The sequence below is a fragment of the Carcharhinus amblyrhynchos genome, chromosome 1 (genome assembly GCF_965287045.1).
Source record: "Carcharhinus amblyrhynchos chromosome 1, sCarAmb.v2.hapA, whole genome shotgun sequence".
Classification (NCBI taxonomy): Eukaryota; Metazoa; Chordata; class Chondrichthyes; order Carcharhiniformes; family Carcharhinidae; genus Carcharhinus; species Carcharhinus amblyrhynchos.
The window spans coordinates 96,325,943-96,455,744 of record NC_137324.1 but is presented as its reverse complement, the minus strand read 5'-3'; the positions used below and the strand labels follow the sequence as shown (position 1 = coordinate 96,455,744).

The 129,802-nt window shown below is 41.7% G+C and overlaps 2 protein-coding genes across 7 annotated transcripts; one reads left to right on the top strand and one right to left on the bottom strand.

Annotated features, from left to right (window-relative positions):
• Window positions 1-20,551: 20,551 nt before the first annotated feature.
• Window positions 20,552-98,370, bottom strand: LOC145343191 (protein sel-1 homolog 3-like). 6 transcript variants are annotated; one of them, XM_080189225.1, is made up of 25 exons: window positions 98,295-98,370; window positions 96,814-97,009; window positions 88,159-88,723; window positions 82,459-82,585; window positions 79,808-79,929; window positions 76,900-77,015; window positions 76,618-76,676; window positions 73,302-73,434; window positions 72,345-72,480; window positions 67,882-68,040; window positions 63,375-63,595; window positions 56,153-56,332; window positions 53,948-54,067; window positions 50,219-50,356; window positions 49,536-49,598; window positions 47,474-47,650; window positions 43,668-43,795; window positions 43,487-43,570; window positions 42,437-42,527; window positions 42,278-42,356; window positions 42,075-42,184; window positions 41,845-41,972; window positions 39,226-39,328; window positions 38,498-38,570; window positions 20,552-21,833 (listed from the first exon to the last, which is right to left on the bottom strand). In XM_080189225.1, exons 2-25 carry the CDS (start codon window positions 96,910-96,912, stop codon window positions 21,697-21,699), a joined length of 3,348 nt encoding a protein of 1,115 aa, XP_080045351.1. In that variant the 5' UTR covers window positions 96,913-97,009; window positions 98,295-98,370; the 3' UTR covers window positions 20,552-21,696. The 6 variants fall into 6 exon arrangements, with proteins under 6 accessions (XP_080045351.1, XP_080045342.1, XP_080045360.1 ...); XM_080189253.1 differs by lacking the exon at window positions 98,295-98,370 and adding an exon at window positions 24,332-24,429 and having other exon boundaries at window positions 21,725-21,830; window positions 96,814-97,237; XM_080189243.1 differs by lacking the exon at window positions 98,295-98,370 and adding an exon at window positions 24,332-24,429 and having other exon boundaries at window positions 21,733-21,833; window positions 96,814-97,237.
• A 7,145-nt stretch (window positions 98,371-105,515) lies between these two features.
• smim20 (small integral membrane protein 20) lies at window positions 105,516-116,309 on the top strand. Its single transcript, XM_080189202.1, has 3 exons — window positions 105,516-105,666; window positions 111,543-111,599; window positions 114,994-116,309. The coding sequence occupies exons 1-3, from the start codon at window positions 105,558-105,560 to the stop codon at window positions 115,029-115,031; spliced, it is 204 nt and encodes a 67-aa protein (XP_080045328.1). The 5' UTR covers window positions 105,516-105,557; the 3' UTR covers window positions 115,032-116,309.
• Window positions 116,310-129,802: the final 13,493 nt, after the last annotated feature.

Genomic DNA, 129,802 nt, shown 5'->3' with positions numbered 1-129,802 from the left:
AATTTGTTAGGAAATTAAAGAGACTGTAAAGATCCAGTCCTTGTATATTAAATATACTTTTTTTTACAGATACGTAAGTTATGTATTGCATGAATAGTTGCCTAAATATGTACTGTCATGTGAATTTGAATAACGGACTTTTATCTATATTTTGTGTTACTTATTTTTCTATTGTTTTGTAAATTTTTTAACTGCATTTAATGTGTGATTTAAAATATACCTTAATGACATTACAAAACATATTTTGTGGTTTATTTTACTAGCTTTATAAAATGATACATAATATAGACATTGGCACATAGAAAATAGAAGCAACAGTAACCCCTTCGGCCCATTGAGTCTGCTCTGTCATTCAGTGTGATCATGGCTGGTTCTCATCATAGAAACCCTAAAGTACAGAAAGTGGCCTTTTGGCCAAATGAGCCTGCACCCACCGCAATCCCACCCAGGACCTACCCCCATATCCCTACATATTTACCCACTAATCCCGCTAACCTTACCATCTCAGGACACTAAGGGCAATTTTTAGCATGGCCAATCAACCTAACCCACACATCTTTGGACAGTGGGAGGAAATCAGAGCACCTGGAGAAAACCCACACAGACACAAGGTGAATGTGCAAAACTCCACACAGACAGTGACCCAAGCTGGGAATCGAACCCAGGTCTCTAGAGCTATGAAGCAGCAGTGCTAACCACTGTGCTACCTTGCCACCCAATCTCAATCTCAACTCCATATTCCTGCTCTCTCCCCATATCCCATAATATTTTTAGTGCTTAGAAATCTACATTTCTTTTTTAAATGCATTCACTGGCTTGATTTCCACAACTTTATGTGATAAACAATTCCACAGGTTCAACACCATTTGAGTGAAATAATTTCTCCTCATTTCAGTCCTTACTGGCTTACTATGTATCCTGAGACTGCAACCTTTTGTTTTAAATACCTCAAGATGGGGAAACATCATCCCTCCATCCATCCATCCAGCCCTGTCAGAACATTATACCTTTCAAAGATATTTCCTCTCATTCTTCTAAATGCCAGTGAATACGGGCCTTGTCGCCCCAATCTCTCCTCGTACAAAATCCTGCCATCTCAGCAATCAGTTTGGTGAACATTCACTGCACTCTCTCTATGACAAGTACATAGTTCCTCACGGATAGAGACCAAAACTGCACATAGTTCTCCGGATGTAGCCCTATAAAGCTGCAGTAAGACACTGTTGCTCCTGTACTCAAATCTTCGTGCAATGAAGGCCGACTTACCATTTGACTTCCAAACTGCTTGCTGCACCTACATACTTCATCTCAATGACTGGTGTACAAGGGCACCCAAGTTCTTTTGTACATCAACATTTCCCAATCTATCACCATTTAAATGATATACTGCTATTCGGTTTTTCCTACCAAATTGGATAACTACATTTATACACATACCATGTATTTGCCCACTCACTCAACTTGTCTAAATCACCTTGAAGACTCTTCTTCCTCAACACTCACAATTCCATCTAGTTTTGTGTTGTCAGTAATCTTGGAAATATTACATTTGATTCCCTCATCCAAATCATTGATATATATTCTGAATAGCTGGGGCTCAAGTACTGATCCCTGCAGTAACCCTCTTGTCAACACCTCCCACTCTGAAAAAGATCCATTTATTCTTACTCTGTTTCCTGTCCGCTAACCATTTCTCAATCCATGTCAGTATATTACCCACAATCCTATGCACTTAGATTTGCACACTAACCTCTTCTGTGGGACTTTATCAAAGTTTTTCTGAAAATCTAAAAACACCACATCCACTGGTGCTCCCTTATCTATTCTACTAGTAATGTCCCCAAAAAACTGCCTTTCATAAATCCATGTTGACATTGTCTAATCCCGTTGATATTTTCTAAGTGTCCTGTTTTCATATCCTTTATAATAAATTGTAACATTTTCCCTACTACCGATGTTAGGCTAACAAGGGCTAATCCCTTGTTTTTTCCTTTTTTAAATAGTGAGGTTACGTTTATCATGCGCCAATCTGCTGGGACTGTTCCAGAACTTTGGAACATGACAACTATTTCCATGGCCACTTCCTTTAGTACCTTGGGATGGAGATGATCAGGCCCTGGGTATTTAATTTCTCTGACATTTATATTAATACTAACATCCTTCATTTCCTCCTTCTCACTGGACTCTTGCTTCTCTAGCATTTCTGGGAAGTTATTAGTGTTGTTTTCTATGAAGACAGAACCAAAGTATTTGTTTAATTGCTTCATTATTTCCTTATTCTCCACGATTAATTCTCCCCTTTCAGATTGTAAGGGACCTATACTTTCCATCACTTTTTTTTCTTTTTACACATAGAAGCTTTTACAATCCACTTTTATGTTCCTTGCAAGCTTACTTTCATTCTGGATGGGATTCTCCAATCTTCTTTGCTCCCCACCACTGCCAGCAAGAACAGAGTATTGGGCACTCAGCCAAAACTCCACTCACTGCAGGGCCACTGGAAAATCCCAGCTGCAGACGAGGCCGGAGGTTTCAGATGATTCTATTTTTCCCATTTAATCAATCCCTTGGTCTTCCTTTGCCAAATTCTAAATTTTCCTGATTCTCAGGCTTACAAATTTTTCAAGCAGCTTTATATGACTCCTATTTGTATATAATAATAGCCTTAATTTCTTTTGTTAGCGATGGTTGGACCACTTTGTTTTTGTGCCAGAAAGGAATGTTTAGCTATTGCAATACATGCACTTATCCCATAAGTATTAGCCATTGCCTATCCACTGTCATGCTTTTTAATAAAGTTACCATTTCCATCCCAGGCCAACTCGCCCCTTCATACCATTATAGTTTTTTTTGCTTAGATTTGGGACCTTGGTTTTGGGCTGGACTACTTCAATCTTTATCCCAAGGAAGAATTCCATCGTGTTATGGTCACTCTTCTCTAAAGGACCCTGCACAACAAGATTATTAATTAACCACTTCTCATTGCTCAACACTAAATCTAGGATAGCCTGCTCTGAAGTTGGTTTCTCAACATATTAGTCCAAAAAAACCTTCCTGAACACACTCCAGGAATTCATCCGCAACACTGTTATTGTTAATTTGATTAGCCCAATCTATATGTAGGTTAAAGTTACCCATGGTTATTGTAACACCCTTGTTTTATGCATATCTAATTTCCTATTTAACACCACCCCCTACCTTACCACAGCTTGGAGGCCTATAGATAACTCCTACTAATGTTTTCCACCCTTTGTTTCTTCTTAGCTCCACCCAGGCTGATTCTAAATCTAGATGTTCTGAGTCAATATTCTGTCTCAATATTGCACTGATTTCATTTTTTTATCAATAATGCCATCCCACCTCCTTTTCCTATTTGCCTGTCCTTTTTAAATATTGACTAACCTTGTATATTTAGTCCCCAGCCTTTGTCATCCTAGTCATGTTTCCATTATCACTATTGTATCATACCTATTTACTAACTGCACTTTTAATTCATTAACTTATTGCAAATGCTCCATGCATTCAGCTACACTACATTTAGATTTGTCTTTTTAACCTTTTAATAGATCTTATCTTATGCTATGGTCCTGTTTGCTACTAACTCTCGTCTCCACTGCCTTCCACTTTTTTCTTTCTACTTAGGCTTCTACTTTCTCAGAAGACTAAGGAAATTTGGCATGTCAGCTACTACTCTTGCCAACTTTAAGAGATGCACCATAGAAAGCATTCCTATTGGTTGTATCACACTTGATATGCCCAAGATCACAAAAAAGTACAAAAGGCTACGAATGTAGCCCGATCCATCACACAAACCAGCCTCCTATCCATTGACTCTGTCTACACTTCTCACTGCTTCAGCATAGCAGCCAGTATAATTAAGGACTCCACACACCCTGGACATTCTCTCTTCCACCTTCTTTCATCAGGAAAAAGACATAGAAGTCTGAGATCAGTTCCAACTAACTCAAGAACAGCTTCTTCCCTGCTGCTGTCAGACTTTTGAATGGGCCTACCTTGCATTAAGTTGATCTTTCTCTACACCTTAGTTATGACTGTAACATTACATTCTGCACTTTCTCATTCCCTTCTCTAAAAGGGTATGCTTTGTCTGTATAGCATGCAAGAAATAATATTTTTCACTGTATGTTAATACATGTAACAATAATAAATCAAATCAAACTTTTCTATCATTTTGTAATGACTCAGGGGGCCTAAAAGGAATGGTAATTATTATCAAACACAAAACAAAGCCACTACTCCATAGCACACATACATAAGTCCCAACTGGGACAATAGCTTCACAGACCTTCCCTGGTGTCTACCTTATAAAGGGTTCATGTAATGAGTTCCACCCGGGCAGGCCATTGCTTGTTATCAAGAGAATTCGTATTCAATGAGCCGCACAGGGAGATCAATTAGAGATTCCTCATGGAACTCATGGGGGTTATCACATCCCTCACCACCAATGCCCCCACCTACCCACCACTGCCCTAGTTCCAGGGTTCCCCTCACTCCTATATGATGGGGCCATTTTTGTCATTTGGCTTGTGGCCTTGTTTCTGTTGTTTGTACAGCCTGGTCTGGGGATGAATACTGAGTGGATAAATGTCATCCCTGTGGAACGTTGAAGGGCCATTGCAGGGGCCTCGTCCTCGTCCAGGTGGTGATTTCTGACAGCAATCTCATTGCCTTATCTCCATTTCTGAGGCTGAATCCTCTTAGATTTCTCTTGGACTGTGACTGAATTTCCCATCCACAGGGCAGTGTGTAAGGTACCAATGGTGGTGTGTCTAGTGCAGCAGTTGCCCCTGTGGAGGGTTCCCAATAGTAAAGGCAATTGACATTTTTTGGTAGTCTTATCCCCAGTCTTTACCATGTAAGACACTGATTCTGTTTTTGAGGTGACTTCATGGAATCCCTATAGCACAGAAGGAGGCCATTCAGCTCATCAAGTCTGTACCCACCACAATCTCATCCAGGTCCTATTCCTGTAACCCCACATTTTTATCCTGCTAATCCCTTGACAGTAGAGTCAATTTGCCATGGCCAATCAACCTAATCCTCACACCTTTAGACTGTGGGAGGAAACTGGAGCACTCAGGGGAAACCTACTCAGACACAGGGAGAATGTGCAAACCCCACACAGATAGTGACCTGAGCTGGGAATTGAACCTGGATCCCTGGTGTGAGGCAGCAATGCCACTCTGCCACCCATGCTGCCCCAACAACTTCTGGGATCCACAGGGAGTTATCTCAGAAGTGTCTCTCGGTTTGAAGGTCCTGTTAGGCTAATATCCATCTTGTTTTCCTTTGATTTTGCCTGCCCAGATTCAGGAAAGTGAGGCTAAGCCTGGTGGGAAGGTGTTGGCCCATCAACAACTCCGCCAGGGCAATTCCCATTGTCATGTGCAGTGTTGCTCTATAATTGAAAAGGAAATGTGCAAGCTTTATTTCCAAAGAGCAGATAGTTTGTTTTTTCATATTGTTTTTGAATGCTGCTTGCTTGGCAAGGCTGATAGGATGCTGTTCAGATGTGCCTCACTCCATTCATTTTCATGAAAGTTTGAAATTTACTGCTGGTAATTGGTTCCTGTTGTTTGTAACGAGGACCTCAGGTTTACTATGTGTGCAGAAGGATTGCTGGAATGTTTCTATGGTGTTGTAAGAGGTAGTAGAGGCCATCTATGCACACTGATCCACTTTGAATGGGCAATAATCAGAATTAAAAACATAGGGCCCATAAATGGCCTCTGTGAAGCCTGCACATACTCGCACCCAGGGTCTCCCTGGCCATTTGTGGTGGTGCAACCATGCTGCTGGTGGGACCTTCTGGTTTGTCTGGTAAGCTTTATACCTCTTGACCAGGCTTTCAATGTCCTTGTCAATACCAAGCCACCAGACTTAGCTTCTTGCAAACATCTTCATTTTAGACATCCTTAGATGGCCATTATGCAATTCGTGGAGCACTAGTCGCTGACCTGGATGCAGGAAAATCTCTTGGTCTCCCCACAAGATGATTTCATCCTCAATGCTCAGTTCTTAACATTTGGAAGTATAACGTTTTGAATCCTCTGTAGGATGCCCTTGTGATCCACTGCTTAGGATGATATGACATAGTTGTGTCCACATGGGGTCCTTCTGGGTCCAAGCCTGAATATACTTGGTGGATATTGGCAGAGTGTCTACGAAGTTCAAAGTTATGATGACTTTATCCATCTTCAGAGGTGGCTGGTAGCAGCTCAAGGCATCTGGATTGGCAATCTGTCTCCCTAGATGATGTTCTAGGTTATATTCACAGGTGTCTAACAGCAGTGCCCAGCATTGAATCTGAGCTGATTCTATGGGAGGAATTGCCTTGCTGTCTGCAAAGAGGTTTGTGGTCCATCACTATGGTGAAATGTTAACCATAGATGTATTGGTAGAATTTGTTCACCATTTGTTTCATATCATTATTGAAATGATATGAAAACTGCTCATAAAGATAAAGGGCAAACACAGCTTGGCATAAATCCAACAAGTGAACCAGTATTATTTTATAACAAGACATGATAATTTAACTCAGCCATCCATGACATATTATAGGAGCTCGAAAAAGATAAGAATTTTAGGTGATTATCAATATGTGGAGACAGGATTAGGTTGACAGAATCATTATCATAAAGTGTTCAATGAGGCAAAAGCTGGAAGTGGAAAGCTAGTCTGGCCCAATTTAGTCACTCTTGTACAGCCCAAGATCAGAGTGATCTAGGATCAGTGCACTGATGAAAATAAATAGACAAATTCACAAAATATTTTGGATGTTCTGTGGATAATCCTTTCAGAAGGAAACTGCCATGCCAGTACCCAACATCAGCACCCACCTCTTCCAAAAGGCAGGCTCTTTCTCAGGATGGGCAGGCATTACACCTCTTCAAACGACCCACCACTTTCCTTTAAGTCGTAGACATCCACACTGTCTGAGGTGCAAAACGTTACAGAAGGATTTTGAAATTTAAATCATGAGAAATGAAAGGACAGCCAAAGTAGATTTTAAGTCCAGTGAAACTCTTGTCCTAGGGTTTCTGAAGTGCTATTGTGTTTCCTCAGTAGACTGTAGCATCTGAATCTTTCAGCATTTGGGAAGAACCATTCCCCTGCCTTTTCTCCGTACCCTTGCACATTATTTGAATAGAAGCAATTACCTAATGCTTATCTGAATGCCTTGTTTGAATCCGCCTCCACGACATTTACAGCAGTGCATTCCAGATTCAAAGCACTCGTTGTGTGAAAAACATTTTTCTCACATTACATTTGTTTTTTATGCCCATCACTTTAAATTTGTGTCCTCTAGTTCTTGATCCTTTTACAAGCAGGAATAGTTTCTCCCTATATACTCTGTCCAGCCTCATCATGACTTTGAACACCTCTATCAAATCTCCTCATAGTCGACTATCCAAGAAGAACAGTTGCAACTGCTCCACTAAGTTTCTCATCTCTGGAACCATTTTTGTAAACCTCTTTTGCACCCTTTCCAATGCATGCACATCATTCCCTATAATGTGGCTCCCAGAACTGTACAGGTCTAACTAGTGTCTTAATTTAAGAATTAACACTCCAGTACCTCCTCAGGTACACAGAGGGAGAATTTAGAATGGCTGATGCACCAAACCAGCACATCTTTTGAACCGTGGGAAGAAACTGGAGCACTCAGAGGAAACCCATGCAGACACAGAAAGGACGTCCACACACTTCACACAGACAGTGGCCCAAGTGGGAATGTAACCCAAGTTGTTTGGCCTTGTATAGCAGCAGTGCCGCTCCACAACCTACCTATGTCCTTTTGAAGTTCTAGAATCCCTACCGTGCATTTGGCACAAGTCTGCACCAACTCTCTGACCAAATATTTTTTCCAGGCCCTCTCCTCTGCCCTATCCCCATAACTCCACACATTTACTGTGGCTAACACATCTAATCTATACATCCTGAGACATAAGAGGCAATTTTGCTATGGTCAATTCACCTAACCTGCACATTTTTGGATTGTGAGAGGAAACGAGAGCACCTGGAGAAAACCTACATAGACATAAGAACATAAGAAATAGGAGCAGGAGTAGGCCATCTAGCCCTTCGAGCCTGCCCCGCCATTCAATAAGATCATGGCTGATCTGAAGTGGATCAGTTCCACTTTCCCGCTTTCTCCCCATAACCCTTAATTTCCTTGTCTATCAAAAACCTATCTACCCGTGACTTAAATATATTTAGCGAGGCAGCCTCCACCACTTCAATGGGCAGAGAATTCCAGAGATTCACCACACTTTGAGTGAAGAAGTTCCTCTCAACTGTGATCTAAACTGCACCCCCCCCCCTTATCTTGAGGCTGTGCCCTCTAGCCCTGCTATCTTTTCTAAGCAGGAAGAATCTCTCTACCTCTACCCTATCTGTCTCCTTCATTATCTTATACGTCTCTATAAGATCCCCCCTCATCCTTCTAAACTCCAACGAGTACAGGCCCAGTCTATTTAGTCTGTCTTCATAGTCCAACCCCCTCATCTCCGGTATCAGCCTAGTAAACCTCCTCTGCACTCCCTCCAAGGCCAAAATATCCTTGTGCAAGTGAGGCGACCAAAACTGCACACAGTACTCCAGCTGCGGCCTCATCAGTACCCTGTACAGTTGCAGCAAGACCTCCCTACTTTTATATTCAATCCCCCTCGCTATAAAGGCCAGCTTCCCATTTGCCTTCTTGATCACCTGCTGCACCTGTAGACTGGGTCTTTGCGACTCGTGCACAAGAACCCCCAGGTCCCTCTGCACTGTAGCATGCTACAGCTTTTCGCCTTTTAAATAGTAATCCCTCCTACTATTATTTCTGCCAAAGTGGATAACCTCACACTTGCTAACATTGTACTCCATCTGCCAGGTCCTCTCCCACTCGCTCAGCCTATCCAGATCCCTCTGCTGACTTTCCACACCCTCCACACAATTTGCTTTTCCACTCATCTTCGTGTCATCAGCAAATTTCGTCACCCTACACTCAGCCCCCTCCTCCAGATCATTTATATAAATGGTAAATAGCTGAGGCCCCAGCACCGATCCCTGCGGCACTCCACTAGTCACCAACCGCCAACCAGAATAGCACCTGTTGATACCAACTCTCTGCCTCCTATTAGACAACCAATCCTCTATCCACGCTAACACCTTACCCCCAACTCTGTGCACCCTAACCTTCTGTAGCAACCTTTTATGAGGCACCTTATCAAACGCCTTTTGGAACTCTAAAAACACCACATCCACCGGTTCCCCTCTGTCTACTGCACTAGTCACATCCTCATAGAATTCCAATAAACTCGTCAAACAGAACTTCCCCTTAACGAATCCATGTTGCGTCTGCTTGATCAAACCGTTCTTTTCTAGGTGCCTCGCTATTTCTTCTTTGACAATGGATTCTAGCATTTTTCCAACTAAAGACATTAAACCATCCGGCCTATAATTCCCTGCCTTTTGTCTGCTACCTTTTTTAAGCAGTGGCGTAACATTAGCCATTTTCCAATCTTCCAGCACTTCCCCGGAATCCAGCGAATTTTGGTAAATAATTACTAAGGCATCCACTATCACCTCTGCCATTTCTTTCTTGTGAGGTACCTTATCAAACGCCTTCTGAAAATCCAAAAAGACCACATCCACCGGCTCTCCTCTATTCACCGCCCTAGACACATCCTCATAGAACTCCAGTGAATTTGTCAGACACGACTTCCCTTTAATGAAACCGTGTTGCGTCTGCCCTATCAAGCAATTCCCTTCAAGATGCCTCGCAATTTCCTCCTTAATGACGGATTCTAACATTTTACCTACCACAGACGTTTTGGGCGCCGCACCTGCGCAAGGATATTTTGGCCTTGGAGGGAGTGCAGAGGAGGTTTACTAGGCTGATACCGGAGTTGAGGGGGTTGAGCTATGAGGAGAGGCTGAATAAACTAGGCTTGTACTTGTTAGAGTTTAGAAGAATGAGGGGAGATCTCATTGAGACGTATAAGATGATGAATGGGATGGATAGGATAGAGGTGGAGAGACTCTTCCCGCTCAAAAAAGACAGTAGGACTAGGGGGCACAGCCTCAAGATAAAGGGGGGGCGGTTTAGAATGGAGTTGAGGAGGAACTTCTTCACTCAAAGGGTGGTGAATATCTGGAATTCTCTGCCCATTGAAGTGGTGGAGGCTGCCTCGCTAAATATTTTTAAGAAGCGGGTTGATGGGTTTTTGATAAGAGAGGGGATTAAGGGTTATGGGGAGAGGGCGGGAAAGTGGAACTGAGCCACGACAGATCAGCCATGATCTTATTGAATGGCGGGGCAGGCTCGAAGGGCCAGATGGCCTACTCCTGCTCCTATTTCTTATGTTCTTATGTTCTTAACCCTGGGATGCATTCCATCCGGTCCTGGGGACTTGTCCACCATCAGGCCCGTTAGTCTATCAAGCACTACCTCTCTAGTGACAGTAATCGCATTCAGGCCCTTACCTTCTACCATCCTTCTATCTTTAATATCCGGCAAACTATTCGTGTCCGCCTCCGTGAAGACTGAGGCAAAAAATTTATTTAAAGCCTAAGCCATTTCCTCATCTCCCACCCCTAAATCCCCCCTCTCATCCTCCAAGGGTCCAACATTCACTCTAGCCAGCCTTCTCTTCTTTATATATTTGTAAAAACTCTTACTGTCCTTTTCTATATTTAGTGCTAGATTAGCTTTATAGTCTATCTTTCCTTTCTTTATCAACTTCTTAGTCATTCTTTGTTGATTTTTAAATTTTTCCCAATCTTCTAATCACCCACTACTTTTAGCCACTCTGAACGCATCAGCTTTTAATTTAATACTCTCCTTTATTTCCTTAGATAACCACGGCTGGTTATCCCTTCTCCTACAGTCCTTCTTTACCATTGGAATATAGACACGGGGAGAATGTGCAAACTACATGAAGACAGTCACCCAAGGCCTCTCCTCTTCACAGTTTATGATGCTTCTGAGTTTTGTGTTATCTGCAAACTTTGAACTTGTCCCCTGCTCTCCAAAGTCTAGGTCATTAACATACATCAGGAAAAGCAAGGGTCCCTATACAGACCCCTGGGGAACACCACTACTAACTTTCCACCAGCCCAAAAAATATCCATTGACCATTACTCTCTGCTTTATATTATTCAGCCAATTTTGTATCCATGTTGCTTTTTTTTAAATTTGCTCGTGGGATGCCGTTTCTAATTGTCCTGAACTGAATGACTCACTGGGCCATTTCAGAGGGCATTTAAGAATTAACCACATTGCTGTGACTCTTGAGTCACATGTAAGCCAGAGCAGGTAAGAACAACAGATTTCCTTCTGCAAAGACATTCATAAACAAGATGGGTTTTTATGACAAAGTCTCTTGGTCATCCTTATACTTTTAATTCTAGATTTGTATCGAATTCAAGTTTCAACATTTGCCGTGGTGGATTCAAACCTGGGTCCCCAGAGCATTATCCTGGGTCTCTGGATTATTAGTCCAGTGACAATATCACTATGCCATTGCCTTCTCTACTGTCTCTTTGATTCCATGATCGATAACTTTTCTCAGGAGTCTGTGTGTGGCATTATATCGAATGCCTTCTGAAGGTCCATGTACATCAGCAGCATTATCCTCACTGGTCCTTTCTGTTTTCTCCTCAAAAGAAATCTATGCTGCCTCTCCCTAATCACCCCATATTTTTACACGTGACTACTAGTTCTATCCTGAATAATTGTTTCTAAATGTGTGCCCACCACTGATGGTAAACTGACTGTATTGTAATTGCCGGGACTATCTTTATAACCTCTTTAAAACAAGGATGCAGTATTTACAATTTTTCTGTCCTCTTGCACCTTCTCTGAGTCTAGAGAAGACTGGAAAATTACAGCCAGTGTCTTTGCAATTTCCACTCTCATTTTCTTTAATATCCTTGGATGCATCTCTTCATGTACTGGTACCTTGTTAACCTTCAGTACCAACAATCTATTCAACATTTCCTCCTTTCCTTGTCTGTCACCATGTCCTGGGTAGCATCCACCTCTTTGGTAAAGATGGATGCAAAATACTCATTTAATACTTCAGCTATGTTCCCAGCCTCCATGTGTAAATTGCTTTTTAGATCCCTAATTGGCCCTACTCCTCCTTTTGCCACCCTGTTATTATAGAAGATTTGGAATTATCTTATATGTTGGCTGCTAGTCTTTTCTCATCATCCCTCGTCACTTCTCTAAAGATTTTTTCATCTTCCCTGTGAACCTTCTGTATTCCTTTTGATCTCAACTGTATTTGCTAATTGACACCATTCATACATACACTTTTTCTATCTCTTTTTACATCCAGGTTGCTCTGGATTTGTTTCCATTTTAAGGAAATATACCTTGATTGTGTCCAGACCATTTTTGTTTTGAAAACAGTCCATTGTTCAGACACTGTTCCAGTCTACCTGGCCCAGCTCGATTCTTGCCTGTTGAAGTCTGTTCTACACCAGTTATTTAGCCTTTCTCTGGATTACTTATTTACCTTTTCCATCATCATACTAAACCTTACAATACAATGATCACTGCCTGTTAAATGTTTCCTCACTAACACTTGATCTAGTTGGCCTATCTCATTTCCAAGAACCAGGTCCAACGATTCATCCTTCCTTGTTGGACTGGACATATACTGACGTAAAAAAATTCTCCTGAGTACAAATCAGGAATGTTTGTCCCTCTCCACCCTTTACACTACCACTGTTCCAGTCTACATTCAGGAATTAGAGTCCTCCATTAAAACTACTCTCTAATGTTTACATCTCATTGTAATTTCCCTGCAGATTTGATCTTCTACATTTAACGCACAAATTGGTGAAATACAGACTGTACTGAGTAATTTAATTGCACCCTTTTTGTTTCTTAGCTCTAGCTAAATTGAATCTGTTTTTGAACTCTCTGGGACTTCCTTTCTTTAGCACTGCAATGATCTCCTGAACCAATATCATCATCCATCCTTCTTTTTTATCTTTTCAGAATATTTTATACCCAAGAATATTTAACATCTAGCTCTGCGCTTCTTTGAGCTAGTTCACTGTTATCATCATAACGTCTTATTTCCACATGGCAATCTGCGCTTGTAATTCCCCAATCTTATTCACTATACTTCAAGAATTCACGTACCTACACAGTAACCCCAACCTACACATTGTTATTTTCTCCCCTACTCCATCTTCACTTATTAACTTATTATTCTCCACACCAGTGCTTTCTGTCCCTCCCAGTATTTTGTGTATCCTGGTATTCCTCTCTAATATTTCCTCTTGGTTCCCACATCCCTGCCGAGTTAGTTTAAAGCACTCCAGAAGCACTAGCAAAGTGCCGTGAAGGAACTGTGTCCTAGCCTTGTTCAGGTGCAAGCCATCCAGCTTGTACAGGTGCCATCACCCCCCGAATCAGTCCCTGTGTCCCTGGAATCTAAAGCCCTCCCTCCTGCATCTTCTTTCTAGCCACACATTCACCTACCTTATCCTCCTATTTCCATACCCATTTTCACATGGCACTGGGAATAATCTGGAGAGGGTTTTTTTTTGAGGTCCTGTTTACTCATTTCCTACCTAGTTCCCTAAATTCTGATTGCAGGATCCCATTCCCCTTCCTACTAAGTCATTGGTACCAATATGGAGCACAATCTCAGGCTGTTCATCCTCCTCCAAAAGAAGGTCTTGTAGCCACCCCGTGACATCCTTCACCCTGGCACGAGGGAGGCAACATATCATCCTGGAGTCATATTTACAGTCACAGAAATGCCTGGGTGTTCCCCTAACTAATGAATCCCCAATCACCACTGCCCTCCCATTCTTCTTGCTCTCCTGTACAGCTGAGCTGCTCATGATGTCACAAACTTGGCTCTGACTGCGCCCCTCAGATGAACCAGCACCCTCACCAGCTTCCAGAAATACAAAACAATTTCTCAGCGGTACCCGAGGGGACTCCTGCACAATCTGCCATGTTCTCTTTGACTGCCTGGTGATCACCCATTTCCTGTCTGCCTCCATGTGACCACCTCTTTGAATGTGCTGCCTATGTAGCTTTCAGCCTCCCAGATGTGCCAGTGACTGTAGCTGTCTCTCAAGCTCTGAAACTCAGTGCTCAAGTTTCTGTATCAGGCAGGACTTCCTGGTCTTCTACAACACTGGTAGTGTTCATGACTTTGCACATGTTACAGGACACACACTCCACTCAACTGAACTGCCCTGCCATGCCTTAACTTTTCTTTTCTTGTGTTAACTCTATTCTATTTTAGATTGCTTGTATTACCTAACTATATAGGCCCTAACTTTCCCTTATTTCAGGTGCTAGTTTTTCACATACCGCACCGACACTAAGCACTTAGCTGCCAATCAACTTACCAGTTTCCTGCAACGTGATGATTATCTTCTTTTCCCACTGCTGCCTCACAGCAGCTGAATATACTCATCAAAAGAACAAGACCACTTTCTGAAGGGTAAGAAAACTAGAAAATAAAAAAAGCAGGAGCTGAACCTCTTTCCCTATTCATCACAATAATGAATCAGATGTTTTGTTTTTACTGCAATTCATGATAGTTTCATGGTCACTGTCAGGCTTACATTTCAGTATTATTAATTGAATATAAATTTCATCAGTTGATGTGGTGGGATTTGAACCCAGGCCCTATGGACATGAGCCTGGACCTCTGGACTATTAAGCCAGTGCCATTACCACTACGCCATCATTGAAAGAAGGGCTTAAAATTTAACACCACGTGAATGTTGACCGAGTGAGGCGGTTTCGCCTTTCCAACATAGATGCAGCGCAGCACTAAGTCCCAAATGCATAACAGTGCTTGTAAGCAATAAAAAAAAAGATGAAGTGTATTAGGAGATTGTTCATTGAAGTCCTTAAAATATACATTCATCAGGTTACAGTCATGCCAACATGAATGTGTTAAGTTATGGGGTTCAGAAAGAGAAAAAAATCTCTACAAGAGAGCAATTACAAGAGGCACAAGATTCCCAGATATCCAACAGAAACATTGATTTAATTAATAACAATTACTGCTGTACACACACTCTTCAAGGCAAATAGCAATCACTTAGTTTAATGCACCAGTTTCAGTTAAATACATTGCACAATTAGTGTCAACACAATCACTAGATTCTTTGGTCAGTTTCTCTCAACTTACTCGGGTGTAATGTTGTTTATTTTAAAGTTTCTCACATTTTTAATAAGGAATTATGTAACATATTAACAATGAAAAATCAAAACATTACATAAAATTAGATCTTATGTACCCTTCTGAAATACAGTTCCTTTAAGAAAAATGCTTTAATTCCAGTGGAATGTAGGCAAATTATACATTCACATTCTGCTGGTGAATGCATGGATTCAGTTTTTAAATTCACTGATGCAAAATCAACTATCAGTATTTAAAAACAATTTTTTTCAAATGGAAGGTCTTTGACTGATAGGGTTGTTCACTTCCTTTTATATGTATAAGTAGGCAGCTCTGATGGTTTAAAAGAAAATACAATTGTTACGCTACTGACTTATACAGAGTAGAAATATCCTAAGGTTGACTCAAGGGATTTTCCAGCCGTTCATGCTGACGGGAATTTTTGGTCTTAGTGGAGTGGACAGAGATTGGGCTGAGCACCAAACTCCCATCCTCGCTTGCAGCGTCAGTGGGGTGTGAACTGCCGGTAAGATCATGTGCTGATGATCTGACCTCCATCAGGATACTGGAATTTCCCTGAATATCTCGGACCAGGAGAAAATAAACTTTTTTAAATTCATTCATGGGACATGGTCGTCACTGGCTGGCCAGCATTTATTGTCCATCCTTATTGCCCAAGGTCAGTTCAGAGTCAACCACATTGCTGTGACTCTGAGTCACACAGAGGCCAGGCCAGGTAGGGACAGCAGATTTCTTTGCCTAAAGGACATTAGTGAAGCAGATGGGTTTTTTCGACAATGGCTTCGTGGTCATCAGTAGATTCTTAATTCCAAATTTTTTTTATCAAATTGAAATTGCACCTAATGTGGGATTTGAACCTGGGTCCCCAGAACATTAGCTGAATGTTTGGATTAATACTCTAGCAATAATATCACTAGGCCAACACTTCCCCATAAACTAAACTAACATCCTTTCTCATGACCACAATTCAGTTACCAGACTTCTGTGAAGGACTGTTATTAATGCCACCACTCCTCCCACCTCCCCATCAATCTGCTGACTGGTTGAGAGACGGTCAGGTTGGGAGGGTTAAATTGTTAAATCTAGCTTTCATGTCTCCCAAAATGTAGGCTTAGCGGATATTGGGATCCAAGTGACCCTCTGTAGTGATGCATGACACTTCATGAACATAACTAAATGAGGTTGCCTTAGTGTAATTGGGAGCTCAATTTAAATTTGACAATTGCTGCCCTCCCCCCCTGCCCCACCCAACACCACCAGCTGTGGCCTCTCCTCCCCTTCCCAACTGTGGCCTCTTTCTCCATTCCTGCCAATATCACCAGACTTCTCCATTCCCTTTGCAATTGCTATCCCATCTTCTCCTTCTCAATTGGGGCTTCTCTTCTCCTATCCTGACCACACCATCCTTTGGCCCTCCTGGTTCTCTCCTTCCTCCCAATTGACAGGGATTGTCCCAAGAGCCCCTGCCTACAGCCTCCTACTACAGGTGATTTGACCGGGTGCCTGGTAGGAAGTGGGGCTACATGTGAATGACTACATGATACATGGGGGATATACTGGACTGTAGTTGGCAATGTGTCCCTGCTTGAGTCATCTCAAAAGAGAAGGAAAGAAAATTAAGACCAAAACAAAGTAATTTATTGTCATAAATGTATACTTTTTGGAATGACAATAAGACAATGATCTTGTGTTACATCTGGAAAATACTGTAAAGACTTTACCACTGATTAAGTTTCTACATGAGTCACATTCAAGAAAAAAAAATTAAAAGCAATCAATGTAATTTCTTATGAAAACAGCATTTGGTACAACCTTTATTTCTGAAATTACTGTCAAATTAAATTTGAGGAATGTTTTAATAATGCCAGAAAAAGCAAAGTATCTCAGCCTGCAGAATAATCAGCAACAGAATAAAATCACAAATGTAACATCTTCATAAATAGGTTTTGATTGGGCCATTTGATGAGTTACCCTTTAATTTGTTGTGTACAAAATAAATACAAAAAAATTATAATATTCAACAACTTTGATTTTGAAATCATTAGCTTCTTGATTCTGAATTTCACAATTCAGGGCTGGGTTTTCGCTGAGTTGCAATGCCTTAGAAGTCCCTTGGCGGGTAGGTCCTGATTCAGATATTCCCGACCACAATACCAGGGTTTCCAACTTTCAGGAGTGCTTTTTAAGGCGTGGGATATTACAGGTTGTGAGCCTGCACCTTGTATTGCTGGTCTGACAGGCTCTATTGCGGGGATAGACATGTCCTGGTTCTCCACAATTTTCATGGAATTGGGCCAGCATTTTAAAGAGTTGTGATTCATGGCACATCAGAGGTGTCATGAACTATATTCCGCACAGTGTCAAGACGGGCCTTTTAAACGAATCACCTCCACATCCAGCAGCTGGCTCTGAACCTTTCCCTGGTCAGCTGCCGTAGCTATAGCCTGCACTCCCCCCACTACAATAAAAAAATGCCTTTCATGCAAAGACATGACATTTTCATGCCAATACACTCACAATATGGTAAATAGAAGTAATGAACCCTATAATGACCTATTGTAGGATATGCACAAAAATATGAAAAAGTGATTTGTTGATAACTTTCTTAAATAAAATTTTTACAACAGCTCAAATAAGCATCAAATCATCCAGACCTTTTAGAGTATCAATAGTTGAAACTGTCAACACTTGGAGGCTCTTTACCTTGTGAAAATAAACATTGTGAAATTGAAAGATCAAAGAGCCAGAAGTACCAATCAAGCATTGTTTTCTTGGCCCAGCTCCTTCAAAAGGCCAATGGATTTCTAGGCTCTCTGCCAAGCCTCATATATATTCTTAGCTGAGAGCCCAAAATACCTTGGAAGCAAGTGTGGGCATGAGGTGGCATGGATAGAACATGGGTGCATGTGGGGTGAGGATATGTGAGAGGCCTTCTGTTTCTACTGTAACCGGAACAAAGTCCCCAGCACTGAGGCAGCCCTGGCAGTCCTCTGTGGCTGTGGCTGGACTTTTCTCAAGTCAGCTGACATGACTGCAGCCTGCACCAAACCCTCTCCAACCCCTCCAACCCCTCCAACCCCCCCAACCCCTCACTTCCTCACCATCCCCACCCCTACCTCTTCCTTTCTCCTAAGGCGGGTGGTCCATGCCAGAAATTTTCCCGACCCCCATTACTTGTCTCTAGGATGAAAATTCAGCCCTGGTTCTCTGGAACTAATTTTCCGGAGTTTAAGGCCAGAGTCAAAGAATCAAGAGACTAGCGTTCTGAAATGTGCATCACATCCTAAATAAAGCAATAGCCTTATAAAAATGATCGTCTCACTCCTTACTAAATGGCTGAGTGACATCTGATGACAAAACAGGGATCCTGCACCAACATTTATAATACACATAAATTAATGATCTTAAGATGAGATGTTGCTGTGTCATATCCCTATTTCCACATAGCTCTCTATATGAGAAAAGGTGAATTCCACATATAGAAATGCACGCATGTACAGAAATTTCCTTAGAAACCTCTAAAAACTCATTAAAGTTTTAATGTCATGAAAAAGCTAACAAAAGTTGTTTTTTTTGCCCTATTAACAAGGTTAAAAAGTGCAAGAAGAGTGCTTCACACTGCAGTGATGAGAGCCTTGAAATGGGATCTCAAAAAAATTCAGAATTTAACTCCAGTGACTTCACTTGAAATATATTGTACAGAATAACTTGTGTCAATGTGAGGCCTAGATTACCCCATAGCAAAATATAATGTGCGGTATAACAGAACGTGCAGTTGACAACAGAATGCATTTATTGAAAATGTTAAATCATTTCTTTTGTACCCAAACGTTTAACCAATCTCACACTATCTCACAGTAACAGGAAATTCTCAAAACAGATTTAGCTTCAAATACTGCACACAAGAGAATCAGGATGATAAAAAGAAAATTGAAGCAGGAGTAGGCCATTCAGCTCTTCAAGCTTGCTCCACCATTTGTTTTGATCATGGCTGATCATCAGATTCAAAATCCTGATCCCACCTTCCCCTCCATATTCCTTGAACCCTTTAGCCCCAACAGCTATTTCTAATTTTTGTTGCAATCAGACAGCATTTTGGCCTGAACTACTTTCTCTGGTAGTGAATTCAATCTAAGCAGTCTCACAACACCAGGTTAAAGTCCAACAGGTTTATTTGGTAGAAAAAGCCACTAGCTTTTGGAGCGTTTGCTGTCCCTTTGTCAGGTAAGTGGGAGTTCTATTCACAAACAGGGCATATAAAGACACAAACTCAATTTACAAAATAATGATTGGAATGCGAGTTTTTACAGGTAATCACGTCTTAAAGTTACAGACAGTGAGTGGAGAGAGCGTTAAGCACGAGTTAGAGATGTGTATTGTCTACAGACAGGGCAGTTAGTGAGATTTTGCAATTCCAGGCAGGTTAGGGGGGTTACAGATGGTATGACATGAGCCCAAGATCCCGGTTGAGGCTGTCCCCATGTGTGTGAAACTTGGCTATCAGTCTCTGCTCAGCGACTCTGCGCTGTTGTGTGCCGTGAAGGCTGTCTGGAGACAATTCACATCTCTTTAACCTGTGCTTAACGCTCTCTCCACTCACATTCTCTGTACCATTAAGACTTGATTACCTGTAAAAACTCACATTCCAATCATTATTTTGTAAATTGAGTTTGTGTCTTTATATGCCCTATTTGTGAATAGAACTCCCTCTCACTTGACAAAGGGGCTTTTGCTACCAAATAAACCTGTTGGACTTTAACCTGGTGCAAGGATATTTTGGCCCTGGAGGGAGTGCAGAGGAGGTTTACTAGGCTGATACCGGAGTTGAGGGGATTGAGCTATGAGGAGAGGCTGAATAAACTAGGCTTGTACTTGTTAGAGTTTAGAAGAATGAGGGGAGATCTCATTGAGACGTATAAGATGATGAATGGGATGGATAGGATAGAGGTGGAGAGACTCTTCCTGCTCAGAAAGGACAGTAGGACTAGGGGGCACAGCCTCAAGATAAAGGGGAGGCGGTTTAGAACGGAGTTGAGGAGGAACTTCTTCACTCAAAGGGTGGTGAATCTCTGGAATTCTCTGCCCGTTGAAGTGGTGGAGGCTGCCTCGCTAAATATTTTTAAGAAGCAGGTTGATGGGTTCTTGATAAGAGAGGGGATTAAGGGTTATGGGGAGAGGGCGGGAAAGTGGAACTGAGCCACGACAGATCAGCCATGATCTTATTGAATGGCGGGGCAGGCTCGAAGGGCTAGATGGCCTACTCCTGCTCCTATTTCTTATGTTCTTATGTTCTTATGTTGTGAGACCAGGTTAAACTGTTGGACTGGGGTTGGACTGGGTAAACTATGTTTACCCCAGTCCAACGCTGGAATCTCCACATGGTGAATTCAATACCATTTCAGCTAGCTGTAGAAAATTGTTTAAGTTTATGACAGCAGTATAATCAATATAATTTCTAACGAATGAAACTATAATGGAAAAATTAGTATAGAATCATTTTTTTCTTTAATAGACAACATTGGATTTTTTAAACTGATACAAGAGGAATTAATTATGACTGATCTTTGATTTAGATTACAGCTACCATGTACCCCACTCAGGCTCAAACTATTTTGATTTCTTTCGCATTTACATGCGTGAACTCCAGCTACAGATGTTTGTAGGGCAAGTATCTATAATATTTAAAAAATTATATCCATAAACAATTTATTTTCATATAAGAATCTAAATGGAACAAAAAGAATCTAGGAGCACAAATTCACAATCATTTAAAGTAGCTTTGGAGGTTAAATAAATCCATTAAAAAAAGCAGAAAACTACTTGGATAAGCATCTTCAGGAATAGAATTGAAAGGCCAAGAAGTTCTGTTAAACTTGTACAGAATCTTGGCTAGACCATACTTGGAATACTGTACATAGTTCTGGTCTCCACGTTAAATAAAGGATATTGCTATATTGCGCATCATTTTCCCATCTGCTGTTACAGATGACACCAGAACTGAGAGGTTGTAACTTTCAGGAAACTGGGGCTCTTAAGGCTGAGGAGTGATCTGGTAGAGGTATTTAAAGTTATGAAGAGGTAGATGTAGAGAATGTTTCTATCAGCAAAGGAGTTCAAAACTTAGAAACATAAATATAAGATAGTCACCAATGCTTTCGAGAAGGAATTTAAATGAAACTTCTTTCCCCAGAGAGTTGTTCGAATGTGGAACATGGGGTAATTGAGGCTAACGGCAGAGATGTTTTTAAGAGGGATCTGCATAAGTAACTGAAGGAAAAATTAAGAACGTACTAATAAGTTGGATGGAGAGGATGGGGAATGTGAAGCACAAACATTTGCATAGTCCTGCTAGGCTGAATGGCCTGTGCCTGTGCTGTAGAACTAGGTGATTCTACAAAATAGATAGAAATATTCCTAATAAAGGAACAATATAAGTGATTACACTTCAACATGGTCAGGTCAATCTGGCTACAGTGCTGTCACTCCACAACCCTCATCTCGGCTCCAGATATTCTGGTGCAGCTGAAGATAGCGATGTTTCTTCTGTTATTGTCTCATCCGACTGAATGTTTTCATTAGAAGAATTCATAGTTGCATTATGTTCATTTGTTCTTGTGGTGGAAACAACTGCTAAAATTACAGGAAACAGCACAGTTAATTCATATCTTGTTGCCCATTCACTTATCCAACAACCCACCTTACTCATTTACCTACTCACTATCCAGCTCACCCTTCTATTCACCTACCTACTCATCCACCTATTCATTTACTAACCCATTCATTAACATTCGAATTAGGAGTAAAAGTAAGCCACTTGCCCCATTAATCCTGCTCTGTCATTAAATAAGATCATGGCTGATCTAATTGTAACCTCACTCCTACTTTTCACCTTCTTGTTAATCATGAGTCTATCTACCACTGCCTAAAATTATTCAAAGACTCTGCTTCCACTGCCTTTTGAGGGAGGGAGTTCAAAAGATTTATGGAACTCAGAAAAGATTTCTCCCCATCACTGTCTTAAAATGCGACCATTTTATTTTTAAACAGTGACCCGCAAGTTTGAAATCTCTCACTAGAGGAAACATCATTTCCACATCAACCCTGTCAAGATCCTTCAGGATCTTGAATGTTTCAATCAAGTTGCCTCTTATGTTTCTAAACTCCAGTGGATACAAGCCTAATCAATCTAACCTTTCCTCACAAGACAACTCACTCAATCTTGGTACTAGTGTAGCAAACCTTCTCTAAAATGCTTACAACACATTTACATCCTTCTTTAAATAAGGAGGTCAATACTACACAGTGCTCCAAATGCGGTCTCAACAGTGTCCTGTACAACTGAAGTATAAGCTCCCTACTTGTTCAATTCATTTGCAATAAGCAGTAACATTCTGTTAGCTTTCCTGATTACTTGCTGTACTTGTATACTAATCTTTTGTGATTCTAAACCTCTCACCATTTAGAAATGAGCCTCTCTTTTATCCTTCCTGCCAGGATGGACAATTTCACATTTCTTAGCTTTCTTATATCCTCTTTACAACTTACTTTTCTACTTATCTTTATGCAACCCACACTATATGATGAAAAGACTAGACCTTTAAATACTAATCAGAATATGGCAATTAGTACTGTAAAATTGGGTGTGTCCTCTTGTTCCACCAACTCTATTTCGCTCAGTGGTTTGGTAGATTTGCAACGTTAAGTTAGCCCTTAGTGTCCAAAGATATGTAGGTTAGATGGATTAGCCATGCTAAATGCACAGGGATAGGGCAGAGGGTGGGGCTTGGGTAAGATGCTCTTTTGGTACAGACCTGATAGGCTGAATGGCCTCTTTCTGCACTGTAGAAAAGATATTAACTGTCTCTAGTCAAGAGATACAGCCCATGGCAATTTAAAAATTCTGAAAACGTTTGTCCTGGCGAGGTCAGGGAAAGAAATCACGGAGTGAGTCTTATTGCTGGAAATCAGTTTGGGAATTCAGGAATTCACAGGAGGCTGAGTGAGAGGAGTGTCAATAGTCACGGGACATTCCAACTCAGCAAAATTGGGAGAAGTGAACCCATTTATAGCTGGGTTGATGATGGACTGTTTCCTATGAAGGCTAATCTGGTGGAGAGTGTGATGAACAATATGGGGTTATCAGCCATGTGAAGACATTAATAATTACATTGCTGTAGTTTGGAGAATTTGTTGCCCTTTAAGTAATGTTTAGTTGATGTTACTTGAAGCTTGTTTGTTATAATAAAAGTCTTAAAACTCGAAATATTGTTGGACAATTTCTTTAAGCTGGTCACTGGGAGTTCAAATATCTTTTTAAAAGACATCGGTTTTGATCGTGTTCGTAACAACACCATCAATGAAATCAACATTCAGGTTATACAAGTGCCAGGCAATAAGCATCTCCAACAAGAGAAATATTGCCCTTGAAATGCAATGGTATTACCATCACTGAATTTCCCATCAGTGACATTCTAGGAGTAATTATTGACCAAAATCGAACATAAATACAATGGTTATAGGAACAGAGAAACGAACATAACCGACCTGGACATACTAACTCCTCTCCTTGAACAACCCCTAAGGAACAACACATGGACCCGAAACAATTCTCCAAACCCACAGAAAAGTCTCCCACCCAATAAAAAAAATCCCTCAAACCCTCTACCCACCCATCAACACCCCTGCCAAGGAACCCCCAGGTACCATCCCCTCACCTAGCCTTTTCCCCAATAATCTACCCACTACTTCCCAGCAAAAGCCCCCACAATCCAGAAACTTTCTCAACATGCACACAAACCCCACCCCAGCTTGAAAAAAAAACAAAAAAAGGAACCCCTTTCCACAGAACCACTCTTCAGCAAAGACATCACCCTGACATCCATCCTAATTCCTGGAAACATAACAAAATTCCCAACCTGACAGCCCTCTCCCTTAACACACACTACCTCAGCAAACACCCCTCCTCAATGACCTAAAACACAGCAGAATCCACGCACCCACTACCCTCTTCTCACAGGGATACCCAACAACACCTTCCCCGTTTCCCCCCCCCCACTTTTCTCTCGAGTCACTATCTCTCCCACATGTACAACTACTCCACGCCCCCCAACCTCCACCCCCACACATACCTGGTGTAGCCTCAGTCCATCATCCCCTACTCCCTGCAACTAACCCAAGTCATAATCCACCAGACCAATTGTCCAGACACTTAGGTAACATGCGCTCTCTGAAAAAAAAAATCACAGAGGAAACAGAAACAGGAGCTGATGGAAACCCACAGGGAACAGGTCAACCATACTACCTCCATCTAACCACCTGGGATCACAGATCCACAAAGACATGCATTGGAAGCAAGGCTATTTGGCCCACTGAACTTGCCCCAAGAACAACTACCACTAAAGATGGACTAACCCCAGTTTCCAGAACAGGGAATATTAAGAGATCTCAAATGTCCAACCAAGTATACCCTGAAAAGTGGTAAGACTTTAGGCTTTATTTACTTCCCCAAGAAGTGCATTCCACATTAGGCACCACCCTCTGAATAAAATAGGTCTTTTCTCAAACCCCTTTCTGAATTTACTGACCTTTATCCTAGTACTATGGCCTTTTGGGACAGACTCCCCAGTGAAGGAAAACAACTCACCCTATCTGGGACCCCCACAGTCTGACATACCTGAATCATATCCCTGAGGGAAACCCAAAAGAGAAGTACTCACTCATCACCTCATATACCCAGCACTCTCTCACACACGGACGACTCCCCCGACCCCTAAAGGGACTGAGTTAACCACTACCACTAGGCATTTTCAGAATATTTTGGGCTTCTACCCCCCTCCCTGAGGCTCCCTCTTTACCTCCTCAAGTTTCACCTCCCCCCATGTACCCCATGAACAAAAGAACCCCCTTTTCCTTTTCTCTCCACCAGCCTTACTCACAATTCCATACAAAAATAGACTAACACGAATAAAAAAAGTAGAAACCAAGGGACAAGAAGACAACAAGCCAGAATATAAGGACAAGGCATCACAAGAGGCTACAAGAGTTGGATATGAGCCTAATGAAAAGTAAGAGCAAAAAGAAAAGGAGACATGCCCTCTCTCCATCCGACTCCAAAAACATAAATACAATGCTTATAGGAGCAGATCAGAGGTTGGGAATTCTGCAGAGAGTACTCAGCTCCTAACTCCCCAAAGGCATTCCACAAGGCTCAAGCCTCTATTGTAGTGAAATATACCCCATTTCCCAGGATGATTGCAGCTCCAACATTCGACACCACCCAGGGCAAAGCTGCTCACTTGATTGACACCCCATCCAGTACTCTAAACCTTCATTCCTCCACCACCAGTGCACAGTGGCTGCAGTGTGTAACATCTACAAGAAAAAAGCAGCAACTCATCAAGGATCCTTCTGCACAGGAACACCATGACCTTCAAGTTTCCTTTCATGTTACATGCCATTTTGGCTTGGAAATGTATTGCCATTCCTTCATTATTGCTGGATCAAAATCCTGGAACATTATACCAAACATCACCAGGATGTACCTGCACCACATGAACTGAAGCTCAATGTCTGCTTCAAGGGCAATTAGAGATGGGCAATAGAATCATAGAATCCTACAGTGCAGAAGGAGCCATTCGACACATTGAGTCTGCACCGATCACAATCCCCAGGTCCTATCCTCATGTATTTACCCTAGCTTGTCCCCTGACACTAAGGGCAATTTAGCATGGCCAATCCACCTAACCCGCACATCGGTGAACTGCAAAAGACATCCAGATTCCATAAACAAATAATAAAAAATCTTCTTTGACATGAATGCTGAAAGAGTAATTATTCAACAAATCTGCAGCTCAAAGAAGTCCACAAATCCTTATTTTAATTACCAATATTATTCACATATGTTTGATCAGGGCCACATTAATCGCGTGCTCTTTTCCTTCTAATTAAATAGAAAGAACTTTTGTGCTGATCTTGATATCCCATGAAGGTTTCTTTTTGTAGCTCTATTAATTTTCATAATTCTCCCTTGCAATTTTTGTATGCTCTTTCCTTTAATTTTATATTATCTCTCACTTACTTTATTGACATGGCTGTTTTGCTAAGGAGAGCTGTGTAGGGATTCTATCATTTTTGCCCTTAATGGTATATACCACTCGAGTTTGAAGCTCATTTCTTTTTGAACACTTTGTACTCTTTGCCCATAGTTTAACCCATCATTAGTTTTAGGAATAGCAAACATGACTCCTCTAAGCAAGAAAAGAGGGAGACAGAAAACAGGAAATTACAGGCCAGTTAGCCTAACTTCTGTCATGGGCAAATTGCTGGAATCTATTTTTTTAGGAGGTTATAGCAGGGGGGCTTAGAAAACCTCAATCTAATCAGGCAGAGTGAATATGGTTTAGTGAAAGGGAAGTCATGTTTGACTAATTTATTTGAGTTCTTTGAGGCAATAACAAACAATGTGGATGAAAGAGAATGTGCTGTACTTAATTTCCAGAAGGCATTTGACAAGGTGTCATATCAAATGTTACTATGCAAAATAAAGAGCCCTTGGCGTAGTGGGTAACAAATTAGCATGGATAGAGGGTTGGTTAGCAAACACAAGACAGAGAGAAGGCATAAATGGATAATTTTTGTATTGGCAAGATATAATGATTGGATTGCCATAGGGAACATTGCTTGGGTCTCAACTATTTACAATGTATATCAATGAATTGGATGAAGGGGCCAACTGTATGGCTGCAAATTTGCTAATGACATAAAAACAAGTAGGAAAGTAACTTGTGAAGAAGACATCTTGGTGCAGATTTTCCTGTCCCACCTGCCATAGGAATTGGAGCGGGTGAGGCATGAACCATGGAAAGGTCCATTAACCTCGGGCCGGACTTTCTGGTAACAGGGGCCGGAAATCCCACCCCAAGAGTCTGCAAGGGATACAGGTAGGTTAACTGAGTGGATCAAAATTGACAGATGGGGCGGAATTTTACTGCCGCTTTACACCCGTTTTGCCCAGAAACGGGTGGAGACTGATTAATTTATTAAAATTTATTCTAATGTTCATTTCCATCTGTTTAGTGAGCCCGGTGCTCAATAGTCTGAGTTCACTTGCCTTTATGGCCTCGCTAGGAGAGGCTGTCTCTGAAAAGCACCTGTCCCCCACGAACGAGGAACAGTCATGTTGGCTTTGCCATTGGAACCGGAGGCCATTGAGGCCTCTTGGGGAGGCTGAGTGCAAGGAGGGGATGCCCCATTGGCAGTGCCAGTCTGGCATCTGGGCAAGGCCCATTCAGCACACTGAGCAGTGCCAGGGGCAGGGCCTGTTGGGGGGAGGGGGTCCACTGCCACTCTGTGATTGGTGCGGGAGTGAGCCCACAATTGGTGGGGGTCCATGATCAATCTGGGCAGTGGAACCAGCATCTTGGGCAATGGGCCCCGACAATTGCAGTGAGGTGAGCTAGTTGAGGCTGAAACTGGGCATCTGCCTTCACTGAGGGCAAAAACCTGCTCATCAGGTGCGAGTTACTCTCAGGGTTGGTGTACCCTGATCTTGCACCGTAGCAGTCATCAGAGTCATCTTCAAGCTCATCTGGAGATCCAAGATGGTATGTCTGTTGGGACACCATGTACAAATCATTGGATGAGAGAGGAAATATGTACCCAACGCCACCCTCAGCTTGATGGCCACCTTTGTGTGCAGCTACATCAAGCTGTTTGTAGATCCTTGGTTCACAAACACCAATTGTCACTAAGTACTAAGATTCTATCTGTTCCTGGTGTTGCAAAGGATGGGTTTGGCCACATTGCCGAGGAATGCTCCATGTAGTTGGATTATGCCGTATCTCCTGTCCCTCACGGAAAAATTTGTTAAAAGAAACACGTTTGAGCACAAGGCGGTAAAGCGGCAGCATGGACAAGTTGGGCCAAAGGGCCTGTTTCCATGCTGTGAACTTCTATGACTCTGTGTCTCTAAGCAGTGGTCTGCATGTAATCTCTTCAAGGCCCTGTGGAAAAAGGAGATGGTGGATCCTGACAGACAGTTCCCGGAGCAGACTGCCAGAGTCATTTGGCAGAACGTCTCATCACTTTTCAAATAAGCACCAAGAGCTAACTTGGCTGATGGTGAGAAGGGTACTCTTCGACAGATCCTTTATGCATGCCCGAGGTATCTGTGCCACCACATGCTGCCTACGAAATAGCTCGGGAGGACAGGGGGAGGGGAGAATGGATAGACGGTCACACAGCTCCTTGCAGAATGTGCCTTTGCAAAGAAGATCTGGAAATAGATGCAATAGTATTTGTTGAGGTTCAGCCCAAGCAGCTCTATGACGCAGGACTCTGTGCTCTATGGGCTGCTCCCAGGGATGCACATCAAGACAAATACTAACTGCTGCCTAGGGTCATCAACTCAGTAAAAGACACTCTTTGGTCTACCCAAAATTTGGTTGACCTTCCAGGGCAAAGAATTGACCTCAACTAAGTGTTGCAGACTGGCACATTCTGTGATCCACTACGAGCTGATGGATGCAGTCAAGCTTATAGCAGCCATCTCCAAAGGCTATGGGGAAAGGCCACTGTGTAAGGCCTTTCAGCCGATGTACACCAAAAGGCTGATAATCGGTTAAACCCCACAGACTATGGGTGGGGATTTTATGGCCTCGCTCAGATGAGACCGGAAATTCCTGTCTGAGGTCAACTAAGATTCCATTGTCAGACCTTCTCTGATGCCAATTCCATGACAGACGAGGTGGTAGAGTTCCAGCCTTGTGTTTAATTCTAACTCTATCTCATTTTATTGAAGAACCGCAGAGTGCAACATGACTAATGTAAATAGTTAGTAAAGAACTTTCCTCTCTATAATGAAAATATTGAAATGTTTGTAGTGTTCTCATTACTGAACTGAAGCACCTCAGAGGGCATCTTGATCTCCACAGAAAATGTGAATATCATTGCACTTTACTGTTATATTAATTGGAAATATTTTGTAAAGTGTTTTTCAGATTTTATATGAATAAAGTATATTTTTGCAAAAAAAAAGAGCAAGTGAATAGCAATGTGACCATTCACAGTGAGAGTGGAGCAGGGGGGCCATTCACATTTGGCCAAAATTTGTATTCCCCTTTTGGGGGTTCCCTCACCACCTGCCACAGGCCCAGTCCGGCAGATAATTCACTAACTCAGCCAACTGGGACAACATTGGTACTACGAGCCACTCCAGAGTATATTACTCTGTGTTCCTCCCTGCTGGTGTTCCATATGGAGGATAACTAATTCATCAGCTAAGGAGGGCAGTAGCTGGTAATCAACAGAAGGTTTCCTTGCCCCTGTTTAGACCTGATGCTATGAGACTTACTGGGGTCCGGATTCTATGTAAAAAAGGTTGTTTTTCCTAGACCAGAGAAGGCGGGGTCCTTTCCAAGGTGCACTAAGTTGTAGGGATATAGATAGAAGATAGATAGAACCTTTTGTTCTTAGTAAAGCAGTCAATAACCAAAGAGCAAGGATTTAAGGCAAGGAGCAGAAGATTCAGAGGAAAAACATTTTCATCCAGAGGGTGGTGGGAATCTGGGACTCATTGGTTGAAAAGATCATAGAGCACAGAAACAGGCCCTTCAGCCCAGATGTCAATGCTGACCATCAAATACCAAACTATACTAATCCCATTACCAGCACTTGGGCTATAGTCCACTATGCCTTGGTGATTTAAGTGCTCATCCAGATGCTTCAGAAATGTTGAGAACACCTACCTCCACCACCCTCTCAGGCAGTATGTTCCATATTTCCACCACCCTCTGGGTGAAAGAATTTTTCCTCCGATCCTCTCTAAACCACTTACTGCTCACCTTAAACTATGCCTTTCGGTTTTAGACACCTCTGTTATGGGGAAAACATTCTTATGATCTACCCTATCTGCGTCTTTCATATTTTTTAAACCTCAATTAGATACTCCCTCAGCCTCCTCTGCTCCGGGGAAAACAAAACCAGTCTATCCAGCCTCGCCACATAACTGAAACTTTTTACCCCAGGCAATATCCTAGTGATTCTCCTCTGCACCCTCTCAATGCAATCACATCCTTCCAATAGTGCAGTGACTGGAACGGCACAGAATATTCCATCTGTGGCCTAACCAATATTTTATGAAGTTGTACCAAAACCTCCCTGCTCTTACATTCTCTGCCTTAAAAAATGAAGGCAAGCATTCCCTATGACTTCTTCACCATCTATTTACCTGTGCTGCCACCTTCAGGGATCTATGTACTTTTACACAAAGGTCCTTTGTTACACAATACTCCCTAGGGACCTACCATTCATTGTGCATATCCTAGCCTTATTTAACCTCCGGAGATGTATCACCTTAACAGGATTAAATTCCATCTGCCATTGCCCAACTTATCAGCTGATCACTATCACTCTGTAGCCTCAGACTATCCTCCTCACTATCAACAACACCAACGTTCATGTTATCTGCAAGCTTATTAAGTAAGTGGTTTATTAATTATTCTTTCTCCATTCACATCCAGGTCGTCAACGTATATAACAAACAGCGTCGATCCCCGTGGTACACCTCTGGCCACAGGCTTCCAATCACAAAAGCAACCACCCACCATCACACTTTGCCTCATGTTAATGAGCTCACTTTGGATCCAATTTGTTAACTTGCCTTGGATCCTATGGACTCTAATCTTTTGGACCAGCCTGCCATGTGGGACTTTGCCAAAGGCTTTACTGAAGTCCATGTAAACCACATCAACTGTGTTACCCTCATCAATATACTGAGCTATCTTTTCAAAAAACTCAAGTTACATTAGTTAGGCAGGATCTCCCACCAACAAATTCGTGCTGACTATTCCTGATCCTTTCCAAGTGTTGATTAATCTTGCCCCTCAGAACATTTTCCAACACGCAGTGGCAATTTTAGTGGCCTGGGATTCTAGCCATTCAGACTAACACTCTGGGGACATGAGTTTAAATCTTACCATGGCAGTTGGTGGAATTTAAATTTGGCAGCACGTTGACATAGTGGTTAGCACCACTGCCTCACAGCACCAGCAACCCAGGTTCAATTTCAGCTTTGGTGACTGTCATGTGGAGTTTGCACATTCTCTCGGTGTCTGCGTGGATTTTCTCTGGATATTGAACCCATTCCGGTACCCATCCAGCGTGTGCAGGTCCCACCTACATCAGAAACTGTTCCAATGATCCATAAATCTAAAGCCCTCCCTTCTGCACCATCCCTTTAGTCAAGCATTCATCCAATCTAAATTACTTTTCCTTTATTCGCATGGCACTGAAGCAATCCAGAGATCACAACCCTAGAATTTTTGCTCTTTACTCTACTACATAGCTCCCCTAATTTCCTGTTGCAGGGCCTCATTCCTTTTCTTACTCATGTCGTTAGTCCAACATAAATCACAACCACTGGCTGTTCACCTTCCATCTTCAGACAGCCCTGCAGCCTCTTTAACATCCCTGACTCTGGCACCAGCGAGTCTGCAGATAACGTGTTGTTGATAGTGAGGAAGTTAGTCTGAGGCTACAGACTGATATTGATCAGCTGGTAAGTTGGGCAGAGCCATGGCAGATGGAATTCAATCCTGATAAGTACCAATCAAGAATCTTGCTCACAGCCACAGAAATGCCTGTCAGCTCCCTTTTATTAAAACTCTCCCCTCCTTTTTCCTCCCCATCTATGCAGCAGAGTCAGCCATGATACTACAAATTTGGCTGTTGCTGCTGTCCCTTGAGTGGCCATCCCCCACAACAATATCTACATTTATATCTGTTTGAGAGGGGGGTGACCACAGAAGAGTCCTGTACTACCTGCCTATGCCTACTAATCTTCCTGATGGTCACCCAACACTTTTTCACCTACGGGTGGTAGAGGTGGGACCCTCACAACATTTGTGATGCATTCAGAGGAGCACTTTAAATGCAACAGCATACAAGGCTACAGACCAAGTGCTGGCATACAGGACGAAAATACATAGGAGTGTGATGGCCAGCACAGGCATGATGGTCCTCTTTATGTGCTGTAAAACTTTACAACTCCAGATCAGTTTCACTTCACACCCCAAACAGTCTCCCATTTCCTTCTGCACCTCAAGAATTTGGATGGCACAGTGGCACAGTGTTAGCACTGCTGCCTCACAGCGCCAGGGACCCAGGTTCGATTCCCGGCTTGGGTCACTGCCTGTGCAGAGTCTGCACATTCCCTCCGCGCTCCGGTTTCCTCCCACAGAACAAAAGGTATACTGTGTAGGTTCAGTGGCCGTGCTAAATTCTCCCTCGGAGTACCTGAACAGGGGCTGGAGCATGGCGACTAGGGGATTTTCACAGTAACTTCATTTCAGTGTTATGTAAGCCTACTTGTGACACTATTAAATAAACTTAAACTTAAAAAAAATCTTCATAGGAGTTGAATTCAAGCCATATGTTGGAGAGGGAAATAATAAAATGCCAGCTAGAGCTCACACTGACGTCACTGCTGCTGAAAATTGCCAACATACAGGTAGGTTAGAACAGGATCAGTTCAGGCTGTGTCGCCCATCTGCAAACAAGACTCATGAATAAGTCACGGCTGTGGACCTGTGGTATTGACTTGGAGGGATGGGGTAAATAAAGGGTGAGGCCTGTTACTCAGTAACCTTATCGTAACATGAACCAGCTGCTTCAGGGGAAAGTGTAATAATTTGTTAGCATTGTATTCAGCCTACTGCAACAATATTTTAGCATAAGTCATTGGAATGTCAACATTAATATGTACAATAGCTGTGATAATCACAATCCTACTGGGCTAATGTGTTCAATGGCCTTTAACGTAGCTGCACAGGGGAAGAATTTCACAGATTATTAAATTTCAGCTAAATACTGAGGTGCGTGCAAAAGAGCAAGAGTGCCTTCTAGTGTTTGGTTATTTAAATTATGTAAAGTACGCTGGACTAGAATTGCTTTTCTGAAACACAGTTGGTGCTGTTACAACAATATGCTAATATTGTTCAAAGTGCAGATTTTTAAAAAATTGTACACCTACGCAACACTGCCTACAAAAGACAACATGCTTAGCACAATTTAGCAGTATTCCTCATTGAAAAGAACCGAAGTATCTTTGCTAAACAAATTCTCCAAAGATACACTGCAGTAATATAGCTCACATAGAATAATTGCATGTCACCATGAGAAAAGTAACTCAGTCTGATTTTCCTTCCTCAAATAAGTAAAATAGTTGCTAGTTTCTAGATTGGTTTGTAAGCAGTTCAGTCATTCTGACATCTGCTGCATTAAGTTAATAACTGCAGCAACCCCACCCTTCCCCCATGCTGGGTCACTTGATTGGGCACAATCTAAAAATCTAAATTCTAAATATGGACATAAAGGGATTGGCAAGATAGTCATTTCTCCATCTTGGTTATATAAACTAACAAGAGCTGCATTTCTAATTCCATGACACCCTTAGATTAGCCAGCAATTTATTGCACATTCATACGTTCAGCATGCAGAACATGGCAGGTATCTCACTAAAAACATCAAGTTCTGTAAAGATACCTCTAATTCCAAAAGAAACTAAGCTTCTAAATTTCAAATAGAAATATATTTTTTATATAGGCACTTAACCACACTTTTATCAACCTTAGAGCTTTTCTTTATACATGAATAAAATATTATGCTAAATCAGTTTGCAGGAATGATAGCATATATAGAACATCGAACATTACAGCGCAGTACAGGCCCTTCGGCCCTCGATGTTGCACCGACCAGTGGAACCAATCTAATGACCCTCTAACCTAAACTATTCCAATGTTATCCATATGCCTTTCCAATGACTATTTGAACGCCCTTAAAGTTGGCGAGTCCACAACTGTTGCAGGCAGGGCATTCCATGCCCTTACTACCCTCTGTGTAAAGAACCTACCTCTGACATCCGTCCTATAATTACCATCCCTTAATTTAAAGCTATGTCCCCTCATGTTAGCCATCACCATCCCAGGAAAAAGGCTCTCACTGTCCACCCTATCTAACCCTCTGATCATCTTGTATGCCTCAATCAGGTCACCTTGTAAACTTCTTCTCTCTAATGAAAATAACCTCAAGTCCCTCAGCCTTTCCTCATAAGACCTTCCCACCATACCAGGCAACATCCTGGTAAACCTCCTCTGCACCCTTTCCAATGCCTCCACATCTTTCTTACAATGCAACGACCAGATCTGTACGCAATACCCCAAGTGCAGCCACATCAGAGTTTTGTACAGTTGCAACATGACCTCACGGCTCCGAAATTCAATCCCTCCACCAATAAAAGCTAACAGACCGTACGCCTTCTTAACAACCTTATCAACCTGGGTGCCAACTTTCAGGGAGATTTGCACATGTACATCAACACTACTAAGAGTCCTTCCATTAGCCCTATATTCTGTATTCCTGTTACTCTCACCAAAGTGAATCACCTCACACTTTTCCATATTAAACTCCATCTGCCACCTCTCGGCCCAGCTCTGCAGCTTATCTATGTCCCTCTGCAAAATGTAACATCCATCCTCACCGTCTACAACTCCTCCGACTTTGGTGTCATCAGCAATTTTACTAACCCATTCTTCTACACCCTCATCTAGGTCATTTATAAAAATGACAAACAGCAGTGGCCCCAAAACAGATCCCTGAGGTACACCACTTGTAACTGAACTCCAGGTCGAATATTTCCCATCAACCATTGCCCTCTGTCTTCTATCAGCTAGCCAATGCCTGATCCAAACTGCTAAATCACCCTCAATCCCATGCATCTGCATTTTCTGCAGTAGCCTATCATGGGGAACCTTATCAAATGCTTTGCTAAAATCTACAAACATCACGTCAACTGCCTTACTCTTATCCACCTCTTTGGTCACCTTTTCAAAAAACTCAATAAGGTTTGTGAGGCACAACCTACCCTTCACAAAACCGTGTTGACTATCCCTGATCAATTTATTTCCCTCTAGATGATTATAAATCCTATCCCTTATAATTCTTTCCAAAACTTTGCCCACAACAGAAGTAAGGCTCACCAGACTATAATTCCCAGGATGGTCTCTACTCCCCTTCTTGAACAAGGGGACAACATTTGCTATCCTCCAGTCTTCTAGCACTATACCTGTAGCCAATGACGAAATGAAGATCAAAGCCAAAGGCTCTGCAATCTCCTCCCTAGCCTCATAGCAAGGGGGATTGAATATAAAAGTAGGGAGGTCTTGCTGCAACTGTACAGGGCACTGGTGAGGCCGCAGCTGGAGTACTGTGTGCAGTTTTGGTTACCGCACTTACGCAAGGATATTTTGGCCTTGGGGGGAGCGCAGAGGAGGTTTACTAGGCTGATACCGGAGTTGAGTGGGTTGAACTATGAGGAGAGGCTGAATAAACTAGGCTTGTACACGTTAGAATTTAGAAGAATGAGGGGAGATCTCATTGAGACATATAAGATGATGAATGGGATGGATAGGATAGAGGTGGAGAGGCTCTTCCCGCTCAGAAAGGACAGTAGGACTAGAGGGCACAGCCTCAAGATAAAGGGGGGGCGGTTTAGAACGGAGTTGACGAGGAACTTCTTCACTCAAAGAGTGGTGAATCTCTGGAATTCTCTGCCTGTTGAAGTGGTGGAGGCTGCCTCGCTAAATATATTTAAGACGCGGGTTGATAGGTTTTTGATAGGCAAGGGGATTAAGGGTTATGGGGAGAGAGCGGGAAGGTGGAACTGAGACACGACAGATCAGCCATGATCTTATTGAATGGCGGGGCAGGCTCGAAGGGCTAGATGGCCTACTCCTGCTCCTATTTCTTATAAGGACATAAGAAATAGGAGCATTATGTTCTTTATGTTCTCCCAGAGGATCCTAGGGTAAATCCCATCTGGCCCAGGGGACTTATCTATTTTCATACTCTCAAGAATTGCTAACACCTCTTCCTTATGTACCTCAATCCCGTCTAGTCTACAACCCTGTATCGCAGTATTCTCCTCAACTACTCTGACTTTTTCCTGCGTGAATACTGACGAAAAATACTCATTCAGTGCCTCTCCTATCTCTTCAGACTCCGCGCACAACTTCCCACTGCTGTCTCTGACTGGCCCTAATCTTGCCCTAACCAATCTTTTATTCTTGACATACCTGTAGAAAGCTTTAGGGTTTTCCTTAAGCCTATCCGCCAAAGTCTTCTCATGTCCTCTTCTAGCTCTTCTTAACTCTCTCTTTAGCTCCTTCCTGGCTAACTTATAACTCTCCAGTGCCCTAACTGAGCCTTCACATCTCATCTTTACATAAGCCTCCTTCTTCCTCTTCACCAGACATTCAACTTCCTTAGTATACCACGGTTCCCTCGCTCGACTACTTCCTCCCTGCCTGACAGGTACATATTTATCAAGGACTCGCAGTAGCTACTCCTTGAATAAGCTCCACATTTCAGATGTTCCCAGCCCCTGCAGTTTTGTACTCCAACCTATGTATCCTAAATCTTGCCTAATAGCCTCATAATTACTTTTCCCCCAGCTATAACTTCTGCCCTTCAGTATATGCCTATCCCTTTCCATCACTAAAGTAAACGTAACCGAATTGTGGTCACTATCACCAAAGCGCTCACTTACCTCCAAGTCTAACACCTGGTCTGGTTCATTACCCAATACCAAATCCAATGTGGCCTCACCTCTTGTTGGCCTATCTACATACTGTGTCATGAAACCTTCCTGCACACATTGGACAAAAACTGACCCCTCTAATGTGCTTGAACTATAGCTTTTCCAACTGATATTTGTAAAGTTAAAGTCCCCCATAACAACTATCCTGTTACTTTCGCTCCTACCCAGAATCATCTTTGCAATCCTTTCCTCTGCATCTCTGGAACTTTTTGGAGGCGTATAAAAAAACTCCCAACAGTGTGACCTCTCCTTTCCTGTTTCTAATCTCAGCCCATACTACCTCAATAGACAGGTCCACATCAAACATCCTTTCTGCCACCGTAATACAGTCCTTGACTAACAACGCCACGCCTCCCCCTCTTCTACCACCTTCTTTGCTCTGTCTGAAACATCTGAACCCCGGAACCTGCAACAACCATTCCTGTCCCTGAATGTCTCTGAAATGGCCACAACATCGAAGTCCCAGGCACCAATCCAGGGTGCAAGTTCGTCCACCTTATTGTGTATGCTCCTCGCATTAAAGTATACGCACTTCAAACCACCCTCCCGCCTGCCAATACACTGCTGTGACCTAGAAACCTTATCCATGACCTCCCTATTTTCATCCTCCTGTACATTGGAGCTACAATTCAGGTTCCCATCCCCCCTCTGAATCAGTTTAAACCTCCCCGAATAGCATTGGCAAATTTCCCCCCCCAAGATATTAGTTCCCCTCTGGTTCAGGTGCAGACCATCCCTCTTGTAGAGGTCCCACCTACCCCAGAACAAGCCCCAATTGTCCAAGTATCTGAACCCTTCCCTCCTGCACCATCCCTTTAGCCACGAGTTCAAATGTTCTCTCTCTCTATTCTTCTCCGTGCTATCCAGCGGCACAGGTAACAAACCAGAGATAACCACTCTGTTTTAGCCCTAAGCTTCCACCCTAACTCCCTGAATTTCTGTTTTATATCCCTGTCCCTTTTCCTACCTATGTCATGGGTGCCTACATGAACCACAACTTGGGGCTGGTTCCCCTCCCCCTTAAAGATCTCGAACACTCGATCAGAGACAGAGATATAGGCGAAATGACAATTGTTTACGTATATTTATTACTGAAAGTAAACATGTTGAAAGTGAGAAACACTCAATTTGATGAATAGAATCATAGAATTTCTACAATGCGGAAGAGGACATTTGGCCCGTCTAGTTTGCACTTACTCTGACAGAGCATTTTATCCAGGCCCTCTCCCCTGCCCTTTTCCTGTAACACCAAACACTTCCCATGACGAATCTACCTAACCTACAGATCTCTGGATATTAAGGGATAATTCAACATGGCCAATCGACTTAATCTGCACACTTTTGGAGTGTGGGAGGAAACCAGAGCACGTGGAGGGAACCTATGCAGACATGGTGAAAATGTGCAAACTCCACACAGACAGTGACCCAGCACTGGAGTTAAATCCGGTCCCTGGTGCTGAGGTTTCAAATTGTATGATTTTTTTTACATAAATCAGCTTTTCATTGTACAATTGTGGCTGTGTTTTGAACTATTACCTTGTAAAAACATTATAATCATGTAAATTGTATTTTTCCATTTCTCTAGAAAATGTACAATAATTAAGAGGCTGCAGAATTTCTTCAAGCTATCACTGTAGCTTACCTGTGGAGTCCCAGTAGTGCTTAACAGCAAAAGCAATCAAAGTTGACAGGAGCACAGAGCCTGCAGTATATAACTACAAACAAACACAAAAATGATTTAATGGCTAATTTCCCAAAGCTTCAATAAGTACAACAGTTTCAGAAGCTATGTACTGATGAGTGTATATTCTAGATGGAAAGTATGTATGTATTCTAGGCTCAAGTACAAATACGAAGATCTTTTATGTGGAAACTTTACATCTTGGACTATGTAAACCTGTAGCTCAGCATATTATTGGCCAATATTGACCAGATTAGATCTCAATCACAGTGACCATTCCCGGACTCCAGCTCTCAGAAGCTGAGCACTTTATCATTTTTCAGTACACAAAGCACGGAAGCTTTCACCTTCTGAACTCCCCTGAGATTCCAGGGATGTGACAGACACATTGCATGTGGAAACCTATTTGGCCAGCATTTTTGTTTGATCACATATAATGTTACTTTCTTATACATGAGGCTGATGTGTATCATTATGATGATAACATCACATAACAAAACAAGAAGCTTCCCAAATACTTTCAGGAATATGGCAGCCATTAAAATTCAAAATCATTGGTGAAACATAATTAAGAGAACATTTCAAAGTGACATTTTAAGTGTTGAACAACCTGCTCATGAAATGTGTAATCTTAGCAAGATAAAAAGTGCAATCACAAGCAATAAAATAGTGCCTGATGGAATACTTACCAAAGCAGCAGAGCAGATGTTAGCCCATATTGTTTTCAGGTGAACATGAAGCATAGCTATAGAACATGGGACTAACCCCTCTTGTACATCAACAATTATACATCTAGAAAAATGGAGAAAATGAAGCGATTTGTTAATACACTACCAAAACTGCAAACCCAAATTTGAACAACTGCGCTGTCCCTGTGCAACTATTCACATTTTTGAAATATAGGACAAGCCCGGATTCCAGTCATTCATCCCAGGGGGATTTACGGATATCAACTAATAACCTCTGTTGGGCTACAGCCACACATATTTGTTTCAAATGCCACTATTGACAATGTGTACAAATTATGTGTATAATTAGACCAGAAGTCTAATTAGTTTCAACAAATTACACATAATGAATTTTTTCAATAAATGCAGAAAATGCTGTGCGTGCCATTTTTTATTAATGGTGGGCCACGAAAAGAGGAATAAGCTAGTGAAAGAAAGCAAGGGCTCATCAATATTAAAAGCTCTGGAAAGATGTGCATCTTTTCTTCTGGATGACGACTGACCACTTTAGATCACATGATTGACCAGCCCAGACCTGACAACGAACCAGCCTGAAACCAACGACCAAACACTTGGACCCAACAACCGACCAACTCAAATTCAAAGGCCAACCATTCCAGAATGAACATCTATAGGAGAAGGCTCCATGTTCTAAGCTGCATCTTCAATGGAAGTGTTAGCATTTCATACCATACCATTCATCCTGGGACAGAGGGACTCAGCCAGAACATTGGTGGTTTGGGTAATCCTAACATTAATAGGATTCTGATGAGATGCTCAGGGTCTGTACTAGGCCTAACCACAAAGCTGTGCTGCAGAGGCCTCTGTGTTCAGCACTTTTTCCCTCCTCTGCCTCCTCGTCCATTTCCTGCTCCTCTTCTTTTGCCAGGTTGTGCAACTGGATGATCTGATGTCCTGGGGGATAGGGGCAAAATCCCCTGCTCTTTGTACCTCCAAAATTATGCCTGTCTGCAAGTCAATGTATTGCGCAGCTCTGGCAATGGGGGCAGTGACCTCCGAGGTGCAGTGATTTGCAGCCATTTGAGATGCCAGCAAGGCCTTCAGCTCATTCTGGGAAGAAGGAAAAGCAAAAGGGTTCAAAGCTACATTAACTATGTTGCTGTGACAAAGACACAAACATCTGTGACCATCAACCCGGAGAGTTGCAGTTTCCAGTGGCTTTTGGTCATCCTTAGTAGATTGGAATATCAGAAATGGATCCTGTTAACATGATTTTGAGAAAATTATGAGGGGCACAAATAGAGCAGATAGGAAAAGCCTTTCCCCTTGTTGGAGTGATCAATAACCAGGGGGCATAGATTTAAAGTAAGGGCAGGAGATTTAGAGGTTATGTGAGGAAAACTTTTTCACCCAGAAGGTGGTGAGAATCTGAAACTCACTGCCTGAAAGTGTGAAGGAGGCAGAGACCCTCATAAATTTTATGAAGTATTTAGATGTGTGCTTGCAATGCCAAGGCATACAAGATTATGTACCAAATACTGGAAAATGGGATTGGAATAGATAGGTGGTTGTTTTTGACTGGTGCAGATGCGATGGGCTGAATGGGCTTGTCTGTGCTGTAGACCTCTATGACTCTAAGCAAAATTGAGAGAATGGGGCAAAGAAATAGAATCTGAATTAACGACAGAGCTGCAAGGAGACTTCAAGCAAAGCAGGTTTGAGGGAAGCCCTGAAGATCTAACGATGCAGCTGAAAGTTGATGATTCAGTGCCGTGAGCCACAGGGGCAATGGTATACTTTTGGAGTAGTGGTGTCCTATTTGGCACAGCTAAAGATCTAAAATTGTGCTTGGAAGGTGAATTTGAAGTACATGGACAAGGAAACTGGGAAAGTGAAATAGAAACCTTGGAGGTGGATCCTTGTTGAAGGCATCCAATGGGAACGAAGTTTGAAGAGAATTCCACAGTATCAGATTTATTCGCATCTGACATTTATGTTAGAGTGTGCTATGTCTATCCACTGATCACCAGGTGATTCACATGTACCTTCTATCCTGAATGAGTGTCTGTAAAGATAAAGTTGGGGCGAATGGAATAGTAAATATTTGAATGATAGTCTTACGTTTGTAGTGCGATCTTTCTAACCTTCTCATCTGGTGGAATATTGTTCTTTTTTTCTTGATTAATGTTTTATTATTTATGTTAAAAGTTCATCAGCAGACTTCTGTGAATTTCTTAAGGCACTTCCCTCCACGGCATCAAAAGAAAAAAGTTAGATCTAGCAAGCTGCATTTCATTCTGGGATCCAACTTGTCCAATTGGGACCATAATACAATAAATGTTGGATTGCCCATATCCCATGAATGAATAAAACACAGCTGCTGAATGCATTCAGAGATTTGTTAAGATCATGGCAGTTCTTTCTACCTCAACATTTTCCTGGATTGGGTTGATAATGTTGCAATTACCCACAGTTATTGATCCACATGAAGATGAAGGTGAACATGAAATTGAAACCACTGCACAGAGTTTCAGATTACTACTTACATTACTAAATGCAGCATATCACTAAACAGTTTGATTAATAACAGAAATCAGAATGGATTGGATTTTGCTTTACCTCTCGTATAGCTCCAGCAGGATTGAGAAGTTGTTGAACTGATTTGCTGTGCCCAGGTTTAGGAAATGTAAAATTCTTTCTGGTATGTGGAAGCCCTCCTCCATCAGTGAGGCCAGGTTATAAAATGCCTGGTGAAAGGCAAATGAGAAACACAATGGATAAGTAACACATTACAGCCATACAGAATTTGCTGGCTTCTGATCAACTGGTCCAACATTACAAATACTCACTTGAGAACAATTCAGTAAAGCAGCAGAGGAGTACATCTCAATTGATTGCATGATATCTCTTTCGTGGTTCTTGTGACCATAATAGTAGTAATCGCCCATTTTTATTAAAACTGAAAGTTGCACATAATTTTTAAAAATGGGTTAGTGCATGGCTACTTACCAAAAGCATGATTTCAAGTCAATTCTGCATTGTATGTACATACCAAAAGGGTGCGCAGTCAGCTGAAAAGCTGATAAATTATAATACCTCCAGGTATAGTCAACACTGTTGTTTGTGAGCTCCTAATCAAAATAAATGGGAGGGTAAGTTTTAATGACTGCTCATATTTTCAATAGAAGCTACTGAAGTACCAGTTACTCACTGGGTGCTCTTCGCAGAGGTAGGCAACATTTGTTTGTGATGTTTCAATTCCTGTTTCTGCAGTGACAAGGAAATACAGCAGGGCTTCATTCCTGGGCAAATGAGATCATAGTTTTGAAAAATAAACTTTGCATCAAGAACAAAAGTCTACTTGAAATTTGCTAAATACAGAAATTTAAATTACTTTAAATGCAAACGTTATGCCGTTATGTAAATTCAACAACTGCTGTTCTCATTTGCAACAATCAGCCATGGGTAGTACGTATTATGGTTTTCGGAAAATATTGGTACAGGTCTTTCTGGCTCCTGATTCAGCAGCAGAGTTAATGCTGCTTACAACTTCAATGATAAAATTAAGAGTGGGTGCAAAAATGTGACACAAAAGAAAAAAATTGAAAATCCATTCAGTATAGGCAGCCATTCTTAAGCTGTTCACACCCCGCTGCTGCTGCCAGTGAGGATGAAGAATTGGACGCTCAGCCAAATCTCCATTCAATGCAGTGGGACTGGAGAATCCTGACTGCGAATGACATCAGAGAATCTGGCCCATAGAGTGACTATTTTGATGCTATTATAATATATTGAAAGGCAATGGGCAAATTTACTACATTTTACAATTTTATAATGGGTGGCAATACGCAATAGTAAAAAATATGCAGACAACATGGGTCATTAAAGGAAGGAACTGAAATCTTTAATTCTTGGTATATGCCTTAGTTTCTGTACAGTCAGAAAATATGATGAGTGGAATACAATATTGTTTCAATTCTGAAGTTTATGTAGGCACTCTACTTCTAATTTATAAATACATATATGTAATGTATCTAAATAGTCTTGAACATGCCCTTTAAGTGTCATTTTCTTCATGTCACACTGCTGACAGTAAACAACATATTTTCTGACTTATTATGTCAGAATAATACACAATTGTTATGGCAGTTCTGCTAGCAGTGAGTAAACTTCCTTCCTACATGAGACAAGAAACAAAAGGAACACAGTTGAATTGCACTCTTAGGTCAGTGGGATCTAAGGATACAACTCTCAATCTTACCAGGATTTCTGAAGATAGGCATGCATTGCTTTTCTCATGATATAACCCAAAAACCCATTGTGTTCAGCAACATATCTGGCCCAACTGTCAAGGGGAAAAACACAAAAACATTGTGATTTTTAGATATGTTAGTATTTACAATTAAAGATTGCTAAGAAGGAATATGAAATAAACATCTTACAGGACAGCCTTTTCGGGGTTGTGTGGAATAGATTCAAAGTTTCCCGTACTCCAATAAAAGGAGCAGCGAATTATGCTTTCAAAGTGTCCACCAGATCCAGCTTTATAGTAATATTGAAATGCTTCAGTCTAATAAGAAAATAACATAAACAAATGTAATGTTAATAAACATAACCCACATAGAGCAATTTGATTAGAAGGTGTCAGGGGTTTTCCCCGGAGCCCTGTAATATTGCCAGGATAATAAGAGAAAGCCATTAGATGTGCAAGAACAGGGCTCTAACTATAATTCCAGATAAGTTACAGCAGCAGAGAGAGAGAGAGAGAGAAAAACTGAGGAAATTCCTGATCAAGGTCAGGACTGTGACAAAATGTTCCCACATAGTTATCTGTATAGTTAAAACAAGGGCATAAAAATGTCATCAGAATCCAAATGATAATATTGTAGCACTAAAATACTAGATAATAGTATATTGTAATAGATATAAAATTTGCATTTATGCAATGCCTTTCAAAACATCCCAGGAGTTTTTGCAAACAAAATTTGACTCAACCACATAAAGAGGTATTGGCACAGGTCCCCAAAAGTTTGATCACGCAGGTAAGTTTTAAAGAGTGAGTTGAGGGGAGGGAGAGGGGGAGTGGATGACAGAGAGATTTAAGGGTCTGGCAGCTGAAAGCACAAGTACCACAATGGAGCAATTAAAAAAATTAGGGTTTGCAAGAGGTCAGAATTAGAGGAGAGCAGAGATCTCAGAAAGTTGCAGGTGTGAGGAAGGTTGTAGAGATGGGGAGGGGGAAAAGTCACAGAGTGATTTAAAAGCAAAAAGGAGAACTTTAAAATGGAGGCATTATTGGACCAGAAACCAATTTAAGTCAGTGAGCACAGGGCTGACGAGTAAATGGGACTTGGTATGAGTTGGGAAATGGGCAGCAAAGGTTTGGATAAGTTCACATTTATGTCAGACAGAAAATGGGAATCAGGCAGGAGTACACTGCCAGTTGGCAGTATTGGTGATCAAGCAGACATATAGTCAAAAGTTGACCTTTGCTTCAAACATAACATAAAAAGTTGAGAATGGTCTGAGTTAGCCTCAGACAGTTGTCAGGGAGAGGAAAGGAGTCAATGTCCCAGGAACAGGGCTTGAGGGGGGACCATTAATGTGCAGCAGCACTTTCATAACTATTGTACAGGCAGCACAGTGGCATAATAGTTAGCACTGTTGCCTCACAGCGCCAGGGTTTGATTCACGACTTGAGTCACTGTCTGTGCAGAGTCTGCACATTCTCCCTGTGTGTGTGTGTGGGTTTCCTCTTGGTGCCCCAGTTTCCTCTCTCAGTCCAAAGATGTGTGGGTTAGGTGGATTTGCCATACTAAATTGCCCCTTAGCGTAAGGGGGACTAGCTAGGGTACATAAGAACATAAGAAGTAGGAGCAGGAGCAGGCCATCCAGCCCTTCGAGCCTGCCCCACCATTCAATAAGATCATGGCTGATCTGAAGTGGATCAGTTCCACTTTCCACTTTCTCTTAATTAACCCTTAATTCCCCTGTCTATCAGAAACCTATCTACCCGTGACTTAAATATATTCAGCGAGTATATATTCACCACTTCAACAGGCAGAGAATTCCAGAGATTCACCACCCTTTGAGTGAAGAAGTTCCTCCTCAACTCCGTTCCAAACTGCAACCACCCCGCCCCCCCCTTATCTTGAGGCTGTGTCCTCTAGTCCTGCTATCTTTTCTAAGCGGGAAGAATCTCTCTACCTCTACCCTATCCATCCCCTTCATTATCTTATACGTCTCTATAAGATCCCCCCTCATCCTTCTAAACTCCAACGAGTACAGGCCCAGTCTATTTAGTCTCTCTTCATAGTCCAACCCCCTCATCTCCGGTATCAGTCTAGTGAACCTCCTCTGCACTCCCTCCAAGGCCAATATATCCTTCCGCAAGTGCGGCAACCAAAACTGCACACAGTACTCCAGCTGCGGCCCTGCACAGTTGCAGCAAGACCACCCTGCTTTTATATTCTATCCCCCTCGCTATAAAGGCCAACATTCCATTCGCCTTCTTGGTCGCCTGCTGCACCTGCAGACTGGGTTTTTGCAACTCGTGCACAAGAACCCCCAGGTCCCTCTGCACCGTAGCATGCTGCAGCTTTTTGCCTTTTAAATAATAATCCCTCCTACTATTATTTCTGCCAAAGTGGATAACCTCACACTTGCTAACATTATACTCCATCTGCCTGGTTCTTGCCCACTCGCTCAGCCTATCCAGATCTCTCTGCAAACTTTCCACACCCTCCGCGCAATTTGCTTTTCGAGTCATCTTCGTGTCATCAGCAAATTTCGTCACCCTACACTCAGCCCCCTCCTCCAGACCATCTATGTAAATGGTAAACAGTTGAGGCCCCAGCACTGATCCCTGCGGCACTCAACTAGTCACCAACCACCAATCAGAATAGCACCCATTGACACCAACTCTCTGCTTCCTGTTAGAGAACCAATCCTCTATCCACGCTAACACCTTACCCTCAACTCCGTGCACCCTAACCTTCTGTAGCAACCTTTTGTGAGGCACCTTATCAACCGCCTTTTGGAAATCTAAAAACACCACACCCACCGGTTCGCCTCTGTCTACTGCACTAGTCACATCCTCATAGAAATCCAATAAATTTGTCAAACACAACTTCCCCTTAACGATTGGGTGGGATTGTGGTCGGTGCAGACTCAATGGGTTAGATGCCCTCCTTCTGCACTGTGATTCTATACTATTGCAGTTTAAATGGGATGTCTGTGATTTACTAATCCATTTGTAAAGATGTCCTTGAACCAAAAAAATTTGAGAACCCTTTGATAAATGGAAAACTTGTAGCTGGCAGGCTATGACTAGCAGCTGTACAGGTGGATCTACTGATGCATGCTGAGAGTTTCCTGTTGTGTGCATTATCCATTGACAAAATGGGACAAGTGGGAGAAAGTGATGGTGGGAAGAAGATTCAGGTTGGGTCGAGGGGGGTGTGATTAGGGGGATCAGTTGTAATGCTCAGTTCAGTAATACTATCTAATCTCTGAATTATACCAAATATTAGCTAGCATAAGTAAGAGTAAGTATCAAGGGTCAGAAACACAGCAATGATATTATATGACTTTACCACAGGTAGAAGTTCAGGCATAGCTTTATTAAATGATGTGGCAGTGTCGAGGGGTAATATGACCTACTCCTGTTCCCATTTCTTATATTCTTACATCAATTATATCACTTATATTGCTGAAGCTGTTGTGATGTTCTCCATGTCACTTTTAGGAAAGTGTGACAAGAACTTTGATTTTGCAACAATTGCTTTATAATTGTGACACATGGGCTTGCAGGCATGCGCACTTTGCCTGTTTGGAATATTATGTAGAGTCTACATTGCTTCAAATGACCATTTGTTTTAAACTGGAGCGTCCAACTAGGGGTAGATATGGAGAGTTGATAACGGGTCAAACATTCAAGATCATTGTCAAAAGATTTAGGGGACAACAGAGGATTTTTTTTAAAAATTGCAGCAAGTAATTGAGTATCTACCCATTATGTCCTTGTGATGTTTTTGAAGGACTTTCAAAACACCACTCAGACATAACGGGCAGATAGTTCTGTGATTCCATAAAGGAAATGGTCCTGTGTAGTGCACATAAACAGTGAATACATTGTGACCTTTTTATAAAGAAATGCATTGGAATGCAAGATTTAAAACAACCTGAAATATACATTTGTTTTCTCTTGATGAACAAGACTTAGTATTCTGAACGTGCTGACGTTTACCTCATTTTTTACAGGTTTGCCTGGGTACAGTCCAGCTGAATACATCACTCCAAGATTATGGTACGCATCCAGATTTCCCATTTTCACTGCTTTTTCCCAATATTCTACAGCTTTCACGTAGTCCTTCTCAAAGGTTTCATAATACCATCCCAAACCATTAAGTGCTTCATGTGATCCCTGTTTCAATAATAAAGCGATGTAAGACTTGTAATTATTTAATTATACTTCAGGCAACAACACTTCCTCCATGATCATCCTCAACACCAGAGCCCAACGAGGCCGTGCTCTCAGCCCCTTACTGTACTCCTCATGACTGTGCGGCCAAATTCCCCTCCAACTTGATTTTCAAATTTGCTGATGTCACCACATAGTGGGTTGGACCTCAAACAATGACGAGATGGAGTACAGGAGAGAGATAGAGAATCTGATGAATTGGTGCAACGATAATAATCTCTTCCTCAATATCAGTGCAATGAAGGAGATAGTCATCGACTTCAGGAAGCATAGCGGAGGGCATGCCCCTGTCCACATCAACAGGGATGAAGTGGAAATGATCGAAAGCTTCAAGTATCTAGGTGTCCAGATCACCAACAACCTGTCCTGGTCTCTCCGTGCCAACATTTAAGTTAAAAAAGCCTACCAACACCTCTACTTTCTCAGGAGGCTAAGGAAATTCACTATGGCTCTTACCAACTTTTACAAATGCATCATAGAAAGCATCCTTTCTGGTTGTATCACAGCTTGGAATGGCTCCTGCTCTGCCCAAGACCGCAAGAAACTACAAAGGGTCGTGAACGAAGCCTAGCCCATCATTCAAGCCTCCCATCTATTGACTCTGTCTACACTTCCCACTGCCTCAGAGAAGCAGCCAGCATAATCAAGGACCTGACACACTCCTGACATACTCGCTTCCATCAGGAAAAAGATATAAAAGACTGAGATTTGAGGGGCGGCATAATGGAGGATTGGTTAGCACTGCTGCCTCACAGCATTAGGGACCCGGGTTCAATTTCAGCCTTGGGTACCTGTGTGGAATTTGCATGTTCTCCATGTGTTTGCATGGGTTTCCTCCAGGTGCTCTGGTTTCCTCCCACAGGCCCTCGCTCCAAAAAGGACAATTTTTTCCATGTCCAGGAAGGATCTAAAGTTGAAATAATTCAGCCAATCCTAGAGTATACCAATAGTACTAACAGTCCAAAAGATCTTCAACTGCTTCATCACTGATCTTTCCTCCACCATAAGATCAGGAGTGGGAATGTTCACTTATGACTGCACAATGTCCAGCACCATTTGCCATTCCTCAGATAGTGAAGCTGTCTGTGTCTACATGCAGCAATACCTGGACAACACTGATACCTGGGCTGCTAAGTGGCAAGTAACATTAGCACTAGGTTAGTGCCAGGCAAAGACCATCACCAACCAAGTGAGAATCTAATCCTTGAGAGACATGTTGGAGCTTTTCATCTTGTATTCACCAGGACACTTCTAAGGTGCCAGTTTAAATGAGTTCGTACCGACCTACTTTTTAAAAAATCATTCACAGTATGAGAGCATCACTGGTTAAGTCAGCATTTATTGCCCAACCTTAATTGCATTGGTTTCAGCTGAACAACTATTCAATGATTCATTCTCCAGGACAATTATTTGGCTGATCAGGGTCAAGTTGGCTTGTTTAAATCGCTTGGGAATGCTTGGCAGTTATCTGTCAGTCATTATCAACTGATGCATTCTCCATGACAACACCTCTACCAATCAGGGTCCACTTGCCAACCAATCAGCGGTCTCCTCTCATACAGTATAAATAGCTGTTTTCCCCTTATACCGATATTCTTGAAGTTTCTTGATGTGTACAAGACGAAAACTTCGACATGTCTCTTACTTCAGCAAGATGACTATTCCGGATGACTATTTGGGATTATATTGCACTTTTCCAGTGGATCACTGGGGCTGCACGATGAAAGGATTACTTATTTCTGTAGGATACTCAAGTCTCAATGGAAAATTCAAATAGATAAATAAATAAGGTTAAACAACACATGTGTGCATTGTGCGAAGATCTTACCTTGGAAGCTGCTTCATTGATTAGTTTTAAACCTAATTTTGTATTTTTTTTCACTCCATGGCCCTAAAAGTAGTTTGAAACACAACAGAGTTAATACTTTATTTAAGGATGAACTCAGTGTTATAAAAACAGCAAATGCTGCAAGTACTCAGGTCAGTACATGAGGAAGTACTCAGTACTCAGTGACGAGGTTTACAACAGACACATCCAGATGTGAAGGTGGGGGGAGGGGAATTGGGTGCTGGTATCAACTGCTTGGGTGTGGGAATGGGGAAGGGTGGAGAGTGGGTGCTGGCATTGACTGTATGGGTGGAGGGAGGGGAAGGCGGCTGCTGGCTCTGATCACAGTGGGGTTGGCAGTGCTGGCTCTGATCGCAGCGGGAAGGGCTGAGCTTCCTGAGGCCCTCATGTTGGCGGGGGGAGGTTATTTTTCCCTCTGATCAAGGCACCCTTTAAACACGTGCCCCTGTAACAGTGCAGCTGGACTTTGGTGTGTTTTGGCCTTGCCCTGACGGTGTGAAGCACACTCCCCTTTTTTTTTGACACAGTGTCATGAGATCTGGAAACAACACTGGCCTGTTACTCTGGAGAGAAACATGTCGGTTTTCAGTCGGACCCGGACACACTGCCGTTTTTCGGTAAGATTCCACCTGATATGCACTGTTTCAATTTATAACACTTACCTTGAAAAGGAAAAGTCCATACTCATACAGCGATAGTGGGTCTCCTGATTTTGCACTCCTAGAATACCATTCCATTGCAGCTTTCACATCTCGTGTGACACCCTGTTGTCCCCAGTACAGCATTCTTGCAAGTTTTTGCTGCAAGTATTAGTAAGCTTTTAGGTTGGCTAGAAAATAACTGAGCCACATTAAATCTTCAATTCATTTAAATGTTATGAAAATATATTTGCATTATTTTCAACAGTTAAAATACAATGGCCAATTCTTTCAGAGTCAGAACCATTGCATCGATACTGATCACAGTGAAAACTACTCACTTCGCATCATAGAATCCCTGCAGTGCAGAAAAAGGCCATTCAGCCCATCGAGTCTGCACCAACTCTCCGAAAGAGCATCCCACCCATGCCCCCCTGCCATCATCCTATAACCCCGTGCATTTAACATAGCCAATCCACCTAACCTGCATATCTTTGGAGTGTGGGAGGAAACTGGAGTACCTGGAGGAAACACACACAGACACGGGGAAAACGTGCAGTCTCTGCACAGTCACCCAAGGTGGGAATTGAACTCAGGTCCCTGGCATTGTGAGGTAGCAGTGCTAACCACTGTGCCACCATGCTTAACTGGATATATTTTTAAAAAGCCAGTCTCATAATCCACGACACAAAAAAAACCCCATACCCCAGGAATCCTCATAGGAGCAGCGAAGCAAATCAGTGCAGAAGACATCCCCTCCAACCCCTTTTTACAGCAGAAGCTGCCATTGGGTAAATCTGGGGGACAGAGGAAAGCAGCCAGGTGACTACCGGGAGGTGGCGGTGTGTGGTGTTGAGGGGGGTGAGTCAGGCAGGATCAGTTAGAGTGACTAGGGGAATCAGTCATATAGTTGTTGATGATTTAGGATTTTTCCATTTAACATTTCCTGTGAAGTCTCCAATTCTCATTCAGAGTTGAAAACCTTCTCAAAGGGTCCCCAGACCAGAGAAATTGCCCATCAGAAATGGAAACTTTCGAGAAATTCTCATGCAGTGAGCACGTCAGGACCTCAGTGAGGTTCGACTTGCAACTAGGGTCATATCTCCAATCTTCAGTGATCCAGAAACCAGCAAATCTGGGCCAATATTTTTGTGTTGCTGAGCAACACAGAAACTCAGACATGCTTCCTGTACTCAATTTATTCACAATCTATTAACTTTGGACAAGTATCTCATTGTTTGAACAAATATCGCCTTCCTTACCTACATCATCAAAATCATGCATTCACAAAGCACATTTAAATTAAAAAAAACCCAAAGGCACCTCAGAGAGGTGTAATCCCAAATTCATGGACATAAACAATGGGGGAAAGATAGCATTAGGAGTTCAATCAAAGAGGTAAATTTTGAGTAAGGTCTTAAATGGAGGAGAGAATGATTTGGTTTATGGTGGGGATCGTACAGTGTGGGTCCTAGGCAACTGAAAGCATGACTGCCAATAAAATCTGGCCACAAAAGCCTGCATATCCGGCTCGTGAACTTGCTCCTTAGATTACGGGTAAGTAGGATGCATGATCTGCAAGGATCCGCTTGTGCAATCAGACACTGATTGTCTCCCGTGTTTGCAGTTGACGAGCCTATCAAAAGCACAACTGGGATAGAATCAGCCTCTGGCTGGATGAGCAGTGACTAACGTGAAGGCGATTGGCTCTTTGTTTTTAGAGCATTTGAGCTCTCACTCTCTATACACAGGCACTGGTTTCTGAAGGAGCACAGAGCCAACATGGGGAACATGTAGGGAGGCTACAAGGAAAAGTGGGGTAAAGGAAAGCAAGCAAGAGCTTAGGAAACGAGCAGTAAGCAAGGAGGCAAGCAGGAAGCAACAGGTATCCAGCAATCAAGGGAGATCGAGAATGTCCACTGAATAGCTGGAGGCTGGGGAGGCCCGGGAACAACTGGAGGCTGGGGAGGTCAGTCTGGGGAACAACTGGAGGTCAGGTATGCACGCCAAGTGAGAAGACCTGACTACCAACCTCATGGTTGATTCCTCCTGGAGTAGCTTCGAAGTTTCGTGGGGAGCATGTGTGTGAGGGAGAGCCTGTGTGTGTTTGTGTGTATGTGTGAGCGAGCAAATGTATGTGGTTTGTGTGTGCAAGTCTCTGTGTTTGTGTAAGAGAGAGAGCCTGGGTGTGTGCACGTGTGTGGGACAGAGTGTGTGTATGTATGTATGTATGTATGTATGTATGTATGTATGTATGTGTGTGCGTGAGTGAGTGAGTGAGTGTGAGTGAGTGAGTGAGTGTGAGTGAGTGAGTGAGTGTGAGTGAGTGAGTGTGAGTGAGTGAGTGTGAGTGAGAGAGAGAGAGAGAGAATCTGTGTGTGCATGTGTGAAAGGGTACATATGTGAGTGAGAGAGAATGCATGTGTGTGAGAAAAGAGGAACACCTAGGCTGAAGGCCAACCCCGCTTCTGACACCTGCTTTCATTTGCATGCTGCCAAGGCCAGCCAGGAATCTGCACCTTCAGAGACAAATGCAATGCCACTGGGTGTTAAAGCCAAGTCTTTAGTTGAAGCCTGGTCCCCATCTTTCCCTGGTGCCCAGTCTGTCTCTGGCTCTGCTTAGTGGAAAGGCAAAAAAAAATAGATTTACTGATCAACTTCTGCTTGGCCCATTTTAATGGTCATTTTAATTAATTAATTAATTCTTGTTTATCAATGTATTGATTTTTTTTAAATTCATGAATAACATTGTATGAAACCTTATCTCAGAAATTTGCTCATTGTCTCATTGAGTGAGAAAAATGAAATGTGCCCCACCACCACCGCCCCTTCTGAAAAAATTGGACAAGTCCGCTCTAGAATCTGAGGATGATTGGGGGATATATCAAGATAAGATAAGGTTACAGAAAAGAGAAGCAAGGCTAGGCAGCAATCTAAACATGACAGCGAGGACAGATTTCAGATGAATGGGATTTGGTGCAGGATTGGATATTTGCAGCAGAGTTTACGATGGGCTGAATGTAATGATAGCTAGCAGGACATTAGAATGTCTGAACGTTCCAAAAACAAGGTGAAGGTTTCCACGGTGGATGTGCTATAGTAGCGGAAGAGATGGATGACTTTGTAAACATGCAGCCATCCAGAGGTGTATCATTCCTCTCCCTGCCCTTCCTCCTTCCAATCCCCATGGTGGCAAATTGTGAATCTCCTTTAGACCAAATGCCAGTCAGAATAGGTAATCTACTTACCTGCAACCCCAAAATCACCAAAGAGTTTGATGCCCTTTATGGAGAATAACAGAATATAACCCCAAGCACACATTCCCAAGCAAAACCAAGGGATAGTAATCTCCTTTGCATAGTCCTACAGTGAAGAACAGCTCTGGCTTACATTGTTACTTAGTTGATGAAATGGCTTGATCTTTTATTACTTCCTTTCTCAACAATACATATCATTCTTCATCCAAAAGAATTTGTTCCATGTCTCTGACAAAATACCTTGATTCTGCCAGTAGTTCCTTTTAACAAATGATCAAGATGGACAGCTTACATACACTAAGTGCAAACCCATTTCCCTCCACTCCTTAACCATGCTAAGGTAGTGTAACATTAGGCCACTTGGAGACCAGAATGGTCCAGCCCTTCATGTTGCCAGGATCTTCTGGTACCACCAACGTGGATAGCATCTGGTGATTTACTAGGATGTGTGAATGAATAAACTAAAGCAAAACATTAAGACATGTGAAATATATACCTGAGCAAATGCATCCCCATGATTTGCCTGGTACCTGAGCCACAAAAAGAGGTCATCACTTTCTTTAGTTTGACTCTGTAAAGCGGAATCATCCATCAGTCTTACTGTTTCAACAAAGGCCTGTTAGAGTAGGAAATGATAGTTACAGGGCTGCTGAAGGCAGTCATGGCAAAAGAACATGCTAGAAGGATTTTAAAACATGTGCAAATGATAGAAAATGAATGTCACAAAAGAAAATTCATGCAATTTTGGAAACATTCACAATTTGCTAAAGATTAAGTTAGTTTGTCCAGTAAGTAGCTGTATTACATAGACTAGGAGGATCCCAGAGGCACTCTTGTCACGTGGCACAATGAGTAGCACTGCTGCCTCGCAGCACCAGGGACTGGGTTCGATTCCAACCTCAGGTGACTGGGTGTGTGGAGTTTGCATGTCCTCCTTATTTTGGCGTGACGTCCCTGCAGGTGCATCGATTTCTTCCCACACTCTGAAGTTATGCACGTTATGTTTATTAGATATGTTAAATTGACCCTTAATGTCCCAAGATGTGTAGGTTAGGGGAATTAGCAGTGTAAATATGTGGGGTTACAGGGATAAAGCCTGGGTAAGATGCTCTGTCGGAGAGTCAGTGCAGACTCAATGGGCCAAATGTACTGTAGGGATTCTATGATCTAGGGTATAGCAGTAAGCTGGGGAGCAGTCAGAGAAGGAGCTCTATACTCCAATTATGGGGCTGCAGGGAGGGAAGGCTACAAACAATTCATCTGGAGGAGTTTCCCTTCCACTCTGAGGTACTGATGTTGGTCAGCCTTCGTTATTTTTGAGATGTTGTGCACTTATTAGCACACTTCAATTTTGGCTCCTTCGTGCTTTCCTTTTTGCCTGAACAAAGTATCCACCTTTCCTGGTGGGCCTGCTGGCCGTTCAAAGCTGCAAGCCCTCTTATTAAAGACTCAATCGCTTGTTTCAACTGGTTTTTATTCTGCCAGCATGGTGACTGATCCTTTTACACTTGCTGGATTGCTAAAGTCTGTGGATCTAGCAATAAGAAAACCTATGAAAGTTGCAGAAAGGATTTAGGATTCAGCAAAAACCATGTGCTTTGGCAATTCTGTAAGTTCCAAGATGTTTTAAACTAAAGTATCAAAAGTAAAGATTTAGCGTTAGAGTCATCACTGCAATGCTCTGAGGTAATTTAGTCATCCAAGGTATATAGTGCCAGGGCAAACATAACAACAGCCTCAATGACCTACCTGTGATAGTTAATTAGAATCACAGAATCCCTGCAGTGCAGATGGAGGTCATTTGGCCCATCGAGTCTGCACCAATCACAAACCCACCCAGACCCTATCCCTGTAACCCCACATATCTACCCTGCTAGTCCCCCTACACTTAGGGGCAATTTTTCATGGCCAATCAACCTAACCCGCATATTTTTGGAGTGTGGGAGCAAGCCAGAGCACCCGGAGGAAACTCACACAGACACAGGGAGAATGTGCAAACTCCGCACAGACAGTCACCCAGGGCCGGAATTGAACCCTGGCGCTATGAGGCAGCAGTGCTAACCACTGTGCCACCCCAGTCAGAGTCTGACATTATTAACAAATTATGGGAAAATTCCACCCATTGTCTTAAATTCAGGAGAGCACTGACTCTCAAATATTTTTCAAAAATAATCCACAAATGGCTGACTTTGGCCCACCTTCAACATAATTATATATATCTTTTCATAGAACAGAGGTTCATAGCATCAGGACTTCCTTATTTATAATACGTTGTACCCAATTATTTGAATTATTAATCAAAAATTCAATATCAGCCCTTTTCTAAAATTAAATTTCCAGAGAATAACAATTACTTTTGATTTTGTTTTTGAAAAATATGTTATACACTGATCTCTGATGTCACTGGGAAATCCAGTTTAGGGAGGTCATTAATCATGAACTATGTCAACGACAGAATTACAACAGATGTCAGACAGACCATGACTTAGCCAGATCTTAACAGACACAGTTGATACATCAGTACCCTTAAAATACAAAATAAAATAGAAATCTTCGAACAATTACTAATTCTTTATAACTGATTTTTTAAAAATTGATTCTGACAGTGAGGCTTTTCTCTCAAATTAAATAGCATACGACAGTCATTTATTTTTCAACTATGTACTTTTTTGTAAGTCTTTTTCAAGTCCATAACACTTACCTGTTCTCCATCAGATGCAAGCCGATCAAGAACAGTCTGTTGTGCAATGTTTGCGTAGTAACTGTATGATATATCATAGTCCATGGGATAACCATCAATACCTTGATCATGCTTATATCCAAGATGCATTAGAGCAAGTCTGTCATTTCCTTGTGCAGCAACAAGACTGTACAATAAGCCCTGATGAAATATCAATGAAATTCTATTTTTAAAAAAGGTACTGACAAAAGTTTACTCCAAAAAGTTGCATTTTAAGAACATAAAACTAGGAGCAGGAGTAGGCCATTTGGCCCCTCAAGCCTTCTCCGGCATTCAATATGATCATGGCTGATCTTTTAATGGACTCAGTTCCACTTACCTGCCCACTCATCATAACTCTTAATTCCTTTACTGTTCAAAAGTGTATCTATCTTTGCCTTAAACACATTCAATGAGGTAGCCTCAACTGATTCACTGGGCAGGGAATCCCACAGATTCACAACCCTTTGGATGAAGAAATTCCTCCTCAAATGAGTCCTAAATCTGCTCCCCCTTATTCTGAGGCTTTGTCCCTTAGTTTCACCCACCAGTGAAAACAATCTGCCTGCTTCTATCTTATCTATTCCCTTCATAATTTTATATGTTTCTATAAGATCTCCCTTCATTCTTCTAAATTCTGATGAGTATAGTCCCAGTCTACTCAGTCTTTCCTCAAAGCCAACCCTCTCAATTCTGGAATCAACCTAGTGAATCTCCTCTGCACTCCCTCCAGTGCAAGTATATCCTTTCTCAAGTAAGGAGACCAAAACTGTACACAGTACTCCAGGTATGGCCTCACCAGCAACATATACAGCTGCAACATAACCTCCCTTTTTTAAACCCCATCCCTCTAGCAATGAAGGACAAAATCCTATTTGCCTTCTTAATTACCTGTTGCACCTGCAAACCAACTTTTTGTGATTCATGCACAAGGTCACCCAGGTCCCCCTGCACAACAGCATGCTACAATTTTTTACCATTTAAATAATAGTCCATTTTGTTGTTATTCCTACCAAAATGGCTGATTTCACATTTACCAACATGGTACTCCATGTGCCACAGCCTTGCCCATTCACTTGGACTATCTATATCCCTCTGCAGACTTTCAATGTCCTCTGCATTCTTTGCTCTACCACTCATCTTAGTGTCATCTGTGAACTTTGTCACATTATACTTGATCCCCAGCTCCAAATCATCTATGTAAATTGCGGTCCCAACACTGATCCCTGAGGCACACCCCTGGTCAATGATCGCTAACCAGAAAAACACCCATTTACCCCCACTCTTTGCTTTTTGTTGGTTAACCAGTCAGGAGGGACTTGCCCTGGGAGTCCTTAACATTGACTCTGGACCCCATGAAGTCTCATGGCTTCAGGTTAAACATGGGCAAGGAAACCTCTTACTGGTTACCACAGACAGTTTTCGTTTGGCTGATGAATCAGTATTCCTCTGTGTTGAACAACACTTGGAGGAAGCACTGACAGTGGCAAGGGTGCAAAATGTACTCTGGATGGGGGCTATCAATGTTCACCACCAAGACTGGCTCGGCAGCAGCACTACAGGCCAAGCTGGTTGGGTCCTAACGATATAACTGCCAGATTGGGTCAGCAGCAGGTGGTGAAGGAACCAACACGAGGAAATAACATACTTAACCTCTTCCTTACCAACCTGCCGGCTGAGATGCATCTGTCCATGACAGCATTGGTAAGAGTGACCACTCCTTGTGGAGACGAAATCCTGCCTTCACATCGAGAATAACCTCCATCATTTTGTGAGACAGTATCACCGTGCTCAATGGGACAGACTTCAAACTGATCTAGCAACTCAAGACTGGGCATCCATGAGGTGCTGTGAGTCATCAACAGCAGTGGAATGTACTCCAGCACAATCTGCAACCTCATGGCCTAGCATATCGCCCACTCAACCATTACCATCAAGTCAGGGAATCAACCCTGGTTCAGTGGAGAATGCAGGAAGGCATGTCAGGAGCAGCACCAGGCATACCTAAAATGAGGTATCAACCTGAAGCTACCAAACAGGACTACTTGCCTGCCAAGTGACAAAAACAGCAAGTGATAGACTGAGCTAAGCGATCCCACAACTAATAGATCAGATCTAAGCTCTGCAGTCCTTCCACATCCAGTTGAGAATGGTGGTGGACAATTAAACAACTCACTGGTGGGGGAGGCTCCACAAATATCCCTATCCTCGATGATGGAGGAGCCCAACACATCAATGCAAAAGATAAGGCTGAAGTATTCGCAGCAATCTTCAGCCAGAAATGCTGAGTGGATGAACCATCTCAGTCTCCTCCAGTGGTCCCCAGCATTTCAGATGGCAATCTCAAGCCAATCCGATTCACACCATGTGATATCAAGAAATGGTTGGAGGTGCTGGATACTGCAAAGACAATGGGCCCTGATAACATTCCAACAATAGTACTGAAGATTTGTCCTCCAGAACTTGCCGCTCTCCTAGCCAAGCTCTTCCAGTATAGTTACAACACTGGCATCTACCCAACAATGTGGAAAATTGCCCAGGTATTTCCCATGCACAAGCAGCACAAATCTAACCTGGCTAATTACCACCCAATCAGTCTACTCTCTATCATCAGTAAAGTGATAGAACGGGTCATCAATAGTGCTATAAAGCAGCACCTGCTTAGCAATAACCTGCTCAGTGATGCCCAGTTTAAGTTTTACCAGGATCACTCAGCTGCTGACCTCATTACAGCCTTGGTTCAAACATGAACTAAAGAGTTGAATTCCAGATGTGAGGTGAGACCCCTTAACATCAAGGCCGCATTCGACCGAGTGTGGCATCAAGGAGCCCTCGCAAAACTGGAATCAATGGGTATCAGGGGGCAAACTGTCCACTGGTTAGAATCATACCTGGTACATAGGAAGATGGTTGTGGAGGGTCAATCATCTCAGCTCCAGGACATCTCTGCAGGAGTCCCTCAGGGTAGTGTCCTAGGCCCAACAATCTTCAGCTGCTTCATCAATGATCTTCCCTCCATCGTAAGGTCAGAAGTGGGGATGTTCGCTGATGATTACACAATGTTCAGCACCATTCGCAACTTCTCAAACACTAAAACAGTCCATGTTCAAATGCAACGAGATCTGGACAATATCCAGGCTTGGGCTGACAAATGGCAAATAACATTCGTGCCACACAAATGCCAGGCAATGACCATCACCAATAAGAAACACTCTAGCCACCACCCCTTAACATTCAATGGTGTTACCATCATTGAATCCCCCACTGTCAACATCCTTGGGGTTACCATTGAACTGAAACTCAACTGGATTCATCACATAAACACAGTGGCTACAAGAGCAGGTCAGAGGCTAGGAATATTGCCGTGAGTAACTCAGTTCCGATTCCCCAGAGCCTATCCACCATCTACAAGGCACAAGTCAGGAGTGTGATAGAATACTCCCATTTGCCTGGATGGATGTCAGTCCAACAATACTCAGGAAGCTTGACACCATCCAGGACAAAGCAGCCTGCTTGATTGAGTGTTTGTAGATGTGGTGCCAATCTCTCCAACACCAACGCTCAGTAGCAGCAGATGTACTGCAGCAATTCACCAAAGATCCTTAGATAGCACCTTCCAAACCCACAACCATTCCCATATAGAAAGACAAGTGCAGCAGATAATTGGGATCATCATCACCTGCAAGTTCCCCTCCAAGCCACTCAGCAACCTGACTTGGAAATATATTGCCGTTCCTCTGCAGTCACTGGGTCAAAATCCTGGAATTCCCTCGCTAATGGCATTGTGGGTCAACCCACAGGACATGGGCTGCAGCGATTCAAGAAGGCAGCTCACCACCACCTTCTCAAGGGCAACTAGGGATGGGCAATAAATGCTGACCAGCCTGCGAAACCCATGTTCCTCGAATGAATAAAAAAAATCCTCTATCCATGCTAATACATTACCCATAACTCCGTGCACCTTCATCTTGTGTAACAGCTTTTTGCACGGCACTTTGTTGAATGCCTTCGGGAAATCCAGATACATCACATCCACTGGTCTCCTGTTACCCACTGTGCTCGTATGTCCTCAAAGAATTCCAGTAAATTAGTTAAAATGACTTGTTTTTCATGAACCCCCTAATGCGTCTTACCAGTGGGACAATTTCTACCCAGATGTCTCGTTATTTCTTCCTTGATGATAGATTCAAGCATTTTCTCCACTACAGTTAAGTTAAGCTAACCGGCCTATAGTTACCTGCCTTTTGTCTACCTTTTTTAAACAGCGGCGTCACATTTGCTCTTTTCCAATCTGTGGGAACTGTCCCGGAGTTCAGCAAAGTTTGATAAATTACCACATGCACACTTGCTATCTCCCTCGCCATCTCTTTTAGTATCCTGGGATGCATTCCACTGGGGCCAAGAGACTTGTCTACCTTTCACCCCATTAGCTTGCCGAACATCACCTCTTTAGTAATAATGATCATTTCTAGGTCCTTACCTGCCATAGTCTCCTTGTCATTAAGGCTGTTACCTTTTCAGTCATAAGTTTAAGCAAAGAAAGTACTAAATTAGGGAATTGATCACTTGGCCTTGTCAGTGAGGTTTTAATGATTGACAAAACAATTGACTCCATTGGATAAACACAAAAGTGTGCATGCAGCTTAAAAAAGATTATGCACATAAACTGAACTCTTGCCAAATAGCAATGTGTAACGTAAGGCAAGGAGTGCAAATTAAAATCAGTAAATTTCTTTGTTTCACAGCAATGTGAACAAACAGAACAGCTATAATTGGATGCTCTTAAGTCACTCTATATAACCCATCTTTACTCAACAAGAGAAAGAAAAGAATGCACTACATTTTCCTTTTGAGTGATGGACTTAAATTAGGAAAAGGATTTCTGACTCTTCTCTCCTGCACTCGAACTTTCTCATCACCTCTCATCATCTCATCGCTTGACTGGTTGCCAGCACTCAGGTGCCAAAAATCTCTGCCTGTCCATCCAGTCTTAATTGTAAAGCCCAAAAGAGGTGGGTCTGGAGATGGGCAGGCACAGAATGTCCTCACATGCTGATTTCCCAGTGCCATCCCAGCTCCTTGCCGTTTTCCCAAATAGCCGGAGGAAAGTGAGGGCAGCTGGACTACCTGCTAATTCAATTCATTATAGGTCGATTCAAGTCTATAGCCAAAATTTTCCAGTCAGTCGCCAAATCCCAAGAGGAATCGGTGAACACTATAGCTGCCCAGAGGCAGCCTGACAGTGGCAGATTAAGGTGCCATAACTCCTGGCAGAGTTACAGAGTCTCAACATTAGCCTAGTTTCAGCTGCCACTACAGGTCACCCTGTGGATGGGGGCCTGGCTGGTGTGGAATTTATTTTAAATGCAAAAGCAGCCTGCTATTTCAATGTGTTGGAGAACTTCCTAACAGCCCTCCAGTTTCGAGAGCCAACCTGGGTGTCATTAATTGGAGGGTGAGCCTGCTCTCTCACCATTGTTCCATTATTTCTTTCTGTATTTTTCAAACTTCAGGCAAAAATGCATAAAGAGGCATTCATTAGTCCAATGACACACTTGAGCCCCAGGGAATACAGCTCTGGATCTCCGATCTGTTCTGTTAGTTGCATTATTACAAAAGAGAAAGAGGTTTCAAGTGCTTGCAGTTTCAGCTATTGATACTTCAAATGGTCTAAATGATTAATACTTTTATTGGCCTGTAGTTGAAAAGATTTTTTCAGAAAGTGGGAAATTATCAATGAATGTCTTTTTGAGAGCTTTGATTCTACATATTATTCTCAATGTAGGATTTATTTGTTCTATACAGTTTACAGTAGGTGAATGGGCATGGGGGTTGGTTGGCAGTAAAAGATGATATCAATGTGACATAGGGAGCAAGTTGAGGATGGAGGGGAGAGTGAAAGTGGAGCTGATGTGAGGGTGAGGGATGGAGGGCCTTACTATCTTCATTATAACTGGGACAAAGTCCCACAACACAGAGGTGGGCCTTTTAAACAGCCTGCCTCTGCACTCAGTAGGCCCTGTGACTGCCTCCAAATTCTTCCCTGCGTCAGCAGGCCCTACTTCAGCCTGCATTCTTGCTCCCACAATGAAAATGCCGTCCTTTGCAGATATTTTCTCTTGAGCTGAACAGGTTGAGCTGGGAAATTTCCCAATTTTCAGTAATCTGCCTTGAGGCTGAAAATCCAGCCCATTGAAACATTAGTGCTGGCTGCAATTTTAAACATCCAAGCATGGGTATGTAGCAAAATACAGTTTTAAATCTCAAACAAGCCTTCAATCGAGGGCTGACAACAAACCCAATCTCAGGAGTGAGTTTGTCTTTGAAATCCTTTAAAGAAGCTGCATGCCTCCATTTTGAAAAGGACTATTTTCATTTTTAACTTATACAGGCTGGTATTTCCTGGCCTCAGGAATCCCAGCAGGTAAAAAGAGGTGAAAAGCAAAGGAGCCATGAGGTGCGTGTCTTTATTGCTCTGCTGGTGGGATTGAAGCAGCAGAAGTCTATAATCAAGGCTCAGCAAGCTCATCTCTCCCATTGAATCCTCCACAATGAGCTGACACCTCCAATATGATCTGCTGACCTGTGACGTACTTACCCAAATCTCTCCCCCACCAAAACCCACAATATCAGCGGTCAACACTTCCAACTTCCAAAAACAATGTGCCAAATTTGATAGATTGAAATATATAAGCAATTTGTGACACGTGGTTAAAGTACCGTGCCTGGAAGAAACAGGTGACTTTTAAACATCAGGATCCTCATCACCACATATCTGAGTCCATTTTAATAGAGATTTATTGCGATAATTAGTCAACAATTCCAGCACTGTGACATTATGACTACCAGGATGGTAGGAGGCAAATTGAATGAACCTTGGGTTTTTTCTTGTCCAGCAATTCCTATTTGATTTTACTGGAACAGAGATCTTGGGAAACAGTTCGCAGCCACCTTGATGTTACAGCAATTCAGGATAAATCTAATCTGTCTGCCACATTAAAAAAAACATTTAAAGATAGGATTTAGGTCCTGCTGTTGAATAGTTTCAAAACCAATTCACAGCAGAACTGTTCAAACTGCTCAACTGTAAGATATAAAATACAATATAAAATGTAAAATATGGAAAAAGCAACAGCAACATTTTAAAAATGAAACACAAGGCAACAAAGTTGAAAGAGATGTTTAATCCCTTTGATTGCATTACCTGTAAGGGTTGTACTTCCACACCTAGACCAGTCTCAAAAATAACAGCCAGGAAGTAGGCTGCTTTGTAGTAGCCACAGCAGCTAGCTTCCATTAATGAAATGGTCAAGTGATCCATCTGATGGCTACTGTTTGGACGAACAAGTATCTCCACTGCCTTCTGGAAAAGTTTCTCACCAACTTTAACAAGTATAGATTGTAGATTTGGTGAACGAGTGAATTCTAAGCACAAAATCACAACAAAAGATTTGTAAAAAAGCTGAAAGCTACATAAAAAAAGAAAATGGACATTTTTACAAATTAGTTGCTAAATGACACTTGCCTCTGTTCCGTTTCCCCTGTAAACTCCTGAACAAGTTCAATATTTTTTGACAGATTATTTTGTAGGTCAATGGACAGTGGGATACAAAAGTAAAATACTTAACATGATCATCTGAAATTATTTTCGCAATGATTTTAAAAGAGACACGGGGCCTGATTTTACTATCGCATTGCGTCCATTTTCGGGCATGAAAACTTGGTAAGGTCAGGCATGAGGTGAGTAAAGTTATAGAGTTTACAGCATGGAAACAGCCTCTTTGGCCCTTTTTTTTAAAGCCCTAAGCTACTCCCAATTGCCCATGTTTGGCCCATATCTCTCTATACCCATTTTACCCATGCAACCATCTAAATGCTTTTTAAAAGACAAAATTGTACCTACCTCTCTACTACTACCTCTGGCAGCTTGTTCCAGACACTTACCACCCTCTGTGAAAGAAGTGCCCCTCTGGACCCTTTTGTATCTTTCCCCTCTCACCTTAACCTATGCCCTCTAGTTTCAGGCTTTTCTACCTTTGGGAAAAAATATTGACTACCTGATCTATGCCCCTCATTATTTTATGGGCCTCTATGAGATCACCCCTCAGCCTTCTACACTCCAAAGAAAAAAGTTCCAGTCTATTCTAATAACTCAGGCCATCAAGTCCCCGTAGCATCCTAGTAAATATTTTCTGCACTCTTTCTAGAGTAATAACATCTTTCTATAATAGGGTGACCAGAACTGTACACAGTATGGCCTTATCAACATCTTGTACAATTTCAACAAGATGTCCCAACTCCTGTATTCAATGCTCTCACCAATGAAACCAAACATGCTGAATACCTTCTTCACCCCTCTGTCCACCTGTGACTATGAACCTGTACCCCGAGTAGCGCGATCTGCGCCCACTTCCACACCGGTTCCCCCTTTATCAAGGCCTGAAAATGGCTGCGATCGGGACCATGCCCAAAACAGGCGCAACAGCCATTCAAATACATTTGCATGAAGTTAAATTGACTTAATGAGCTGCAAGCCCAACTTTACTGGCTCTTTCCCCTTTACCACCACATTCACCAATCCAGAATCTGTGCAAAACATGCTCTGTATAAGTCCAATTTGTGCACTCCAGATAATGAGGAGGTAAGTGCCGAGCACGTGATGGCTGTCTGCTCGAGATCAAGGGAGATGGAGAATGGTGGGTCTGCTGCCACTCTGTCTGAGATCAGTGAGGAGGAGGGGGTCCGCTGCCACTCTGCCCGAGGTCAGTAGGGGAGGAGGGGGAAGGAGGGTTCTGCTACCACTCTGCCTGATATTGGTGGACGGGGGAAGGGGGAGAGGGGCCCATGATCAGTCTGGGTGGTGGGAGGATAACGGGGTCAGTAATGATGTGGGGGTGATGCAATGTCTGTGGGGCCCACGGGAGGCATACCCAACCCAGAAGGGATGTGGCAGGGGAGCAGCACTCTATCATTTTTTTCCTGTGCATATGCAATTGGAGGCACTGATTGGAGCTGTAGGGTTTCAGGCGTGTTAAGCCCCACCCATAGACTTGTGCAACGTGATTCGGACTCACTGATACTTTTGCAGGCAGAGTGTGTATGAGGGCACCTGAGAACAGGTCTAATACTCTCAGTTTCAAATCTGTCCAGCATTTAGAATCAAAATGGCAAAATAGGGTCAATAACTCAATAAAACAATAATTGAGTGAGCTTTCCATATTTGTACAGGAATTTCAGGGGCAACGTAGAAAATGCACAGCTTCCTAGGACTATTTGAAATCTTTCCTGATATAAATCAGGATATTGTAGCATATAAATGCGGCGTGGGGTTTTCAAACACGTTAAAACACTAAGAAGAAATGTCTTTCCTGTAGTTAACCTAAATGTAGTTACATTTCTGTAATTTGGTTACTTGCTGAGTAATATTTAAATTATTGTTTTTGATTTTAATTTTGAAGGTGATATTGACGAAAGAATGCCAAGGATTTATGTAATTTAGTGATTAGATTATCTTACATGCATCCTCTTATTGATGTCACTTTGTCAATGAATATAGATTATGAGGTAAGTAGACTTAACATTCCTCATTAGAAAAAGCTGGAAAATGGTAGACCGTCTTAATAAGTTGCAAGTCAGGAAATAGAATTACATAGCTTTGTATCATATACTTTAATTCGCACGTTAAATGTAGTGGCTGGAATTTTACCATTTTTGGCTGTGGGAAAGTAAAGTGGCATTGAAGGCATTAGCACCAATGGCGGCTTTCTCCACCATATTGTCGGGAAAATGGTGCAAAAAGTTTAAAGGGGTGGGCTTCCATTACAGCACACTGGCAGGGCAGGATCAGCAAATTTGTTTTTACAAGCTTGGGTGCCATTTTTAAAGGCCACCCGAGTGCACAAAAGATGGAACTGCACCCCACTTGACACTATCCCCTGTCGCTGTAGTGCTACAGACAGTGGCCTGTCATGATTCTCCACCACCCCCTCTCCCCGACCGATGCACTCACCTGAGCTCCTCTGGCAGGTTCTGCCCGCCAGGTGCACACCATGGGAAACCATGTCAATCATATTTCCTAACAGGGGTGGGGTTGGTGTAGAGGCTTGATAATGACATTCAAATTTATTATCAAGGTGTTCTTATTAAGTCACTGGTGGGGGATGGAGACGATTGTGACGTGAACTCCGGCTGGCTTAAAACGCTATTTTAGCCTCTCAAGACTTTCCACTCCCATCACTAAACCCACCTGAGAAGAATGGGAGTGGAAAATGCTGACCAGTGAAAAACAAGCACCCTTCATTTTTATCGAGGAGAAATTAAGCTCTGTATTTTCAGAAAGAGTATAATCCATTGTATGGAAGGGTGTGGACCTGCTGCCATAATCCCAACATGGGGAGTTCCAGATCTGTGCCATCAAGGTGAGAAACTGCTAGGAAGCCATAGGGAAGAAAGAAGCTAAAAGGCTTATCTTCTTAATTCATAAGTTTAATTCCATAATGGTTAGCTAGAGTGACAGAAATGAGATGAGGTATAAGCCTGCCTTGTCACTATTTAAAAATGAGGTCACTCACTTAAAACAGAGATGAGGAGAATCTTTTTCTTACAGAAGGTTGGGGGTCTCTGGAACTCTCTTCCTCAAAAGGCAGTGGAAGTAGAATCATTGACTATTTTAAAGGAAAAGCTAGATAGATTCTTGATTAACAAAGAGGTGAAAGGTTATCAGAGGTAGGCAGGAATGTGGGGTTGAAGTTACAATCAGATTAGCAATGATGTTATTAAATGATGGAACAGGCTCGAGGGGCCAAGTGGCCTACTCATGTTCCTGATTCATATGTTCATAATATAGATGAAAGTGACAAAAGAGGAAGTATTGACTGTATAAACAAAAAAAGTTAATGAACAGCAACAATGGGAATCAAAATAATGGACATTTTTTATCTTTATGTAAACTGTTAAATTTTATAAGATGATTATGAACCTTTAAATTTCAAGTAAAAAGGGAGCATATGTCCTGCTAGTTTTGACGGCAATATGCCAAGGTGACCTGATTACATGTCCTCCTGTATCATGGTAAAGTTCTGTTGAAGCTCAAGTGTCAATTTCACACCTGAACACAAAGATAGAAGCAGCTGGAATTTGGGCAAGTTTACTGTCTCAGGGGCATTGGGAAGAGAGAGAGCACGTCCCGGATGTAGAGACAGAGATAGCAGCTGCTGTGGTCAGCAAAGAGAAGGATTTCTCTGTTAGCTACCAGACAGAATGCAAGATGTCTTCTGGTCAAAGAGATGGCATTGGTGGAATTTGAAGGATGATGGAAGATTTGTCCTGCCATGGCTTAGTGAGCTGCTGGAGATCAGTTTGGCATTTCCACCATCACTATACATTACGACTCAGTGAAACAGGGAGGGACGAGTTTGTCGGCCACTGAAATAACATTGAATAGCTTCCTGTAAAGACTGCAATTCGTAGAGGGTATATGGTAACATATAAACATCAGGTGGAGGCTTTCAAGTCCACTAAACATTAATAAGGGATTGTTTCTTAGTTTAGTTCATTGTTTTGTAGGCAACTAGTATTGATTTTAGTTTTTTACAATCTTAAAACTTTTAATTTTGTCATCCAATTCCTTTAAGTTGGTTGGTAAGAATTCAAATCTCTCTGTAAAAGTTATCAGTCCCTACACAAGTCATAACAAAATGCTTTACAATTACCTGAAATTGGTTGCAAAGCCATCATCTGAAGTAGGTCAAATAAAGCCTTGTATTTCTTCTCCGTTCTCTTCCCCCAAGGACGTGCTGCACATTTTTCTTCATCATAGTCTATTGGTCCATATTGATTAACCAACTCTAAATAATAATTATTGCTTCTACCTGTAAATAAATCAGATTATAATCATGTTTAATCATTGCTGAGTTGTGAAGAATTTTCCGTGATTTACAATATAAAAGTCCCCTGAGGAAAAACGTAAAGTGGATCTCTTTCACTTAGCTATGCACAGCTATCTTTTGATTTGTAAATTAATCCCTTCTTTATAAGAATCATCCCATGGGAAAACAATAGGAAATCTGGATCACAATAGCAATATCAGGAGTGACAGCAGGGGAATGGAAAGGGACTATATGAGTTATATATAAGAACATAAGAACATAAGAAATAGGAGCAGGAGTAGGCCATCTAGCCCTTCGAGCCTGCCCCACCATTCAATAAGATCATGGCTGATCTGTCGTGGCTCAGTTCCACATCCCCGCCCTCTCCCCATAACCCTCAATCCCCTCGCTTATCAACCCGCGCCTTAAAAATATTTAGCGAGGCAGCCTCCACCACCTCAACGGGCAGAGAATTCCAGAGATTCACCACCCTTTGAGTGAAGAAGTTCCTCCTCAACTCCGTTCTAAACCGCCCCCCCTTTATCTTGAGGCTATGCCCCCTAGTCCTACTGTCCTTTGAGCGGGAAGAGTCTCTCCACCTCTATCCTATCATCCCATTCATCATCTTATATGTCTCAATGAGATCTCCCCTCATTCTTCTAAACTCTAACGAGTACAAGCCTAGTTTATTCAGCCTCTCCTCATAGCTCAATGCCCTCAACTCCGGTATCAGCCTAGTAAACCTCCTCTGCACTCCCTCCAAGGCCAAAATATCCTTGCGTAAGTACAGCGACCAAAACTGCACACAGTACTCCAGCTGCGGCCTCACCAATGCCCTATACAGCTGCAGCAAGACCTCCCTACTTTTATATTCAATCCCCCTTGCTATGAAGGCCAGCATCCCATTCACCTTCCTGACCACCTGCTGCACCTGCAGGCTGGGTTTTTGCAACTCATGCACAAGGACCCTGAGGTCCCTCTGCACCGTCGCCTGCTGCAGTTTTTCGCCACGTAAGTAATAGTCCTTCCTACCATTATTCCTACCAAAGTGGACCACCTATGATTCATTCAAACATAAATTCCACATCTTTAGAACGTGAAGAGTTTATGTATTAAATAATCCTCATATTTACTGATATGAATACTTTAGTATACATTGTTCTATGCTGCAGGGGGAAGAATTTCCATAAACACACAGCATGAATAGATTGGAAATCTATTACAAGAAAGACTTCAACCAAGATAAGTCAGTTCCTTCACCAAGACGAGATTGTAACCTTCCAGGATGGTGACAAATTCCACATGTTGCATCCAACTCAAACATTTTGCTACCCATAAATTAGATTTGAACTACAAGAATCAATGTTTACATAATCCAAAATGGATCCCTGCACTATCTTCAAACAAGACACAGACATGTCTCCATCCTATGTACCATGCCAACATGCAAGATTTCCAAAGAGGCCTGCCACTGATATCTACACTGCCAATTCACAGAATAATGGAGACACATCCTACAGCTTTTTAAGTAGCAGAGCTCCAGAAAATAAAGTCAAGTTTATTTTTTTGAATTTATTTTTACGGGATTAAGGGTCGCTGGCTCGGCCAGCATTTAATGTCTATCCCTAACTGCCCACCATATCAGAGGTATTTGAGAGTCAACCACATTTCTGAGAGTCTGGAGTCACATGTAGGCCAAACCAGATAAAGATGGCACATTTTCTTCTCTAAAGAACATTATTTTATGATAATCAACAATGGCTTTGCAGTCATCATTAGACTTTTAATTCCAGATGTTTACTGAATTCAAGATTCACCATCTACCATGGTAGGATTCGAACACTGGTCTCCAGATCTTGCCTGGGTCTCTTGATTATTAGTCTAGTGACAATACCAAAATGCCACTGCCTCCCCCGATACATTAATAAATACTTGAATGCCACGCAAGACCGACAATCCCTATGATTATACACGTTAAAAGCAATGAATGCAAACAAACCAAGAAAGTATCTGAATTACAAAGGAAACTTAACACAGAATTTCTGATCGGTTATAAATTTACTTGCTCATCTTTTTGCTTAATAATTTAACTTGATAAAAATCTAAACCCAGTTCTGATGTTGTGACGCAATGCTGCTTTTTCACAATGGAAAACAGTCCCTTGGGAGACACTAAATCTTGTGGCTAAAATAACAAAGATTGTTCATTTGTGGTCCTAACAGCACTTGCAGCATTTGATCTACTTTTGGATGATGCATTAGCTTTCCTGGTCATGAGCTCTGGTCAGAATCAATGATGGTACTCTCAAAACCAGAGACCTATGATACACTCAAGACCACAATCTAAAACAGAAGCTCAAGTACTTACAGTAAGAAAGTCAGAGAAGATCTGTTGTAGGTAAAATAATACCTCAGATTTTTAGTGAGTCAAAATGCAGTAGCTTTTTTTTTTCAAAACTCTGGCGTCTATTCCAGAATTTTGGGAGAAACTGGTTCCTTACAATGGGCTATCAAACTTCTCATAGAACACCACCACAAGTGGGCATTTATACATCATGGGTCTTAGTATCAATCACGACACAGGTTTCCCATTCCGGCCAGAACTCTAGGTCTTCCTTCCTTGGTCGTGATTCAGCCCCAGATTTAATCACAATTTACAGTCCGGCTGGCAGCTGCAATCATGACACACGGTCATGATTCAAAACCCGTCTGCAGCAGTACCGGCATCTCTGTCTTTGAAGTTACTTTGCAATTGTGGCTGTTCCAGCAGGACTCTTCCTGTTAAAAGCCGGTATCATGATCTGCCATCAGCATCTGTCAAAAGCCGGTATCATAAACTACCATCTGTGTAACGATGTCCAACTAACATAAATAGGTAAGATTTGCAAATAACAGCTACATTAAACTATCTGTCTTTATAAAAATGAGAGTTAAAGCATGTAAGACATGAACAAATAACTTATACTACTGCCAGGAACAGTATAAGCTGAAGGAGATCAGCCATGAGGAAGGGTTGTGTTTGTGACATATTCTAGGTACAAAATCCATTAACCCTTTCCCTACTTCAAGATCCAAAAATGCAAAAGTTTCAGCACCTCCAGGCAAACCCATATGTGTGAATTACTGTAAATCCTCTGCTAGCTTCATCCAGGATCTGGAGATGCCGGCACTGGACTAGAGTAAGCATAGTCCACAACACCAGGTTAAAGTCCAACAGGTTTACTTAATAGCACAAGCCACAAGCTTTCAGAGTGCTACCTTCACGACACATGACAACGCAGAGTCGCTGGGCAGAGACTGATAGCCAAGTTCCGCACACATGAGGACAGTCTCAACCGGGATTTGGGTTCATGTCAGTCTATTTGTAACCCCCCATGATTTGCCTGGGCTTGCAAAATCTCACTAACTGTCCTGGCTGGAGACAATACACACCTCTTTAACCTGTGCTTAACGCTCTCTCCACTCACATTGTCTGTACCTTTAAGACTTGATTACCTGTAAAGACTCACATTCCAACCATAATTTTATAAATTGAGTTTGTGTCTTTATATGCCCTATTTGTGAACAGAACTCCCACTCACCTGACGAAGGGACAGCGCTCTGAAACTTGTGGCTTGTGCTACCAAATAAACCTATTGGACTTTAATCTGATGTTGTGAGACTTCTTACTGAGCTTCATCCAGACCAGAAAGCTTGAATTGCCTTTGGCTTGTATAGTTCTCCTAATATAGGCAATGCTTAAGTACTGTAGCCTCCAAAACAAATTCAATAAACATTGCACTTCTAGTTTAAGTTTATTTATTATTGTCACAAAGAGCCTTACAGTAACACTACAATGAAGTTACTGTGAAAATCCCCTATTTGCCATACTCCAGCAGCTGTTTGGGTACACTGAAGGGAAGTTTAGCATGGTCAGTGCACCTTACCAGCACGTCTTTCACACTGTGGGAAGAAACTGGAGCACCTGGAGGAAACCTACGCAGACACAGGGAGAATGTGCAGATTCCGCCTAGACAGTGCCCCATACCGGGAATTGAATGTGGGTCCCTGGCACTGTGAGGCAACAGAGCTAACTACTACACCACCAATACCCGTATCTTCCATGTCCTGAGTTCCCTGTGATGATTAGCGTTTTATTAGAATTTATAATATGCAAATCAGTAAATCATGAGCTTCTCATCACAACCTTTAATTAGTCCATGATTTCTTCCACATTCAGATTATCTATAACAATTGATATTGCTTTTTGCACACACAAATAAGGTAGTACATTTTAATTCTCTGATAAGTTCTATCAACATTACTTACTCATTTGTTGCAACTTCTTGTGTAATCCAAGCGTTTGAAAATACTTCATGATAAGTGTTGTGACATATTTGCATTTTTTATTGTACTGTTCAACATGTTTGTGGAATTTATGATCCGTTACAAGAGGATTTGAAATCTGCAAACATAAGAAAGAAATGACGTGAAATAAGGCTTGAACTTGTGTTAAACACAACATAAATGGTTCTTGATGGTGCAGTGATCGCTTGCCCACTCACCATTCTGCACATTTATTGAAAAGTTCATTTGGTATTATTATTATTATTAGTAATGAAGGCAATGGGGGAGGAAAGAAAAAAGAAACATTTACTGGAAGAAATTTTCAGGATTGATATATTTTGTAAACTTTTCAGATTTTTAAAAAATGACTCCCAATGAATGCCGTCACATTCTCAACTTATCAAAGTGCTTTCTGTACAAATATAATGGACCCGATTTACTGAATAAATGTACAGTCCTCAGGCTATTTGTTCCTCTAGATTTCCCGTGGCAGTCTCTGAGTTTCTCCCTGGGTTGGCTGGTCCAACTCAAGTCCGCATCCTCCCGCGGTAATGAAGATTCCTCCTCTGTGGGCACTTTCTTCTGAGGAATGTGGGCTGAGCAGAAATTTACCAGACTCTAGCTACCTCCTCAAGAATTAAAATTCAGACCATTAGCTCTCTTTTTCTCTCCAAAAATGATGTCAGCGTATTTCCAGCATTTCTTGTTTTATTTCTTTCAGATTTCCAACATCTGCAATATTTTGCTATTGTATTTTTCACTTTCACAATATTCTTGAAGCAGTTTTGTAACATAGTGAGTTTAGTCACCTCTCAAACCTCCAAATGTTCAAAATTGAGGTGAACGACAGTAAACAAACAGGTCCAAACATCCTGGAGGAGACAGCAAACAATGAACATTTTTGTGCATCCATTCACATAATTGGAGTCCAAATGTTACCTCGTGACCCCTTAGGGCGAGGAGTCGATATAACTTCACAGGACCAATGAATCCCTCAAAACCACGCACATGGTTGCTGCCTCCAAGCACGAAGTACCCAGCTGAATCATTGTGATGCACATCCTCAGGATAACTGGAAATGAACACAATTTAGAGACTACATGATGTTTGCATCGTTCTACACAAAAAGGGATGTAACTTATCCTGTAATCCATACTGTGTTGGTTGGATGCACACTAAAGATGTCCCTTACACAGAATACAACATCTCCACCAAATTACTGTTTATGTTTATCTCAAATGAAGAAATAAAGATGATCTACGCCTAATGGTTATCTCCCTGAGTTATCACAGGAGCGCAGAAATCTCTCTCTCTCTTCAGGCATTTGGCAACCACAGACCTTTGTGATTGGGTCATGGGTTGTACTTGGCAAGGTACTGCAGTGGTTTTCTTTGTCTGCTGCAGCTGACCAACTAGGAATCTCTCCCACACGTACCGCCTGCCCTATGTGGAAGGATTTACAAGTGGATAATCAACCTGCTTGGCCATGTTATGAATGGACCTTCTTTGGCCATTAAGTCCTGGAGTGGGACTTGAAACAAGCGCTTGCGGCTCAGACGCTAAGGATGCTATCCATTGTGCCACAAGACCCCTCGCGGTAATCTAGAGAAAATAAAAAAAACGATATCCATCTACTTGGCTTCCCTTCATCCCAGTGGTTGCATGATACAATGATAACTGAATTGTTAATTAATCATAGCAATCAATTAATTTGTAGGAGACCCAGGCCTGTGGGCAACCTCATTACTGCAAAGCTTTGGAAATCACTGGTTTAAAGTTACTTTTTTCATCCTAAGCATGTTACACTTGCCACTTCTTGTTTAAAGTTACTCATATATTGGACCCCAAATCAATTAGGGATTTTTCATTGTTGGAAATGGTGAGTTCAGAATGTGTGAGTTCTATGTTTTGCCTCATCTGGATATGGACCTGCCTCCAGGGATTTCCACGTCATTGATTTCTTTCAGGTAAGTTTTCTCCTCCTTTAACACCATCTTATTCTCTCTTACTGGTTTAGAGGTGGACGCTACCCTCTACATCTCTTGGAATCTAACCAAGAACAGTCTTTTCCTTTAGATCTTTGGACTCAACAATGCTTCTGGAACACAATGGGTGGGATTTTCCGGCCACACTGCCCCAAAAACTGGAAAATCCCTCCCGAGGTCAACGGACCTTTGCGTGGTCCACAGCAACCCCCTGCCCACTACAATTCCCATGGCAAGCGTGATAGGAAAATTACCCCCAATTCCCCACATATATTGGAGTGGTTGGGTGACTGTCGTCACAGAAAATTCAATGTTTATAAGGTTCATGGCATTATTGTTAAAATAACAATTATATATACACATGTATAATACACTATTTGTACTGTTAATGACGTGGTGATTGCAAAGAATTTCCAAACAAAAGTTCTTTTTTAATGTTAAACATTTTGAGCAACATATAGGCTGCATTGCAGCAACTCTGACAACAACTGCACTCCCCCATGATCCCACTCTGCCCCATCCAATTTTCCCATCTTCTATGCAGCTTCTAACACCAAGAAGACCAAGAGTAGAAATTTCACAAGGATTTCATCGGCTCCAAGTTTCCCTCCAAATCACACATCATCCCGACTTGAACATGTTTTCCATTTCACCAGTATCACTCGGTCCAAATTATGGAATTCTGTATATCACTTCTTACTCAGTGGACCATTAGCACAAGGCTGGGGGTGCTCAGGGAGGAAGTTTCTCAAGATGACAAGTTCAAGTGTCAGCTGGGAATCTTAAAACCATAACCTCCAGAATTCAAAGGCAAGATAGTTACTACTGAGTCACAGTTGAGACTATGAATAGCTGTCAGATTAAAAGGGATCAACATTGTTGCATATCTTTGCCTTTCTTGGGTTCAGTGTCCCAGGGTTAAGACCACACTCCGTGAATGGGATTTCCAAGCAAACCACTGCGTGTTTTGCACCAGTGGGAGGCACCCACCATTGGCCTGCACAGGATCTTCTGGTCCTGCTGTTGACAATGTGGTTTTCCACTGAATGTACCCATACTGCCAAAAAATCCATAGCAGGGGAGTACTGTCGATGGGTCCGGAAGAACTCATCGACATGAATGGCCAGAAAATTTTGTCTTCTATTTTTATAAAAATGATATACACATATTATATATATATATGGCTAACTTATAATTTTTAAAAAACCGGACAAAGGCTTGAAAATATCTGAATCCATTGCTGGCAATGACTCAAATAAAAGGACCTTCCTGACATTCAGAACAACTATCACCTCATGGTCTCCAAACAGAAGCTAAAGTTCCCTACGGTCGCAGAGATCAAATCGAGGGGAATTGTACAATGATCATTTGGATTTCTAAGACAAAGGTCTGGCCAAAAGAGATGACAAATCTGATAAGATAAAGGACTAAAAACCTCCTTTAAATGATTAATGATTTAAACAGCAACCATCTCAAGAATCCAGACAAAGGATTATACATCCTTTGTCCAAACCAAAATGAAAAGTGGGAGTCATTTCACACGGTCCTTCGGAGAAACAGTTACAACATCTTGTGAAATTGCAATGCATACTGTTATCTTCTATCTAGCAAGCAGCAACTCAGTGCAAGGGCTCAGTCAGATGAGTGCCTGCCCCCCGCCCTTATGTACTGTTTCTACTTCAACTTCTATGCCAGCACCTACAAAACTGATTCACCTCTACGTGTTCATCTCATTATTGAAGTCAATGCTATTGGAAAAATGAATTATCCAGCATCAATCTTCAATCTGCTGACTTGATGAAAGAATATACCATTGGACTTTTGATTCTGAGTTCTGGGCTCACTTGAAACAATATTTCTTATTTTCTCTGGAGTATCTTCCCTACATCGCTTTCTTTTCTTTATCCCTCTTTTACTGTACGAATGCAAAAAGGGTGGAAGAGGGAACATTGCGAACCTTCTTCATAAATTCTGAATGCATGTAAAATAAACTACTTCTCTGATTTTACCCTGCCCTAAGCTCGCTGTGGAGTTGTTACCAGAAATTGGATTTCACCAAAACTGAGAGGTGGGGGCAATGTGACACTTATGAAGGGGAAAATCAAAAACACAAAACACCTTTCTGTTTACAGATGGGTCATGAGAGGAAATCAGGGCTGTTTGAATTAAACCCCTTCCTGCCTGTAACAATAGAAATTTTCACCATAACAAATTGTTTCAGAAACTAAAGAAACTAAATTAAATCTCAAATACAATATATTTTAACTTACACATAAAATGCATCTTCTCTGTTTTGCAGTTCTTCTCCATAGCTGACTGTCAAAGTCATCTATTAAAAAGATGAATAATTAAAAATAATGTCTTGGACAATTATTATTCACAAACATTTTCACGCAGAATGAATTGTCATTAAGTGATTGAGTAGAAGAGCTTCATCAGTTGCTTTGTTAAGTAGAAATGTTATTGCAAACCGGATAAATATTCACTCAGAAGACGCGGAAGTGATCTTATTAGAGTGAATGCATTTAATATTAAAAAAGGCACATTAATACCCTTCTATCTTGCAAGGTTAAATCCATTCGACACCATTGCCTCAACGTGAGTTTGAAACGTGACCTTCCAGCAATGTATTTTCCAGAGATCAGCAGCATCTGAAAGTGAATGTTACCTGAAGGAAAATCACAACATCACAGAGTTGCAAACATCATGGAGCTTAAACATCATGTGGGTGATCAAATGCCCCATAGATTCTTTTTAAATGCTCCCTCATCAATTTACAGATTTATTGAAGAAGAGAACCCCACATTCAAAGGTCTTTTCTATTCTTTATCCACACCCATGTACACTCTGTTTATTGCTTCATTATATAGGAGGTGCAATTCTCAGGGCCCGTTCTCGGCAGGTGTAAATCCTGCTTATGGCTACTAACTCTCACAAGAGGGCTGTGAAATTACTGAGTTTCACATTGCTTTTCTTGCCCGATCCAGCACTTTGTGCAACTTGGGAAAATTCCATCCAGGATTTCTCTGCTCGAAGGTCACAATAGTGCCATTTCTGACTGTCTTTCCAACGCTCTCGCAATCCACATTCCCTCTAGCACATTCAATCCAGTCTTGCTCTGTCCAAAATTGTCTGTGAACTCTTGCATTGTGCAAAATTGCCACCGTGTTTGGCCAGCTAACAATAGTGTCAATACATCTAAAGTAATTCAGTGCTTCTGGAGTGCTATGAAACCTATGAAAGGTGTTATATAACTCCAAGATCTTACCCTCGTCCTCAGCTCTGAATCAGAAAGTTGTGTGTTTAAATCTTACTCAAAGATCTGAGTATAAATTTTAACCCTTAAATAGAGCACTAAGGGACTGCTATCTAATTTAATTTCAGCATTTCACCTGACAAAGTAGCAGTGCTCCAAAAGCTTGTGATTTTAAATAAACCTATAGACTGGTGCCGTGTGACCTCTCACCTAGTTTAAAGACTGCATCCCCAGTGGAACATCAAACTGTGGCTACTATTACCTGTTCAGGTGGTAGGTTCAGTTTTTCAATTGGTTTCAGAGGCGGGACAGGATGTGGGTGAGCCAGCAATTACTCACTACCAGCCAGCGTGTCAGCTTGCTAACATGTTCCTATCTCTGGGCCCATTTTGGATGGAACAAGACTGGGTGTCAGCTGATAGCTACCTGCCCACTATTTGCAGATTGCCAGTCAAGTCAATTAAAGAACCTATTAAGATTTTTTTTGCACATGCTGACTGGAATTTTCCATTTGGCATACAGGTCTCCTGCTGTAGCCAAAACACAGCTAAGGGGGCCACAACCAGGAGGCCAACACCTGGCAGTAGACTAGGGGTGGTAGGTCTAGCACTCCATCCTGTGAAGAGCCTCCAATTCCACTTCGATCACTGACAGAGCATGGCTGCAGCTGCTGCTCATCCAATGGAGGGGTCGCCCCTCTATGATGTCTTGCCTGGCAGCTTTGGATGTTTTGTATTTAGTAATGTAAAGGTGGTCTTGAAAGGGCCACTCCATCCCGAGGTGCTATAGAATCCCTACAATGCAGAAAGAGGCCATTCAGCCCGTTGAGTTTGCAGTAACTCTCTGACTGAGAATCTTACTCAGGCCCTCTCCCCTGTCCTATCCCTACACATCTTTGGACTCTAAAGAGCAATTTATCATGCCCAATTCACCTAATCTTTGGACTGTGGGAAAATGTACAAACTCCACAGTCACCTGAGGCCAAAACTGAAACCAAGTTCCTAGTGCTGTGGTTAGCAATGTTAACCACTGTGCCACCCACGCCCTTTCTCTCTCTTTTTCTTCTACCCACGTCTGCAGCAACCTCAGGATTGCTTCCAATGCCACATACTAGTGAGTAGGTTTGATCATGGTCTACAAAAGGAAATCAGACTGCTATCTGTAAAGAAAGAATGTGCAAGGTTATGGGGATAAGGCAGGAACTGGGACTGGATGGAATGTTCTTTCAGCAAACCAGTGCAGACTCGATGGACTGAATGGTCTCCATCTGCACTATAACGTTTCTGTGATTTAAAGTAGTAATTCAAAATGTACAACAAAATACATTCCACTGAAAAGCAAAAAACTCAGCCAGAAAGGTCTATTGGTAGCTAAAGATCCATTGGTGGCTAACACAAGAAGTTATGGCTGGTATTTGATTAAAACAAGAGGCTTAAAATGTTGCAAATAACAGCAGCAAGTCCAGAGACTGGGAGAGTGTTAGAAGCAGCCATTAAAAGTTGATTAAAAAAAGGGAAAAAAAGAGTAAACTCACTAGAAATATAAAAACAGATTGTAAGAGCATTTATAAGTATACAAAAATAATTAGATTAATTAAAGACCCTTTTAAGATTAATTAATTGGTCCCTTAGAAGCAGGATCAGGAGAAATTATCATGGAGAATAAGGAAATCACAGAGGCACTGAACACGCATTTTGTATTTGTCTCCACATTAGAAGACACAAGTTGAATACCAGAAATAGAGGCTGACCCGCAGGCCTAAAAAGAGTGAGAAAATTAAGGTAATTAACATCAGCAGCGAAAACATCTTGGAAAAACTTATGGTACTAAAATCCAACAAATCCCCAGGACCTGATGACCTACGCCCGAGGGTTCCAAAAGTGATGTCTGCAGAGATAATTACATTATGATTTTCCAAAATTCCTTAGATTGGAGCATGGACAAGAACTATGGTATGCCACTCCTTCTCTTCTTCTATAGTTTATGACATCGTTAACTACTGTATTCCTTCTACCACCCCCTCTGTGCTCATCTGCTGCAACTTTTGCTTATTCCATTCCTACCCGTCTCCAGAAAGGCAATCATCACTTCTAACAACTTTTCCCACATGCACACAGTCACCTCCTTACCAAAGGGAAACTGAAAGCAGCAATTCAGTACAATGAATGCTATGATTATCTGGCAATTTCAGAAACATGGCTTACCATCTTGAGTTAGAAACAGCAATGGGGTGGCATAGCTCTGCTTCTCATGGACATGGTGAAAAATTCCACAGAGACGCCTTTTGCATTCATGTAGTACATAAATCCACATTGACACAGTAAACCTATCAGCCAATTTTGATGAAATAGTCCGATTATATTACAGGTCAAGAAGATTCCACAAATAAGTCTGAGCAATACGTTGTCTAAACTATGAAAACCGACTTCAGAAGCAACTTAACATGTACATACATTGTGTGTTTGCTTCGTCCAATGTGTGGCCTCTGGATCGGATGGGGCCTGCAAAGCCCCCCCGTGTGCCACTGGAGATAGTTCTCAAAATGCTGGTAAGTAGGAGAGAAAGATTCTGGGAAAACTGTGGGAGAGAGGGAGGGAAAGGGTGCAAGTGAGAGAGAGTGGGAGAGTGACAGGGTGTTTGTGGAAGAAAGAGTGAGTGAGTGGCAATGTCCTGCCAGAGTGACAGTGTAAACCACATCCCCAGTTTTATTTGCCTAGAATGCACTAACATCTGGAGCAAAAACGCAAGTGTACAGGTAGACCGTAAGACATAGAAGCAGAATGAGGCCACTCGGCCCATTGAGTCTGCTCTGCCATTCAGTCATGGCTGATATTTTTCTCATCCCCGTTCTCCTGCCTTTTCCCCATAACCCCTGATCCCCTTATCAATCAAGAACCTATTTATCTCTGTCTTAAAGACACTCAATGATCTGGCCTCCACAGCCTTCTGCATCAAAGAGTTCCACAAATGCACCACTCTCTAGCTGAAGAAATTCCTCCTAGTCTCTGTTTTAAAGGATCATCCCTTTAGCTTGAGGTTGGGCCCTCTGGTTCTAGTTTTTCCTACTGGTGGAAACATCCTCTCCACACCCACTCTATCCAAGCCTTGCAGTATCCAGTAAGTTTCAATAAGGACCCTCTCATCCTTGTAAACTCCAATGAATTCAGACCCAGAGTCCTCAATTGTTCCTCATACAACAAACTCTTCATTCCAGGGATCATTCATATGAACCTCTTCTGGACCCTTTCCAAGGTCAGCACGTCCTTCCTTAGATATGGGGCCCAAAACTGCTCAGAAGTATAACCCTGCTCTTGTATTCTAGCCCTCTCAACATGAAGTGCTAACATTGCCAACTGAACATGCAAGTTAACCTTAAGAGAATCTTGAACAATGACTCCCAATCCCTTTCTGTTTCTGATTTCCTAAGCATTTTCCCATTTAGAAAATAGCCTATGCCTTCATTCCTCCTTCCAAAGTGCACACCTTCGCACTTTTCCACATAGTATTCCATCTGTCATTTCTTTGCCCACTCTCCTAATCTGTCCAACACCTTCTGCAGCCCTCTTTCTTCCTCAACACCACCTGTCCCTCCAAATATCTTGGTATTATCTGCAAACTTAATAACAGTGCCTTCAGTTTCTTCCTCCAAATAGTTAATATATATTGTGAATAGTTGTGGTCCCAGCACTGACCCCAGAAGCACACCTCTAGTCACTGGCTGTCATCCTGAAAAAGACCCCTTTATTCCCACTCTCTGCTTTCTGCCAGTCAGCCAATCCTCTATCCATGCCAGGATCTTACCCTTAACACCATGGGCACTGAATTTATTTAACAGTCTCCTCTGCGGCACCTTGTCAAAGGCCTTCTGGAAATCTAAATAAATCACATCCACTGGTTCTCCTTTATCTAACTTCCTTGTTACCTTCTCAAAGAACTCTAACAGATTTGTCTGACATGACCTTCCCTTGGCAAAGCCGCGGTGACTCAGTCCTGCTTTATCAGGCACTTCCAAATACTCTGTAATCACATCTTTAATAATGGAATCTAAAATCTTGCCAATGACTGAAGTCAGGCTAATCAACCTATAATGTCCCATCTGCTGCCTCCCTCCTTTCTTAAACAGCAGTGTTACATTAGCTACTTTCCAGTCTTCTGGCACCCTCCCTACCTCCAGAGATTCCTGAAAGATCACCACCAATGCCTTCACAATTTCCTCAGCTATCTCTTTTAGAACTCTGGGTGTAGTCCATCTATCTGGTCCAGGTGATTTATCCACCTTCAGACTTTTCAGTTTCCCCAGAACCTTCTCCTTAGTGATGGCCACTACACTCACCTGTGCCCTCTGACTCTCCTGGAGCTCCGGCATCCCACTGGTGTCTTCCACCAATTACACACCAGTTTTCTCACCTTAGGCAGCACTCAGTGTGCTGAGGGGAAGATTCCACCCCTCAACTTTATTTGAAGTTCATGTTTAATGTTATCTTTCTGAAATTTACTCATCAATCCCTTGAGTGAGAAAAGGTGAAAGTGTGCGCCCACACGCAAGCGAAAAAATTGAACAAGTCTTCTTTAGAACAATTTAAATAGCAACATTTTGTAATGAAACATTCCAAGGTGCATTGTAAAGCAGAATTAGATGTTGAATCACATAAGGTTAATGTAGACAGCAAAAGACTTGGTCAAAGTGATAGGTTTTAAGGAGTATCTTGCTATGTGTGTCTGCTAAGCCTTGTTTTAATTCAAAACACAATTTAAGACATTGTCTTATTTTCTAATGTAGGTCAGCAGGGTATTAGAACTATAAATTACAAATGTGAACGTCAACATGGTACCATTTGGAATATTCTGGCCATACCTCGGGTTATTAACAAGTCGGTTGCTTGCCATTTCCACTTCCGGGTTATTAAATTTTTTTAATTTCCTTGTTATTCCAAAATTCAAACCAGATGAAGCATATGGGAAACTAAGTAGCTCCACAACATCTAGAAAAAAAGAAAGTTAATAATCATATGTAAATGTATTCAAGATGAAATAATCTGTGGATAAGGGAAGGCTCCATTAAGATTAAATCTATTTGCCAGAGAAAAATCTGACCTGAACAAAAAAGTCAAACCAAACTAAAAAAGACTTGCGGTAGAATCACAGAAAGTTTACAGCACACAAAGAGGCCAGTTGACCCATCGTGTCTGGGCTGGCTGAAAAATGAGCCTTCCAGCCCAATCTCACTTTCCAGCATTTGGTTCATAGCTCAGTGGGGTTACAGCATTTGAGGTCCAGATCCAGACATCTTTTAAGTGAATTGAGGGTTTCTGCTTCTCCTCTCCATTCAGATTGCGTGTTCCAGACCCCTACAACCTTCGAGGTGAAAAAATGTATGATGCAGTTAACAATGATTAAACAATAAATAATAGCAGTAAGAGATCATTTTGAAATTCAGGCCCTGTTTACAAAGTGATCAGAATATCGCATTCATGCTATTCGTTTCACTGTTTCAATTTTGTGGAATATAGTATTTGAAATAAAATGGGGGGAGCAATTCAAAAATAAAATGGCTATGCAATGATTTGTTGTATTTTTTAAATCAAGATGAATAAATTTTGTACAATTTGGTTTTTGTAATTTACCAAACAGCTGTAGACAACAATTCAGCTCAACAATGATTTCAAAGATTCTTGGGGCAGAATTCAGTGTCACCCAGCATTGAATTTGGAGGCAAAAGGTGGCATTTAGTCAAGGGGGAAGAGTGTTGGGCGGGTGTTGCAGGATGTTGGAAACCGTTTGGTAGGCCTGAATGAAGTCTCTGTCCTCTCATGTAGGTGAACTGTATATACTTATTAGTTACATGAACTGTGTACAAATACGTTCAAACTAGGGATTGTAGCATGGCTACGTCCAACATAGACTGACTCCTAGGTGAAGATCTTGTGTTCTCTTACATCACTGTTGGATGGTACTGTGCTCAGGCCCAATTAACTCAATGGGGGCGATTTTACCACTCCATGCGTCACAGAGTCCACAGGAGGATTCACACCAGTAGTGGAGGGGGGGCTAACACCACCCGAGAAGCCTACTGGGAGATTGGCGCATGCGCAGTGGCTCCCCCATTGCCAGCCTCCGATGACTTCCCCAACACCCACACCCACCAACCCCCCCCACCCAATTGCATCAGGTTGCTATTCCTTTAATTTTCCAGCTTTTGAATTTCTGCTCCAGTTTCTGAGATTCTGGCATTTTCCAAGACTGCCACCAGGTGTAAGATGTTGGATACCTTTCACCAAGTCTTGATAAAGTCTTCACAGTCTTAAGTAGGTTAACTCTACAGGAATTATGTACAAATATACAGTAAAGAGTTCAAGCTAAGAGTTGTCTCCATGCTTGCTTATGCACATGGCTTTGTCCAATGCTAGACCGACGTGCAGGTTACGTGTTCTCTTACTTCATTCTGTGGGCAGTACTGTACTCGATGCCACATTAACCCTATAGTGCCAGATCCTTATACTGCAGTGCGGGCCCTGCTACCTTTCTGCCTCCACACAATTAAGTCCAAGACGAGAGGCTAATGGATTGCCTTCTCATCCAGACATGAATTGAGGACATTCAAACGGTCAATTAATGCCTTCTTAATGGGCTCATCCCACTGTTGCTAATATTCTACCAGCAGTGGGCAAGGGTCCATCTGTCTACCAAATATGGCGCCAGAGGCAGCTTCTAGCAAGCTGTGCCCAGCATACCTTCTAATTCTACCCTTACTCTTGTTCTATGCTTCTAAAACTTTATTCTAACTCTCTTAAACACTCTAACAATGACATCCTAGCTACACTATACCACTACATTCTACACTCTCTCCTTTCCTTCTCTATGTATGGTATGCTTTGTCTGCACAGCATGCAAGAAACAATATTTTTCACTGTATACTAATACATGTGACAATAATAAGTCAAATCAATTCAAAAATCTTATGGCATGTCTGAACAGCTAAATCAATAGATCTTGCATGGGTGGGAACATGGCATTCCTTGTTCAAGAGCACTCAACACCTGATTGAGGAACTCAACATTGGGGAGTGGGCAGGGGATTGGGTGATGAAAGCCACCCTTCTGCCCTTGCATCCGACCTCCTGTTAATAATAGATCAGATGCTTCATTGATTAATTAATAGCTATTTCAGTATGAATCACAACGGTCTTCCATGAGATTTTGCTCTATCCATCATGAATGAGTAGAAATGAATGTATTGAATGAATTTTCACAGACCAGAATGTTCATTCTTATAGAAGAAGTTGAAACAGTTTCTGCTTGTATACAAATACATTTGTATTGGTTGTATGTTTTCTCACTTAGGGATTAACTATTGTTAAATTCACTCAAAACTCAACTTCAAAATAATGGAGTGTTTAAATAAAGGCACCTAAATGCCTATCAGATTCTTTGAATGCCTTTCTTCAGGAAGCCATTAAATTGATAGTACAATATTCCCCTTGCCAAAGCTTTGTATCTCTAAAACCAGTTTTCTATTTATATCAAAGATATTTCTTAAGGAGGATAATTAATTCAATATGAGTTAATGACCCAAGCCCAAAATCATGCAAGCTTGACTTCAAAATAAGAGGCATCAAAGCATCCAGCGGGATAATGGCAACCATAATCATTACTTCCTATGCATTGCACAAACTCGCGAATGGAATTAAGACAACCACTTTGTTGTGAAAAATGCCTAGTCCACCTCAGATTAGTTTTGAAGGATAAAATGTCTCAAAAACTTTGAGCAACAGATGAAGTGAGCTGTTTCAGACTTCTACCATGCAGTAGCAACACGAGTGGTATTCTCCACTAACAAGGTGCTACCTTCAAGTCAAAAAGGCATTCTGTCTACTGCACAAATTGTTAATGTGGTATATGAATTTCAGTGCCTGTGTGCGCTAGGTACGTAGCCTGTACATTTAAATGGCTGGTGGATCATATCATACAGCACATCCCTTTGGCTGTTCACAACAGGCAAGGTTTAGACCATACTCAACTAGCCTGTGTTTGCAAAACTCAAAATATAATGTTCAACTTTAGATGTGATTCCGTGATTGGATAATCCTGATTGTGCTCAGAATTATACCAACAACAAATCTATTATCAGTTGGATTCAGAGTGTGACTCATCTCCACATTCTAGAAGCTACATTTATTTACACACAGGGCCTTGATCTTTGCAAACAGAAAGAACATGTCCACACTTGGGAGATAGCCATTGCCCAGTTCATTCCCCAGGGAAAAGGCTTCTACTAGAGTAACTTGTCTAATTTGAATTTAAACAAAAGCTTAGCAATTAACTGTTCCCTGGTGCATCCTCCATGGCAAATCAAAATCCATTCGCCAAACAATTAGCACTCTTTTCTCACATTATAAATTGTTGTTTCTAAGATTTTGTATTCTTGTAAAACTGTCCTGATGAGTGCAAGATGAAAAGCTTCGCCAGCATATCTCTTTTTCCAGTAATATTCAAATTTTGTATTACTCAAGTGACAATAGGTTTTTCTTTAAATGGTATTTGTATTTCATATTGTTGTTTCTCTTCAGTTTGGCTGGGCTGTTGTTCTTGTAAACGATTTTATTGAATTGTCAACAATATTTTAGTTGTTTTGGCCTGTAAATTCTGGTTTGAATTTAACACTGATTCATGCAGAATGAGTGTAAGGGAAGGAATATCACCATATTTAGTTTTGAAGAATGCCCATGAGCAAAGGTAACTGACAACCACCAATTGATGCAAATCTCGGGATGAACAAAGAAGTTTCTATATTATATGGGGCCAGATTTTCTTTCGGTGCTACTGAGAGTACATTGAAAATAAAGACAAGCATCATGCCATCAAGAGGCCTCAGTATTTCGTAGTCAATTATGTTTGGACTCCAGTAGGCAAATCCAGGAAGAAATATTTCTACACAAGCACAAACTTGTAACAACATGATAGTGTATTTTCTGAATCTATCAGAGTCTTTCATTCACTAATCCAGAAAATGCTAACTGTGCATGATGTCCATGACAGGTAGCAATCTGCTGCATTGAACAAGTTTTTAAAACAGCAGAAGTAAGTTTGAAACTTTCTGCATTAAGTCACAGAAGTCACAGATTCCTACAGTGTAGAAGGAAGCCATTCGGCCCATCGAGTCTGCATTGACTACAATCCCATCAGGCTCTATCCCCATAACCCTATTTATTTACCTTACGAACCCCCTGACACTAAAGGGCAATTTACTGTGGCCAATCAACCTAACTCTCACATCTTTGGTCAATGGGAGGAAACCAGAGCACCCAGAGGAAACCCATGTACACACAAGGAGAATGTGCAAACTCCACACAGACAATGGCCCAAATCGGAATTGAACCTGGGTCCCTGGCGTTGTGAGACAGCAGTGCTAACCACTGTGCCATCATGCTGCCCCAGTGCCACCATACACTGACTTGGAGTCTCCCTTTGTTTTGCAGACTCAGTTTGAAAGTTTGGAATATTTTGAATGGAATAAGGCCTACGCATTTTTTGAATGATACAAAATTGTAACCAAAGTCTCTGTTCCCCTTTACACTGTCCTCAACCACCAAAGCTATACAGGGTCCGCTTTAGCACACACACCACATCCATGGCGGTCACCGTTTTGCGCTTGGCATGTTCAGTGTAGGTCACCGAGTCCCTGATCACATTCTCCAAAAACACTTTCAACACCCCACGGACCTCCTCATAGATCAAGCTGGAGATACGCTTGATGTCTCTGTGGTGAGCCTGACATCTGATGACAAGCTTGGTAATGCATTGAATATTATCGCGGAGCACCACAGTGTCGCTTGGCTCCGCCTTTACCAAGCCCTTTACCAGCTTTCGCTCTACCAGACATAATCAACACCAAACAATGAAAATGATTAATCTCATAAGGCATTTTCTGACTTTGTAATTATTAAGTGCAGGGGAGATCTTTATCTTTGTCAAATGGGTAATATTTTGTTGGAATGATAATCAGGCAGCTTCTATAACAGGCAGATGATCTGTTCCATTACATTACCCTCTGGAAAGCAAAGTCAAAAATCTCTCCACAATGTATGTTTCATATACATCTTCATTTTCAGTGCTTATTTCATACATGATGTTCTTTTCGGGATAACGAAAAACAGAGGGTTAAAACAGACTCATGAACGAACAAAAGCGTGAACTCAGTAATATGTTAGTATATCTGAAGTATTGCTATTGCATTAATGATGTTTATGGAATTAATGAGAGTTATTCCAGTTTATGGATATAATGAGAGACTTTAAAATAATCTTTGATTAAATGGGACTATCAATTTCTACAATTGTTCATATAGTAGCTATTACCTGGGAAACTATTGAGGCTGAGCGTATCTCTACATCTGAGAGAATTTAATAAAGCCCTTGAGGAAAATAAATAAACAGGCATGGAGAAAAGTAACCCAAAGAAATGAGACTAGAGCAGCCATTTTTTTCTGTGCAGCCAACTGCAGCATATGGTTTCCTATGTTGAACTTTGGTTAAGCAAATTAAATAAAAGGCATGTACCATTTTCAAGCAAACATTGTGGTATTTGCTTTTCTTTTATTGCCTGTATCTTCTCTTTATCCCACTGAAGGCATTCTTTATGATCTTTGTAAGGCCGTTCATAAGGACTTAATGTCTTCAGTAATTTGTAGGTTCTAGTCATAGCTTGTTCATATACAGCCGCATTATGATTCTCGTAAGCTTCGAAATCAGTACTTATAATCCAAGCTCTTAAAATGACATTATTTATGTCAACAGAACGTTGAATCAAATAATCGGGTCTGTATAACATGACGCTTGGAAATCTCACCCACAGAGTCCGAATTCTCAAGGTGTGAAGATGTTTCTCACATTTCCATCTTTTCCTGTAAACAGTGATTCCAGTTTTAACATCAGTTGAAACTATCACCTCAACACCAACAGTACTGGGTTCAGAACATAAATATTCAATGGAAAGTTTGTAGTCAGCCTCTATCATATCAGCTGCATTAATAAATCGGATGAAACCTTTGTGCAGTCTGTCTGTTGGAGGTTGCAGAACAGAGGTGGTTTGTGTGGTATTTCTACTGAGTGAAGGTATTGGCATCTGGAAAAGAATTCATAAAATACAAATTACCATTAAATACACCATCTGAACAACATGTCATTTATTTTCTCAATTAAAAATATCAGTATTTTAGACTGTTTAATTATCTCATTTACATATCATCTGAAATGGCTTTTTAGTGTTTTCTGATCAGCAAACAAGATACATTAGTAAAATGGAACTCAGAAAAATACTAAGAAAAAATTAAAGCAGATGAGTGCTAATCCTATCATTATTGCTTTGCTAAACTTTAGAATTTGATAGTTACAAAAATCAGTCTTTTTTGGAAAAGCTGGAATTTAATTACACATTTTACTTAATTTACAAATGTTCTTGTGAACTTCACAGCAGCCAATTGTGGTACTGTGGTTTAAGATGACCCAGACATTGCCACGGTTTCAACTGATGCTGCTAAAGCCAACCATTTCCAATGCTTCCAGTGGGGGAAAAAAATTCACCTGTGGTACTCAGTGGAATCAGTACCATTATAGGCCTGTAAAACTACTTATAAATGATCTTTGTCACAAGGCTATACCTCTTTATTTTTTGAAAATACAATTTTTCAACTTTCAATGGACTCAAAATTTAGTAATTTGAACTGAGACAGAGCAAACCTCTTAAAAATGCAAGGCTACATTCCAATGTGAAGCTGAAAACAAATAAATCACTCTCAGGGGAGTGTGAAAAGAGAGACATTTCCTATAATACAGACACCTATCAAGCCTCGTGACTGTCTAAGGAAGAGACATTCAAAATGCGAAGTACTGAATGTTGAAACTACAGCTGCCACAGACAGACACCCAAAACCTCCTGGAAATACACAATGGGTGGAGTATTTTAAGGGAAGATTGCCTAGCCACTATAGAGATTGCAGATGATACATAAGAACATAAGAACATAAGAAATAGGAGCAGGAGTAGGCCATCTAGCCCTTCGAGCCTGCCCCGCCATTCAATAAGATCATGGCTGATCTGTCTTGGCTCAGTTCCACATTCCCGCCCTCTCCCCATATCCTTTAATCCCCTCTCTTATCAAAAACCCATCAACCCGCGTCTTAAAAATATTTAGCGAGGTGGCCTCCACCACTTCAATGGGCAGAGAATTCCAGAGATTCACCACCCTTTGAGTGAAGAAGTTCTTCCTCAACTCCGTTCTAAACCACCCCCCCCTTTATCTTGAGGCTATGCCCCCTAGTCCTACTGTCCTTTCTGAGCGGGAAGAGTCTCTCCACCTCTATCCTATCCATCCCATTCATCATCTTATACGTCTCAATGAGATCTCCCCTCATTCTTCTAAACTCTAATGAGTACAAGCCTAGTTTATTCAGCCTCTCCTCATAGCTCAACCCCCTCAACTCCGGCATCAGCCTAGTAAACCTCCTCTGCACTCCCTCCAAGGCCAAAATATCCTTGCGTAAGTACGGCGACCAAAACTGCACACAGTACTCCAGCTGCGGCCTCACCAATGCCCTATACAGCCGCAGCAAGACCTCCCTTCTTTTATATTCAATCCCCCTCGCTATGAAGGCCAGCATCCCATTCGCCTTCCTGATCACCTGATACAAATGGGGTCAAGAAAGTTTTAAGCAGAGGAAACAGGCTGAACATTACTCTCTCTCTCATGGAATATGTTGCCATGTTCAAGAAGCTAACTCTGCGAGAAATCTAACAGCAAACAAAGATCTCATAATAATCGCAATATCTTCTGCATCTGACCGTGCCCAAGAAACTAGCTAACTCAAATTGGCTGCACTGTTTTAAGATCTACATCTCTTGGAAAATAAAAGGGTACTTAACTGCATATTCTTCTATCTATTTTGTTTGCACTCAAACTCCCCATATTTCTGATATCTGTGTGCGTGCTTGTGAGCGCGGGTGCAAGCGAGAGTGTGTGTGCGTGTGCATGGGCCTGAACGAGTGCCAAATGCTTAACATTACATTGTATTAGTTTTCTCACATTTAGTAGTTAATAAATTTGCTTTTTCTTTGAGTCAAGCAAATCTTGTTTGATTTGCTCAGCATTGCTCATAGCTGAAAAAGTTCAATGCATTCTGACTTGAGAAAGGAAACTTCAGCCTTGTTATGACCAATGGAGAAAGTTGATTACCGGGAAGCCAGTTCATTCCTTCTCACCTGGTCATAACGTTTTTTTAAAAAATGATGTTTCCCTCTTGCACCAGTTTACACAACCTAGCTTATTGTTCTACAAACAACTGGATTACAGAATCAGACTTTTACATTTCAAATTCATCTCCACCCCTGAAGCTAGGGAATAATATGCATCCTGTGTTGCTAAGGGGACAAAATAACAAAAATACATCATATTATTTTTCTTTTAAATTTCATTGCAATACATCTTCCCAAAGAACCATGGGAGTTTGGGCTTCTTCCCAAAACTCTTAAATTAAATGTATATGATTTAGGACAGAAAGTAATAAAGACTTAATAAAAAGACTTAATAAAAATAAAAAGACAGTAGGACTAGGGGGCACAGCCTCAAGATAAAGGGGAGGCGGTTTAGAACGGAGTTGAGGAGGAACTTCTTCACTCAAAGGGTGGTGAATCTCTGGAATTCTCTGCCCGTTGAAGTGGTGGAGGCTGCCTCGCTAAATATTTTTAAGAAGCGGGTTGATGGGTTCTTGATAAGAGAGGGGATTAAGGGTTATGGGGAGAGGGCGGGAAAGTGGAACTGAGCCACAACAGATCAGCCATGATCTTATTGAATGGCGGGGCAGGCTCGAAGGGCTAGATGGCCTACTCCTGCTCCTATTTCTTATGTTCTTATGTTCACACACAGGGATGAATTTTGATCCTCAAGACAGGGAATGCAAGCATGGAAAATTCCTGGTTCATCCCACCAGGATTTTCTTTCAGTGGGAATGGATGCAGGCTGAAGTTCAATTACCTCTCCTGGGAAATCTTTCAGAGATAGCCACAGGAGCTGTTTAGAAGGCCCATCTCAGTGCTGAGGGACTGAGGGTCTGAGGGTAATGATATTGATGTGGTGTACTTTCAAAAGATATTCAATACAGTGCCACACAACAGACTTGTGAGTAAAGTTATAGTTCATGGAATAAAAGGGACAGCATGACCGTGGATTAAAATTGACTTAATAATGGCCAATGGATACTTTTCAGGCTGGAAGAAGGTTTTCAGTGCAGTCTCCACTGTGTCAGTATTGGGACCATTGCTTTTCCTGCTATATGTTAATGATCTAGATCTTGGTGTGCAGGGGACAATTTCAAATTTTGCAGATGGTCCAAAACTTGGAAGTATTGTAAATTGTGAAGAGGACTGTGTAGAACTCCAAAAGGACAGACAAGGTGGAATAGGCAGATAGGTGGAAGATGAAGTTCTATATGGAAAATTGTAAGATGTTTCATTTTGGTAGGAAGAACTTGGAAAGATAATACAAAATAAGGGACACAACTCTAAATGGGTGTGCACGAGCAGAGGGACCTGGGTGAATTCATGCAGAAGTCATTTCAAGTTGGCATGACCGATGAAGAGAGTAGTTAATAAAGGGAGAGAGTATCCAAAGCTTTATTAATTGTGGCATAGAGTACATGAACAAGGAGGTTATCCTGAACTTCTTTAAGATATGACTTAGACCTCAGATGGAGTATTGTATACACTCTGGCTGCCACACTTTGGGAAGGATGTGAATGCATTGGAGAGAGTGCAGCAGTGATGAGAAACCTCAGTCATGTGGAGGGATTGGAGAAGTTGGAATTATTCTCGTTGGAAGGGAGGGGACTACGAAGAGATCTGATAAAGATTTTCAAAATCGTGAGGTGGTTGGATTGAGTACATGGGGAGAAACTGTTTCCAGTTGTAAAAGGATCAAGAACAAGAGAGCACAGATTTAAAGTGATTTTCAAAAGAAGCAAATGTGACGTGAGAAAATATTTTTCACCCAGTGAGTTTGACTGGCTGATCTTTAATAGCTCATGATTTTTAAATAATTTCACCTCATAATATAGCTTCTAGAATCTTAGCTGCTACTGATGTGAGGTTTATTTCTTTCTCTATTTTTGAATAGAGCGGTTACATTATCAGCTTGTCAGTTTTCTGGCATGACAAGCATATCTAAGTTTACAAACACGTGACAAGGCAGTGCAATACCAAGGGAATAAGGAATTTTCAAAGATGTTGCATCAGATAAAATGTTGAACACCCAGTTCAGGTGTACATTAAAAAGATCCTCTGGCATCATTAATTAAGGTGAGTTCAGTTCATATTTGTGTTAATTTCTAGTAGCCAAGTCTCAAGAATTACGTTCAGGGCAGGAAGGTAGTGCAGGGAAGAGCTGCAAATCTGATCTTCCCTTAAGAAATCCAGGCTGGCTCTTCCTAACCAACCCACGTGTTTCCATGTGATTATTCATTCTATTCCAAATAACTATTTCGAGAAGCTTCTCCACCACCAAAGAATACTCGGTAAAGATACATTTCAGCGAGAAAGGAAGATTCTAAGGGAAGGACACATCATCCATGGCTAACTAAAGAAATTCCAGACAGCTTCAAATTGAAAGAAAAAACATATAATTCTACAAAGGTGAGCAAAGAATGACTAAAGAAATAATAAGGATTGAGAAATTAAAGTACAAGGGAAAGCTAGCTAGTAAGACAAAAACAGATCGTAAGGGTTTCTACATATATTTAAAAGGGAAAAGAATAAGTAAATTGGTCCTCCAGAGATGAAAATGGGGAAAATAATAATGAAAAATAAGGAAATGGCAGATGAATTGAACAGATTTTGTGTGTATGGCTGGAATTATCCATCCGTTCATACCCCACCACTGCTGCCAGCAAGAACAGAGAATTTGGTGCTCAGCCAAATCTCCGTTAAACGTAATGGGATCAGAGAATCCATCCTCTATCTTCACTGTAGAGGTTAGAAATAATTGTGAATCATGGGGTAAAAGGGAGGGAGCAACTTAAAACAGCTGCAATCACCAGGGAAAGAGTAATGAGGAAATTATTAGAACTCAAAGCTGACAATTCTCCAGGTCCTGATAGACTTCATCCTAGGGTCCTAAATGAAATGGCTGCTGAGATAGTATGTGTTTTTTTTTAATTTAGCAAAATTCCCAAGATTCTGGAAAGATCTCATTAGATTGGAAAATAGAAAATGTGACTCCTCTATTCAAGAGAGGAAGGAACAGAGCAGGAAACTACAGGCCAGTTAGCTTAACATCCCATCTCAAGAAAATTGCCGGTATTGATTATTGAGGAGGTTATAGCAGGATACTCAGAAAATCTCAGTCAATCAGAGTCAACACGGTTTTCTGAAAGGGAGGTTGTGCTTGACTAATAGAAGAAGAAACAAGAGACATGGATAAACCTGAAGATGCGCTGTACTTAGATTTCCAGAAGGCACACTTCCGGGGAGGTGATGGCTTAGATTTCAGCTAGTGATAATACCGCTGGGGTTCAAATCCCTGGTTCGAATCCCGCCACAACAGATAATGGAATTTGAATTCAATAAAAAAAATCTGGAATTAAGAATCGACTGATGACCATGAAACCATTGTCGATTGTTGGAAAAACCCATCCAAATGTTCACAAATGTCCTTTAGGGAAGGAAATCTGATGTCCTTACCTGACCTAGCCTACATGTGACTCCAATGTGGTTGACTCTCAAGAGCAACTAGGGATAGGCAATAAATGCTGGTCAGCCAGTAACACCCATGTCCCATAAACGAATAAAAAAAAATTGACAGGGTGCAATATTGAAAGTTACTATGCAAAATAAGAGCTCATGTGTAGGAGTAACATATTAGAATGGATAGAGGATTTGTTAGTAAACAGGAAGCAGAGCATAGGGATAATTTTTTTAGATTGGCAAGACGTGACAAGGAAAGTGTTACAAGGATCAGTGCTCAGCCCTCAACAATTTGCAATTCACATCAACGACTTGGATGAAGGATCTCAATGTATGGTTCCTAACTTTGCTGAAGGCACAATGATAGCTACCTAAGTTGTGAGGAGGATATAAGGACTCTGCAAAGGAATATAGATAGGTTAAATAAATAGCCAGAAATTTGTCAGATGGAATATAATGTGGAAACGTTTCCCCTCTGCTAGAAAGAACATATTTGTTTGTATATTTGCAAATACAAGAACAACATTTTGAATAATGGATTTGGCAGATAGATGTCAGATGGATTTAATATGAGGTGATACATTTTAGGAGCAGAATGATAGCAGATTATGTATTCTAAATAGCAAATCTTTAAAAGGTTTAAAACGGCAAAACTTTAAACAGTTTAAAGATTCAAACATGCAATCTTTAAACAGTAGAGGAAAAGTTGATAACATATATAGGATATTTGGTTTCATAAACAAGTCTAGAGCATAAAAGCAAAGAGGTAATATGACACCTTTCTCTACTCTTGTAACAATTAGATCCACTGCAGTTATCATGGACCAGATTTTTCAGTTGTAATAATAGCAAAATTGTCAGTGTTGACCATCATTTTCCTGGGAAGCTGGTAATAACTTCATACAAAAGTACAGAAGTTTCTTTCAGTGATTTCCCACTCATGGAAGTCATTGGAAAACACTGAATTAACATGAACTTCCATTTTTTTCTCCATAATCCTTACTCTAAAATCTCTTGCAAAAGTTACATCTGATCAAATAAGATACAACTAGATATTTTAATGATGTCCAAAGTCATAGTTACTACTGAATGACCTGATGGTTGCTTGATATTTGGTACCATTTGCAATTCCTCAGATAGTAAACCAATCTGTGTCCATATACAGCAAGACCTGGACAACATTCAGGCTTGGGTGATAAGTGGCAAGTAACATTCATGCCTCATAAGTGTCAGGCAATGACCACCTCAAACAGGCAAGAATCTAACCATCTCCCCTTGACATTAAATGCCTTTATCATTGCTGAATTCACCACTATCAACAGTCGGGAGTTACCATTGACTAGAATCTGCACTGAACTAGCCACATAAATACTGTGGCTACAAGAGAAGGTCAGACATTGGAAATTCTATTGTGAGTAACTCACCTCTTCAGTCCCCAAAGCCTGCCCAATATCTACACAGCATAGTAGATGTCAGTAGTGCACCGAAATGCTCTCCACATGCCTGGAAGAGTGCAGTTCCAACAAAACTTAAGCTCAACAAAGCAGCACATTTGATCAACCTGCCATCCACCATTTATTTCATCCATCACTAACACACAGTGGCACCCGTATCTATTATATACAAGATGTACTGAAGTAACTTACCAAGGTTTCCAGGCCCATTACCTCTACCACCTAGAAAGAGGAGGGCAGCAGATATATAGTAACACCATCAGGTGCAAGTTTCCTTCCAAGCTATTCACCAACCTGCCTTGGAAGCATATCACCAATCCTTCACTGTCACTTAACCAAAATCCTGGAACTCTCTTCCCAACAACGCTGTAAGGGTACTTGTACTAAAGTGACGGCAGTGGTTCTAAAAAGCAGCTCACCACCACCTTCTCAAAAGCAAGCAGGGGGACAACAAATACTGGCCTTGCCAATGATGACCATATCCCATGAAAGAATAAGATTCTTGAAGGGGCAATCCCTCCGCAAGGATGGCAGTCATAGTTACAGGCCAGAGGCTGTCATGAGTCCATTGGTACGGGTTCCCAAAATGGGTCGCCTGTGCTGCTGAAAAGGCATAACGTTTTCAAAGATTTTTATAGCCAGGCGAATAGTATAAAAAAGGCAAGTTTTCATTAGCTGACTGGGAGGATTCCACAGTGAACCCAATGGAGAAACAGTAATCACCTGCATGTTTAACTGTGCATGTGCAGATACACGTTGCTGTAAATTTCACAGTAATGACAATGAATGGTAACAGCTTCACGGTCATGATTAACACAAAAGTCCGAAAGACGCACTGGTTAAGTGCATTGACCATGCTAAATTCTCTCTCGGTGTACTGCCGGAGTGTGGCGACTGGGGATTTTCATAAGTCTACTTAAGTGACACTAAATAAATAAACTTTTTAAAAGCTCAGGACAATTGTAACGTGTCGAAACAGTAACTTTTTTGCCATCAGCATGCCGCTCCGTCTCCGTTCAACATCACTTACCAGGATGACTAACCAACCGAGGCATGGTAGCAAATGGGAACTCCTCATCCTCCTGTAGGTGGACTTCAAAAACAGTCTGGTCATCATCTTCACTTCCATCACTTTGTAGGTTCCATTTGTTGTTTTTATATCCTCGAATTAACCACCGTTTTGATCATGCCGACTGAGGGCGAGTTATACAGCCAGTAGTTCAAGACTTTTAAAATAAATACAAATCAATGTAAAGGTTTAAGAAAATAGTCCAGTGGCTAAACAGACCCTAACCTGGGCTATCCAACCAGACGCCCACCCTCCTTGCCGTCCCAGGCTGGGAGCAAACTTGAAGCAGCCACAAGCTGGGAGTGCAGCACCGGCAGGTGTTCCTATTGCTTCTGGCGGACGTGGAGCCTCAGTAAGAAGCCTCACAACACCAGGTTACAGTCCAACGTGGAGCCTCCACAGATACTTCCGGGAATCGCAGCACCAATGGGAGCTGCGGGGACGGCGCAACCCAGGAAGATCCAGCCGTATCCTGGAGGAGAAACCCAGGAAGATCCAGCCGCATCCTGGAGGAGAAACCCAGGAAGATCCAGCCGCATCCTGGTGGAATAATCCTGGAAGATCCAGCCGCATCCTGCTGGAGTAAAAGCTCCTGGCGGTTAAAATACAAGTGGCATTGAAATGTCTAGATTTTTGCAGCCCTGTGCTTTTACAGTGAATGTGTGTGTGTGTAATTTCATCGTATGCTCCTCCTCGGAGTAGCGATGAGCTAAGAGCTTTCCCATTTACTTTCAAGAACAACATTTCTATTATATGTCTGTACATGGTTTAGGCAAGATTAAGGAATCGGTAAATTGTGCTGCCGTTTCCTACAGATATTAGTTCTGCATCAGAAAACTTTTCATTCAAGTCCTGCCACATAGCTATAAACACAATTCTCAAACAGGATTAATTAAGGAATGTTTTGTTTTACTCTTTGTCATCGCCCACTACTTTGATCAAATCATCGTAGTTGAATTCCTCAAGCCAAGCTTTCTCGAGTGAATTATCATATACACAAAATAGCAAACTGACGAAAACAACCCTCCGCGGCTGTATTTATCTAAGCAGGCTTTGTTCTCTGTTTTCCTTTATTCAATAAACCAATCCAAAAACCGCAGTTCTTAAAATACTTTTGATTAAGTTAATTCTTCAGATTTATTGGAACAATAATTGAAAGAACAGAACGTTGTGATCCAATATCGATCTACAAGTTTTAGTTTAAGATTGTTACTTTTAAAAACTTGCTATTAAAATAAAAATAAAATATTGCAGATGCTGGAATTCTGAAATAAAAGAGAAATTTCTGGGAATAGATCAACAGATCTGGCAGCACCAGTGGAGAGAAATAGAGCTAAAGTGTCGAGGCTGTGTGACTTCTTCAGAGCAAATTATTAAAAACAAATAATTTAGTGCAAATATCAGCAGAATACAGTATCAGCAGAAACAACTCTGCTGCTTACCAAAAGTTCAAAACTATTGCCAGAGCCAAGTACTGATCCTATGATCGAGTTTCGCAACCAGGAAGCCAACATTTCGGTTCATATGAATCTTTAACCAAAAATAAACAATCCAGACATTAAACTTTTAATTGGCAAATTCAAAAATAACTGCAGAGGTGAAAATCTGAAAAGAAAAACAGAAAATGTTGGAAATATTCTATAGAACGGACAGCACCTCTGAAGAGAAAAACCAAGTTCCATGTTTCACCTTTTATACACACAGCCCACCCTCGGTCTTTCGGGTCGAACCAAGTAAACAAACTTAAATTACAATCGGACAAAGAAAAAGGGGGCAGCTCCCCAAAAGGAGGGGGAACGGCCCAAACAGAAACAAAAAGTAGAAAGGAAACTTAAGACACGTCAAATCAAAATGTGATTGTCGGGGTCTATAAGGCACCTCAGCCCCTGTGGTGCCCAACGGGCACGGAAGGCCTCGACTGTGCCCGCAGACACCGCATGCTCCCTCTCCAGGGACACCCAGCCACGAATGTAGCCACGTAGAGGGGCAGACAGTCGGGATGGACAGCCCAAATTCCATGTTTCAAGTTGATGGTCTTGACTCAAAACTGAAAAAAAAAATAGAGATGTAACAGGTTTGAAGCAAGTACAGAGGCAGGAAAAGGCATAAGAATAAATGGGAATGTCTGTGAAGGTATGTAAGGCAGGAGAGATAAAATGAAAAATAGGAAGATGCACAAGACAAAAGAAAATGGCAATAGTTCAAATAAACAAAAAACACTGGTCTAATGAGAGTGCAAAAGGTGAAAAACAGGAGCAGATGAAATTGTTGAACTCAATGCTGAGGCCATAAAGAGTCTATGGAAAGATAAAGTACTGTTCCTCAAGCTTACTTTGAATTTCACTAAAACAATGTAGATGGCTGAAACAGAGGGGTCAGCATAGGAGTGGCGCAGAGAATTAAAATAATAGATTACCAAAAGCTAAAGTCATGCTTATGACTTGAGTGGAAGTCATCCTCCACAACCTGTGTTTGATCTCTCATGAGTAGTGAATACAATGTATTAAACTGAAGAAAGAACAAGTAAAGGAGGGGCCCAAACAATTGGAAGGGTGATGGTAAAGGGTCAAGCATCCAACCCCAAACCATCACAAAAACTGCCTGCTTCCACCTTCATAAGATCACCTGATTCCAGTTCTGCTTTACGTCATGTGCTATGGAAAACCTCATCCATGATTTTGTCATCTCCAAATCTGATTATTCAAATACTCCCTGTGTAGTCTCATAGCCTCCATCATCTATAGACTTGAGCTCATCGAATACCAGCTGCCTGGGTCTTATCATAGAATCGTACAGTGCAGAAGAGGCCCTTTGGCTCTTCAAGTCTGCACAACTCCCACCTCATCCCATTTATCAGCACTTGGCCCATATCCTTGAATGGTATGATGTGCCAAGTGCTCATCTAAATACTTTTTAAAGGATGTGAGGCAATTCACCTTTACCACCCTCCCAGGCAGCATATTCCACACTATCACCACCCTCTGGGTAAAACAGTTGTTCCTTATATCCTCCTAAATCTATCCCATACCTTGAATGTATATTGTCTCATGAATGACTTTTCTACTAAGGGGAACAGCTGCTCCTCATCCACTCTGTCCATGTCTCTCATAATCTTGTATACCTCAATCAGATTGCCCGTCAGTCTTCTCTGCATCAGCAAAAACAACCTAAGCATATCCAACCTCTCTTCATAACTTAAATGTTGCATCCCTAATGAATTTCCTCTGTACCCCCGCCCCCCCCCAACCAGGGCATTATGCCCTCCTCACCCATGTTCCCCTGCACTATGTTCCCCTCACCCACCATCCCTTTGTTCACTGACTTTTCACTGACACTATCACTCAAAGTGAAAATCCCCAATTTCATGGTCAAATCACTTCATGACTTCACCCTTTCCTATCTCTGTAACTTACTCCAGTCCCACACCCTGCTGAGTACTATATGTTCCTCCAACTCTGCTTTCTTGTGTGTCTCCCAATCCATTTGCCCTGTCATTAATCCTGCTCATGTTAAAACTTCTCGATCTCCTTTTCTTCTTTTAAAATCCATCTCTTTGACCAAGCTTTTAGTCAGTCCTAATATTTCCTTATTTAGGGATATTGGCAGTCTGATTGGGAGCCCCTGGATAGCTAAAGCCATTAAGGTGTTAAAAGTCATACTTGGCTTTGACCCCACAAAATATGACAAGGAAATTCAACCATATGCAGCAATCCTGTCTGAACATACCCCATTTTTGTACAGAATTTCTTATTAGTGATAGGTCCCAAAATCTCCCACAGGCATTTGAGATTTCTCGCAGAAATTCCTTTCATGTTTTTTCATTCTGTACAGCAGGATTCCCTGTAGGAGCTTTATTTGCATACTCTCCATCTCTTTTCTGGTTCCCATCTGGACATACGCTTGCCATCCCAAGGAGGTAAGGCACCTCAATTGAGAGACCTTTACGAGAAAGATTCCTCTGCAACATTGGGAATATGAGGTGGCAAATGTTGCACTGAAGTTCTTTAAGATTTTCAGGTGAACAGGTCTTGACAAGATCATTTTTCATTTGTTAGTCCAACGTGAAAGATTGAAGTCCACCTCCCTGTATTGAAGGGATTACTCGTGAACTTCTGGGCCCAGTTCAGCTCTATGTTTTTTAGTGCCCCACCATGCAACCACCACCCCCCCCACCCTGCCCCCAGTCTCTGCAGAAACAGGGTATTTCATAAATTTACCTCTGGGCCTTACCTAGGGACAATCTGTAGGTAGGAATGTGAAAGCCGTCCGTGGGTGATTGTTCTGGCTACCTATCTTCTGCAGTCCAGGTAACCATGAAGAAACATTAGGTGGAGACAGGTATGCTTGAAGTTTTCCACAATCTGTGGGCACCACAGGAACTAGTGTAGTGATGTTTAACAGATGCTCATAACAAAATTATTATGCAAGTTTCCTTTTTTTTTAATTAATTGAGCTCCTCTTTAAAAAATGGGATTTTGCTTGGTCTACAGATGATGACAATTTTGATTTATTATTGTCACATGTATCATCTGTGAAAAGTATTGTTTCTTGCATGCTATATAGAGCATAGAGAAGGAAATGAGTGCAGAATGTAGTATTACAGTCATAGCTAGGGTGTGTTATTGTTGAGAGTCTAAAAGAGCTAGAATGAAGTTTTAGAAGCATAGAATGAAAGTAAAAAAATGGAATTAGAAGGTATGCTGGGTACAGCTTGCAAGAAGTCACCTCGCTCCAATGCCATCTTGGATTTCTAGTATCTGACGAATTATTTTTGGCAACTAAGTGCTGCATGGATAGTGTTGATAGACATTCCCTGAATGCTGGCACTAGATTTAGGATCTCTGCCTGTTTGCTGTGAGTGGTAGTTCCCTTTTTTAGCTGGGCCTCTGCCTATCATCATAGAAGCGTAGATCAATTGAGAGGGGGTAAGTGCAAAAAAGTACATATTGTATTGTTGTACTCAGTGACTGAGAAGTGAGCACATGTGAAGTATATCCTGCATGGAGTATTGGCATCTATGGATCTCCATATTAATCTTGCTTTGGAGACATGGATCTTCTTCATTGGTGTTACATTCTTCCAATTTGAGATTCTTTTTTAAAAAGACTCTTTACTATCAATCTATTCCTTCAGCATCAGACCTTGAAAACCATGATTTCTTACTATTTGCTCAATAAATCCCAATTGTCTCTTCCTGATCTTGGTCAGCAGAGTTGCTCAGATATTATGAGCAACACTTCATTGATAGTGTGACTTGTCCAAGATATCTTCATCATTTGCCTAAAAAACAGTTTTACAACCCCAACTTTTCTCTGCATCACTTCACTGATAATCTAACATTCCCTTCTGTATGTCAAAATTGGTGTTATGCTGTTTATCATGGAATCATACAGTGCAGAAGGAGGCCATTTGATCCAATGAGTCTACACCAACAACAATCCCACCCACCCTGTCCCCATAACCCATTTACCCTAGCTAGTCCCCCAGACCTTAAGGGGCAATTTGGCATGGCCAACCAACCTAATCTACACATCTTTAACAGAAGGAAACCCACTCAGACACAGGGAGAATGTACAAACTCCACACAGTGACCCAAGCCAGGAATCAAACCCAAGCCACAGCTAACCACTGTGCCACAATGCCACCCCTGTGATGTCGCATTCCAGGATTCTCAGCTTTATTTCCATGGCTATTTTTGGGTTGATCATAATCTTTTCAATTTTAAAATGCATTTTTGGCCTTTTCAATCCTTTACATTACTTCTTGATTGCAATTTCTGACTGATGTTAACAGATTTCCTAGGTAGCAAACTTTGCCTGCCTGTATGACCTTTTCTGTTTTCACATTGATCTTATGTTCTAGTATGATTTTATTTTGGGCATTTTTAGACATTTTGTTTTCTTAGAAGTTATGCTTAGCTCTTCTTTCAATATTCTATCCAATATTCTATCTAATATTCACTCAATATTCTATCCAAAATCTTTTGCATATTCTCTTCAGTACAATAAGAAGTGTCATTGTCATATCTTACTAATGATGTAACCTCCAATTAATAACACAGGAATATCTCCAAACTCTCTAAAAATGTTTTCACTATACAAATTGAATAAATCTGGCAAGAAAACATATCTGTGTCTGGCCAATGATCACCAAACATCCCATATTTTATGAGATGCTCCCCTATCTGAGCCTGCTGCCCCCTCATTATGATGTGCTTCAAAAGGCTAGACATAGCACAAATCAATTCCAGCCTCTCAGACTACCTGGATCCACTACAGTTTGCTTACCGCCACAACAGGTCCACAGCAGATGCCATCTCCTTGGCCCTGCACTCAACCCTGGAACACCTAGATGCCAAAGACAGCTACATCAGACTCCTATTTATTGACTATAGCTCGACCTTCAACACCATTATTCCCACAAAACTCATCTCCAAACGTCGTGGCCTGGGCCTCGGCTCATCCCTCTGCAACTGGATCCTGAACTTTCTAACTCACAGACCACAATTAGTAAGGATAGGCAACAACACCTCCTCCATGATCATCCATAACAGGCCTCCAACTTGATTTTCAAGTTTGCTGATGACACAACTGTAGTGGTCAGGTTTCGAACAATGAAGAGGCAGAGTATAGAAATAAGATAGAGAAGCTGATGAACTGGTGTGGGAACAATAATCTCTCCCTCAATGTCAACAAAACGAAGGAGATTGTCATCAACTTCAGGAAACATAGAGGAGAACACGCCCCTGTCTACATCAATGGGGATGAAGTGGAAAGGGTCAAGAGCTTCAAGTTTTTAGGTATTCAGATTACCAACAACTTGTTCAGATCCCCCCATGCCGACACTATAGTTAAGAAAGCCCACCAAGGCCTCTACTTTCTCAGAAGGAAATTTGGCATGTTAGCTAAGACTCTCACCAACTTTTACAGACGCACCATAGAAAGCATTCTTTCTGGCTGTATCACAGCTTGGTATGGCTCCTGCTCTGCCCAAAACTGCAAGAAACTACAAAAGGTCATGAATGTAGCCAATCCATGACATAAACTAGCCTCCCATCCGTTGGCTCTGTCTACACTTCCTGCTGCCTCAGCAAAACAGCCAGCATAATTAAGGTCCCCAAACATTCCAGACATTCTCTCTTCCACCTTCTTGCATCCGGAAAAAGATTCAAAAGTCTGAGGTCACGTACTCTAGAAATTTCTTCCCAGACTTTTGAATGGACCTACCTTGCATTAAGTTGATCTTTCTCTACACCCTAGCTATGACTGCAACACTACATTCTGCACTCTCTCGTTTTCTTCTCTTGTGAAGGATATGCTTTGTCTGTATAGCGCGCAAGAAACAATACTTTTCACTGTATGCTAATATATGTGACAAAACTAAATTAGATCAAATCAAATCAAAAGAATACTGAGAGGCCCAGATACAGTGGAATTGGAGAGGGTGTTTCCACTAGTGGGAGGGACTAGAACTTGAGGACACAACCTCAGAGTGAAGGGATGCTCTTTTAAAACTGAGATGAGGGAGGAATATCTTCAGTCGGAGAGTGGTGAATCTGTGGAATTTATTGCCATGGAGGGCTGTGGAGGCCAGGTCATTGACACTCTTTAAGATAGAGATAGACAGGTTTTTGATCAATAAAGAGCTCAAGGGCTATTGGAAGAAGACAGGAGAATGGGGATGAGAATCATATCAGCCATGATTGAATTGTGGAGCAGACTCAATGGGTCAAATGGCCTAATTGTGCTCTTCATCTTATGGTCTAAGGAAGGTCCCGTAAGTTCGAATCTTCATATTTTGTGCATGCGCAGCCCCCAATCTTCTCCCGTTTGCATGCTCACACAGCAGTGGAGATACCTTTTCCCTGGTCTCACCGTCCTGACAGCACACGCTACAGCTCTCCTCACCACCTGCCCACAGACCCTTATGCTGGCTGTCCTTTACTTTTTTTAACAATAGGTAGTTGCCCTGGTCTGAGCCCCATTTTAACCTTCTCAAAATCGCTTAGATCATGTTCAAATGTACAGTTGCAGTTTGTTCCCAATAAAAAATTCTAATCACTCGAAAATCTTTGCTATCAAGGTCAAGATACTCTTACGTGTTCATCATCTCCTCATGTTTCAGCTTGCCAAATGCATTTTTGTAAGTTGCCACTTAGGCAAAATATGACTATTAGTTAAAATGGAGTTAGGTATATATTTGAAAAAGAAAAGTATAGAATCCCTACAGAATGGCTATTCAGCCCATTGAGACTGCACTGACAACAATCCCATCCTATTTCTGTAACCCCACATATTTACCCTGCTAATTCCCCTAAAACTACAGTCAAATTAGCATCGCCAATCAACCTAATCTGCACATTCTTGATGCGTGGGAGGAAACCGGAGCACCCGGAGGAAACCCACGCAGACAATGTGTAAACTCCATACCGACAGTGACCCAAGCACAGGAATCGAACCCGGGTCCCTGGCGCTATGAGACAGCAGTATTACCACTGTGCCACCGTAGTTAGGCAATAGGTGAAAGGCTGGCACCTGGACCACAACAACTACATGTGCTATGGACCGGATTCCATTTAGGCAAACAGGTGCCTGTCTCAAAGATGGCGTCACGACTTCATAAGGTCACAAGCCATTACGCGCACGCGTAACGCCACTGGTAGCGGAAGTGATTAACGGAGCAGCTTCCGCTCACTGGGGTCCGCCATGTCGAGGAACTCGCGGGCGGTGTTACTGTTCGGGGGCTTCGCCGCTGTTGTGGGAGCCGCCTTTTACCCCATCTATTTCCGGCCGCTGTTTTACACCGAGGAATACAGTGAGTGGGAGGGGAGGCAGTGAATCCGGGGGATGGCGCGGAGCCCGGCTGGCTGGAGAGCTGCTTTGATCAGTGCATTGGGTCCGCCCCTGCCGGCTGGTGTGGGTGGCCCTAATGTCTTGGGGTGAAGGGTCAAGGTGGTGTCTACGAGCACGTGACTATCATCCGGTCCACCGACCGTTTAATTCAAAAACAGCGGTTTGGACCAGCAGTAACTGACCCAAACTCTCCCTCACACACAATCCAACATTGCATCCCCCAAACCAACCCCTGTCTACCTAGAATTGTGAGACTTCTTACTGTATGTACTCCAGTCCAACGCCAGCATCTCCACAACATGACCCCACAACCTGTCAGACCTGCTCTCATGAAAGCTCATCGACCTGAAAGGTCAATTCAGTTTCTGTCTACACAGATCCTTAGTATTTTTCCAACACTTGTTTATTTTTGTTCTTTCTATTTCTGATTTCCAGCATTCTCAGTATTTTGTGTTTTTTTTTGCTTCAGACTTTTTCAGCCTGAGTTAACCCACTGCTTCTTGTAACTTGATAGGACAGCAAGTCCAGTGTTTTCAGTCTTGCAAACAGTGGGAGACTACAGTCCCTTGTTGGATGCTGAGCTTAGCTTCAGACCCCATATCCTATCTTATCAGTGGAGTGGAGGATCACCAACCCTCCAGGATTGGCCTGGAGTCCCCAGGGACTGAAGATCAATCTCTAGGACTCTGTGCAATGGTGAAGAATGACATCAGGACATTTTTTTTCCTCAATTTATTTACCAGATGTAAAGGTATTGAAAATACGAGAGCGGATTGGGTAGGGAGGTGGGGACTGTTTGGTTGACAGTCTGAAATCGTCTAATTGGTTAATAAATCTTTCTGCTTTCCAATTGGAATATAAGGCAGTGATGCATCACCAGAATGAATATGTTGACCAACTAATAATTGGAGCATAGGAGAAAGAAATGTCATGAAGCCGCCAGGAAAAGGCTGCATTTGCTGCACCCTATGCTGCTGTAGGGAAAATGTCAGCATGGATTTATGAAAACAAAACCATGTTTGACAAACCTACTGGAGATTTTTGAGGATATATGCTAGAATAGGTAAGGGTGAACCAGTGGATATGGTGTATTTGGATTTTCAGAAAGTTTTTGATAAAATCCCACAAGAGTTTAGTGTGCAAAATTAAAATGGCATTGGGGATAATATATTTCCATGGATTGAGAATTGGTTAACAGGCAGGACAAGGAGTCTTGGAATAAATGTGACTTTTTCACAGTAGCAGTCAATGAATAATGAGATCCGGCAAGTATCTGTGCTTGGGCTCCAGCTATTCACAATATATACCAATGATTTGGATGAGGGATCAACGGTAATATTTCCACATTTGGAATGACAGGAAACTTGGTGGGAAGATGAGTGATGAGGATGTTAAGAAGCTTCAAGATGATTTAGAAAAGTTGTGAGTGGGCAAATACGTGGCAGATACAATATAACACGGATAAATGTGAATTCATCCACTTATGGATGTAGAAGCAGATTAGCAGAGTGTTATTTAAATAGTGATAGATTGGGAAATGTTGATGGGACCTGGTGTCCTAGTGCACTAGCCACTGAAAGCAAGCATGCAGAAGTAGCAAGCAATTAAAACAAATGGTATGTTGGCCTTCATTCGAGCAGACTCAAATACAGGAGCAAGGATGTGTCACAGTTGCTGTACAGGACCTTTGAGAGACCACACCAGGAGTATTGTGTACAGTTTTGGTCTCCTTATCTAAGAAAGGAAATACTTGCCATAAAGGGAATTCACCAGACTGATTCCTGGGGTGGCAGGATTGTTGTAAGAGGTGAGATTGTGTCATCTGGGCCTGTATTCATTGGTATTTGCAAGAATTTAGGGGATCTAACTGAAACATAATGGGCCAATTCTCCCCCCAAAAGATTCTATGTGTTGAATTTGAAAAAACTGATTTTTCAGCACTGTTTCAAAATGAATCTTCTACACTCTGTGCACTATAGAATGCTGTAGTGTAAATCAGTCTGAAGAGTTGGGGGCGGGAACCTCTTCTGCTGGAGAGGCTGGCAGCATAGTGCTGAGCGGGCCACTGTAATGTGCTGATCCTTCATAGCAGAGATTGGCATGGGCACAGTGGCCCCACACTGCCAGCCTTTTGATTTCTGGCCAACCCCACTATCCCTGCATTGCCGGCTGTGCGACGCCCGGAAAATGCCCGGTCTAGCCTCGATGTTTCCCACGTGGGGAGCTATGCTAAACCCAATAGGAATGAATCCACTTCTGGCAGGGGGAAGGAGAGGCTAGCGGACCCACTAATGAGATTTAAAGAGATGGTGATGTATATCTACATAATTTATAGCTCTGGGCCAGAAATCAGAGCAGAGCTGACAATGCCGAGAATCTAGCTGCTGGAGGCTGTGGCGTCCAGTGGGGAGCCTGCAAAATGGCTTCCGCTTGAGTCTCCTGGCCTGCTGTGCTACAAAAGCAGCATAGCCGGATGGGAGAATTGCCCCCAACGTTCTAACACAGCTGGACTGACTGGATAAAGGAATGTTGTTTCCTCTGCCTAGGGGGTGTGGACAGAGTGTCTAGAACAAGGGGTCACAGTCTCAGGACATGGGGTAGGCGATTTAGGGCTGAGATGATGAGAAATTTCTTCATTCAACAGATGAGATACATGTGGAATTTTCTATCACAGGCTGTGGAGGCCAAGTCACTGAATATATTTAAGAAGGAGATAGCTTTCTAGACTCTAAAGGCTTCAAGGGTGGTATTAGCCATGATCACGTTGAATGGCAGAGCAGGCTTGAAGAGTCATAAGAACATAAGAAATAGGAGCAGGAGTAGGCCATCTAGCCCTTCGAGCCTGCCCCACCATTCAGTAAGATCATGGCTGATCTGTCGTGGCTCAGTTCCACATTCCCGCCCCCTCCCCCATAACCCTTAATCCCCTCGCTTATCAAAAACCCATCAACCCGTGTCTTAAAAATATTTAGCGAGGCAGCCTCCACCACTTCAACGGGCAGAGAATTCCAGAGATTCACCACCCTTTGAGTGAAGAAGTTCCTCCTCAACTCCGTTCTAAACCGCCTCCCCTTTATCTTGAGGCTGTGCCCCCTAGTCCTACTGTCCTTTCTGAGCGGGAAGAGTCTCTCCACCTCTATCCTATCCATCCCATTCATCATCTTATATGTCTCAGTGAGATCTGCCCTCATTCTTCTAAACACTAACGAGTACAAGCCTAGTTTATTCAGCCTCTCCTCATAGCTCAACCCCCTCAACTCCGGTATCAGCCTAGTAAACCTCCTCCGCACTCCCTCCAAGGCCAAAATATCCTTGCGTAAGTGCGGCGACCAAAACTGCACACAGTACTCCAGCTGCGGCCTCACCAATGCCCTATACAGCTGCAGCAAGACCTCCCTACTCCTATACTCAATCCCCCTCTCTATGAAGGCCAGCATCCCACTAGCCTTCCTGACCACCTGCTGCACCTGCAGGCTGGGTTTTTGTGACTCATGCACAAGGACCCCGAGGTCCCTCTGCACCGTCACCTGCTGCAGTTTTTCGCCATGTAAGTAATAGTCCTTCCTACCAAAGTGGACCACCTCGCACTTGCCAACATTAAATTCCATTTGCCAGTTCCTGGCCCATTCGCCCAGCCTATCTAGATCCTTCTGCAGATTCTCCACACCCTCTGCGCAATTTGCCGTTCCACCAATCTTGGTGTCATCAGCAAATTTTGACACCATACACTCGGTTCCCTCCCCCAGATCATCTATATAAATGGTAAATAACTGAGGCCCCAGCACTGACCCCTGGGGCACTCCACTAGTCACCAACCGCCAATCCGAATAGCACCCATTAACCCCCACTCTCTGCCTCCTATTTGACAACCAATCCTCTATCCACGCTAACACCCTACCCCCAAATCCATGCCCCCTTCCCTTCTGCAATAACCTCTTGTGAGGCACCTTGTCAAATGCCTTCTGAAAATCAAGAAACACCACATCCACCGGCTCTCCTCTATCCACCGCCCTAGACACATCCTCATAGAACTCCAATAAATTTGTCAGACACTACTTCCCCCTAACGAAACTGTGCTGCGTCTGCTCTATCAAGCAATTCCCCTCAAGATGCCTCGCTATTTCCTCCTTGATGACAGATTCTAACATTTTACCTACAACACAACTGGCCTACCCCTAATTTCTATGTTTTTGTGCTGATGATAGGCCTGGGTTAACAGCTGGCATATTCATGGTGGTTGTGGGGGGGGCAGCGGCAGGGGTGTGCAATGCTCTGCAGGACACTTGTGCAGTTATCACTGGTCCTGGAGTGGGAGCAGAAAATCTGGCGAATCTCTATCCCAGGCCGGCACTGAAGGATTTTGGAAACTCCTTCTGTAGGTGATTGGAAGGGGAGTGTTTGCAGGTGTGAAAAGTAAAATCTTTTCCTGGGATATTTCACTGCTGTTATGTTGGCCATTCTTTCTGAAATTAGTCTCACTTTTCCAGTAACGTAAATGGATTGTAGTTGCTGAGAATATTAGATTACATTGTCTCTTCTTCCACTTTGGTGGACCAGTGCATAACTGTGGACAGGTGTTAGTGGCTATCTTGTGTAGATTGGAGATAGTGTATAAATATTGTGGCTACAAGATTAGGTCAGAGATGAAGAACTCTCTGGCGAATAACTCGCCTCCTGACTCCCCAAAACTTGTCCATCATCCATAAGGTACAAGTCAGGAGTGTGATGGCTCTCCACTTACTTTGATGATTGAAGCTTGCTCAACACCATCTAGGACAAAGACTCTTGATCAGCACCTCATTCACCAACTTAAACACTTGCCCCCTGCACCACATGTACAGCAGCAACAGTGTGTACCAGCTACAAGATGTACAGCAATGACTTGCCATGTCTACTTCAACAGCACTTTAACCTTAAGAGGCTGACTTCAGCAGCACTTTACAGATCTGTGACCTGTGCCACCTAGAAGGGCAAGGCTTCTCAGCTGGCATCTCCATATCATGACCACCTAGAAGAGCAAGGGCAACCAATGCATGGGAACACCATCACCTGCAAGTTTCCTCCAAATCTCTCACCATCCTGCTTGCTGTTACTTCATATCACTGGGTCAAATTCCTGGAATTCCCTTCCTAGCAGTAAATTAGATGTACCTATAAAACTTGGATTGCTCACTGCCACATTCAACCGTTGGTTAGGCAATATATGCTGGTCCTTCCAGTGATTCTCAGCCGCCCAAGCAAATTTTAAAAAAGCACAGTGCCAACTGCATCGAAAATCAAGTTAGTCAAATATGATTTGATCTTAATAAATTCATGCTGGCTTTCCTTTTGCTCAAATAGCTGTTAATTTTATCTTAAATTATTTCTAATTGCTTCCTCACTAATGTTAAACTGACTGGCCTGTAATTGCCAAATATAACTTTCTGCACCCCCCCCCCATCCCATTTTTTTTTGATCAAGTGTGAAGCATTTGCTAAATTCAGTCTTCTGGCATCAGCCCTGTATTTAAGAAGAATTTGAAGATTTTGGCAATATTGCCAATAAATCTCTCATGAAAGCAGATATTTTTCCCTCATGTTGCTAAAGTGAACAAAAAATTAATGGTAGCTATATAATGCAGGTGAAGTCATTATTTTGTTATCCTGACTGTTGGGCTAATCCTACCAGCCACATGATCTTAGTCTGTTCAGATGATATTTGTTCATAATCTTGTAAAACTACTTGTTCCTCAATGTTTCTTCTTCACAGTAAGCCCTGCAGTTATACAGAAACAGGAGTGGACCATTATTGTTTTGGAATGAATACATCATGGTTACTTTACACAATTGCTTTTCAACAGGGCAGGAACAAAAGATGAACAGAACTGGAATAAAGCAAGAGGAAATTCAACCAGGAGGTTGGTGCTAAGTCAAATGTTATACTAATTCAGGAATAAAACCCAATTTGGAATTTTTTTTGCTTTAAAGTATTTTGTTAAAATAGACGATGTTTACTGAGTAAAATTTCATAAGTCTGCAAACAATTATGAGTAAATTGTTTTTATTCCTTTAAGTTACTAATTGTTTTGCTTTTCTTAAATTTTTTACCTTTCTCCTGGAAAAAAAGCGCAAATGCCAGATGAAAATACTGTGACCTTTGTTACTTTGACAGTATGCTGAAAACCATATCCAATTAACCCATTATTCTCAAACGATTATTAATGTTTTTTACTAACCAAGGAGCAGACACACTAGGTCTTAGTACATCAATATCTTCTGTAAACTGAAATCCAAGTGGTCCTCTGTTTCTGGGCTACAAATACTTATATTTCCAAATAGTTTGTGGAACACAGACCCTGCAGTCCAGGTAATAAGCTGCAGTGCCCATAGCTTTGAATACCATAGTATTCCTACTATGGCATTACCCACAGACATAACTGGTGCCAATACAATAAAAAGTTTTACATGGAAGTCTTCAATAAACAGAACACTTTGGTGAATTCTATACATAAAAGGTTTAGTTCAAGTGCTCTGTAAAAGAACATGCTGGCATCTTTGTAACTGCATGCATCATATGAGAAGAAAGGATTTTTTTTACTTTCATTTAAAACAAATCATGTTCCGCAGTCCTGATGTTGGACCAGAATATACTCCTAAACCGTATGTTCTTCAGATCATTATGGTGCAAGTATACTGATAGTAGAAGGTTGGACCGCAGAAGGTAGAAGCGTAGAAGGCTGAGAGGTGATCTTTTAGATGTCTTCAAAATAATGATGGGCATAGATCACCGAGAATGTTAATATCTTTTCCGAAAGATAGGGAGAGTCTAAAACTAGAGGACGTAGGTTTAAGATGAAAGGGGAGAGATACAAAAGTGTCCAGAAGGACAATTTTTTTCACGCAGGCGGTGAGTATCTGGTACGAGCTGCCAGAGGTAAAGTAGAGGCAGACATAATTTTGTCTTTTAAAAAGCATTTAGACAGTTACATGGTAGATGGGCGTAGAGAGCTATGGGCCAAATGCGGGCAATTGGGACAAGCTTAGGGGTTTTAAGAAAAAAGGCGGCAAGGACAAGTTGGGCCAAAGGGCCTGTTTCCATGCTTAAACCTCTATGACTCTAGTGTTAAGGAGAGTGTGGCAAGACTGCATAGTTTTGATCCGATTCATTGGTTATGAAATCGCTTAGTTTTATTCATAACTTTTTTTTTGCTACTTAAGGTTGTAGTTCTGTGTTGTAGCTTTGCCAGATTGCCATCTCATATTAAGCTACACCTAATGCTGCTCCTGGACGCACTTGTCCACTCTTCGATGCACTTGTCCACTCCTCATTGAATCAGGATTGATTCTCTGCTTTGATGGTAATGGTAGCATGAGGCATGTACTGGTCATGACACTAAAGATTGGAGTAATACAGTTCTACTGAAGGTCCACATCATGTCAGGGATGTTCTGTTTTGAGTTGTTATTTCAAATGCTATCCCATTTAGCACAGTGATAGTGCCTCGTCATGAAGGGTCAGTTTGAAGATCCATCTACACCGTCCACCAATGCTTTCAGGGACAAATGTGTCTGCATCAGATAGATGGATGAAGTTGAGTAAGTTTCCCCTTGTGCTTTCCTTGTTCCCTCACTATCTGTCACAGGCCCAGTCTAACAGTTCTTTGGGACTTGGCCAACTAAGTCAATACAGGTGCTATTGAGCCACCCTCACTGATAGAATTAAAGTACTCCACCCTTAGAACATTCTGTACCCTTGTTTCCCTCAATGTTTCCTTCACGTGGTGTTTAATATGGGGGAATACTTGGCTGAGGGAGGTTCTGGCCAGCAAAGGGTTTCCTTTTGCACATTTGACATACAAACATCCAAAATAGGAGCAGGAGTGGGCCATTCAGCTCCCTGAGTAAGCTGCACTATTCAATAAGATTGTGGCTGGTCTGTTTGTGTTGGGTTCCACATTCACATTTACACATGATAATCTTGGATTGGGAATCAATCTACCTCTGTCTTAAAAATATTCAGTGACCCCGCTTCTACCATCTTCTGAGGCAGATAGTCCAAAATCGGGCAACTCGAAATTTTTAAATCTCCAACTCTGGACTCACCACAAGAGGAAACATCCTTTCAACATCCACCTTGTAACCACTGTTCAGGATCTTGTACACACAAATCAAGTCATCCCTCATTCTTCTAAAGTCCAGTAGAAACGAGCCCAACCTTTCCAACCTATCCTCATAAGATACCTGCTCATTCCTCAATCTAGCAAACCCCTCTGAGCCACTCCAATGCAGTTACGTTCTTAAATGAGACCAAAACTGCACACAATATTCAAGATGCAGTCTCACTAATGCCCAGTATAGTCAAAGCATAACGTCCTTACTTTAATGTTCAATTCCTCTCATAATAAGCACAGCATTCCATTAGACTCCTTAATTACATACTATACCTGCATACTAACGTTTTGTGAATCTTGCACAGGAACGCCTAGATCCCTCTCCACGTTGGCATTCTGCAGCCATTCTCCATTTAAGCAATATTCTGCCTTTTTATTCTTCCTGCCAAAATGAAAACTTCACATTATACTTTGTCTGCCAATATATTTTCCCACTCACTGAGCCCTCCATCTGCAAACTTTCTATATCTTCTTCACTACAAACTTTCCTACATTGCTTTGAGGCAGGTCTCTTAGACAATACCCAGAGATTGTGATGGCTGAGTCCATGCATTGGCTGAAATTTGTCACAAGTCAAATTAGTGAGGAGATGGATGTGCATTTGTTGTGTGTGACGCTTAGGTGATCCATCCAGTTTTAAAGTTTTTGATAGTAGGCTTGATGCAACAGAGCAGTTTGCTAGGCCATGTCGCAGGGCAGTTAGGAATCAAGCACATTGCTGTGGTTCTAGAGTCACATATAGGCCAAATCAGGTAATGAATGCAAATTTCCATCCCTTAAGAGCATTAGTGAACCAAATAGAATTTAACAACAATCCAGCAATTTCAAGTCCAGTTTTTTATTTTAAATTTCCAACTTATTTAATTCCGTTTCAATTTTCCAGCTGCTATGATGGACTTTGAATTCATGTCTTTAAATCATTTGTTCAGTCCTCTGGGTTACTAGTCCATTAACATTACCACAGTGCTACTGTATCCATGATTTATTCTTGGCATGATATCTCTTGACAACAAAAGTTTAATTCTTTTCACGAAAAGTAGTTCATATTTTAAATATGCGTTTCCTCATGAATGTGAATACATTGAGAGTAAATCCTAATTTGTCACTATCCCTACTTGACAACTTTTTGCATTTTATTTAAGGAATGAAAGTCTGGTCTGACCCCTTTAATAGGAAATAATTTCGTGAGTGATCAGTTATTACGAAGAATCCCTTTGGGACTATTTTACGCCAATTATGTTCGAGTGACATGGAAAAGAATTTGTCTCTTATAGCAAAGATTTATGCTGTTTGAAATGTGTTTTTGCATTTAAATTCCTCACATTTTTCAGTGTTGAATTGTTGTGACTTTCTCCTACATGATGTAGTCAGAGCTAAGTACAACTTGTTTTCTGAAACTTTGTGAATGTAAAAGCATTGTATGTTTTTTTTCTTTCTTTGACCATGTCTTGCATTTAAAAATTGTGCTAATTTCACCAAGTTCACAAATTTATCAAGATATTTGTCATAATTACAGCATACCACAAATGTAAGGTCACTGTACATAATAAATCTTAAAGTTGTCAGTCCTTGTCTTGATAAACAACAGAACTTTAATATGATGAGGCTTTAAGGATTAATAATAGGTTCCAATAGATACTCCGATGATAGTCACGAAAAACCTACAAATATCTTGGAGAAGCAACAATCCTCAAGTTTCATGTTTATGCAGATTTCTTTTAAAACCTTGCAGGTAATTAAAATAAGAATTTATGAAATAAATCAGGTAAGAGAATATGTTAGAGGGTGAAGTTCATGTAATGCAGCAGAACACAGTTCTATAAAATTACAAAGCTTCCCTATCTACAGGTTTTCTTTTTGTTTCACATGGAGGGGGAGGGGGGTGTCAAATTAAAGGAAAAGCTGTGATTTAGCAAGGATGTGTGCTGTGTCTTTCTAATTGACCTCCTACTTGTACTTTCTATTCGTAATACACTACTTGAACATGTGTTTTGCTCAAAGCATGTTTGCTGTGATGCTTTTTATTGAATGAAAAATATATTATGGTTACACTCCCTGATTATTCCTTTGCTGCAGAGAGATGCTCAACATGGTTTATATAATTACATTTTCATTTACAAATGTGCACAGTTGGTTTTCAAGGAGCAATTTGGATAAAAATGTATTGTGTATATAAAAAAAAACAAACTTACAATTTAGAACACCAGGATGGCAGGTTTCAGGAACTGGCGGCTGTCAGTCACTTAGTACAGTAAAAAAATTAATTAGTTATTTTAAAATTCCTTCAATTTATTTAACCAAAATGAAATTTCAGCAAGAGCCTATGTCGGATCCAAATCCAGTGGCCTAGTTTTGTAATTAATGTGTGTGATATATATATATATATATATATGTATGTATGCCTGTTGAGTCTTGTATCTAGTATGCATCAACAATAAAGTGCCTCTCATATCCATGACACCTGAATGTTGTGCATTTGTAATAGAACATGTTATTTAGCTGAAATAATCACAATCATATTGCATGATTATATTATCCCATGTATATTAGTGAAAGGAAGGTTGTCATTGTCCCAGATGACCTTAGGCTGCATTTCCCTTTGAATGGGAGAGCTGACTGGTGGTAATTCAGACGAGAGGCAAGGTTGAGAACGCGACCCTTCATGAATAACTTCAGCAGAATGGGAACTGAAACCACGTTGTTGCTGTTCCACCTCATCATGAACCAGCTTTCAACCAACAAAGCTAAAGTTAGGTAGATGTAGGAAAGTATACCAAACTAAAACACTAGGGGGAGCTGTTCTGAGACCACTAAGTCCACTATGAGGGAAGAGTCGCTATGCTATTTGTGACTGAAATGCTTGCTGCTAAAAGTTTTGACGATTTGACCTGGACCTAGGATTTCTAGCTGCTAAAGATAAATTCAGTCTCTGAAAGTGATAGTGTGGTAATTGGAATTATCAGGCATTGGTCTAGAATGATGGGCATCGTGCTGCAATCGGTGAAAAAAATGAGCTGGCATTCTGTGTGCAGGGGAAGAGAAGGCTACATCATCAAAGTTTTATAGTTTTCACTGGATAAGTGAGTTGTGAAGATGGGAGTAGAAAATTGTAAGACACTGATCTTATGATCCCGCTTGCTGACAGTGCTGTCAAAGTCAATGGACTTGTAGCTGGTGGCGGGCAAAACTGGTAGACGCTGTTCAAAGTTGAGAACTGCAAGGACCTAAGAAAAAGATCAGTATTTTCAAAATGGTGAGAAGCTGGATATTAGATGAGTAGAGAGACTGAGGGTCAGTGTACAGATACCACTAAACACTAGGGTATAGATAACAAACATCGTTGTTATTTCAAGGGTGTTGGAAATTAGGTTAGTTCTTCAAAGCTCTGCTTAGACCTCCTCAGGACCACAGATTTCGGTTCTGGGAACATGAAACTTCAGGAAGGTCATACTGGCCAGCACACTTTTACCAGAATAATACTGTGGCTGAAAGGGTTAAATTACCTTTAATTATCATCCACCTAGAGTCTCAAACCACCAGAGTAATAACTAGGCAGACATTTAGCACTGTCTGAACCCGGATGACTTATTCAGCAGAAAAGCAGCTCAAGCATTAATCCTGCCCTGCTTCCCCCCCCACAACCCCACCTCAAAATGCTCATCCTGGTTATGTCAGCTGTGGTTGAGTTGGTCACAGTCAAAATGTTGAGGATTCAAGTCGAATTTCTGTTTAATCAAAGTTATAGTTTGATTGAAACTATGTAACATAGTTGTGTAGGTCAGTTAGGCTTCTATTCTCTTGAGTTTAGAAGATCAAGTGATGCAACTGGATTGTTCAATATGAAGATTTGATATGGTGTTCAAGACAAATTATTTCTTCTTGTGGGAAAGTTGACCAGGGCGTATTAACTTAAAATTCTAAGTAGGACATTGAGGAGTGAGGTCAGAAAGGATTCTTCAGATAAAAGGAAGTGGAAATTTGGAACTCATTCCTCCAAAAAACATTTAAGGGCAGCTGAAAATTTCACAACTGATATTGATATATTTTTTAAGTAAGGATATCACAAGCTAGAAGACCAATGCAGATAAGATGCAGATCAGCTATGGTCTAATTGGTGAAATAGACTTGAGAGGTGAAATGTCTATCTTGCATTTCTGTAGTGCTGCAATGGAAGCATAATGTTTTACAAATGACATGAGGTCTATCGGGGGAAAAGAAGTAAAGCTAAAAGTTGCTTTCAGAATTTACCATTTATAAAGAAAAGATTTTCAGTTATTTAGTGAGTGGAATTTTACAGTCTGAAAATCATTGTGTTTCTCTCCAGAGAAACAAGCAATCTTTCTTGCCTGTTCTTATCACACATTGCCAAAAAGAAATTCACACAGTGATTTGGAGGGGTGAGGCCTAAACACACCCACATCAATGGTGGCATCAGTCTCTCCCACCCACCCCATTTCCACTAAACTCAAGTATCCTCCACTTCCCCCATCAATCTTCATGACCAGCATTTCCTCCCCCTTCATTAAATGATCTTTTCCTCCTCACTGCACATACATAACCTTCTGATGTTATGGGACTGCACCTGGCACTGCCCGGCCATGACCCTCTCCCCCCCTGGAGCCATGCTCACCTTTGTACCCCTGGCGGGATGCCCATGACAGGTTCACGAATGGATAAATCTTTTGTAGGCCTTGTCAATATGATGTATCAGTGAGATGCAGTGAAGGGGGAAGATCTGGTGAGTTCTTGGAGGGGCGGGGGGGAGTGGAGGGTGGTGTCTTATATTCAAATATATTTAAATCAGGTTCTTGCCCAATATTGATGTGAACCTGATTAAGTTGGCAGCAAAGGAAGGCAAAAATCACTATCTCGCCAGTGAGATTCACGATTTCTGGGCTGCACTGGATCTTGAGCCCCTGCCGCCAATCCCATGGATGGTGTATGGGGTCAAGATCAGCCTCTGCACCTTTCATATCCCAAAGTGCTTCACAGCCAATTAAGTACTTTGGAAGTGTAGTTCCTGCTGTAATATAGGAATCATGGTAGCCAATTTGTGCACAGCATTCACAAACGCAAAGTGATAATGACCAAAAAACCTGCTTGGTGCTATTAAGAAATAAATGTTGGCCAGGACACCAGGGGTAATTCCCCTGCTCTTCTTCAAATAGTGTCATTGGATCTTTTAAAAGGGCTTTTAAATGACTCAGTTTAACATCACATCCAAAGGTAACATCTCTGACTGTGCAGCACTCATTCTATATTGTACTGGAGTGTTAGACTTGATTTTGAACTGAAATTCGACTTGAATCCCCAACATTTTGACTCTGACCAATTGAACCATAGCTGACATAACCAGGATGAGCATTTTGAGGGAGGTGGGAATTAATGCTTGAGCTGCTTTTCTGCTGAGCTCAGATTCTGAATAAATCGTCCAGGCTCAGACAGTGGTAAATATCTGCCTAGTTATTACTCTAGTGGTTGGAGACTTTAGGTGGATGATTCCTGACCCAGTCGCACTCCACTAACCATTTCAGCAAGAAGTTCAAATTCATTCGAGACATAAAGGGGAAACACAAAGTATATATTTTTGGGAGGGAGAATAGATAAGTAAAAAGATTTGCTTGTAAAATGAATACTACTATCATAGGAGGAGGAGGAATGTTTGGAGCTTTTAAAGAGAAAAACAAAGTTACTTGCATTTACAGTAAATGTGGTTAAGTACAAGATTATCAGTATCATAAATCTATCTACAAAACCTGTTTCAGCAAAATGTGTATTTTTTTCACTTTCAGTTATGTTGGTATGGTTTCAGTAAGTTTGCTGCATTATAAAGCTACGCAAATCACTGTAGTACTTGGGCTGTGAGTGTGAAGTATCAAAATCTCATTTCAGATCCACAGGAGAGCTACCAATGGTTTACGGGATTATTTTGGATGTGACATTTTATTCCAAAAATTGTGGATTATAGTGAGTAAACAACAACTTGTATTCATAAAATGCCTTCAAAAATGTCCAAAGGTACTTCATAGGAAAGTTCTCAAATAAAATTCAATGCTCAGTTACAAAAGGAGACATTAGGATAGGTACCCAAAAGCTTGATCACCAAGGTAAATTTAAAGAAGCATCTTAAGTGAGGAAAGTGGAGTAGTGAATTTGATCTTGATCCTTTAATAGCTGTATAATAAAGTTGGGTTGGTGCAGGTTTAGCATTTGACATTGTGATCTCTGAACTTGATTAATTAAATGCGAGAATGTTGAAACAATCTATTTGTAAGTAGTCAGTATTGCTGCAACATAGTTATTTGGAGTCTTAAAATGATTCTAATTGTAGATTGGAATTCAAAACATTTGAGTATTTAACAAATGATGCCCTGAAATAAACCACAAAGAGGAGATCTGGTGATAGTGTTAGACAGTATACTGTCAATTTGCATTTAACTGTCATTCATGCTGAATTGATCTGATCACTAACTGAACTGTAACAATCTGCACTCTGCTGAGTCTGTTCCCCTCCCTACATTAGCACGAATTCAACTCCGATCTCCCACAACTTCTTCACTGGTGTTGTAGGAGCTGCTGAGGAACCAGACTGAGGAGACCTGGGAGGAGAGTGAGCTCCCTGAGGATACATGGTCACATGCCCTCCACCAACACGGACATACATAGTGGTGGGTCCTGGAGAGGAGATAGCTAGATTGTCACACAATGAGGGGCATATTCACATGTGAGCACCAGTAAGTGTGAGAAGCAGGAACAGAAACGGAGTTTTTGTCTGAGGCAGCATGATATTCCAAGCTTTGTTCAACTGGTTAGAGGGTCATTAGATTGGTTCCACTGGTCGGCACAACCGAAGGGCCTGTACTGCGCTGTAATGTTCTATGGACCCAGATACTGAACATCGAGAATTGGTCACTGGCATGATGTCCCAGACATTCACGCTGATGTACAGCTCCATGATCAGCCGCATGGAGAATCAGAAACAGTTGCCCACTGAGTGTACGCTGGCACAAATCAATGCACTCTATCTGTGATTTACACAGATTGGAGGGAAACTTTACTGTTGCATTCAATGTAAAATATTCTCCAGCTCTCTGCTAGCAGTGTACTGAGAGTAGACCACAAGAGGGAGGGAGAAAGGGTAAATGGAAGCGGGGTCTCTTCTCCATGCGTTGCCACTTCTCATTACCTTGCCCCCACCCACCATGTCCAAACCTAAGCTAGAGCCCTATATGCTGCTTCTTGCCCTGATGACGCCTACTCTTCCGTGCCTACAGATGGGGTTGCATTTGACAGGGCTCTCGTGGGCTCGAAAAGCAAGAAGACACACATCAGAAATACCTCATTTGTCTGAGCAAGGGACAAACACCCTGTCCATAGTTCTATTGAGGCACAAGAATAACACTACATAGAAGTGACATGAAGAGAAATACTTCATAGTTGTTCAAGGGATTCACTCACATCTTCGTAACTCTATAAATGTTGCTTTATTTGTGAAATAGTAGAAGGGAGTTTATAATATATGTTTCGCTTCCAATTGCTGCATTCCAATTCCTTGATGAACAAAAGGCTTTTTCAGACTGGCCTAGAGTACTTGATTTGTAGACAGGCAAGAGGGTCTTACAGTGTTCCATGTAACTTTAGGTATGTTCATTATCTAAACTGTTCCTCAATGAGGCCAATACAGAATCCCTCTGGCAGCCAGGTGGGAAGCTGCAAACAACTGGGCAACTCTTTGTCCTCTTCATCCAGCTCCTCTTCCTTTTCCTTCTCCACAGAATTGACACGTGGTCTACAGCTTCCTCCTCCTGCACTTACGTTCTTCTCTGTGGTGTCATGTTGTCTAAGGTACAGGAGATAACCACCAGAATATTGGAGAGTCTTGCTTCTGTATATTTTCCTGTTCATTACCAAATGTGGCCTGTTTAATTCAGCAGAGTGTAGGGATATGTTGGGGTCCCTATAAACCATCATTTCGTAGGGATTTAAACCCTTGCACATACCTGAGCCTAACCCACTCATGCTGAGTGTGGATTGAAACAGGATACTGAGTGGAAGCATTGCAATTGGCCTCTGTACTCATGTGCCAGAGTCCTCTATCTCTTCCATAAGACAAAATGCTGATATTTTGGTCATGTGTTACACCCAGTTAACAAATATCTATTTTTTAAAGGAAATGGCTAATTTAATTCCTAATAAATGAAAGGAAAATAAACTTTCCTTCATGGCTTCTTTCAATAAGTACTATTTGCATGTAAACTATTTTAGAAATGTTACTTGTTCCACATCATCTTTAAGAATGAACATCAATATAATGTGCAAATTCAAAGTACTTCCGATCCGTATGAATATGAATTTTAAACACCAGTTCGGGCTCTGCTGGCCCTAAGTTTAGATTTCATGTTGTTTTAGGCACATTCTAAAATGTCACTATAAATGTACTGTCATCATCTCTGTTTAAAACAGTGCCCCAGTTGTGTCATTAAAGTTCAGATGTAGATTTTGCTGATGACTTGATTTCTTCCAGTAATGTGTAAGCGGTTGGAATGCACTAGATATGCATACCTCACACAATAAAAGAACACTTTCTGAATTATTTTTGTGTAGAATCTTTTTGACTGTTTGGGGTGTCTAGAGGAAGGATGATGCATTGTGACTAAATTGAGAAATAATTCAAGTTTCAAATGATAACTGATAGTTTCTCTTGTATTAACAATGTCATGTTTCCTTATGCTGTTAAATCTTTTGTGATCTTTAATGGAGTTTCCCCAATTCTGTAAATTCCTCATTGTTTATAGACTATTAGGAAAAACAAAAACACCTTTACATGAAGTTGTGAATTTTGGTACAGATTTCTTCCTTATTTCAGTGACACAAAATAAATGCTAGATGTAATTGCTTCATTCATTGAAAAACTAGTTGCACCTGCTCACTTTATTACATGCAGGTGATTTGTGTGGCCTGACATCCCATGGTAAAAGAACAAATTTCTATACGCATTGTGTGCAACATAATTTACTGCCTAAGTATCTTAACCATTCATTAAAAACTCTCTGCAAAGAAAATCCTGTTATCAAAGTGACACTGACTACTTGCTCTATATATAATGCTATTTGGCCATAAAAGATTAAGGTCACATTATAGTCATGGTTAAGTTGATGTGGCATATGAGGTAACTATGTTCTATTGGGCCCAAAAAACACATTTTTACATATGCACAGTGTATAAATTGACCCCCCTTTTTCAGATGTGAAATGCTGTACATAATGGGCAGCGTGGTGCCACATTAGTTAGCACTGCTGCTTCACAGTATCAGGGACCAGAGTTCGATTTCGGCCTAGGGTAACTGTGTGGAGTTTACACATTCTCCACATGTTTACAAGGATTTCCTTTGGGTGCACTGGTTTCTTCCCACTGTCCAGAGATGTGCTGGTTAGGTGGATTGGCCATGCTAAATTGTCCCTTTGTGCCAAAGATGTGTAAGTTAGGTGGATTAGCTATGGTAGGTGCATGGGGTTATGGGGATAGGCAGGGGGTTGGGCTGGGTGTAAGATGCTCTTTTGAAGAATCGGGGAGACTCAAATGGCCTCTTTCTACACTATAGGGATTTTATAGTTCTATAACTTGCATTAGCATTCAGCTTTAATTTTTCAACACACAAATGGATGTTTTACTTACAGGTACCTTATAACTGGGTGCAAGGTATCAAGAAGACAATATAGGCTGTGCTGTTAAGATATGTGGGAGTATAAGACACATCCACACAGAGCAGATCCTATGTGGTGAAGTACATAGATGGCGACCCCCAGACCTTTTCTGGAAAGGTTCCCTAGCTGGAAGGTGGGATGTATGAAACATTGTTTCTGCTAATTTGTATGATGGTTTTGAATTAGCACAATCTAAGGTAGAATCGTAGCTATTGTTATTCTGTTCCACCCTGTGCTAACTGATCAGCATAATAGAGATTCATCCTGGATTCTTCTGGTCACTAGAACTTGGAGAATCAATTGGATTTTTACCAAACCTGGATTTGGTCCAAAATCTAAATTGGACAAGAAGGCAAGCCATATCAGATTTAGTGTTGAGTAATGAAACTGATCTAGTTAATCATCTAATAATCATGAAGCATTTATCTAACAATGATCAGTTTAAAAAGGAGAAACTTAACACAGTTACTAAGTTTCTAGAGTGGGTGATAGGATGGGGGGGTTGCTAAACTCTAGGAGGCAAAGACTGACAACTATAAATGGTCCAAAGTCTTACTGGATAAATGACAGATGAACAGTGACAGGTGTTTAAAAAAAGATTTAGCTTGTACAAGAACAATTTATTCCTACGAGGCAAAAGTTTGTGTTAAAAATTAAATAGCCATGCTTAACACTAACTTCTGGAAAGAGCGTTCAAAAATGTAAAAGATGGTGTAAATCAGGACAACTAATAAATAAAAACCAAGGAAGAAAAAAGATAGTAAGAGCTACAAAATGGAATATAAAAGAAGAACTTGAGGAATATCAATATTAATTTAAGAAGTTTTACAATTATATTATTCCTTTAAATTGGGGAATTGTAAATGTAACCCCATTATTTAAGAAAGGTGGGAGAGAGCAACCAAGTAATTACAGATCTTAGAGTCTGTCTTCTATTCTTATTGGAAGTTGTTGGAATCTATACTTTAGTGAATATGAAACTTGAGAGTTTTGGGGTAAATGGAGTGAGACCACATAGATTTTTAAGGGTGGGCCATGCCTAATGAACCCAATTGTTAATTGTTTAAGCAAGGATCTCAAATTGTGGACAGGGGAGTGTCTGTGAAAGTAGATTATATGAATTTGAAGAAAGCGTTGATAAGGTTTTTCATAAGGAACTGTTTGGCAAAATTATGACTCACAGATTTGAAGACGAATTATTGACCTGGTTAGGAAATTGGCTATGCAGTAAAGGACAGAAACTGATTAATGGGTATATAGTAGAGTTGGAAGGATCAGGGCTGGAGCCTCAGCTGTACTTATTAGTAACATATATAAGTTTACCAATGACAAAAGCATAGGTGGTATAGTAAGAAGCTAAGATGTGTGCATAAAATTATAAAGAGTCATTGATAAAGTAGATATGAGTGATATAAACTCTAACAGCTGGATTTCAGTGCAGGTAAATGTGAGGTCATTCATTTTGGATCAAAAAAGGATACATCTGAGTATTTGTTAAATGGTGAAAACCTAAGAAATACAAAGAAAGTTGTGATTCCATGCACACTGATCATTAATGTGTGGTAGCCAGGTACAAAAAATATGGAAAAGACCATGAAATGTTAGCTTTCATAACCAAAGAACTGAGCTGTAAGAGGAGGCAACTTATGATGCAGACTTGAAAAAAACATTTTTATTGAAAAAATTATAACTTTTTTTAATAATAGTAGCCTGCCACTTCATGGCCAAATGCATCTAATTGAATAATTACTTATGAATCAATAGTGCAGGTTTTAATCGGGGCAGGGGAACAGTGTCTCTCCTGATTTGTACCTGGAATATTAAGAAGCAATCTATGCATAGTTTGACGCTGGGTCACAATGCATTTTTTTGTGGAGTCTTTGGGTACATGAAGCAGAAAGGAAATTCAGAGATTGTGCTGGCCATAGACAGGCCATTTAACCTCTCGATGTTCCACCATTCATTGAGATAATGACTGATCTGCAACCTAATTCCATTAATCCACCTTTGTTCCATATTTCTTAATATGGAATTTGGTTAACAGAAATCCTTGAATCTCAAATTTGAAATTAATAATAGATCTAGTGTGCAGAAGAGAGTTCCAAATTTCTGCCACCTTTTGGTGTATAGCATTTACACTGTGGTCTGGCTCTAATTTGTAGTCTATGCCTTCAGTCCTAATCAGTGGAAATAGTTTTTCTCTGTCTATCCAATCTGTTCTCCTTAAAAACTTGCAACTTGGATCAAATCACTCCTTAGCTTTCTAAATCTGAGGGAACTCAAGTTCTCTCCATGTAATTTTAAACTTGAAATCAGATCTCATTCGAAGGTGTAGTGCCCAGAACTGGTCACAGTACTCCAGTTGCAGTTTAATCAGAACTTTGTATAGATGATGCATTAGAAAGAAATAGATTTCTAGATATAAAGGATAGGAGGGTCATTTTCTGTTCCTGTTCATTGCATTTTACGCAATCTGGATGCCCAAGTCTCTTGGGATCTCCACTCTTTCTTTCTTTTCACTATTTGTAAAGTATACTGTTTTGTCCTTTTTGAGTGTAAAGTGGACAATCTCAGAATTGTCTACATTGAAATTCATTTATTAGTTTTACTCATGCACTTAATCGTCTCTATTATTTTTTATACATCTATCTACTGCTTACATCACCACCTATCTTTATGCCTTCAGCAAACCTGGATTTGTGGCTTTCTTTCCCATCATCTAAGTCATCAATAAATATGGTAAATAATTGAGGTCCCAACACAGATCCTTGCAGAACACCATTAGTGAATGGTTAAATCCTGCCAGTTAGAATACCTGCCTAATGTCCCTAACATTTATTTTTCCTCTTCATTGTAACTGTGTCTCAGGTGCTATACGGGAGGAGAGCAGAGGGAAATTTGTCTTCACTTTCCTAAACCAAGTAACAGTGACAAGTGAGGACAAGAAGTACATTTTTAAAATTATCTGCGCATAAATTTAAATAAACTTATCAGGTGTAAACAGTGAAATCAACTTGGATCCATTAAGTTAGAAGGTGGTAGTTACTACTTAATTTCTGGAACTGAAATAACTTTGTCCAGTGAGAGTTCAAAACCCTTAGGTACTGTTTCCCCTGAATATCAAAAGTTTAAAGGCCAGTGTAGCTATAACAAATATAAGCAAACTATTGCAGACACAAGTAGAGTCAGCTTGCTGCCTGAAGACAGCTCTCAGACAGCCCCAAAGGGATGGGAGTTAAGGCGGGGTGAGGTCAAGGAGAGAAGATAGAAAGTCTCTTGGTAGGATTTGTGGCCTCCACACTTGCTCAGTTGTGTTCAATAACACATAACAGCGGGCTAACTGTTCAAGGCATTTTTAAATTTAAAAATGCAAAAGGTTGGAAACAGATTGCTTGAAATGGAAGTTGCCTCTCTATATCATACCTCAGCTGCAAACTGCTGCTCTTTCATTGCTGGAGGAGCTGCTATTGGCCCTGAAGATTTGAGGGCTCACCCTCCATCCTTAATTGAATGCCCATTCTGCCCTTAGGCCACTAATTGGCCAATCACCCCTGGGTGATTATTCCCCATGGTGTAGAGTGTGACCATCATTTAATCGCAATGTAAAAATTCAGCCCTAAAAGGCAAAATCGTGCCCCTAGCCTCCCAAGGGCCTGAAGTTCAAGGGAGGGAGAATGACTTACGTTTTAGAACATAAGAACATAAGAAATAGGAGCAGGAGTAGGCCATCTAGCCCCTTGAGCCTGCCCCACCATTCAATAAGATCATGGCTGATCTGTCGTGGCTCAGTTCCACATTCCCGCCCTCTCCCCATAACCCTTAATCCCCTTGCCTATCAAAAACCTATCAACCCGTGTCTTAAAAATATTTAGCGAGGCAGCCTCCACCACTTCAACGGGCAGAGAATTCCAGAGATTCACCACTCTTTGAGTGAAGAAGTTCATCCTCAACTCCGTTCTAAACCGCCCCCCCCCCTTTATCTTGAGGATGTGCCCTCTAGTCCTACTGTCCTTTCTGAGCGGGAAGAGCCTCTCCACCTCTATCCTATCCATCCCATTCATCATCTTATATGTCTCAATGAGATCTCCCCTCATTCTTCTAAACTCTAACGAGTACAAGCCTAGTTTATTCAGCCTCTCCTCATAGTTCAACCCGTTCAACTCCGGAATCAGCCTAGTAAACCTCCTCTGCACTCCCTCCAAGGCCAAAATATCCTTGCGTAAGTGCAGCGACCAAAACTGCACACAGTACTCCAGCTGCGGCCTCACCAGTGCCCTGTACAGCTGCAGCAAGGCCTCCCTACTTTTATATTCAATCCCCCTCGCTATGAAGGCCAGCATCCCATTCGCCTTCCTGACCACCTGCTGCACCTGCAGGCTGGGTTTTTGCGACTCATGCACAAGGACCCCGAGGTCCCTCTGCACCGTCGCATGCTGCAGTTTTTCGCCATGTAAGTAATACTCCTTTCTACCATTATTCCTACCAAAGTGGACAACCTCACGCTTGCCAACATTAAATTCCATTTGCCAGTTCCTGGCCCATTCGCCCAGCCTATCTAGATCCTTCTGCAGACTCTCCACACCCTCTGCACAATTTGCCGTTCCACCAATCTTGGTGTCATCAGCAAATTTCAACACCATACACTCGGTTCCCTCCTCCAGATCATCTATATAAATGGTAAATAGCTGAGGCCCCAGCACCGACCCCTGGGGCACTCCACTTGTCACCAACCGCCAATCCGAATAACACCCATTGACCCCCACTCTCTGCCTCCTATTTGACAGCCAATCCACTATCCACGCTAACACCTTACCCCCAACTCCATGCCCCCGACCTTCTGTAATAACCTCTTGTGAGGCACCTTGTCAAACGCCTTCTGAAAATCAAGAAAGACCACATCCACTGGCTCTCCTCAATCCACCGCCCTAGACACATCCTCATAGAACTCCAATAAATTCGTCAGACACGACTTCCCCTTAACGAAACCGTGCTGCGTCTGCTCTACCAAACAATTCTCCTCAAGATGCCTTGCTATTTTCTCCTTGATCACGGATTCTAACATTTTACCTACAACAGACGTTAAACTAACAGGCCTATAATTCCCCGCCTTTTGCTTGCCACCCTTCTTAAACAACGGCGTAACATTAGCCATTTTCCCATCTTCCAGCACTTCCCCGGAATCCAGCGACATTTGGAAAATAACCACCAAGGCATCCACTATCACCTCCGCCATTTCTTTCAGAACCCTGGGATGTATTCCATCCGGTCCTGGGGACTTGTCCACAATCAGTCCCTCCAGTCTGTCGAGCACCGCCTCTCTAGTAACAATAATGTCATTCAGGCCCTCCACTCCTACCATCTTTCCATCGCTAACACCCGGCAAATTATTCACGTCTTCCTCCGTGAAGACCGAAACAAAAAAGTTATTCAAGGCCTCAGCCATTTCCCCATCCCCTACCACTAAGTCCCCCCTCTCATCCTCTAAGGGTCCAACGTTCACCCTAGCCAGTCTCTTCCTTTTTATGTATTTATAAAAACTCTTGCTATCCTTTTTTATATTAAGCGCTAGCCCAGCTTCATAGTTTATCCTACCCTTCTTTATCAACTTCTTTGTCAATCTTTGTTGACATTTAAACCTCTCCCAATCCTCTTCTCGCCCACTACTCTTAGCTACTCTAAACACCTCCGCTTTTAATTTAACACTTTCCTTCACCTCCTTCGTTATCCACGGCTGATTACCTCTCCTCCTATGTTCCTTTTTGACCATCGGAATAAATTTCCGCTGAGCACCAAGAAAGATCTCCTTAAAGATCCTCCACTGCTCCTCAGCAGACCTACCTTCCAACGCGCTCCCCCAGTCCACATTCGCCAATTCTTCTCTCATCCTACCGTACTCCCCTCTGTTCAAACAAAGGACGCGTGTCCGGGAACCCACTTTCTCCTCCTCCATCTGCACCAGAAACTCCACCATACAATGATCACTCTCCCCAAGAGGATCCTTCACCACAAGGTCCCTTATTCTACCTGCCTCATTACATAACACCAGATCCAAGATAGCTCGCTCCCTCGTCAGCTCCAACACACACTGTTCAAGGAAACTATCCCGGCAGCATTCCAAGAACTCTTCCTCGAGCCCACTGCGTCCAACATGGGTGGACCAATCAATATGTAGATTGAAATCTCCCATAATTATGGCCGTCCCATTCCTGCACGCCGCACTTATTTGCGCGTTAACAGCCCGCCCCAT

What these genes read in the sequence shown, in the direction of transcription:
- LOC145343191 (XM_080189225.1), bottom strand. Translation starts at nt 96,912, where the DNA reads ATGGAAGTGAAGATGATGACCAGACTGTTTTTGAAGTCCACCTACAGG. An exon ending in AGAGAAGATGCATTTTATGT is followed by an intron (nt 73,435 to 76,617) that starts GTAAGTTAAAAT and finishes GTTCATTTCCAG; the next exon opens with TTATCCTGAGGATGTGCATC. An exon ending in ATGGGGATGCATTTGCTCAG is followed by an intron (nt 50,357 to 53,947) that starts GTATATATTTCA and finishes TAATACTTGCAG; the next exon opens with CAAAAACTTGCAAGAATGCT.
- smim20 (XM_080189202.1), top strand. Translation starts at nt 105,558, where the DNA reads ATGTCGAGGAACTCGCGGGCGGTGTTACTGTTCGGGGGCTTCGCCGCT. An exon ending in GTTTTACACCGAGGAATACA is followed by an intron (nt 105,667 to 111,542) that starts GTGAGTGGGAGG and finishes GCTTTTCAACAG; the next exon opens with GGCAGGAACAAAAGATGAAC. An exon ending in AGAGGAAATTCAACCAGGAG is followed by an intron (nt 111,600 to 114,993) that starts GTTGGTGCTAAG and finishes ATTTTATTTAAG; the next exon opens with GAATGAAAGTCTGGTCTGAC.